At 42.3% G+C, this 144,179-nt stretch overlaps 5 protein-coding genes and 1 long non-coding RNA gene across 9 annotated transcripts; 3 read left to right on the top strand and 3 right to left on the bottom strand.

The window, feature by feature from the left end:
- Window positions 1–45,906: 45,906 nt before the first annotated feature.
- On the bottom strand, window positions 45,907–66,400 carry LOC121588650 (ubiquitin-conjugating enzyme E2-18 kDa). Of its 4 annotated transcripts, XR_006004200.1 has the most exons (6): window positions 65,833–65,915; window positions 48,332–48,466; window positions 47,820–48,243; window positions 47,713–47,755; window positions 47,448–47,648; window positions 45,907–47,355 (listed from the first exon to the last, which is right to left on the bottom strand). XR_006004200.1 is itself a non-coding variant. In XM_041906817.1 (5 exons), the coding sequence occupies exons 4-5, from the start codon at window positions 47,656–47,658 to the stop codon at window positions 46,502–46,504; spliced, it is 1,065 nt and encodes a 354-aa protein (XP_041762751.1). In that variant the 5' UTR covers window positions 47,659–47,755; window positions 47,820–48,243; window positions 48,332–48,466; window positions 65,833–65,915; the 3' UTR covers window positions 45,907–46,501. The 4 variants fall into 4 exon arrangements, 3 of the variants coding, with proteins under 3 accessions (XP_041762751.1, XP_041762750.1, XP_041762752.1); XM_041906817.1 differs by having other exon boundaries at window positions 47,448–47,755; XM_041906816.1 differs by lacking the exon at window positions 65,833–65,915 and adding an exon at window positions 50,423–50,442 and having other exon boundaries at window positions 47,448–47,755.
- An 11,672-nt stretch (window positions 66,401–78,072) lies between these two features.
- On the top strand, window positions 78,073–81,083 carry LOC121600826 (uncharacterized protein K02A2.6-like). Its single transcript, XM_041929600.1, has 4 exons — window positions 78,073–78,805; window positions 79,223–79,409; window positions 79,585–80,896; window positions 80,946–81,083. Exons 1-4 carry the CDS (start codon window positions 78,073–78,075, stop codon window positions 81,081–81,083), a joined length of 2,370 nt encoding a protein of 789 aa, XP_041785534.1.
- A 4,404-nt stretch (window positions 81,084–85,487) lies between these two features.
- On the bottom strand, window positions 85,488–88,498 carry LOC121600816 (uncharacterized protein K02A2.6-like). The gene is made up of 4 exons (XM_041929589.1): window positions 87,766–88,498; window positions 87,162–87,348; window positions 85,675–86,986; window positions 85,488–85,625 (listed from the first exon to the last, which is right to left on the bottom strand). Exons 1-4 carry the CDS (start codon window positions 88,496–88,498, stop codon window positions 85,488–85,490), a joined length of 2,370 nt encoding a protein of 789 aa, XP_041785523.1.
- A 28,456-nt stretch (window positions 88,499–116,954) lies between these two features.
- On the bottom strand, window positions 116,955–118,961 carry LOC121600807. Its single transcript, XM_041929576.1, has 3 exons — window positions 118,649–118,961; window positions 117,012–118,410; window positions 116,955–116,964 (listed from the first exon to the last, which is right to left on the bottom strand). The coding sequence occupies exons 1-3, from the start codon at window positions 118,959–118,961 to the stop codon at window positions 116,955–116,957; spliced, it is 1,722 nt and encodes a 573-aa protein (XP_041785510.1).
- A 5,311-nt stretch (window positions 118,962–124,272) lies between these two features.
- Window positions 124,273–127,176, top strand: LOC121589123. Its single transcript, XM_041907787.1, has 2 exons — window positions 124,273–125,592; window positions 125,716–127,176. Exons 1-2 carry the CDS (start codon window positions 124,339–124,341, stop codon window positions 127,138–127,140), a joined length of 2,679 nt encoding a protein of 892 aa, XP_041763721.1. The 5' UTR covers window positions 124,273–124,338; the 3' UTR covers window positions 127,141–127,176.
- Window positions 127,177–134,486: 7,310 nt separating this feature from the next.
- LOC121590713 lies at window positions 134,487–137,155 on the top strand. Its single transcript, XR_006004482.1, has 3 exons — window positions 134,487–135,099; window positions 135,467–136,282; window positions 137,080–137,155. It is a non-coding gene; the product is annotated as an uncharacterized LOC121590713 (long non-coding RNA).
- The last annotated feature ends 7,024 nt before the right edge of the window (window positions 137,156–144,179 follow it).

Raw genomic sequence — 144,179 nt, 5'->3', positions numbered from 1 at the left:
TAGTGGCAATCGTCTACTTGGCTTGGTCATAAACATGACGCGCGAGCTTCGTGATCCTATGTGCTTCAAGACACTGTACTGCGCACTTATCAGACCACTGCTGGAATATGCTAGCATTGTTTGGTGGCCAGCATCTACTCGGGCACTTGCGCGGCTAGAGTCCATTCAACGGAAGGCAACGCGCTTCGCCCTTCGTGATTGGCCGCGTCGTCTCGACTACAGAACTAGGTGTTTGCTGCTTGGGATCCCGCCTCTCGCCGAACGTATTGAGCACACCAGACTGGCATTTATCACGGGAATCTTACACGGAACCATCGACAGTTCCGAGCTACTTTCAAGGATTCACCTCTATGTTCCTGCCAGAATACTTCGTCGCCGACCAATGCTGGCAGTCGCTGAAACCCGAACAACATTTGGCTCTCGCAACCCCCTTCTTTGTATGTGCCGTCTTTTAAATTCAGCTGACGATATTTACGAGCCTGGAATGACGATAACAGAACTCACTTCGCTTTTAAGTGTTCGGAATGCGTTCAACAATAACAATATATAAATGTTCTGTTCGTTATCTTATGTGTATTGTAAACTAATTTTGACTCGAGAGGGCTTCATAGTCCATCGATTAATAAACTAAACTAAACTAAACTAAACTAAACTAAACTAAACTAAAATAGTAGTTCGGACGAAGCTCTCGTCACAAATCAAGAGGTGAGTTTGTACCGGTTAAAATGCTAGGACCTCTTTCCGTTACCGAATACTGCACTATGATTAAGGGACCACTTTACTCTCGAGGAAAAATCGATTGTACTATTCGATTTAAGAATCATTCCGTTCGATACTCTTTTATTATATTACCTGGAATTGCGTGGCCAGTCATTATCGGTCGCGATTTAGTGAACTCACTTAATATTTTTCTTACGTATTCATCTCTTACAACTGTAGGGATCAAGAGTGAGAGAGAGAAGTTTTGTGAAATCAGTGAGAGCGAAAAATATTGAAACATGCAAAAATGAGGATGAAAGAGGAGAGATTGGACGAAAGCAGAGATAGAGATGGAGAAGGCGCGCGGAAAAGGAGACGGACGTCTACCGGTAGCTAGCGGTAGCTGGGATCAAGAGAGAGTGAACTCCGAGAGTGAATCGAGAGAGAGAGAGTGTGTGAGAGAGAGAGATCGTGAGATCAGGGAGGGAAGACAAGTCTGGCGACAGGGAGAAATAAAGGAGCCCCGGGTCAGTCTTGTGGTTGATCGCAACGAGATCGGTTGAGCGTGAAACAAAAAAAAAGAAACTAAATAAAAAAAGTTTTAAAAATATTTAAAATGTGTGACGATTACGACAATGGCGCATGTCGGTAAGTTTGGTGGTTTGATTAGTTCGAGATATCCTATTTCATATATAAAAAGGCAAAATAAGGTACTCGGTGTTTGTTTCGCGTGTTTTGCGTGCGTGGTGTGCGTGAACAATGTAAGGACGGAATTGGCGCTTTAGCACTACCATTGTTCTCTTAACAAAAGACCGTGCATAAAAAAAAAGTGTGGACAAAATTGGCACTCATACACCAGCCTTTTTCCTTTGACGTGATGATGTGTATGTGAATAATGTGTGGTCGGAATAATAAAAAAAGGGGAGAGCCTCGAGCGGTTCGGTTTGTATTATGATACGAATAACCAATTTTGATACAAAAAAAAGCGAGAACCTCGAGCGGTTTGCGCATGTGTATGATGAAATGAGAGCCTCGAGCGGTTCAGTTTATATTGTAATACAAAAAAACCAATTGCATGTATATTAAAAAAAGCGAGAACCTCGAGCGGTTCGCACGTATATATATATATATATATATATATATATATATATATATATATATATATATATATATATATATATATATATATATATATATATATATTAAAAAAAGGGGAACCTTGAGCGGTACAAACTAATTTAACATAGTAACAGAACAAAAAAAACTAGCTTTCAGGTGTTCAATTGTAATTGTGATGAGATGTGCTGATATGCAAAAAAAAAACGGTGATTCGAGTGGGGGGGGGGGGGGCGACTCAACATGTATTCGAAGAAACCTTACCGCACGCGTGCGATCGTGCTAAACACACTTTGAACGCTATTAAAACAAAAAGGGGTACAGGAAACTGACATGAACTATTCTATTGTTGTCTTTTTGTTAGCGACAGCGAAATAATAAAAGCGAACGTTGACGCTTTGTTTCGGGCTTTCGAGAAAGAAAAGCAGAAGAACTCCTTTTTAGAATCACTGTTAAAGGATGGTTGCGTGAGTTCAACGAAACGACGAAATGACTGGATCGAGGAACCTTCCGACAACCAATTGTTCGAAGCTACTCCTCGTGGATGTTCTACATTTCTTGATTCTGGAACACAATCCACCAACGAGGCTTCCATGTCGGCGTCCATGTCCTTCGCCACAATGCAAATAGCCGTTTGCCAACCGAAAGACGGAAAAGAAGAAGTGGACAAGATGACATTCGATAGATGGAGAGAATTATTCGAAGCGGCAATGGAGTTTGCAGGAATTACCAGTGAAACTCTAAAAATAAATGCCTTTAAAATGAAGGCAGGCCCTTCACTGTTGGGCATTCTAGAAAGTACGTCGACAAATGATTCAGCAAAGGATGCGAAACTATTTCCATACACTAACACAATGGATCGATTAGATAACTATTTTAATTCCCATTATTACGTGTTTTGTCAGCGTCAAAAATTACGCACGATGAACCAAATCAAAGGTGAATCATAAAAACACCATTTCGAATGCCAACATTGGAGGCGGTTTTATCAGAATTAAATGGTGCCTCATGGTTTTCCACGATCGACCTGTCGAGTGCTTTTTTCCACTTGAAATTACACCAAGACTGTAGACACCTGAAGAATTTTTTCGCTGGAAATGGTACATTCAGATTCAAGAGACTGCCATTCGGTCTGTGCAACGCCCCCGACATTTTTCAAGAAATTCTACAAACAAAAATATTGACAGGATGTCCAGGTGTCGTGAATTATTTAGACGATATTTTAGTTTTTGGTAGCTCGAAGGAAGAGCACGATTGTAATTTAAAAATTACCCTCCAAAGACTGCGTGAACATAACGTCAGGTTAAACTCCACCAAATGCGTGTTCGGATCGCAATCGGTAAAATTTTTAGGGTTCAATTTATCTGGAGACGGATGGCGAGTTGAAGACGATAAAAGGAAAGCAGTGGAAAATTTTCGAAGACCGGAGTCGTTGTCCGAGGTAAAAAGTTTTTTGGGCTTGGTTAACTTCACCGAGCGCTTTATCCACAAACGTGCCGAAAAGACTGCAAACCTTAGAGCACTCGCAAAGTCAGACACCTTCTACTGGACAACACAGGAGGAACAAGAATTCGAATACTTAAAGACAAGAGCATTAAACTCTATTGTCAGGCTCGGATATTTTGACCATAAAGATCGTACGGAACTATATGTCGATGCGTCTCCGACCGGGTTAGGTGCAGTTCTCGTACAATACAACGAAGAAGGTAGTCCGCGTGTAACATCGTGTGCGTCTAAGTCCCTTACCCAATCGGAACAAAAGTATCCTCAAACACAAAAAGAAGCACTAGCGATCGTTTGGAGTGTTGAGCGATTTTCATATTACTTGATAAACAAATATTTCAAAGTAAGGACTGATTCAGAAATCAAAGGTGAATCGGACTACCAATTTGTAAAACAAGTGATCGAATCTGGGAAATTATGTAATTACAAGGAGGAACAATTAATCGAAACAATTGTCGACGTGACACAAGTGCATGCTATTAACCCCAAAGTACGTATGGCAGGATAGAAAATTCTCAAAAAACGCGGAACAATAACAGATCTACTGGAAAATGTTCGAACATGCGAAATAGAGAAATTTAACGAAAACGCTTTCGCTAGAGACCACAGACAAAATGAAACTTCATTAGAGGTTTCCGCTATGTCGCATAACACCAACGCAAAAATGTCACGTCCAAGGGAGTTTCAACGTGATTATCCCTCATACAAATAAAAACAATGGGGTATGCAGGAGAATAGAGGCTTTAGCAAAGGCGAATTTTCAAAATTCTCCACAAATTGTTCATTCGGTATTCGTCGCATCCTGTGTTGGAGATGTAGCAGCAATACACACCAGCCAGAAAACTGCTACGCAATACATAAAAGATGCCGCCGCTGCAATGTCATAGGGCATATAGAACGTGCGTGCCATCCTGATCTCTTAAACAATAGCAAGCGCTATCCGACAGATGTTGGCGAAACGGCTGTACCTAATAAAATTCGGAAAATTGCTGCTATAACGGAAAGCGGTATTCCCGGAAAGTCGGATCACGAGCAAACAGCCGTAAGTGAGGCTTTTCCAACCGAAGCTGAGTAGAAATGAACTTATTTTTGTTTACTCTTTTACTCCATTTATTATTTTTTTTATGTAATACAACAATACACACTTTCCTAAATTGGCGATGAAATTTAGAATGAATTTCAATAAACCTACTTGATTTAATGAATAGATAAACAAATTCCTTGAATTCAAATACAATATGCAAGTTGTGGCGTTAAAAATAAAATTAAAAAGGCATGTATTTATTGGGCTATGATCGAGAATACAAACATAAACTAAAACATATGCAGGAATAAATATTCTTAGATATATATAGCTTCGATTCGATCATAATTTACCATCATTTGTTTAACGAATTCTATATAATAAAATTTTTATATTTACGTTTTAGGATGTATCGCAACAAGTGCTTCAAAATAATCCCATCGAGATTAATAATTTCGTGATGGAAAAAAATCATGAGTCATGGGTTCAATCCCCAAATGGACCGTGCCGCCATACGTAGGACTGACTATCCTGCTATGGTGGGAAATCAATTAGTCACTGAAAGCCAAACCCACAAGTGGTGCAGGCAGGCCTTGACCGACAACGGTTGTTGAGCCAAAGAAGGAAGGAGAAGGAAGGATGGAAAAAAATCTTTGCATAGCATTTGCCAAGAAAAAATCGATCTCGTGTTCATTACAGGTTACGTAGCGGGCTTCGCTATTAAATTTATGATTGATTCGGGTGCGGATGTTAACACAATAGGGAAAGATAGTTTCGATTGTCTATCAAAGAAAGACCCTAAGTTGTCTCATATTTTCAATTTAAAGAAAGGGTCTGATCGCCATTTAAAAGCATACGGAATGGAAGAAGAATTCCAGTAATAGCTTCCTTCGTAGCTGAATTATTTATATCTAACGACCGCCCTCGAACGATGGAAAAATTCTACGTCGTGCCAAACGAAAAAGCATTATTAAGTAGAAACACAGCATTGCGATACAGCGTTTTACAGCTGGGCATGAACGTTCCAGTTAAATCATATTTGGGATATAACACAATCCGATTAATACCCGGAGAGATTTTCGTATTGACAGATTTGACCGAATTCCCTAAATTTAATGTTGCTCCTGTAATGTTATCATACGATAAAGAAATGCCACCATCCCGAAACGTGTTCACCAGTATTCCACCAGCGTTTAAAAACGAAACATTGAAAAGATTGGACGATCTTCTAACTACGGGCATCATAGAACGCGTTACGGACAAAATGGAAAATTCATTCTGCTCATCTTTGTTGGTAGTTCCAAAAGGTTAAAACGACATCCGTTTGGTCGTAGACCTAAGAGGTCCTAATAAAAGAATCATAAAAACACCATTTCGAATGCCAACATTGGAGGCGGTTTTATCAGAATTAAATGGTGCCTCATGGTTTTCCACGATCGACCTGTCGAGTGCTTTTTTCCACTTGGAATTACACCAAGACTGTAGACACCTGACGAATTTTTTCGCTGGAAATGGTACATTCAGATTCAAGAGACTGCCATTCGGTCTGTGCAACGCCCCCGACATTTTTCAAGAAATTCTACAAACAAAAATATTGGCAGGATGTCCAGGTGTCGTGAATTATTTAGACGATATTTTAGTTTTTGGTAGCTCGAAGGAAGAGCACGATTGTAATTTAAAAATTACCCTCCAAAGACTGCGTGAACATAACGTCAGGTTAAACTCCACCAAATGCGTGTTCGGATCGCAATCGGTAAAATTTTTAGGGTTCAATTTATCTGGAGACGGATGGCGAGTTGAAGACGATAAAAGGAAAGCAGTGGAAAATTTTCGAAGACCGGAGTCGTTGTCCGAGGTAAAAAGTTTTTTGGGCTTGGTTAACTTCACCGAGCGCTTTATCCACAAACGTGCCGAAAAGACTGCAAACCTTAGAGCACTCGCAAAGTCAGACACCTTCTACTGGACAACACAGGAGGAACAAGAATTCGAATACTTAAAGACAAGAGCATTAAACTCTATTGTCAGGCTCGGATATTTTGACCATAAAGATCGTACGGAACTATATGTCGATGCGTCTCCGACCGGGTTAGGTGCAGTTCTCGTACAATACAACGAAGAAGGTAGTCCGCGTGTAACATCGTGTGCGTCTAAGTCCCTTACCCAATCGGAACAAAAGTATCCTCAAACACAAAAAGAAGCACTAGCGATCGTTTGGAGTGTTGAGCGATTTTCATATTACTTGATAAACAAATATTTCAAAGTAAGGACTGATTCAGAAGCCAACGAATTTATTTTTGGCGGGTCTCATCGCACTGGTAGACGAGCTATGACAAGGGCAGAAGCATGGGCTTTACGTTCACTACCGTATCACTTCGGCATCGAGAGAGTTCCTGGTAATATGAATGTCGCCGATGTTTTATCCCGACTAATTTGCAAGTCACAGGTTGACGATGCTTTCGACGAGGACAACGAAAAGCACATATTGTATTCTTTGGATGCGGGAGACATGTCTATTTCGTACAGGAAATACAGACAGCCTCGGAGACAGACGAAGAACTGGAAGCAGTAAGGTTAGGAGTTCAAACCGGAAAATGGTCCAATGCTCTTAAACGTTATGAATCCGAATCAAAACATCTAAGAACGCTAGGTCATATTGTTTATAAAGACGATCTAATAATTCTACCTACATCTCTTCGTTCCAGAGCAATTAAAGCAGCTCTTAGGGGTCACGTTGGTTGCGAAGCTACCAAACGAATTTTACGGGAGTTTTTCTGGTGGCCGAATATGGCAAAACAAGCAGCTCTATTCGTATCTAATTGCGAAATATGCCTGGTTATATCTAAAAGGAATCCTCCTATACCTCTTTCCAGTAGACAACTTCCAGATGGACCATGGGAAATTTTACAAATTGACTTTTTGTCCTTACGTGGCTACGGATCCGGTGAATTTCTCTTAACCGTAGACACCTACTCCCCTTATTTACATGTTTCTGAAATGAAACAAACTGATGCCAGAAGTACTAATGCCGCCCTTTGTAGAGTATTTTCAGTTTGGGGGCTACCTCTCATCATACAGAGCGACAACGGACCTCCTTTCCAGGGATCAGAATTCATCGAATATTGGGAAAGTAAAGGAGTGAAAGTCCGGAAATCGATCCCTTTAAGCGCGCAATCCAACGGAGCCATCGAAAGGCAAAACCAAGGAGTTATTAAAGCCTTGGCAGCGGCAAAACAAGAAGGTAGGCCCTGGAGAATGGCGTTAGATGAGTACATACACGCTCACAACACACGGAAGCATCATTCACGGTTAGGAGTGACGCCGTTCGAGCTGTTAGTCGGTTGGCGATATAGAGGAACATTTCCGTGTTTATGGAACTGGAAAAACAAATTAGACAGAAATACGGTCCGAGAAAATGATGCGTTTTCAAAACTGGTTAGCAAGCAGTTTGCTGATAGTCGTCGAGGAGCGAAGGAAAGTAACATAATGGTAGGCGATATCGTATTGACTACTGTTTTACAAAGATCTAAGACAGATCCTACTTTTTCGAAGGAGAGGTTCACAGTGTTAGCAAGGGAGGGAGCAAAAGCCGTTTTAATTAATGGGAAAGGTGAGAAGTTAACTAGAAACATACAAGATGTAAAAAGGGTCCCCAATGGGGCAACAGAACAATCAATTGAGGAGGAATAAGTAGACCAAATTGAAACTACAGAAATCGATTATAGCGAGAGTGATCATTTAAAAAGACCAAAAGAATCATACAAGTCCCTAACAAATACAAAGACTCAATTATGTATCATATTTGCTACCAAGAGTAGGGGTGATGGAAGATGTAGGGATCAAGAGTGAGAGAGAGAAGTTTTGTGAAATCAGTGAGAGCGAAAAATATTGAAACATGCAAAAATGAGGATGAAAGAGGAGAGATTGGACGAAAGCAGAGATAGAGATGGAGAAGGCGCGCGGAAAAGGAGACGGACGTCTACCGGTAGCTAGCGGTAGCTAGGATCAAGAGAGAGTGAACTCCGAGAGTGAATCGAGAGAGAGAGTGTGAGAGAGAGAGAGAGAGAGAGAGAGAGAGAGAGAGAGAGAGAGAGATCGTGAGATCAGGGAGAGAAGACAAGTCAGGCGACAGGGAGAAATAAAGGAGCCTCGGGTCAGTCTTGAGGGTTGATCGCAACGAGATCGGTTGAGCGTGAAACAAAAAAAAAGAAACTAAATAAAAAAAGTTTAAAACATATTTAAAATGTGTGACGATTACGACAACAACTTCATGCATTATGTTGTGACGAGTAGAAAACGCCCTTAGGCACTCAGGAGCTGCGCGCCTCGGAACGTGAGTGTGTTCGGGTTTAGCCAGGGATCGTGAGGACACTCTTGGATAAGCGGTCAAGCGAGTAGGAACGCGATTAGGAAGTAAGTGGAATAAAAAGTATCCTGTTAGCTGTGTAAGTAAACGCGTGTTGTTTAACGTATGATATTACGAACCACCCAAAAAACGTAACAGTGGCGACGAGTGATAAAAAAGCGGTGTTAAAAGAAAATTGTATGTGTGTGTCAGGTATGTCAAACTGGCGGCCCGCGGGGCGCATGCGGCCCGCGAGAATATTTTGAGAATTGCTAAAAGCACTGCAAACCATAAATCTGTTATTACTATTGGTGTTGTGTTTCAGATGTCCGTTCACTTATTTTAGTAACACATTAAAATTTGCACAACTAAAATGTTACAACAAACAAACAAACTTTATTACTTAACACATTAAAATTTTGTTGAACATTAAAACCCCGGCGCAGCCGCGTAACGGTAACCGCACTCGTTGATCACCCGAGAACCGAATGACCCGGGTGAACGGCCTTCGTGCCCTCGCCGCGATGGCGCGGCCCTTTCGCTCCGTCACACGGTCGCCCTCGTCGGACAGCTCGGGTGACGTCCAGGGCTGTCGCACCCTGCGAACAACCCAGAGCCACAATGTTGCGCGACGCTGTCCGTCTCCACAACATCTCCCCGCTTTAGGATAGAAAGTACGGGCGGAGCCTTCGCGGAACTCGTCTTATACGAGAAGAGCGGCGAGGCAGAGGTATCTTCTGAGATTCCGACGAACGAGAAACATGCGGAACCGGTTCCGGTTCTACGGAAGCTGACGATGACGATGACGATGACGATGACGATGACGATGACGATGACGATGACGATGACGATGACGATGACGATGACGATGACGATGACGATGACGATGACGATGACGATGACGATGACGATGACGATGACGATGACGATGACGATGACGATGACGATGACGATGACGATGACGATGACGATGACGATGACGATGACGATGACGATGACGATGACGATGACGATGACGATGACGATGACGATGACGATGACGATGACGATGACGATGACGATGACGATGACGATGACGATGACGATGACGATGACGATGACGATGACGATGACGATGACGATGACGATGACGATGACGATGACGATGACGATGACGATGACGATGACGATGACGATGACGATGACGATGACGATGACGATGACGATGACGATGACGATGACGATGACGATGACGATGACGATGACGATGACGATGACGATGACGATGACGATGACGATGACGATGACGATGACGATGACGATGACGATGACGATGACGATGACGATGACGATGACGATGACGATGACGATGACGATGACGATGACGATGACGATGACGATGACGATGACGATGACGATGACGATGACGATGACGATGACGATGACGATGACGATGACGATGACGATGACGATGACGATGACGATGACGATGACGATGACGATGACGATGACGATGACGATGACGATGACGATGACGATGACGATGACGATGACGATGACGATGACGATGACGATGACGATGACGATGACGATGACGATGACGATGACGATGACGATGACGATGACGATGACGATGACGATGACGATGACGATGACGATGACGATGACGATGACGATGACGATGACGATGACGATGACGATGACGATGACGATGACGATGACGATGACGATGACGATGACGATGACGATGACGATGACGATGACGATGACGATGACGATGACGATGACGATGACGATGACGATGACGATGACGATGACGATGACGATGACGATGACGATGACGATGACGATGACGATGACGATGACGATGACGATGACGATGACGATGACGATGACGATGACGATGACGATGATGACGATGACGATGACGATGACGATGACGATGACGATGACGATGACGATGACGATGACGATGACGATGACGATGACGATGGCTTCCATGCCTCTAGCAACACTTCAAGTGGTAACGTGGATGAAGTTTCGGTATCAAGCTGCTCGATGCTGTGGCCGCGGCGCTTCAACTGGTTCACATGACTGATAATCATCCGTTGCCCTGTGTTTAGTTTGTACATGACGCTGCCGCGCTTTTGAACTACCACTGCAGGAACCCATTTCCAACCATTGCGATGATAAAGCTTCGCGTAAACCAGGTCGTCCCTCGCAAAAACTCTGCTGGTATTCATAGACGATTCATAATGTATTTTGGAAGGTGGACGAAGAAGCTCAAAACATGTTCTAATGGATCTGCCAAACATTACATCCGCTGGAGACTGATGTTGCGGGTTTTGGAAGTTAGGAGTCGTCCGGTATGTTTGTAAAAATATATCTAGAGATTCTTGCAGAGAGGTTCTATTATTTTTTATCTTGGCCAGAGCTCGCTTGAACGTATCGACAAATTTTTCCGCCTGTCCGTTCGACTGCGGATGGTACGGGGCAGAAGTAAGATGATGAACACCACTACGCAGGCAAAATTCCTTAAATTCACTGCTACAAAATTGTGTTCCGTTGTCACTTACAAGTGTGACCGGCATGCCAAAACGGGCAAATAAACTCCTGAGTATTCCGATGGTAGCAGTTGAGGTTGTGCTTTGTGTCTTGATAATCTCAGGCCACTTAGAAAATGCGTCTACCACTACTAAAAAGTATTCACCATCAAGAGGCCCTGCGTAGTCTACATGGATACGTTCCCAAGGTGTTTTAGTATTTGGCCAAGGTACAGGATTTGTGTGATTAGGTGATTTGGCCGCAAGGGCGCAAGGATTGCAAGCATTTACACATTCAGTAATATCATCATTAATTGTTGGCCAGTATACATAACTGCGAGCGATCGCCTTCATTCGCTGTATACCCGGATGTCCTCGATGAAGCTGAAGGAGGCAGCGTTCTCTTAGTCTTTTGGGTATGACCACTCTCTCTCCGAATAAAATGCATCCTTCGATTGTTGAGAGATTATCTTTCCTATGATAGTATTGCGATAATTCGCCGCTGAAGGTAGCATTTCTTGGCCATTGATTTTGCACGTATTCGTAAAGCTTCCTTAACAGGGGATCAGATTTTGTCTCACAAACGACTTCATCGAAGCTTATAGGAAAAGCTCCAAGGTTACTAGCAGCGATAGATTTCACCTCAGCTTCTAAGCTCACTGAAGCTATCAGAAAATCTTCTTCCGGCTTTTCGTGCGCTCGTATTAATCGGGAAAGAATATCAGCATTGCCAAAAGATTCACTACGGACATATTCTACATCAAAGTCGTACGATAACAGAGTAAGTGCAAATCGTTGTAGTCGGTTAGTCGTATATACTGGTATGCCCTTTTTCGAACCAAATATTCTCAACAGCGGACGATGGTCCGTCTGGAGTTTAAAACGTCTGCCATAAATCATTTTATGAAATTTGGTGACCGCAAATATGATTGCCAGACCCTCGCGATCGATTTGGCTATAGCCTTGTTCTGCTTTAGTGAGCGCTCTCGATGCGTGCTGAACTATACGAATGGAACCATCCGAATACTCGTGACTAATAGTGGCTCCCAGACCAACTGAGGATGCATCTGCAGATACTATTATATTCTGTTTTCGATCGTAATGTGTCAATAGCAAATTTGACGAGAGCAGCGTTTTGAAATTGTTAAATGATTGCCTACATTCTTTGGTCCAACTTAATGGCGTATCAGCTTTTAAAAGGCTATCTAAGGGGTAGCGCAGTTCCCTCATGTTGGGCACGAATTTGCCATAATAATTTATAGCCCCTAAAAATGAACGAACACCTGTCAAGTCTGTAGGCTCCGGTAGTCTCGTAATAGCCTCTATTTTTGCAGGATCGGGGCACATGCCGTTTGTATCAATTATATATCCTAAGTAGTGAATCTGTTTTACCTTAAAAGCGCAGTTTTCAATCCGAATCGTAAAACCGTATTCTTCAATCCGCCTCAATACTTCCGATAGATTTGCATCGTGCTCTTGTTCTGACGAGCCCCCGACTACTATGTCGTCCATGTAACAGGATACCCCGCTAATTCCAGCTAACATAGTGTCTGCAAGCTGCTGGAAGACTGCTGGAGCAACCTTAATTCCCGGTGGCAATCTATTGTAGGTGTACAGTCCACGATGTGTGTTGACGGTGAGTAGTGGACGGTGACGAGGGTCGACTTCAACTTGCAAAAATGCATCGGATAGGTCAATTTTGCTAAATACATTACTATGTGCCAATTTAGCAAATATGTCCTCCGGTAGGGGTAGTGGATATTCGTGAGGCCGAAGAGCTGAGTTCAATCCGGTAGAGTAATCGCCACAGAGTCGCACATTCCCATTCGCTTTCCTGACGACAACCACTGGAGCTGCCCATTCCGAATAATCTACGGGAGAGATTATTCCTCTTTCCGCCAATCGATCCAGCTCCTTATCAACCATATCCTGCACCGCATATGCGACCGGTCTCTTCGGACAGAACACCGGCTGAACACCTTCCTTCAGTTGAAGTTGGACACAAGTCTTGGTGCATAGCCCCGTACCATTGAAGACGGCTGGGAATTTTCGCTCGAGCACTTTGGACACCGGTTCCGTAGAGATGCTGTTACAGAAAACGTCCATCGGAATAGAGCTTAGATCAAAAAGCTCCACTAAATCTGCGCCAAGTAAAAGATGTTCCGCATCGATGACTCTGATGGTAGCTTGGCGAATCGTATTTCCAATTCTAACATCTGTCTGAAACTCGCCATGTATTTGCAGGTTTGCTCCAGAAACCGATTTTGCTTTCACTGTAGAGTTGGCCAAAGGTGGTTTCCCTAATTGCTTCCACAGACTTTGGCTAATAATTGTGATATCGGATGTAGTTCCACCGGCTGATCATTGATGACAACCGTAACGAATTTTCGCTTCTTTTGAACTTGGCAGACGTTCACTGTTACGACTCGAATGTTTGCATTGTTGTAGTGGACATATTTGCGACGTCGATTTGCGGTGCTGCAACATCCTTCACGATGGCCGATTTGATCACAGTCGCGACATTTATGATTGGTGAACGTACACTCACGCATCCAATGTAGCTCTCCGCACAGCCAACAGGGATTTTTAGGCTTGTCGTATTTTGCCTTCTCATTGTTCTCCCATCCCTGCTGTGTGCGCCTTCCATTGGTGCTCGACTGGAAATGTGAATGAGACGTGCCCTCATACTGACTCCGCGGTTGGTACGGATAACGTCGTTGATGATTGCTTTTTACCGCTAGAACACGCTCACCGCAATCAGCAATCATCGCACTGTCCTTCTTAAGGTTAGCCACTCGCTGGCATTCGGCAGACAGCTGCTCGAGAGTGATGTCACATTTTTCCTCGATGCGAGACAAAAGGCGAGTACGGCTTTCAGCGTCTTCATCTTCCCAGAGCCCACACACGAACACTAGGCTTTTGAGTTGATCCTCCATCATTTTCGACAACTCGAAATCTACACAAGCACGGTTTACGCGGCAAGCGAAGGTCAGCATATCCTCCGAGCGTGCTTTTGTTATGTTGAAACATTTATACCGTTTGCTGAGAAGCGACTTCATTTTGTCAAAAAGCTTTTTAAGTTTATCCACGATGGCGTCGAAGGTGAAATCGCGTGGCAAGCTAGGCAAAAGAAAATTTGTTAGTCTCTCGTGTTCCGTGGGACCCAACTTACGAATCAGAAGGCGAACTCTGGCAGCATCTTCGAGCCTGGAAGCATCTTTGGTCAGCAACTCTTCATAGCGGGCGAACCAGGCTTCGAATGTTATTCCCGAATCGGGTTCGAAACGGAATTCCACGATTTGGTTCGCAATGGTGTCCAAAATTTGTTCGGGGTTGCTTGGGGTTGGCTGCGGAGGCGGATTAATCTGCTGCGGCTGGGACGAAACTTGCTGCTGACTCATCAGCTGCTCCATTAATTGCTGCTGTTGTGCCATTTGTTACTTGAGAAGCTGCAACACTTGGACTACCGTGTTTGCTTCATTACTAGATGGCATTGCCCCCTGGAATAAAAATGATGGCGCAGGGGCAGCATTATGTGATGGCGGTCCACTCCCATTTTGTCCAGGAGGCGGATGATGCTGCTGCGAGGTGCTGGTGCCGAAATCGGTTGGCCAATGTTGGGATGCTCGACGCTGCTCATCCGCAGCGGAGTTTTCGGGGCTGATCATCCTTCGCCGTTTGCGCTTAGTTTTCACTAATTTCACTTCAATTCACCAAAGCGTCCGAATTTCACTGCACTGCACTGTAGTTCTATGAGTATGTATATATGTCTCTTTTTTTCACTCGTCGCCACTGTTGTGTTTCAGATGTCCGTTCACTTATTTTAGTAACACATTAAAATTTGCACAACTAAAATGTTACAACAAACAAACAAACTTTATTACTAAACACATTAAAATTTTGTTGAACATTAAAACCCCGGCGCAGCCGCGTAACGGTAACCGCACTCGTTGATCACCCGAGAACCGAATGACCCGGGTGAACGGCCTTCGTGCCCTCGCCGCGATGGCGCGGCCCTTTCGCTCCGTCACACGGTCGCCCTCGACGGACAGCTCGGGTGACGTCCAGGGCTGTCGCACCCTGCGAACAACCCAGAGCCACAATGTTGCGCGACGCTGTCCGTCTCCACAACAATTTGACAAAGTGTTTTAAATTTTGCAAAGAAGAACACTACTTTTGTTGGTATATTTTTTGGAACTAACATGAATGTACCCATAACATCTCATAAACTTTTTCTACACAATCGTACATATCAATCGAGACCCTTAAGAATCATTGAATGGAATGTATGCTCAGTCGTATTATGGTTCGATTAAATTCTGAATATTAGCATAATTTTGTGCACACTCGATTGCACATTATGTATGGAAAAATAGATTTTCGTGAACTGTCTACAAACGAAAAAGGAATGAAAATAACTTGATACATACACTAGGAAACTTCGCAACAACTTGTGTTGCAACAGTTCCGTTCGGTGCCGTCCGAAGCCTATAGAGCCGTTTAGAGCCATTCGGAACCGTTGGAGTCATCGGTTGTCCCACCGAATTTGACAATCTCCATGCCCCCGACTGCCAAGTAAAGAATTCATTTGGCTCCGATTTTTTTCCGACCTTAGAATGTTACATCATTAATTTTTGATTGGAGCCACTTCTATTTTTTGTCATAATCATGCCACCCTAAATGTTAATAAAAGTGATTGTAGCCAAGTTGGAATTATTTGAACCCCACATTCTGCAAGACGAATTAATGTACTCTCCAACCTCCCCAAAAATCGAAACCAAAATTATATGATTACGCTTAAGCCTAAAGGATTTAGATCAAGGATAAAATCAATCGAAATGCCGAAGTCTTGCAATACAAAGCTTATTAATGGATAAGCTCACACAGTCTTCAATTCCTCAATTCGCAAATCATCTCCCTTGAAGTGTAAAAAAAAAAAATTTGCCGATCTGTCTGGGATCAAACACCACGAATCTTCGTCAGATAAAATTTAGATTAGATTATCCGGCGCTACAACCGCTTTGCGGTCTTGTCCTGCCTCAGGAGTGTCCGAAACCGCTCACGGTTTCGCGCCTTCGTCTGCCAGTCCGTTATCCCGGCCTTAATGGCGGACGCCTCCACGCCATCTTGCCACCTCAATTTGGGCCTACCACGCCTCCTCTGTCCTTGTGGACGGCCTAAAAAGACTTTACGGGCTGGGTCGTCCGTTTCCATGCGTATAACATGGCCAGCCCACCGGAGCCTGGCGAGATAAAATTATCGTAATTAAAAAAGTTATTCGTGAAATACGGGTTCTTGTTAAAATAAATTAATATAGCACCAGAACACTTGGAACTTGGAAATTAGCGAAAAATAATGCTTAAACACGTGTTATTACAATTTTTCTCTTGATCGGTCAAAAAATTGCAAGCAAATATTTTTGTTATTCATCCAGCGAAGGATAGCTCGGATTGTTTGAAAAAGATTCACTACAGGCTGCTAGACTTGCCCTACTTCAGTGAAAAAGTGTGTTTGACAGATATTTTCTAGCAGAACGCGAGTAATGAAAAATGTCTTATTTTAATAATAACATTGAAAGTACATTAAACATTTTTCTCATATAAAACAGAGCACATATCAAAAAAGCATCGCGAATTTGTACATAACAAAAGATTCCAGATAAGAAGCGTGGAGTACAAAAAGTCAATTTGTTTAACAATAAAAATCTAAAAAGTATTTTACATAAATATTGGGGTATATTCTCATCATATCCATTCTCATCTTTGAGGCCCGCGAATCACTGAAAATTTGTAGTTGCGGCCCTCTGATGAAATGAGTTTGACACACCTGGTGTATGTGAACATTAACATTATTCCGTGATAAAATTGGTGTTAAAGACAAATATAGCAGCGAGTGAATTGTACGAGAAAAAAAAGAACTATCAGTGAAAGAAGTATTGTGAAGAAAAGTGGACAAAATTCCGTCTAAACGCAAGCGCAGGAGAATGAATCCAAGTGGCAGCGAATCATCGGAAGAGGAGCAACGACGGCTTTCGCAGATGTTTTGGCAGCAAAGCGCAGCAGCCGTACACCAGCCTGCAAGCGGATCGTCCAGTGCGTTCGTGTTGGGGTCATTGGACCAGCAAGCGCGCGGTCAAGTGGCGTCAGTGCAGAATCCGCCATCGCTTGTAACAGCGCCGGCACAAAATGTGGGGGTGTCGCCATCGCTGAGTGCTGCTCCCGGGCAGAATGCGACGATATCGCCATCGCATAATACGGGACAAACGCTTTCTTCCCAACCACAAAATGCTTCGTCACCCGATCTAATGCAGATGATTTTACAATTGCAGATACAAATGAACCAGTTGATCATGCAGAAACAACACCAGCCAGAGCGTCAATCTGTGTCCGTTCCAGTGTTTAATCCGGAGCAAATACTGGATTCGTTAAGTTCCCATGTAAGAGAATTTCAGTATGACGAGGAAGCTAAATTACTTTTGCGGCTTGGTATGCACGATATGAAGATTTTTTCGCAAAAGATGCATCGAGGTTAGAAGATGAAGCGAAAGTGCGTTTGTTAGTCAGAACGTTAGGTGCTGCGGAGCATAATCGTTACGCTAATTTTATATTGCCGAAGTATACGCGAGATTTCAGTTTCCAAGAAACGATAAATAAGCTAACGGCTCTGTTTGGTAATAGGGAATCTCTATTAAGCAGAAGGTATAAGTGCCTCAATACAACAAAGGCTCGTGGGGAGGATTATTTGTCGTATGCGTGTCGTGTAAACCGTGTGTGTGTAGATTTTGAAATCGGCAAGATGAGTGAGGAACAATTAAAATGCCTAGTGTTTGTATGTGGAATTAAAAATGAAGAAGATGTGGAAATAAGGACACGTTTGCTATCGCGTATCGAAGATCGTACAGATATAACGCTAGAAAGCTTGACCGCCGATTGTCAGCGTATTATCAATTTAAAAGAGGACAGTGCTATGATAGAAAAAGTTCACGAGGGTAATGTTTATGCCGTAAAAAAAGATGTTAAACAGCAACAGGGGTTCCAGCACAGGCAACGAAGCAAGCAACAGTTAAAGTTTTACCGATCATGCTGGACATGCGGAGGACAGCATTTACAACGTGATTGTACTAGATAGCGTATTGTGTGTAACGTGTGTGGTAAACAAGGGCACATAGGGAAAAATTGCTTTCACCGAAGAAAACCGTTTGGATTCCGTCGAAGGAATGATAGTGCAGATCTACGTGTGGTTCGAGTAAATGCTATGAGCGTATGTGGTCGGCGGAAGTTCGTGCCTGTAAAACTGTTTGGTATGGATGTGAGGTTACAATTAGATACAGCTTCGGATATTACGGTTATAGATCGTCAGTTATGGAAAAGAATTGGGAGTCCATGTTTAAGGCCAGTGACAATAAGAGCCAAAACAGCATCTGGTGCTAGGTTGCAGCTAAACGGAGAATTTAGAGCACAAGTTGGGATTAAAGAAAAAAGTCTAGTAGCAACAATACGAGTGGCTAATGCGAATTTACGATTGCTTGGTACAGATTTAATCGATCGTTTTAATCTGTGGTCTGTACCGATGGATAAATTTTGCTGTTATATTTCGGAAAATCAAGAGAGGCCAGCGGAAAGTGTAATGAAGATAGAGCAAATTAAAGAGCAATTTCCGACAGTTTTTCGCAACACATTGGGATTGTGTACTAAGGCAAATATAAAGCTGAAGTTAAGAGAAGATGTTGCACCTATTTTCCGTCCCAAGCGGCCTGTAGCTCATGCCATGGAGAGTGCCGTAGATGATGAGTTGAATAGATTAGAAAAACTCGGAGTTATAACACCTACAAATTTTTCTGAATGGGTGGCTCCCATAGTAGTAGTAAGGAAAGCAAATGGGCAAATTAGAATATGTGGCGATTATTCAACAGGGTTGAATTCATCTTTATGTGCTCATGAATACCCGCTTCCATTGCCTGATGACATATTCGCAAAGCTATCAGGATGCCACATATTTAGCAAGATAGATTTATCTGATGCGTTCCTTCAAGTTCAGATAGACGAAGATTACCGACATATTCTTACAATCAATACGCATCGTGGCCTATACTACTATAATCGCCTCCCACCAGGCATAAAGGTTGCTCCAGCAGCTTTTCAGCAACTGATCGACACAATGCTAGCTGGAACTAAGAGAGTGTGTGGGTATATGGATGGTTTAATCATCGGAGGCGCAACCGAAGCAGAACATGATAGGCATTTAAAGGATGTGTTAAAGCGAATCGAGGAATATTGATTTACCATCAGAAACGAAAAATGCGAATTTAAAACGAATGAAATAAGATACCTGGGGCACGTAATCGATAGTCGAGGTTTAAGACCAGATCCAAATAAGATTGCAGCTATAAGAAATTTACCGGAGCCTACAAACCTCACTGAGATTAGATCGTTTCTGGGAGCCATAAATTATTATGGAAAATTCGTGCCGAATATGCGTCAGCTCCGATTTCGCTTGGATGAATTATTAAAGCACGGAGAGCGTTTCCAGTGGGATCATAAATGTAAAGAAGCGTTTGATCATTTTAAGAAGATACTTTCATCAAATTTGCTCCTCGCGCACTATAACCCTAATGAAAAGATAGTGGTATCAGCTGATGCATCCTCAGTTGGGTTAGGAGCTACATTGAGCCATAGGTATGCGGATGGTAGTATGAAAGTGGTTCAGCACGCTTCGAGAGCGTTAACAGAGGCAGAGAAACGATATAGCCAAATTGACCGTGAAGGGTTGGCAATAGTTTATGCATTAACAAAATTCCACAGAATGTTATATGGACGGCATTTTTTACTGCAGACGGATCATCGACCGCTATTGCAAATTTTTGGCTCTAAGAAAGGCATACCGATTTATACAGCTGTAGTGATATTACAACTTCAAACTACCAAAAAAATATATGACTTGTGGTTTTTATAGTTGCTTAGTGTTTTATTGGTCGATGTTCACTCGGGCAGCGTTTCCTCTTAGATCGGACTTTTCTGAATCTGCTAAACCTCAACTTATCCTTAATTTATATTCACTCGTTCGCGCCAAAATTCCTTAATCCTATTCCTCATTGGCTAATCCTAATTATCGCCTATTTTACTATTTCCTATTTCCTATCTTATGCTATTCTATTCTATCCTACGTGTAACCTTAATTGTAATTGTATGTGTGTAAATGTATATGTGCATAATTAAAATATAACTATGTGTATGTGTGTAAGTGTATATGTGTATAATTTAAACCTAGCTAGCTATAATTATTCTCTGCGCGTTTTGCCTATCTTGCAGGCGCTACACCTCCCCCCTTTAGAAATGAAAAGCGTATGCTTTTCATCCCTTAATTAATCTATTTTTATGCACTGTACTTAGTTTATTTGTATTTGTATTCTTTATTGTACAGTTAACATTATCTAACTTTACTACTATGTACGGTCCTAAGTATATCGGATCTAATTTTTTTCTATTTTCGTTTTTTAGATAAACCGCATCTCCTATTTTTATGATAAGGGGGTTTACATTACTATTTGCTCTAATCTGTCTTCTTTGTTTTTGCTCAATTAAATTTTTACGCGCTATTTCGCTTGATTTTTGCAATTTGAATTTCATTTCATTAAAATATGCATCATAATTGTATACTGGTTCAATATTACCATGGCATAAATCTTGGGGAAGAATTGCTTTTTTTCCAAATATTAATTCGTATGGGCTATAGTTCGTATCTGTATGAGGTGTTGTGTTATAATTAAATTCGTAAAATTTTAGCCAATCATCGCAATTGTCACCATGCTCATTTGTAAATGCTCTTAAGTATTCATTGAGTGTTCTGTGGTTTCTTTCCAAGGAACCTATGGTTTCTGGGTGATAGGCAGTGGCAAAAGTCTGCTTGATCCCCAGCAACTCCGCTACCTTTTTTAATACCTCGTTATTGTATTCAAGGCCTTGATCCGATTTCATCTCAAGAAACCTCCCGTATTTTAATATGCAGTTCTCAACCATGGCCCTAGCTATCGTGTTCGCTTCTTTGTTTTCTGTTGGAATAAGAACAATGTATTTCGAGAGTTCACATTGCATTGTAACGATGTATCTATGATTTTTATTGGTTTTCGGCAAGGGACCCACTGTGTCTATACAGACTACTTCGAAAGGCTTTAAAGGTGTAGTCGTAACATCACTTTTTTCTTTTGTATGTCTTACGATTTTATTTACTTTACATACTTGGCAGCTTCTAACGTAATTTTTAATTTCTTCCTTCATATTCTTCCATTTATATTTTTCTCTAATTTTGAGGTATAATCGATACTGTCCGACATGTCCTCCCGAAGGTGACATGTGATAGTTTTCTAAAATATTTTCTTTTTCCTCCTTTCTTGAAATCCATTTTGGTGGAATAAAAGCAATGATCTCTAACCCGGAAATGGCATTATCTGCGATTTCCTTTATGGTGTGAAAAGAGTATTGCCTGAATAGAGAATCTTCTAATGAAATTGCAACTTTGTCACGATTATATTCTTTTGCTATTTGGTGTACTTTTAGAAGAGCAGACTCTAGCGCCTGACTTCCATCTTCTTCATTACAATTAATTGTTGTATTTCCTAACTCCTTGTTGTAATTATTATTGAAAACTGTTATTTTGATTTTGCCATATTCTGTTTTTGATAAGATTTTCAAAAGTTTGTTTACTTCTGTTGGGTTTTCTGTTTGCCAAAGTGTAGGTTTAGTTATGAAATCTTTTTCACCTTCGTTTAATTCTGGAGGAAGTTTGAAATTGTTCAGTCTTGTCATTGCTCTCGTTTTTACTGCTAGTAGTGATTTATCATTTGTTTCGTTTGCATTATTCTTTTGAATATGCTTCAATTTGTCTGAATTCATGACAATTCTCGATAGTGCGTCGGCTCCTGTGTTCGTTTTTCCTTGCACAAATTCCACTTCAAAATCAAATTCCTCCAGGTCTAACCTCATGCGTGTTAATTTTGAAGTAGGATTTTTCATGTTGAATAGATATACCAATGGTCTGTGGTCGGTTCGTACTTTAAACTTTTTCCCAAAAATATATGGTTTGAAATAATTTACTACCCAATGTATTGCTGTTAGCTCTTTTTCGATAGTCGGTTTAGATTTCTCTCCTTTAGTAAAACTTTTACTCGCGTATGCAATAGGTAGGTCATTACCATCTGTTTTCTGCGATAAGATAGCGCCACATGCTACATCGGACGCATCAGTAGTAATGATAAACTCTTTCTCAAAGTTTGGATACTGTAATATAGTAGGTGATACAAGACTTCTTCTAAGAGTGTCGAAAGCATGCTGACATTCATTAGACCACGTGAATGTAGCTCCTTTCTTTAGTTAATTATTTAGCGGTCTTACCAATTCAGCAAAATTTTAACGAACTTGCGATAGTAATTACAAACCTTCTAACTTCATCCACATTTATTGGTACCGGGTATTTTTTTATCGTTTCGAACTTGGACTCATCGGGATATATGCCTTTATCTGTTATTTTGTGACCTAAATAGGTAACACTGTTTTGGAAAAATTTACATTTCTCTGGATTTAGCTTCAAGTTGTAATTTCTTAGCCTGTTAAACACTTTTATTAAGTTTTGTAGATGATGTTGCATTGTGCAACCCGTTATAATAATATCATCTATGTAAACAAAAGCTCTCTCCGGAGTAAGTCCCGCCATTGCTATCGTTATCATCCGTTGAAAGCTATTAGGGCTTATATTCAGCCCAAAAGGGAGTCTTGTAAATTGGTAATGGCCTGAAGAAGTTGAGAAAGCAGTATATTTTCTAGAGTTCTTGTGTAAAGGTATCTGGTGAAACCCGGACATAAGGTCCAAGGTAGTAAAATATTTTGCTCTTCCTAATTGGTCTAATATATCATCGATTCTAGGTAGTGGGAACTTATCAGGCATTATTTTTTTATTCAACCGCCTGTAGTCTACTACCAATCTCCATTTTTTTTCGTTATCTCCAGATTTTTTTGGTACCAATAAAATTGGTGAATTATATGGAGAAACCGAATGCTCTATTATATCATTCTTAAGCATATTATCAACCTGATTTTTTATCTCGTCACTTTGAGAATATATTTGCTTGTAATTTGGAATGTAACATGGTACGTTATCTTTCAATTGTATCGATTGTTCGTAAAAATTATTAATTGGGATTTGATCATTATCGGTGCAGAAAATATCATGGTACTCGGATAATATTTTTTCTAAATGAGAGATTATATATTTAGGGACATTCTGAATATCGATTTTGCCCAATAATGTTTTTATTTTGGATTCATTTGTTTTAGAGCATTTAAATTTTAAATGTTTCTGAATATAATTTTTCAGCGGGTCAATCTGTGGTTTAAATGAATCCTTTCTAATACATACATTACTTTCAGTGGTGTTTACAAATTTTACATATTGGTTTTGTTTTGATACCACCGAGTTGCCACAAAATACTCCTGGTAATATTTCGCTCGCAAGGACAATAGAGTCTTCAACGAGGTCGGGCAAATTTATCTTTCGAATAACCTCACTGCGTAGAGGCAATATGAAACCATCATTAATATTATCTTCAATGGGGTAGCTGATTGTAACACCGTTACAATTGAAATTTAAAAGCCAGTGCTCATAATCTATAACACATCTATGTTTAGTGAAAAAATCTCTTCCCAAAATACCATCCGCTTTGATATCTATTTCTGCAGGAATGATATGAAAAGTGTGGTTAATAGAAGCATTTCCGAATGTTATATTAGTGCTAGTAGTTGCTAATGTTGATACCGATTCGGTTGTTATGCCCGTTAAGTTTATTCTATTTTGCGCGTAGACTTGCTGTGTTGGTTTTATTTTATCAACTTTGAACAATGACACGTCTGCTCCCGTGTCGATAATTAATCTGCTTATTTCACCCATTGCCATTTCTACTTTAATTTTGATAAAGTTGTTAGCATTTCAGTTTATCGCTAATGTTGACCATCGTTTGTAGGTTGAATGATTTCTTCTAACGCTTGTGGCACCCCTAAAAAATGTTCCTCTTCTGCAGCTTGTGTATTGTAGACTCTACGAGTATTTGTATTTGAAAATTGTTTTCTGAAAGAGTTATTGGGATATCTTTGGTTTTGGTATCTGTTGCTAGTTACCTGATTGTTACCAAGGGGAGCTCTATTGGAAAACCATCTATTATTTGTGTTTGGCTGGAATCTATTGTATGTGTTCGGTGGGTATTTATTACGAACGAATTTTCTATTGTCATAGTAGTTTCTGTTGAAGGCTAATATTTGTGAACCGTTGCTATTCCTTTCGTTTTCTAATACTTTCTCCGATGCATCTGAAACAGATGCGAATTGACCTGCTTTAAGAACAATTTTTGTTCCCTGATTATGAACTTTTTCAATCAGAGCATTAATCCCATGCTTTAATGACATGTCATTTGCAACTTTTTCCGGAATGTGCAGCGGCAAATAAACGTTTTTTTAATTTTGTGCTGAGTAATTCAACCTCGTCACAAAGAGCTTTAGTATCCGTCTGGCGAATAGATTTCAATTGTTTTATTATTTTATCTGGATTAAGTTTTTCTTGGCATCTGGACCGTATATCATTTATTAACGAGTCAAAATCGTCAATATTAGGCGGCAGTCCTAAGCGCGCCTTTCCTATTAATCTTGTTTTTAGGAATTTTACCAACATTTGTGGATTTTTTGGACATAACTCCTTTAGTAAATTTGAAGAGTCCACAAAATTTTCCAAACCATCTGTATTGCCATCGTATATTTGCACCAAAGCGGTGGCTGTTTTGATATCGAAAGTTTCCATTTTGTTTTGATTCCAACGATTGAACACGATAGCTAGTTTTGCTAAGGTTTTAAACTTAACTTGAATTTTGTTTGTTTGATGAAATTGTATGCGCGATTGGATATTGGCGTATGTGTCACTCGCTTCCTTCAAAATTCGTTTTAGTCACTCTGAAACGGGTTCAGTTTCCTGCATTGAATCTAGGTAATACTTGATCTTATCAAAACAAAATTTAGCGGAAACACTGTAATGATCAAGCAAACATCTGCGAAACTTTCTATCACCCGATAACTTTTTTTCAATATTTTTATGTCTTATAATATTTTGATTTATTTTTAAAAGCATTGAGTGAGATGTGATCGAGATGTTATTGTTATTTTTTTTGTTTTTTGTTTTTATTTTGTTTTATTTTTTATTATTATTTTTTTTTTGACACCTAGATAATTGCATAATTTTTTATTTTTTTTTTTTAACCAATGGTAACACCCCAATAGCAATGTGCATATTGTAATGAAAAATATAGTATTGTACGTTTGATAAAAAGAATTTAATTGAGCAATTACAAAAAAAATATTCAAATGGGTAAATTACAACTTCATTGAGTGTGTAACCTACCTTACTTTCTCCTTTTTTTCACTTGATCCTTACTCCGTTTACCGCTGCCCGATCGATCAGTATAGCGTTATCTCGCTTTATCCGCTGCAAATCGCTGCTCGTGCTCTCACAGCACACTGCTGCACCGTCGCTCCTATCCACTGCAAATCGCTGCTCGCTCTCTCACAGCTCACTGCTTCGCCGTCGCTCCTTCACCGCACGCTGTATCGCCGTTTGATATCGTCTGCTCCGTTCTTCCTTCTTACTTCTCGCAACAACGTTATGTCTCTCTCGTGCAAACGACACTTAGTCACTTGTCGCAAAAGGTCAAGCCGGTTCAAACTGTGATGCTTATCGCCGATGGTACGAAATGTGGCTTACTCGTACGTGCGATAATCTTGTCCGATCGAGGTCACTGCACTTATATTACTTAACGCACGGTACCGTTAACTATCGCCCAACGGTCAAAAGCCGAAGATTTTATATTGACCTTTCGTTTTTTCTATCTGTCTCTCGCTCTAATTTGAGTGATTTTCCCTTCGTGAGTATCCACGAGCTCCCTCGTGTGGTTGTTGTTGTTGGAAGTTGAAACCGAACCCCCTTCGTGCGCTGCCAAAATCAGCGAAGAACGAAATCGAGTGGCTCAAGCGAAAAAACGAAAAAAAATGATGAACGAGTGTGCTGTGAGAATAACACACACGCACGCACAAGGCGACACCCGAAATCTGGTGCGATACCGGCTTTCAGTGGAGCAAGTACACACATGCACACATTTGGCCACACCAGCGCTCTGTTCTAGTGCAGGTAGTTTTCTGCAGTCCACGGTGATACTACACACAGCCACGGACTTGGCGATACACGCTGTTTGGTGCGGTGCGGTGGACGTTCAGAATTCAGTGGTGCAAATACACACATGCACACACTTGGCGACATACGCTCTGCTGTGCGGTGAGATTTGTGTTCTGTGTCCAGTGGTGCAAATATACACACACACGCACTTGGCTACACACGCAGTACGGCGCGGTTGGCTTGGCAGAAGCGCATACCCACATTCACGCAGTAGGCTTTACTTTCAGTCCAGTGAGGTTGGTGCTTGTGTGGTGTTTCAGCGCTTGGTTGTCAGCAGATAAAATCCGTGAAAAATGGAGTTTTGTTTAATTTGAGGTAAGTAAAAGTGATTAAAATGATCAACCAACATCATCCCTCCTAATTAATAATATTTTTCTTCTATTTCATGTGTGTTTCACGGCGAACGGAGACAACAAAACCTGTGGCTGTGTCGTAGTGCTCGAGATGGTGGCCCGTACAGTGTAGCGAAAGGAACTAGGCGCAACAGCGAGGAAGAGCAGAAAGTGTTGTGACGATTTTGTGATTTTATTCACTGTGCGAGTGTGGAAAGTGTGTTTTGAAATAATGTGCGTTAATGTGAAATTAAGTTCAGTGTTCGTAGTGCATGTGTTTTTTATTTTTGTAAAACATGTTAGATAAATGTTATTAATTTCAATAAATAGAATTGTTGTGATATAATTCTGTGCACTGTATCATTTTGGAAAGAAATCCTGGCAAAAAAGGGGGAGGGGGCTAATTAAACGAAAGTTCGTACCGAACTCCATTCGGGTTCGCTTCGGCTTCGGGTTACTTCGGAGGCTGAGACGTTTCGCCAACTCAGCTTCAAAGTCAGCTTCAATCTCAGCGGATCTCTGAGTGCTGGTGACCGTTGGGCGCTGCGTTTTTTTTTCACCGAATGTTTGTTAGCTTTCATAAAACTTTTCCTGGCCTCTTTTTTTTTAACCAGGATACACTCTCTCTTTCACTGCACCTTGATTCGTTGACGATACACGACAGGAGTTATTGTGCAAATTTCGTGAGTTTTCAGGAAATCCGTATATTTTATCACTGCACCTCGTTTGAATAACGATAGTTCGAGTTATCGTACAATTGTAGCGTTGCGCTGCACTCTCGTCTTCACTCTCTCACTCTGTCACGCTAAACATCAACGCAGATACCAGTATACTCTTCTGACCGGAAGGAATATTACGCTGGAATATTACGAATTAGCTTTCGTATCTACGCGAGTTTTTGTTTTTTTTTGCTTCACAGTTTCACACTTGTCACGGTCGACATGTAGTGATATTACAACTTCAAACTACCAAAAATATATATGACTTGTGGTTTTTATAGTTGCTTAGTGTTTTATTGGTCGATGTTCACTCGGGCAGCGTTTCCTCTTAGATCGGACTTTTCTGAATCTGCTAAACCTCAACTTATCCTTAATTTATATTCACTCGTTCGCGCCAAAATTCCTTAATCCTATTCCTCATTGGCTAATCCTAATTATCGCCTATTTTACTATTTCCTATTTCCTATCTTATGCTATTCTATTCTATCCTACGTGTAACCTTAATTGTAATTGTATGTGTGTAAATGTATATGTGCATAATTAAAATATAACTATGTCCCAAGCGCCACAGATTAAGCTTAAACGACTGGAAAATTGAATATCCATAGAAAAAAATGAAAGCTCCACAGCTTCATTGGTTTGATCAATAGATGGCGTATTACAACTCATCATTATATTGCTATCCTTTTCTTGCAATGTGTTTCGACAAGTTGCATTTTATTATGACCTATATAGCCTTCTAACTTTCTGAGCAAAAATCTATATAAATGGTCGTGTGGTTAGATACGTGGGTATCAACACCAATGACCATTGCTCAAATCTCACTTGCTTCAGTGCTGGTGGTTTCCGTTGGAGTTTAGTATTTAAACAATCGTATCGCCGTTCTAGTTCTAGCGATGCATAACTTCAATGCGAAACCATACAACAGTACAGAGGAAATGAGAAAGCTCTCCTCCAAGCGATGAAGCTCAACTGGTTGGGGTATCCCACCAACAGATAGCGCCACCAGCTTTTTTGCTATTTTTAGAATGCATGAGTCGTTTGGCGTCTGCTAAACGAAGTCTTTCTATATTCCGTTTAGGTAGAGAACTTGAGTCGTTTAGAAGCCGTTTAGTGGTCGTTTAGTGGATTTGTGGCACTTGGGGTGTATGTGTGAAAGTGTATATGTGTATAATTTAAACCTAGCTAGCTATAATTATTCTCTGTGCGTTTTGCCTATCTTGCAGGCGCTACACAGCAAATAGATTGCAAAGATTTGCATTAACTCTGCAATTATACGATTTTGAGATCGAATACGTAAGAACTCAGCAGTTTGGAACGCGGATTTATTATCCAGATTGATAAAAAACCGTTCGCAACCAGAGGATTATTATGTTATCGCCAGTATAGAGATGGAAAGAGATGTAAAGGCTATGGCGATAGAGGCTATGAGTAATTTTCCTATAAGCTTCAGGGAAATAGAAAGGCATACATCGGCAGACGCGATGCTATGTAAAGTGCGACATTATATACAAGATAGTTGGCCAACAAGCGTGTCTTACGGTAATGAGCTAGCATGTCTTAATAGCCGAAAGGATGCTTTAACGCTTATTGATGGTTGTATTCTTTTCGGGGAGAGAGTGGTGATACCACAAAGATTGCGAAAGCGTTGTTTGAAGCAATTGCACCAGGGTCATCCAGGTATGCAAAGAATGAAGTCAGTTGCACGAAGTTATATATATTGGCCATTCTTGGATAGAGATATAATGGAGTATGTCAGAACATGTTCATCGTGTGCAACTGCCGCAAAATCACCACCACATGAATCTCCACAGGCTTGGGGTAAAACTAAGACTCCATGGGAGCGCATACACGTAGATTATGCAGGACCCATTGATGGGGAATATTTTCTGATTGTAGTTGATGCACACTCTAAGTGGCCGGAAATATTCAAGACACCAAGTAGTACATCAACAGCTATGATAACTATGTTGAGAGGATTATTCGCCCGGTTTGGCATGCCGGTGACTTTAGTAACAGATAATGGTACGCAATTTACCAGCGAAGCATTCAGTGATTTTTGTTTGAAAAATGGTGTGCATCATATGAGAACAGCGCCGTTCCACCCTCAGTCAAACGGCCAGGCCGAGCGTTTTGTGGATTCGTTTAAAAGGGCATTGCGGAAGATAAGAATTGGTGGCATGGCGTTACAAGAGGCAATCGACATATTCCTGCAAACGTATAGAACAACTCCCAATCCTCAGGTAGAGCAGAACAAATCACCCGCAGAGCTCATGTTTGGAAGACATATTAGAACGTGTTTTGAGTTACTGCGGCCGCCACCAAGACTAGAGAACCAAGCCACATACACCAGCACGAGATTATTCAAACAAAGCGATCTAGTATTTATCAAAGAGTATAGCCGAAACAATTGGAAATGGATACCTGCGGTTACAGGGTTTCGAATCATATAATGAACTACTTGATCCACTCGGTGGAATGTTTCAAATGGTTAGGGGATGTATGCAACGTTGCTATGGAGGTTTGCAAGCATATAAGGGAATATGTCAAACGCTTAGGAGAAGTGTGCAAGACAGCTATGGAGTTTTGCATCCAGCTATGGAGCGCTCGTATGGAGCGCTGTAGAAATTAATCCTACAATTTTTTTAAAAGCACCGCGTGATGATTTATATGTTTGGGGTGATTAAATACATGTTTTTGGTATTGTCAAACAACATAATAATTTATTTTTAAATTGAATTTGCTATTTAAACAATATTCTTTGTAAAATTCTCTACTCTACTAGTTTTTCTTTGCGGCAACATTTTTCCTCATATTTAAACACGCATATTCAAGTTATGTTCATCATAGTCCTCCTACCTAGTAATCAAATTACCCCCTTCTTTAATCACCCGCGTTAAATTTAGAACCAACTAAGAACCAGCCTGAAATTCCAGAAAATAGTAAATCCTATGTCAAACGATTTCTTTTAAAACTTTGATAATACACTCAAGAATCATCATGTTTAAATACGTGTGAAAGTGTTGATGTTGTGAAGAAATAGTAGAATAGGATGTTGAATCGGATAGGACTTAGTGAAAATTTAGTCCGAATAAAAATTATTACGGATTAACCACTATTTCCTTCTGATGATCCTAAAACATGTGTTTAATCACCCCAAACATTTAAATCATCACGCGGTGCTTTTAAAAAAATTGTAGGATTAATTTCTACAGCGCTACATACGAGCGCTCCATAGCTGGATGCAAAACTCCATAGCTGTCTTGCACACTTCTTCTAAGCGTTTGACATATTCCCTTATATGCTTGCAAACCTCCATAGCAACGTTGCATACATCCCCTAACCATTTGAAACATTCCACCGAGTGGATCAAGTAGTCCATTATATGATTCAAAACCTTGTATAGTTAGAAAGATTGGCCACGTATTGTATCTGGTGCAAACAAATGATCGGCGTACTAGGAGGTGTCATATGAACCAGATAAGACAACGATTTTATGAAAGCACTGAAAACAGGTCATTGGCTAGCATTCCTCTAAGTGTTTTGTTGGAATCGTGGAATTTACCGTTACCGCCGCAAACCACGATCAATCCTAGCGAGACAGAGACACCCGTTGCATTTCGTCTATACCTCAGACTCCTTCGACGTGCATGTTACAGCCAGAAAGCGCATCACAGCCAACAATAGCATCATCAAGGTCGACGCAGCATACCAATGCGCAGTCGTAGCGGTACCAATGCGCAGCTTTTTACACCGGCACCCACAGTCTGATGACAGCTCCACAGTACGCTTGCAACATTCCCCTAATCGATTGCAAAACTCCCCTAAGTGATTGCAAACATCCACAGCTTGCATGCAATATTCCCCTATCGATTTGCAACGTTCCCCTAAGTGATTGAACTATTCCCTTATATGATTCGAAACCCTGTATATGTCTTACTATAGCCGCCCTAGGCGGATTGTTAGCGATCGAGCTACTTAATTCACCTCAACCTTGTTTGAGGACTTCTTGGAATCGCATAACATTAGCCATGTCCTCAACGCCACCGGATTCTCACAAGCCAATGGATATGTAGAACGGGTGAACCGTGTGTTACGTCCTATCCTTAGCAAGCTATCTGATGCTCCAGACCAGATTGGGTGTCCAAGTAGCGATCAGCCGAGTATGCCTTAAACAATACCGTCCACACATCTATGAGCTTCTGCCCCTCTGTCTTGCTTTTTGGTGTTGAACAACGCGGTAAGATTCCGGATGAAATAGTCGAACACTTAGACGAAAAATTTGACCAAGTGCCTAGGGACCTAGGAGCTATTCGGGCTAAAGCGTTAGAAAACATAGAAGAATCTCAACGGAAGAATGAGGATTACTTTAGCAAGAAACATAAACCACCACAGTGTTACAAGGAAGGTGAATTAGTAGCCATACGTTATACCGATACGACCGATAGCGGTAATAAGAAGCTCAATCCCAAATTCAGGGGACCGTATGTCATTCATAAAGTGTTACCTCATGATAGGTACGTGGTACGTGACGTAGAAGGGTGTCAACTCACACAACTACCCTACGATGGGGTTCTAGAAGCGAATAAGTTGCGTTGGACCGAGTCCATTGATTAGGAAATTGAGGGCAATTTATTGTTCAGGATAGCCGAGCTGTAACGTCCGGACTAATATCGCCCACTGTGCACTCAACCCGAACCCCGAGCACAGAAAAAAAATCATTTATCATACCCATATACCAGCAACATTCGTCGCATTTGACAACTGCCGTCGATCCTGGTTTTGTGCTTTTTTCTAAAGCTTTGATGGCTAAATGTTCTGTATGACGACACCTTTTTTCTATCCACTTTGGTTTTGGCCGATTTTCAATAAAAAAAATAATGAAAATTTTGACAGACAAATTGGAATGGTTGGAATGGAATGGGGAATGGGAATTGTTTACAATTTGTCAGGATTGCAATTGTGCAATGGTATGGTGTTACAGGGTTTTACACTTTATCTGAAGACCGCATAACCCCTTCTCGAATCTGTCTTAGCCAATCCCAAGACTGCGGTTTGATGCTTGAAAACGATGATGATACCTGAATTCATCGGGTGCAATGCTGAATCTGCGGCACATTACTCGAACACACAGTTCCGCGCCGAGGACATGCGGTCGAATATTTTTTTACACGTATAACCTTTTTGAAAACTGAAAAAACGTACTGAAAAACCTAAATATTCTTTTCGTGTTTTTACCAAAAAAAAAGTGTATTTAAATAATTGAAACTACTTTCTTAACACTTTTAAAATATTTTAATTCAACAGCTATGCATTCATTCATTTTATTAAATTGTCTTTTTTGGTAAAAACACGAAAAGAATAATTGGGTGTTTCTAATACACTGATGTACACAAAGGTTATACGTGTAAAAAATATTCGACCGCATGTCCTCGGCGCAGAACAGTGTGTTCGAGTAATGTGCCGCAGATTCAGCATTGCATCCGATGAATTCAGGTATCATCAACGTTTTCAAGCATCATACCGCAGTCTTGGGATTGGCTAAGACAGATTCGGGAAGAGGTCCCGCAGTCTTGAGATAAAGTGTGAAACCCTGTAATTATTGTAAGTTTTCATTTATTTAATTATTTTGTTATTTTATAATTGCTTATTTTGTGATGAATTAACAGCTGTGACAAGGAAGAAATCGAGTAAGTGAGAATCCAGAAAACATATGCTTTCGTTGTGGTGAAAAGATCCAACATGTAGGAGTTTAACATTGTGTCAGGAAAAACGATTCCATTAAGCACGAGGAAGATTGCTGTGGAATCATTCGTTTCTCAACATTATCAGCATTACGGACAAGGAGATGATTAAGAGAGTGAAGTACCCAGCTAGAAATCATATGTTGGAGGAAAAATAAAGTTGCTGGAATTTGCTGATGTCGTTGTCCGAAGTAACGAATCCGGAACGAATAGTGAAATCCAGAGACGCATTGTGCAGGGGAATCGTGCATATTATGAGCTTCACCGACTGCTGAGATCCAGAAGACTTCGAGCCCGCACAAAATGTGAGATATATTGCACAATAATTCGCCTAGTGGTCCTCTATGGACACGAGTCCTGGACGAGCGAAGGATGCAAACGCTCTGGGCGTGTTTGAGCGGCGCATCCTCTGGACCATCTTTGACGGTTTGTTCGAGCATGGAGCGTGGAGGAGAAGGAAGAACCAGGAGCTTGCTGAGCTGTACGGTGTACAGAGAATCCTGACGTTGGCGAAGGCTGGCAGGATACGATGGCTGGGGCATGTAATGAGGATGCCGGACTCATGCCCCACCAAGAAGGTGTTCGACAGCAATCCCCAGTTCGGCATAAGGCGCAGGGGAGCACAGCGAACTCGATGGCTGGACCAAGTGAAGCGAGACCTGACAGAGATCGGGTGTCTGCATGGATGGGAGGCTGCAGCCAGGGACCGAGTATCCTGGAGAATTACTGTTGACCAGGCTATGTCACATCGACGTGCTCTATCGTGAGCAGGCCAACAAGAGAGAGAGAGAGAGAGAGAGAGAGAGAGAGAGAGAGAGAGAGAGAGAGAGAGAGAGAGAGAGAGAGAGAGAGAGAGAGAGAGAGAGAGAGAGAGAGAGAGGGAGAGAGAGCTGGAACTTGCGCGGTAATTTGAATCATATTTTAATGAAATGAGTACAAAAATAATTTTCATTTTTTGTTAACTATCTTCTCATAGAAGTGGGTGTGCAGTGCAGACTCAGTTTCATCTTACGGGTTTCTTTTCCGTCCAACAACAGTAAAGTATTTATGAAGAGGGAGGGGTTCCAGTTGCCCCGCCTTTCACTAGTGTGAAAGAACGTGCGTGAGTTGTCGGATCGCTGACCAAGGAGTAGGATAAAAGTGAGTTAATGTTTAACGAGCCCGTTGTAACAATAATAACTAGAAAATAAACTCCAAATATATTTGTGTTTTTCGGTAGCATATATTATTTACGATTTTCCACTTCAACGTTGACAAAGTGTTATTTTCATAACTTTCGTCACAACAATTTACGCAATCACAAAATATTATACCGTCTGTTCCCGAGTTACGCGGTTTCTACGTTCCCGACGACTTCGCGTAAGTCGAATTTCACGTTTTTGACTAAAAAACTATTGATGACCCGTAGTTTTTGATTTAATTGAGTATTTTTGTACACTTTATCATTTATTTGATATGATTCGTGAAGAAGATTCTAATATTTCTGGCTTTAAGCGATTTCAATTCGTTAGCAAAAATGCAATTTTCACCGAACTTGAAGCAAATTGTACTGATTTGACATTTTTTCTGTAAAATTTAGATAACCGCGTATCTCCGAATCCGCGTTAGTCGAGAACCGTGTAACTCGGGAACAGACTATATAAATAAACACTTTGTTCAAAACATGTAGATACAGTATCGGACATAATGATAGGGCCTTGGTTTTTTCAACGCACCATGCACCCGTTTGGACAGGTTTATGTGTGGTTTGTATGTGTTTGTGTTTGTGTGTGCATATGTGTGTGTGTGTGTTTGTTTGTGTGTGTGTGTGTGTGTGTGTGTGTGTGTGTGTGTGGTGTGTGTGTGTGTGTGTGTGTGTGTATGTTTGTGTGTATGTATGTTTGAGTGTGCATTGGTGTGTGTGTTTGTGTCACAAGTATGTCGTTTCGGATAGATTTGTTAGTATTTTTTTTGTGTTTTGGGTTAGGTTTTTGTTGTAATAAGCAGGACCATCGCCCTCGCGATCATTGTTTCTTCGATATATTAACAATTTAACGGTCTTCTTTCGCCGTGGTCTTCTGAGGACGTCCGGTTGACTTGCGCGTTTCGGTTGTCCAAGCGCGTTTCGGTTGTCCAAGCACGTTTCGGTTGTCCGAAGCGCGTTTGCCACAAAAGTGCGCGATCGTTCCATCACGAACTCGATCGTTTTGCGCTTAATGCCATCAGCCGCCATTCGCTTTATGATATGGTGCTGATAATCGGTTCAATGTTTACCTCGACCCATTGTTACTAACATTGCTTGCTTGGACCGTCAAGAACGCGCTGGTTAAAAACTTGTACACGGCTGATCCCGTGCTCTGCCTGCGTTCTGCTTCTATACGTGATGAATTACATCGTTGTTGAGCAGCGAAAAAAGCATATGGATGAAAACTATCAATGAGTAAGCGAGTGAGCGTCTACCCATTTAAATCGAGAACAGAATACTGCCGCGCTCATGAAACAAAATGCCCATTGGAAAGAACAACTGCGCGCCAGCTCAATGCACGCACAAAGTTTCCGATGCGCACACAACGTTCAACGCAGAGATGCACGCAGGCATTTCAATGGCGTGCACTGAAGAAACACCTGTGAGGAATGCCGAGTTCATTGCTATTAAGCGCGTTTCCATTTCGAACCGCTGTCGCATTCACATTCATCAAAGAGCACACCTGCGTTTTCGTCCGAGGTAAAAGCGCTGCTGTCGATGCAAACTTTAGCATTTATCCAAGTGTGAACGCTCGCTGTTTCACATGATAACACACATTATCAGAATACTTTCAACGCAATATGACATCATGGGAAGCTACGTTTTTCAGACACAAACCCGCCCACTCGCAAATACACATTAAAAAGCACATTCTCTTTCTACTACTACTACTACTACTACACACACACACACACACACACACACACACACACACACACACACAAGTAAAGTGGTAAAACAAGAGCACGGTGCGATGAAAAAAAGAGGCCCCATCTTTTTGTCCGATACTGTACTCATACTGTATGGGCCTCACACTAGCCGCACCGTGCACTCCTACCTAGAGCACCTACTTGATCCACCTTTGTACACACTATCTTGTCTGCCGTGCAATGCACTCGCCTAACATCAATGTGGGGATTTGTCACCTTTGATTATGTGGTACCCACCACAAATGCTTCAAACATCCTTTTCGCTCTGATATTATACTAAACTCAAGCATAAATGAAATTGACCCCCACCGTTGTTTAACACTATGTCAGCTGCCGGGACGACATTTATCTCTCGTCTTTTTGCTCTAGCACTTACACCTGTTTCCAGCTACTATGGAATCGCAAACCGCCTGCTTCGAATCTGGCACGCGATTCAACCATGGATGTACGCATTCGATCGTAGTGGCTTGCGATTCGATGCAAACTCCGCTGAGCAAAGCGATGGAAGAAATCATGGGATTCGGCGAATTTTCTCATGCCTTCTTTTTCCCTCCAACAGCAAATTTGTCAAGCAGCTCGTCAAGCTACCCGTCCCATGCTCCGCCTTATACCCAACGCCTGAGCTCGCTGTGACAGGTATCCAAGGTGGATTAAAAATATCAGGTGGTGGATGAGGGCCTTTGGGGGGTCGCCATAGTTGAGGGACTTTACGTCATTTTAAAACCGTTAACCATTGGTTTCCGCACACAAAGCTTAGCAAATAGAACAGACTTCTTTGTTATTATGTGCTTTTTTGTGTGTCGATTGATTTTATCGAAAAAATGAGATATATGAACAAAAGATTTGATGATTTGTTAATGCACGAAATTTAAAATCATGTGAGTAAGAGTTCTAATCTCACGTAAATTGTCCATGCGGCTTGTAGATAATGAGGAATTAATGTAAAAATTAAAAAAAAACATGATTTCATAGTTTTTATCATCAAAAATGTTGAAAACACAATGAATTATAAAATAAATTCACAGAATAACACAAAATAACACAATTTAAACCATGTTTTAATGTTAAATAAGAACTCGCAAAGTCCATAATATATTTTTAAAGAATATTTAATCGAAAAAATGGGGTAGATAAACTACAGTCATTATCCGATATACGCTATCGTACGGGACCGACCGAGTTTTGCATTAAAGTTTTTTGCTATACAATAGGTATCCCAAGTGCCACAAATCCACTAAACGACCACTAAACGGCTTCTAAACGACTCAAGTTCTCTACCTAAACGGAATATAGAAAGACTTCGTTTAGCAGACGGCAAACGACTCTTTCATTCTAAAAATAGCAAAAAAGCTGGTGGCGCTCTCTGTTGGTGGGATACCCCAACCAGTTGAGCTTCATCGCTTGGAGGAGAGCTTTCTCATTTCCTCTGTACTGTTGTATGGTTTCGCATTGAAGTTATGCATCGCTAGAACTAGAACGGCGATACAATTGTTTAATTACTAAACTCCAACGGAAACCACCAGTACTGAAGCAAGTGAGAATTGAGTTATGGTCGTTGGTGTTGATACCCACGTATCTGACCACACGACCATTCACATAGATTTTTGCTCAGAAAGTTATAAGGCTATATAGGTCATGATAAGATGAAACTTGTCGAAACACATTGCAAGAACAGGATAGCAATATAATGATGAGTTGTAATACGCCATCTATTGATCAAACCAATGAAGCTGTGGAGCTTTCATTTTTTTATATGGATATTAAAAATGCATTCCAAACGTCACTGTGACTGGTCGAAGATTCTCTGCGCTCCGACTATTTTCAATATTATTCCGAGAAAGCCTGTATCTTTGCAGAACTTGTTGCTGGTGTAGGTGACTTCATTGCCTGGTTTTGTTTAACAACTGGATTATTCACCGTCAATCACCTGGAAACGTTTTCCGGCCCACAATCATTACGTCGCTTCAACATCACAATCAATCGCTCATCCACAAAGCAATGGCTGGTATTTGTTCCGCCTGCGCTAACGACATCGTAGCTGCTGATCGCATTGTGAAATGCCAGGGTTGGTGCAACTCTGAGTTTCACTTCTCATGCAGCGGACTTTCTGAGGAACTTTCCGCTACTATAGAGTCCTGTGCACAACTTTTTTGGGCCTGTAAAGCCTGTGTAAAGTTTCACAAGGATCCGCGTACGGCCGTGTTGAGGTCATCCACCCCGTACACTCACACTTCTGTCGACCTACTGTCCAGCATAGCCGACCTTAAAGCGGGCCTCCGTAGCGAGCTGTCACAGCATACCACAGCTATTAAGTTAGAGCTTCTGGAAGTTTTAAAGGCGGAGATCCGTTCCTGCTTGCGATCGACGCATGCCGCCACCGATTTACCGTCTCAACGGCCCATTCATCACAATTCAGCGCCTAAATTGTTTAATTCAGTGGTCAAAAATATCCCCGGTACTATTACACCCACACTAGAACAGTATCCATCATTAGCCGCTTCTCTTAGTGTGAGTGCGAACGAACCGTCATCCTTCACCAATATGCCACCAGTTTACAACCCGCAAACACCACTACTCAGAGGATCGGGATCGCCGCTCGATTCTGACACACTAGACACCATCCCACACACCGATACGCGAATGTGGCTATTCTTTACGCGTTTCTCCCCATCGGTTACCACTGAGCAGATTTCTCTCATGGTACAAGTACGGCTAGCACTCGATAAGCGGGATGTGTCTGTACACCGTTTGACGAAGCTTGGTGCCGACACTAGTACACTCTCATTTATCTCATTTAAGGTGGGCATACCAGCCACTCTACGCAACAAGGCTCTCTCACCTAACACATGGCCCTCTGCTCTTACCTACCGAGAGTTCCGTGACTATCGGACCAATAATTATAACACTAATACCTGTGCAACAACTGAAACAAATTCGATGCTCGATCAAAACGTTACTCCCGCTACCGACACTTATCATAATCCTCTCTCACATTCTGGAGGGAGTGCCGCGATGCCAACTACTACAACAGATACGCTCGCACAGCCCGTTACGATTTCCTCACCTGCCATGACCACTACAGACGCAGCTTTGTTTACAAACGAACCACATCTTGACCTTAATGAGCGAATGCTTGTTACCACCACACCTACTAGGTCACCTCCCGAATGCTTAGCCGCTCCTAAAAAACGACCGAAGCGAAACGCTAAACGGACTGATGAATCTGCTGACGCTGGCCCGTCGGATGAATAGCAATCTTGCACAGCATCCGGCGATGCACCTCGTTCAGCTCATCCCAGTCTCTCTATCTACTACCAAAATGTACGTGGTCTACGAACGAAAACTACAAATCTTCGCCTGGCGCTATCAGAATCAGAATATGATTTTATCATTCTTACCGAGACTTGGCTTACTCAGTCCATACCTTCTTCGCTCCTCACTGACGATCATTATCATATCTACAGGTGCGATAGGAATCTTTCCAACAGTGCCCTCTCACGCGGTGGGGGTGTTTTAATTGCAAGTTCCTCTTCAATACCGACATGTGAAATCGCATCGCCTAATACCATACTGGAACAACTTTGGATCAAAACATTGCTGCCAGGTGTCTCTGTTTACATCGGCGTTGTTTACATTCCGCCTAGTCATGCGAATGACCCCGCAGTGATGAACGCTTTACATGATAGTGTACGTGAAATTTCAAGCCGCATTAAAGAGAGCGATTTATTATACGTCTTCGGAGATTTCAATAAACCTGATATCAGATGGGAGCTGACTAATACATCAGAAGCCACCGATTGCTCTCCATGTTATTCTGTCATGCATTATGCACCTTTATGCAATTCCGTGGCTAATACCGATTTCGTTGATGGGTTGCATAGTAGCGGTTTATTTCAGTTGAGTGGTATTGCAAATCAATCTGGGCGTCAATTGGATCTGGTCTTCGCAAACCTAGCCGCAACCAATATTTTGTGCGACTCAAACACACCTCTGTACTCTGTGAATGGTACTTCGGCTCTAGAGAACTCCCTCCCATACGTAACACAATGTAGTATTCCACTTCTCAGTGAGGACTTTCATCATCCTTCATTGGATATGATGATTTACTATCCCGCACAATTATCCCACACCACCAACAGTCACACTCGCAGTACAGTCAATAGAAATTTCTTCAAAACGAATGTTGAACGTATGAATTCTCTTATTGTGTCGTTTGACCGCAATTTTGACTGCTCCAACTTTGCCACTATCGACGAAGCCACCGATTTCTTTAGCGTTTTTATGCGCTCAGCGATTAACTCCTGCGTTCCTGTCGCTCGACGAAAGTCTGGCCCCGATTGGTCTAATGCATCTTTAAGACGGTTGAAAAAAATAAAATCAAAAGCCTACGCGGATTACAGTAGAACGAGATCATCGCTGCATAGGAGAATTTTTTTCGATGCACTGAACAATTATCGTCGACATAATCGTGTGCTCTACCGCTCCTTCATTCGCCGTACCGAAAGGCAGCTATTTTCTAAGCCGACACGGTTCTGGAGCTTCTGGAACAAACGGCGCAATATAAGAAGTATCCCTCCGTCAATGAGCTACAATGGCCAAACTAGTATCGATACATCCGATATTTGCAACACTCTCGCCAATCGTTTCGCTGATGCATTCACCCTTCCTGTTCACAATCCTAACACACTAGCAGAGGCCACCCGCAATACTCCATCGGATGCTATCGATTTTATTATACCCACAATTGACGAAGCATTAATTGCGCGCACACTCAACGATATAAAACCATCTACATCATCTGGACCTGACAATATTCCCGCATACATATTGAAGCACTGCCGTCAATCACTCGCACCCATTCTTGCCAAAATATTTAATGATTCCCTTATGCGTGGCACGTATCCTGAGTCCTGGAAACACGCGCGAATGATTCCTATCCATAAAAAAGGCAGTCGACTTCATGCTAGTAATTATCGTGGCATTGTATCCCTATGCGCTTGTGCAAAGGTGTTTGAGCTCATTCTATACAATCCGCTACTCACAGCAGTTCAAAACTATATGAGCCCTAGTCAGCATGGATTTCTCCCAAGGAGATCTTCCACCACAAATCTTGCTGAATTTGTTGGCTACTGCTTCGACAACATGGATCGTGGTACTCAAGTTGATGCAGTATATATCGACTTCAGGGCTGCGTTCGATAGTATTTCTCATGATATTCTACTTTCGAAGCTAAAAAAACTCGGTTTCCTCGACTGGCACATCACCTGGCTGCGTTCATATTTAACTGGTCGTTCGTACTACATAAGTATAGGATCTCATCGTTCTCACTCTTTCACCAGCTCCTCCGGTGTGCCTCAAGGGAGTAATTTGGGACCGCTACTCTTCCTCATCTATATTAATGATCTATCTTTCGTTTTACCGCCAGGCCAACACCTAATGTACGCCGACGATGTAAAAATATTCGCTCCAGTTAGAAACGACAGTGACTGTGTACGCCTTCAAACGATCCTTGAGAATCTGGATAGCTGGTGCAGCAGAAACGCTCTCCAAGTGTGTGCTGATAAATGCCAGTGTATATCATTCAGCAGAGCCCGTCACCCCATCACGTTTACATACACTATGCTCAACACGGCTTTGGCTCGCACGACATGTATCCGTGATCTGGGGGTGCTACTCGATCAGAAGATGTCATTTCGCCCTCACATTGATAGCGTTGTTGCGAAGGGAAATCAGCTACTTGGTTTAATTACGCGGACCTGTAGCGAGTTTACCGATCCCATGTGCGTCAAGTCGATCTTCTGTGCCATCGTAAGGTCGTGCCTGGAGTACTGCTGTCCGATCTGGTGCCCGCTTGGCGTTGGTGACATCAATCGCCTCGAAGCCATTCAACGGAGACTCACCAGGTACGCGGTTCGACTCCTTCCATGGCAATCCCACCACGCTCGGCCCACCTACCATCAGCGGTGTCTGCTTCTCGGACTTGAACCACTCTGCTCTCGACGTAAAAACGCCCAATGCCTTTTCATATTTCGGCTCCTTAACGGAGAGATCGATTCCCCGGCATTACTAGCCAGCATCAATTTGTTCGCTCCCTGTCGGATTCTTAGATCCAATTTCCATCTCCGTGTTCCGCGTACCCGCAACAACCATAGCCAGGGACACCCTATTATACGTATGTCCCTCGAGTTCAATGAAGTGTTAGATTTGTTCGATTTTAGTATGTCTACTTCCACGTTCAAGGAGAAATTGCGTCTACGTCACTTGTAATGTTTGCTTATAACTAGATGTTTATTTATATGCTCCTTAATTTAATTATAAGGTTGCCGATTAGACATGATGGTCCGTCGGTTTATATATGAAATAAATAAATAAATTAAATTTTCCAGTCGTTTAAGCTTAATCTGTGGCGCTTGGGATCTTTTGCACAAATTTAATGAAAAATGCATTAAGAACATTAAAGAAATTCAAAAAGAGCATAACATGTTTCAAAAAATTAAAATATTTGCAAAAAACACATGGAGCTGTCAAATTTAGAGGAATCGCGTACTGCGAATTCGCGTATATCGAGTATCGCGTACTGCGGATAATTGCTGTATATGAACAAATTTAATAAATGTAAATAAAGGATGAATTCTGGGGACCTTACGTCAAGTGACGAATTGTCAAAATGCACTAGAGTCCACCACCTGATATATTTAAATCCACCTTGCAAAAACCACACAGGTCCAAGTTTTCGCGGAGACACGCACACATTGAAACCAATGGCAAATAGGTGACAGCTGGCGAAAAAAATAGGTTATGTGATTGTAAACATTCTATTTATTCCAGCGCTCGCATCGGATTTAAACCGCGCCTACTTTCTCAAGTTTCCCAGTGCATTGACTCCGTACATAACTGTGAATTATAGTAGAGAATATTATATACAGGTTGGTTATTAAATTTTGTGTACTTACGCAGATTTCATCGCAGTTCCATCGTTCAGCCGGCACTACCTCAATGAAATGTACTGCTTTCCGGATTTGCGTGAGCTGCGTTAATTGAGAACAAAAGTAATTGAATTGGTTTTACCTTTATAGGAAAATGTCGGAAGCTCCGGTTAACAACAGCAACAACACCATCGTACAACATCAGCATAAAAACCATCTCATAAAAATTGGTCCAGCAGAAAGACAGCAATCGCGCGCTCCGGTTAGTGTATCTCCAGGTGACATATTAAATTCACCTCCCCTGCTTGTACGCACCACGTCCTTATCCTTTCCAAGTTCTTCAGGAGTTCACAACATTTCATTCCCTTCTCTGCCCCCCAAAATCATAACTCCCAATCCAATCCCGGTCCCTCCACGTACCTCTTCGTTGTTCCGTCCAACTTCAATTGTGCAAAACGTTTCGTTCCGGCATTCTGTTTCCCTCCCTCTCAGTCCTACCGTGCCACCACGCACGACTTCTCTGTCCCTTCCATGTTTTCCTGTAGAAACACCTGTGCCAATCCGTCCTGATCCAATAGTTTTTGATCGATCAAGCTCCTTGCTCAATTTTTCCGTTGATGTTGCTTCGCATGTTCCCGTCGTACGTCCTCGAACCAGTTCCTTACCCATTTCCAACACCAATCATCCGATCCTTAAAAAAATCACCTGGAGATATACAGTTAGACCGTTTAGAAAAGAAAATAGATTTTTTATCAAAAGTATGTTGCCACACTTCATAATAGGTCAGCCTTGTTTTAAAAAATACAAGCGGTATGAAAAATTCTGAGAGCTTACAGGGACACTTTAGAAGATTAGAAACTCTGGAAATGCTTGAGGAAATGGAGGAAAAACTGAAAACGAACAGCATTTTCATGGCAGAAACAATAAACCTGCTTGTAAATATATTGAAAGGAATCAATGATGTTAATGAAAGATTATCCAGCACGTTAGATCTACTCTTTGATAGAGAGTTCTTTTCGTTGTTTACGTGGTCAGGAAAAAGCATACCAGAACCGAAACTACCTTTGGAAAAATATATACATGTAGGGTAAATGTACCAATAGTGGTGCAATTTGTAGTGGTACCGATGTGGTTTAATGGATTTGAAGTGTCAGGAAGGACAATTTCTGAATATTTTAACACATAGCAATTGGAATATGTTTTATCTTCGCAATCACAACTATTTTTACCAGGAAACACATCAAATTTACGAAAAAATACATATTTTGTGACTGCTTCGTTGTACCTATAATGGTGGTATGGTTCCTATAGTCGTCGTATTGTGTTCCTATAGTGGTGGTAAACAAAGATACCTCCAAAACAGTGTATAATATCAATGGAACTTAGTTTTGCAGCTGTTTTCGTATGAATAGCAAGGATTACTGCCATAATATTGATTTCTTGCGTAATTTAATCGTAAAAAATGTATAAATTTGATCGAACAAAACTATTGACTTAAGTACAGCATCACACCTGTCGTCAACCCACACCCGGAAGAGTGTGCTTGATTTGAAGTCAATTTTTCATTCAGCTAAATAAGCGAATTTTGGCCATTTTTTTGGTAAATTACTTACAGAAAACTCATTTTTGTTGCTTATTTTAATGAAAACAGTACGACATGTCAAAAATATCGTCGAAAAAATCTAAAATTACCAGTTTTATTGATTTTAGAACTAGGACCACTATAGGAACATGCCTGTTTGGTGTACCTATAATGGCACTATCGTAAAAAATACTTAAAAATACGTAAATATGGTCAAAAGCCAATAAATTTGAATAAAACAATATCATTTGATAACAATTATGTTCAAAAACTAATAATTGCGTTGTTATGTGGTCATTTAGAACGTTAACAAAAATATGAGTATCGTTATGAAATCCTAAGGATTTTGGAAAAATGTTGACACATTTCACAAAATAATGGATTTTTCGGTCACTCAGTAACGGAATGGCCCCATTTAACATTAAAACCCTTTGTAAAAGGCTAAAAAACATTTCACACTAACGTAAATAACTTAATTACTTTTAATTTACCATATGAACCACATTTTAGTGCAATACCACCACTATTGGTACTAGCACCACTATAGGTACATTTACCCTAATAGCTCTTTTCAAATTTGTAGGCGGTAGTAACATGGTATCAATTTCAGATGGAACTATGAAAGATTTTATAGTTAAGAAACTTAAGAAAGGCACGAAGTGATGTGAAAGGATTACGATATACGGTTAAACGTAAAAAAGAAGCTTAGATTTAGATAGATATAATGGTCCATTAATTGTGATATTAATAGTAGATATTAATGGTCCATATTGTATTGTTTTTTATTGAATTAATGATTTAGGCATTTATACAATTAGGATATGAACTGTGATTCAAGTTGTGATATGAACTATGTTGGAGTAAACGTATATAATTTAATAAGTAAAAATTATATACAGGTGTCCCCCGAGATACGACTGTGTTTGGGACCGAAAAAATGTCCCAAAGCAAGGCGTAAGTCGAAAAAGTCGTATGTCGAATATCTCTGAATATAAAGTTTATAACCGAAGTTGAATAGTTGGAATTTATGATATCGTGTATTTTATTCAAAATAATGTTCGATAATGTAATAATTATATTTTAAAAACCGTACACAATTAAGATATTCAAGATCAGGTAGTTTTGGAATCTTTGGAAATGTGTATATAACGTTTATCAGCCCAGATATTCAAAAAAATACATCAATTGCTTGTCAATGACATCTTTTAACTGTCAAAATCAAAATCGTCGTATCTGCGAATCGTCGTAACTCGAGGGGGTCGTAACTCGGGGGACGCCTGTATGAAATACTAACTTTCTGTTCTAGTTCTTAAGGCATTTCCTCCTAACATTTTGTCTTATCCCGGGCATACTCGGCTACTTTATTCTACTCATTTTAATACAAAACTAAACTAATAAAAATATTTACCTAAACTTAAACCTTTACTTCCTATTCTAAACCTAATAGCTTACATATAATAATTATGATCTAGCTTTCAAATGTATGTAAAAGAGGACTGAAATAAAATGTATTACCCTGATTTAAACTAACTGCCACTAGCTTGCATTTAATTTCTTTTAATTCTATCCTGACTATTTCCTGTGATAAATCTTCTACCCTAGCTGTAAAGTTATAAATTATCGCCGAGCTACATGGTTGGCTAAAAATTGGTTGTTTCTCCTTTAAGAGTCGTCCTTCCATAAAATATGAACCTGATGACTTTTCTGTAGTACAATACCTTACTATCTGATCCTCTTGTGTTAAAAACCATCCATTTCTATTGCCTTTTCTTAACATAAATTTTGGTTTGACTAACAAAATTACCTCATCTTTTTTACCTTTAGTGATGGATACACTCTATTATCCTTTTTCCTTGCATCTGCATCCTCTAATTGTGTTAGTTTTATTAATCTACACACTATCTGGTTTAAAGTTCTATGTCCTGTTCTAGCTAAGTTTTTCATAAAGCCTAACTTGTCCTCAATACGAAAAGTTGATAAAAATGGAAGAGGCCCGAAATTTTCAACATCTGCTGATACATGCAGTAAATTATGAACGTTAATTGTTAAATGTGTTCGACTATAAACTGTGCTATATTCTAATACAAATTGTTCGTGCAACTGACCAGCAAATATCCAATATTGTTCAAATAATCTTGAAGAGAATAAATTTACCGCAATGAAAAAAAGCTTATGGTGCTCATAGGCTACATCTGATATTCTGTTTTTTAACAAAGGTATGCTAACGTGATGTAAAAATGCTGACAATTCGGACCCCTTCCAAAACCCTAAATATTGTAATGCCCTAGGCTTACGATGTATCTCTGGCGGGTATTCGATCCTGACTAAAATATTCGAAATTTCTAACTGCTCCTGTTTTGACCACTTCGGAAAAGGGTGTAAAGCACCAGTTGTAAAACCTTTAAGTAATTTTTTTTCTATTCCTAGTGCGAACAAGTGAAGGTCATCGGCTATCGTTGTTTGTGTTACAATGTCTACTTCATCTATGTCTAATAATGGCGTATAATATTTTTGGTGTTTCACGTAGTCTCCGTTTCTAAATTCTTTGTCAGTGCGAACTTCAGCTGTTCCTTCATAAATTGTTTTGGTTCCGTCATGGCTGCCAACTATTTTGCACTTTATACATGCTTCCAGCCCAGGAGGATACGTCACTCCTAAAAATATATAATAAATTTGCTGTTACTTTCTGCTTCCCTTTGAAAATTCTCATTTCGTACAATTAAGTTACTTATTGTATCATTCTTACCTTTGATGAACGCACGAGCTGGTGTATCTGCTACAATAGCTTTCAGGCAAAAGTCGTTAGAAATTCCGTTGAAATCAATGCCTTGCACCAGTACGCGGTTGATATCATCCACTAAAGGCCGGAGAAACCCTTCCAAATAGCTCGGTTTTGTCGCACTACAAAATACACCCAGCACCATGATTGGCAGTGCTGGTAGATTAACTATGTGCATTAATATAGACTATAGCTGCGTTGGGCCACTATTATGCATCGGAAGTCCATTTACCGCAATATTTGCTTCTATCAATCTGATGACTGGTGGTACAGATCTAGAACGAAAAAGTAAAACAAAAATTACCACGTGTTCATTCCAAACAGTTATATTATTCTTACCGATAATATTGTTGGAGAGTGCTTTGTATTCCTTGGTACCAAAGCTGCCCTTCTCCAACGGCCGTAAAATGTCTCTCCACCTGTTTCGGAGTCTTCAGTAGCGTCTTTGCACACCTAGGAAGAGAAATATTTGTAGTTTCACGAGTCAACACCAGCAAATCACTCAATGCAGAATGCGTTATTTTATGAGTTAAAGCCCATATCCTAAGCCTGCTAGCATAAGCATTGCCTTCGGGGGCTTCATCAGCATAAAAATACTCATCCTCATTGACTTCGTCCTCCAATTCGCCTTCACTCCAATCGTCTTCCAACACCGAGCAATCAGCGTCTTCATCGTGATCAGAAACGTAATCCGCGGCTTCTGATTCCATGGGTATATCGGCAACTTCCACGGCATCCGGCTGCACATTCCCGTATGATGAAGCTGTAATGTGTTATAATATTAAATAACAAATTATTGCTCTGCTTGCATTCTCCATGATTCATACAATTTCAGCACAAACATAACTTACCTTGTTGATCGACACCGCTGCTTGTTCCCGGAAGATTTTCCTCTTCCCATTCCTTTTCAAAGCGCTCCCAAATTGCTATGGCACGCTTGCTCGCCACTCCACTTTTCTTCAAGCGTTTAGAAGGATCCATTTTCACTTGGTTTTATGCAAAACAAATAAAAAAAACAACTTTAAGTTCGAAGCAAAAGAAATCACTTTCATCCGTTTCCAACACCAGTTTGTTTTGATTTGAAAATGCACCCGCAGCTCTTGACGTTTACACACACCACCATACATTTGATGCTCTTCCGCACGGATCGAGCAGATTTTTACCCTTCTCCCCCTGTTTTGTCCACATTTCGCCTGACAATTTCTACTTGGGTAGGCAAACACTCGAGCATTTGTTACCAACTTAGACAGACAAAACTATTTCCCGTAAAAAACCTTATGAAAAGCCGTCGTTCCCACCACGCGCTCTCTTCTCTTTTCGTTCTCATCCGCTCCTGGACGTGCTCCCGTAACCTGCGTTACTTGTGATCATATAAAATTGTATTTAGTGACATCTCGGAAATCAAATAAAAAAGTGGTTTACCCATTTTTCCCCTAGGTAGCCAAAACTTTGTTGCTGTAGCGCGACAAATCAACGGAATGCAATCGACCAAAACATAAACATACCGATCCGAACCCATTCCAAGGCATTGCCGGTCAATCGGCGTCATAATACCGACTCCAAACCAACAAGCCACCAGATTTTGATTGGACAATTGCAGCACCATACGCGTATCGTAATAAAAAAAATCCAGAATCCTCTTTTGTATGAATTTAATTTAAGTTTTGTTTCCACTTGCGTCTGCTAGCTGAATTGGAAAGAAATGTGCTACATATCATACGCACGTTTGCTTCGATCGTGTGTCTTTTAAATATCCCTAACAGCAGAACCGGTCTCATGGTACAGTCGTCAACTCGTACGACTTAACAACATGCCCGTCATGGGTTCAAGCCCCAAATAGACCGTGCCGCCATACGTAGGACTGACTATCCTGCTATGGGGGGAAATCAATAAGTCACTGAAAGCCAACCCCACAAGTGTGTTGGCAGGCCTTGACCGGCATCGGTTGTTGAGCCAAAGAAGAAGAAGAAGAACAGCAGAACCGGTCGCAAAGATGGTGGTGTCAATCCAATGGTAGTGTTGTCTCTCTAGTAGCGAGGTCAAAAATGCATGGACTTTGTAGCCGCAGAGGATGAAAATGTACGCATCAGAATCAAATAGTTTTGGGGTTTCCACACGCACACACGCACACATGCATGAACGCGCGCACGCAAGCACACACGCACTCACGCACGCACACACACACGCACGCTTGCACACATGCACGAACGCGCGCACGCGAGCACGCACCCTCCACTATCTTCCCCCCCCCCCCTCCCGCACGAGCGAGTACGGATACCTTATCGGTAGAACGGCTGGTTCAGCTTTCTTGTAGCTCATCCTCATTTAAAGTGCCGGGCGGGGAAAGGGTGTCACGGCATGGTAGAGTGGACGGTCACTTTCCCCGTGCAGTAAGCGTGCGTGTATCGAGACCCGAAAACTCGAGACGGATTTCGGCACAATAAAATAAAAATTGGCATGGGCATCGAATGGTCTCATCAGCAGCGGCAAGAAATAAACCATCTGTTGGAATGTAAGGGTTATGCAACGGTCATTTTGAATTATTTGCGGTTGTTTTGTCTATTGGGAATTAAAAGTTAAATGTATTTTCTGGCAGCACTGCCGATCGACAATTTTTGATCAAGTATGTGTGCGAAAAAAGCGGAACTAGCGCATGAAACTCGATACGTGCCGGTCGTGTTCTTTTACTTTGTCTCCTTTGGCGATCGACGACGACACAACAAAACACAACGTAGGGCGTAGGGGCGTCAGGGGGGAAAGGAATTAACAAACCCAAGCGAAATTTAGGTCAAGTTATAAGCCCGTTTTGACAGCTAGGTGGAAGAAGAATCGACGAAGAAAACTGACAGTTAGTTTTCCGCGTTTGGCGAACGCTTCTAGTTCTCGAAGGAAAATTTTCATTTTAAATCACGGGCTGTGTTCTAATAAACTAAAATATTCACCCAAATTGATCTCCACCAAATATTGACCATGCAAAACGTAAACAATCCATCAATACATATACAAGCGGAAAACCATCTGTCAAAATCGGAGCCCAGGGGGGGGGATCGCCAAAAGCGCTATAACTACACCTCATTATACATTCCACCTTGGTATTTGTAAACAAAACTTGAAACGTCAAAACAATGGGGCAATATGGGTCACAACAACTGCGCTTAGGTAATGGTCTATGCCAGCGGTCGGCAAAGTCCGACCATTCAATCAACCATTCAAACATTCAATCCGGCCCGCGAAAGGATTTGACTGATTTTGAAAGATGGGAAGAAACGATTCATACACAAATTACTGAAGATCTTTTAGTATATGATATTAACCCATCGTACTTTTTCAACTTTTAATTAAAGTACTATGGAATGACGGACCGTTCAGTATGTTCGAGCTCGAGGTCAAGTGGCATGCGATTCGAAGCAGGCAGTTTGCGATTCGAACGTAGCTGGAAACAGGTGTGTAGGGATCAAGAGTGAGAGAGAGAAGTTTAGTGAAATCAGAGAGAGCGAAAAATATTGAAACATGCAAAAATGAGGATGAGAGAGGAGAGATTGGACGAAAGCATAGATAGAGATGGAAAAGGCGCGCGGAAAAGGAGACAGACGTCTACCTGTAGCTAGCGGTAGCTGGGATCAAGAGAGAGTGAACGCCGAGAGTGAATCGAGAGAGATCGTGAGATCAGGGAGAGAAGACAAGTCAGGTGACAGGCAGGAATAAAGGAGCCTCGGGTCAGTCTTGTGGTTGATCGCAACGAGATCGGTTGAGCGTGAAACAAAAAAAAAAAGAAATTAAATAAAAAAAGTTTAAAAATAATTAAAATGTGTGACGATTACGACAAGGTGTATTTGTGCAAGTAATCTGAAATAATTCCCTTTCAAAGGATGTAAAAGTAAAGAAATTATATTCCCTAGTTTTTTTTTCTACAGCCAGTCGAAAATGGCATATTTATCAGGTACACGGTCAACGAATTGCCATCAGCGAAGAAGGAAGCAGTTTGCAAACGTAAACAAACAGCTTACTATGCTCTGCCTTTCAGAAATCCAATGTTAGCGGCACACGATTCAATCGTAGTGGCACACGATTCGACCGTTGTGGAACGCGATTCAACCATGGTTGTGTTGTGGGCAGCCGTGCCGACCCCTGGACTTGCCGTGGCAGTTGCGCTGCCACTGGTCAACGTCCAGGAGGACGACAGTGTACACGCACACTGTCGCACACACTAAGCAGCGCAAGGCTTAGTGTGTGCCGAGCGCCGCTCGATTAGAGTGTGTTTGCGAGCCGATCGAGTTGGAGCTTTCGGCAGAGGCGCTCGGTGCGGCTGGTGCGCGGCTACCGCACTTGTGTTATTTTAAAGTGTATTGATTGTTTCATTTATGATCTATTTATTATTGTACGTTTATTAGTGTAATGAATAAATGGAAAAGTGTCAAACATAACAAAAATTGAAACAGTTCTTACACGTTTCAATCTACAAAATCGAATATTTTGAAGCTGTACCTTTTAGCATTATTGTGGGAACAAATACAACACCATACCCCAAGGACTGTGTATGAACGAGGTCAAATATTAGCCAAAATCGGATTGGCCATTTTGGATGCCATTTGACAGCAGAAAGCCCTTGAAAATTCATCATTCCCTCTAACATTTACTGTTACTACAGGTAAACATACTCTTCCTGGGAATTATATGTACAAATTAACGTATTTCTTGCAAAAACACCGATTTATCATTGTTATCAAAAATAAAATTTGAATCGAAAAAGGCTTATGGGGCGATGGCAACGCTGATCGGATACGATTTTATCGGATGAGATTTGACATGGGATTTGACAGATAACGTGGGACGCGCGATTTCGCCTTACGACGTTATCTGTCAAATCCCATATAAAAATTTGACAGGCCGTCCGACTAAGGCCCGTGTCTGTGCTCCATCGCATGCGATTTTATCGCACGTGCTGTCAAACGCTTTTTCGTATAATATTGCGATTATTTGGATGATTTTAATAATATAACGATTATGAAAAATTAAGTTGAGATTGTTCCTACAAAACACCACACATTTAGTTTGACCGATAAAATCGGATGCGGCGTCCGACGAAATCAATTTTTTTGATTCCGTCGTACGACGAAATCGCACGTCCGACGTTATCTGTCAAATCCCATATAAAATTTTGACAGGCCTTCCGATAAAATCGCATCCGATGGAGCACAGACACGGGCCTAAATCGCATGCGAATAAGCGTTGCTACGGCCCTTAGATGTCAAACTGCCTGTAACGAACTTTTGGCTATTTGTCAAATCGTTCTACAATACGGGACCTCATTCTTACTAGTGATGAGAATAGTTCCGAAAATTGAGGAACGGAACGAACCTGCCAATCTGGAGAAAAAGAACGGAACGCGGAACGCAGGTTCATGGGAACGCAGGATGACCTGCCATGGTTACGCTTTTTTCAGTTGCTCACTTTATGTATGGTTAACATGAAAGTATTCATTGAATATTGTATATTATATTTTTTGTGCAGTAATCACACAGTTTCAATTAAAACAAAGCTAAATAATAGTTTACTGAATGTGTAAAACTATTCTTCTACTAAAATATACCCGCTTAACTTAAGTAGCCCGCTATACAGTTCCTTTTTCATTAAGAGGTTAAGGCATTTTGTTGTTTTTGTTTTTACTAAAATTAATCATTATTCCCTTTGTATACTTCTAAATAAAGAAGTATATCAAAAATTTGTTGCAACGCATATGAAATTTTGATGCAAAATCAAAAAACTTACAAGTTTAATCGGCTTTTTAAATTTCGTATGGCCTAAATTACACTACACTGATTGTATTAATATTTCTTAATAGAAGCAGATAGCATCGAATAACATTGGTTTATATAAAATACATAGACTGTTAAGTTGTTTCTATAGAGTTGACATTATACTGCACGGTGAACTACCCGTGTGAAAGTGTCCGGTAGTGCACTTTAATTGTCCATAAGTATAGCGCTGTTTCACGGGGCGATAAACGGCGTTAAAGAAATTATTGCGGAAGGATAAACATGTCATGCATTCTCAATATTTAGTTGCACAAAGAAGATCTAAGGTAAAAATTCAAACGAGTTCATTGGAGATGCATGCGCAACGAAGCAGCTTAGCACCAGACACATAGCAATTAATTGACTACCACAATGCAGTCCAAATAACGCACCTATACTGATAACATCCATATTGCAGAAGAGAAACATTTCATTCATTGCGCTTAACGCTAGTGCAGGATTGTCTCTTTAAATTTTGGCGATTAGCTTCCCACCAATCACAAACCTCTATCCTGGCTTCACGGCTCAGGTGTTGTACCGTTATCTCTTTGACTGGGAGAGTACGGCCGGCGCTGTTATCACTTACATAGACAGAATGTGTGTGTGTGTGTGTGTGTGTGGTGTGTGTGTGTGTGTGTGTGTGTGTGTGTGTGTGTGTGTGTATGTGTGTATGTGTGTGTGTGTGTGTGTGTGTGTGTGTGTGTGTGTGTGTGTGTGTGTGGTGTGTGTGTGTGTGTGTGTGTGTGTGTGTGTGTGTGTGTGTGTGTGTGTGTGTGTGTGTGTGTGTGTGTGTGTGTGTGTGTGTGTGTGTGTGTGTGTGTGTGTGTGTGTCCATACTAGATAGAAGCAAAAGAGAACGCCGTTCTTTACCGGAACGAAAAGAACACTGAAAGAAACAGATTCAGATTTTATCTGCTTCCTTTGTACGTACCAAATCGGCCCATCGTATGAAAGAGAGCAGATGATCGTGCGTTCCAGACTGGATCGAAAAGAACGCTGAGAGAAACAGGTTTAAATTGAACCGGCAAACCGGCTCACCAATCCAAAGAGAGTAGAATGTCGTGCGTTCTAGGATCGCAAAGAGCACTGAGAGCATCCGGCCCAGCACAGATCGCCGAGAACGCAGAGAGCAGCCGGTTCAAATCGGATCGATAAGATCGTTGATAACAGTCGGTTCAGGTCGGATCGCAAAGAACGGTGGGAGCAACAGGTTCAGTTTGAACCTGCTTGGGTTAAAAATAAGGATCGCGGTCCGGATGCTTGAATGCTGAAACGGATCGCACCTGGCAGGTTCGGAACGCAACGCGCATCACTAATTCTTACACAATCCTTGACCATACCCTCACCGAGCGTCATATGTCAAAAGCATCTATCCATTTTGCCCCAAGCGTAACTGGCCATTTTTCCCCACGTGAAGCATTTTTCTATATTTAAAATATTAGTAAAAATACACATTCAATGGCCTTGCTCTCTTCAGACAAATTGTATATTAATATCATATCTTCATAAACATACCATGTAAATAGCATCCCTGTTATACTGTTTTAAGCTTATTTTCGAAGTGGCAAAAATTACATAAATATGCAAAAGCTTATTTTAGATTTTCCTGTTTTTTGTTATTTAAGGAATATAACACTTACATGATGTTCATAAAACACTCCAATCAATACATTTCGAGCACTGGAATGTATCTTTGCTGTGAAATCATGCCTAAATAAAAGGTGCCCATTTTGCCCCACTCACCCATATCGCCCCGCTTTCCCTTCTGAATGAGAAAGACCAAATTTGCCATAGGCACAGGAGAATTTGAATTTTATGATTATTTGTTTTAAATATTTTTTTCAGATTGTTGGATTCGACTAAACACATGTGACGTTTATCGAAGAGAGTATCAATGATTATCTTATCGTCGCTCAGATAACGCATGTATTTGATTTAAGCGAATAGTAAGTATCATCTCCCTAACATTGTTTTACAATTTACAACTGTTTTTTCCAATGATGAACATCAGATGATCTTGATGGTGTAGCATCTTGTATCCACATCTATTATTTTATTCCGGCCGCTTTTCGCTGTGCTTTCTGGTATGTTCTTCAGCATTTTTTGTAAATTTTTTCCTATCTTTTAAAAATTCTTCCGCCAGGTCTGCACGTAAAGGATGTTCAGGTTCGGGATCATTGACCAACTCTATTAACGCCTGAATAACTAGAATGAAAAAGATAATTTATTTATTTCCCTTCTGTAATCTCTAATTTTAATAAACTTACTAACCTTGGTCTGTTTTTGTTGCCGGTTTCCAATTTTCGGCACTTATAATCGGAAGACAAACTTGACCCTTTTCATCAATATTTGGGTGATATATTTTGGTTTTAAACGAAATCTTTGGTGGTTTAAATGGGTATTCGGCTGGAAAATTTATCTCTATTCTAAAAGCTCCTTTGTTATAGGGGACGTTATCCTTAAGTAAAGATAGAAAAAAAAACATTATTGGTTTTATAAACAAGTAACGTCGCCAAAACAAGCCAGTACTGCTGGCAATGGCAATGCTAAACCGTCGTCAAGCTTAAATTAAAAATAATTTAATGTCAGATTTGTATAGCCCATGATTTGTGAGGTATGTACAGTGGCTTACTGATAAATGGAACACGTGAGTATCAGATGATTTCCCGGAAAATATCCTTTATGAACAATTCATTATGAAGCCTTACGATGATCTGCTAGAAATCTCAGAATGTATTAAACATAATTTTTTAAAAAAAATACACAAATGACTCTTCCAAGTAATGCCTTTTTAACAGTGTGCGCCGCAAACAGAAATGTGATGACACGCCAGAGAATGAATGGCGAACGAGATCATACTAAAATATTCATAAAAAATGAGGGCATATGCACAAAAAAAGTTGCGTCATTAAGGCCGACATAAAGGGCATTGTCCGTACTCGCCTGTAATAATTTTAATTATCACTAACGCATCTGTTGGCGACCAGCGCAAACTAGAGGTCGGTATAATTTATGTGTCAAAATTATTCATTTTGTTGTCTCATCAAGTTTCGAACAGGCAATCAATATGCCGTTTGAAATGTTGATCAACGTCCATAAAATATTACTAATTCGGCCGTCGAATGTTGTTGGACAAATCGTCATTCAAACAATGCGCTGGGCAACATTTATCCCTAGCTTTCAATCTCTATCCATCGTTGGATAAAACTATAGCCTCCTCGACCCAAAACGCTTTTTGACAGATAAATTATACCAGCCTCTAGCTTCCACCCGCCAAAGCTAAGTGGCGTACGCGTTCACAAAAATAACACTAGCCAGTACGGACATTGTCCCCCGCCCTTAAGATTTTAAAATAATTCAAATAATTTAAAACGTTTTTAAGAAACCTGGCCGAAATGAATAAGTCATTACGTAAGAATTAAAAAAACCCATCAAGTACAGTCATTATCCGATATACGCTATCGTACGGGACCGAGCGCAATAGCGTATCTCGAGTTTTCGCGTATAGCGGATTCCTATGGAAAAATAGTTTACACTACCGGTTCGAGGGTTGAAAAATATCGCCACAGAGTTTTGCATTAAAGTTTTTTGTTATACAATAGGTATCTTTTGCACAAATTTAATGAAAAATGCATTAAGAACATTAACGAAATTCAAAAAGAACATAACATATTTCAAAAAATCAAAATATTTGCAAAAAACACATGGAGCTGTCAAATTTAGAGGAATCGCGTACTGCGAATTCGCGTATATCGAGTATCGCGTACTGCGGATAATTGCTGTAATATTAAATGTGTAAGGTAACAGAACATTTCTCTTGCCTTATTACACGTTCGAGAGGTATTTTGTGCCAAAGTCTAAGTTTGATACGGACGTCACACGAAGCGTAAACTCAAAAAGTTTACGCTTGATTTGTATGGGAGAGTGTAAACTTCCTGTCAAAAGATTATAGGGTTGTATGGCTGAAATTAAGTTTACGCCAAAGTTTACGCTTCGTGTGACGTCCGTATGACAGATAAATGCCAAACGAGAAATGACAGTATTTTCCTCCGTCTAATAAGGCCTTTAAGGCCGGGGTACAATGTCCGTACTCGCTATAATTGCATGCGACAGAGTGTGTACCCAACCCTTACCAGTAAAGCTTACCCCAGACGTGACGGACTAGTTTGCGGCTACAAATAAAAGCTACCGCCGACTGCCAAACTAGTCGCCGTTCGTAGCCCGTATACTTCGGGTAATGTGGTTATATTATACGGATGGGCTTATCCCGAAAAATTTTACATCCCTGCTGTACGATAATGAAATAAAGGCGATTTAAGTAAAGTCCTTACCTTCTTTCAGCATCAAAATAAGTTCAAGACAGTTATAAAACACGATAGTTAGAAGTGTACAACGACACTAAGGGCGGTGGCAACGCTTATCGGATGCGATTTTATCGGACGAGATTTATATGGGATTTGACAGATAACGTCGGACGTGCGATTTTGTCGTGCAGTGTAAATGCACGCTGCTCAACAATATTCAATAACATACTCACCCACACTCGAGGGTGGAGACTAGGGGAACCATCTTCTATAAGTCAACCCAGATCCTGGCATACGCTGATGATATAGACATCATTGGTCTGCGGCTCTCCTATGTAGCAGATGCCTACCAAGGGATCGAGCAGGCGGCAGAGAACCTCGGATTGCAGATAAACGAGGCAAAGACCAAACTGATGGTGGCAACATCAGTGGGCCCGCCAACAAATAATCAGAATCTACGTAGGCGTGACGTGCAGATAGGTGAACGCACTTTTGAAGTCGTCCCACAATTCACCTATCTGGGATCAAAGGTCAGCAACGACAATAGCATGGAACCTGAGTTGCGCGCAAGGATGCTGGCTGCCAACCGGTCATTCTACAGCCTGAAAAAGCAGTTCACCTCAAAGAACCTGTCGCGACGGACGAAGCTGGGACTATATAGTACCTATATAGTACCAGTACTCACATACGCCTCTGAGACATGGACACTGTCCAAATCTGACGAAACCCTCTTAGCCGCGTTCGAGAGGAAGATGCTCAGAAGGATACTTGGCCCCGTATGTGTGGAAGGACAATGGAGGAGCCGTTATAATGACGAGCTATACGAGATGTACGGCGACCTCACTGTCGTACAGCGTATAAAGCTCGCCAGGCTCCGGTGGGCTGGCCATGTTATACGCATGGAAACGGACGACCCAGCCCGTAAAGTCTTTTTAGGCCGTCCACAAGGACAGAGGAGGCGTGGTAGGCCCAAATTGAGGTGGCAAGATGGCGTGGAGGCGTCCGCCATTAAGCCCGGGATAACGGACTGGCAGACGAAGGCGCGAGACCGTGAGCGGTTTCGGACACTCCTGAGGCAGGCCAAGACCGCAAAGCGGTTGTAGCGCCGGATAAGTAAGTAAGTAAGTACTCACCCACACTATCAAGCGACCGCCCCTTCATGTGGCTAACCATTTCTTTAGCTTTTCTACAGTGTAGTTGTCACATCGTTCGGGATAAGCTTGTATATTAGGGCCCTGGCAACGCTTTTTCAAATGCAATTTTATCGGACGGCCCAAGGACCGTAAAGATATCAGGTCAAGTTATAAGCCCGTTTTGACAGCTAGGTAGAAGAAGAATCGACGAAGAAAACTGACAGTTAGTTTTCCGCGTTTGGCGAACGCTTCTAGTTCTCGAAGGAAAATTTCCATTTTAAATCACGGGCTGTGTTCTAATAAACTAAAATATTCACCCAAATTGATCTCCACCAAATATTGACCATGCAAAACGTAAACAATCCATCAATACATATACAAGCGGAAAACCATCTGTCAAAATCGGGGGGGATCGCCAAAAGCGCTATAACTACACCTCATTATACATTCCACCTTGGGACGGCCTGTTAAATTTTTATATGAGATTTGACAGATAACGTCGGAAGACGAAATCGCACGTCCGACGTTATCTGTCAAATCCCATGTCAAATTTCGTCCGATAAATAGCAACCGATCAATGTTGCCACTGCCTTTATACCCACTTTGCGAATCACAATCGAATCCACTCCTGTCATACGTCCGTCCAATATGGCCATGTGACAATTCGCGCGTTCTATAATCCGAAATAGGCACGAACTCTCGACATACTCGCGAACTTGACAATTTAAATGACATGTGGCCTAACAAACAATGTTAATATGTTTTAAATACAATTGTTTACTAGTGTTGCAAACAATTACATTAGGTAAAACAATTGAAACATACCTTTTTTACCATGTTATTTATTTTTGGTTTCAACGCGTAACCGAATAAGTTCGTGTTGCGTTCACAACATGCAGCGTGCACGAGCAGTACGAACTGCCTGATTTCATAAATTTGAAAATGAGCAAAGTTCGTCAAACGCGGGAATTGTCATATTCGTCCAGTGTGAAAGAGTTCTAAAAGTAAGGCTCAGCCCTCTGCGTTGCCGTATTACAGGGTTTTCCAGGGGTTCTCATAGTTGTGGGACACTTCCTTGACTCTTTCTTATGCGAAATGAACTTCATATGATGGAAATTGGACTCTATGGCACCTTTTTTGGACAGCTCTTATTGGAAATTCCTATTGGATTTGTCCAACAAGGGTGCTATAGAGTCCAATTCACCTTACATTAAGTTCATTTCACGTAAGAAGCAGTCAATAAAGTGTCCCACAGCTATGAGAACTCCTGGAAAACCCTGTAATACACGATGCGCAATCTCAGATTGCGCATACAGGCGGTCCCCGAGATACACGGTTAATGGGGACCGAAAACGGCCGCAAAATACCGCGTATCTCGAATTTCCGCGTAAGTCGAATCTCGTGATTTCCAGCCAAAATATCACTAATTTTCGTGAAATTTTGCAAGTAGGGGGTGGTTTTAGCCACCAAATTAATTATTTGGTATGATTCTACTGAATTGAACAGGTTTAAACGATTTGAAATGGTATTTCACATTCGATCAATACGGAAATTATTTGGTATTTCACAATGGATTTGTCAAATTAGTACAATTTGCTCAAAGAACTGTCAAATTTGGAAAACCGCGTATCTCCGAATCTGCGTATAAGAGGTACCGTGTATCTAGGGGACCGCCTGTATATTCGTTTTATCATATGTCAATGACATATGTCATTTCGCATAGCCAACCCTGAGCTATAAACGTCATTTCTATACAATTTCAGATTGCGCCAAGATTGCGCATAAATTTTCAAAATTATATGTCCGAGATATATATTTTTTTGACAGATAAATATATCAAACCGATCCGTTTGACAGATAAATATATGCGCAATCTGAGATTGCGCATCGTTTATTGATACGGTTACATTGAAGAAGCGGTACAGGTAAAAATAAGGCTCAGGCCTCTACGTTACATTGGAAAACATTCCTTATATTAGCCAGCATCGCGAATAAATAAACTCATTTTAACAGTCTTTCAAAGATAATTTTGGTTTTTCCAATTTCAATGGAACGAACATTCCTGTTAAAATAAACGATCCAAATCCAAAATCTGTAAAATAGAGAGGTCGAATCATCCACAACAGTTGATCAAAAACCGTGAAAAAGTTTTGACAGTCACATGAAAAAGCTTCAATCGTTTCATCGCAGCATACATTGAGGATTTAGTTGTGGTGCATGCCATGGATTGTCATTTTTGTTAATTTTTACCACATTTTTCATTTGTTCTATTTAAAAAAGTGGACGAATATCAAGAAAAGAGAGAAATAAAGTGCAGTTATCGATTAAAACAAGAGCAGTGTCCAAAATTATTACGAAATCATGTGCATCTCAAGAGGTCGATAGCATAGAGTCTAAGTGTACTGATCGTAATATGAATGTACAGTATACGCTTGGTAATCCGCACGCTCGATAATCCGCACTTTTGATAACTTAAGTCATGAGGTGAACAGTGTTTGATCAAAAGTAGTGAACTATGTAGTATTCTCGACTTACGCGGATTCGGAATTACGCGGTTTTCAGTTTGCTTCATGCATTGGTCAATGCAGTATAAACCGCATTTTTGATAAAAAATTAAATCCACTTGCAAGCGAATAATATAGGAAAATTCTGCACGAATCGTATCAAATAAATGATAATGTGTATTAAAGTACCAAATTTATTAATAAAAACCAAGTACCGTCTTTCCCCGAGTCACGCGAAAAATGCGTTCCGGAGACATTCGCGTAACTCGGATTTTCGCGTAAGTCGAATATCAGGTTTTACAGCCAAATATACTTGATTAATAATGATTTTTGATTGAATAAATTGAAATGTATTACTTATTTAATGCAATTGGTGTAGACAATTCGGTTATTTATCACTTTATAGTGATTTGAAACTTTTAGAAAACTTGAAAATTATTTTTCATTTGGCAATTGAACGAGAAAATTGTACTGATGTCAAATCAGTACAGTCAAATATGAACTGTCAAAAATAAAAATTCGCAATACTGGAGTGTCGCGTAACTCGGAGAACGACTGTAATCAATTATATTTTCGATGAAAACCCCGAAATTCGACTTAAACGGATATATTCATATATCCGGATTCCTCGGGAAAACACAAACCGCGTAACGCGGCAACATACAGTACGACGATTTTAATTTTGAAAGATAAAAGTTGCGAAGTATTTCGAAGATGAAAGTTGCGAAAAGAATTCGAAGTATTTTTTGCAATTTCGATGCTGGTAAACGTTACAGGGGCGGTCCCGTGGTAAAGTCGTCAACTCGAACGACTCAATAACATGCCCGTCATGGGTTAGAGCCTAGAATGAACCGTGTCCCCGTAGCAAGGTTTGACTATCCGGCTGCGTGGTAATGAATTAAGTCTCGAAAGCCTGTATAGGTCGGCATGTCCGCGTAGGACGGTACGCCAACTAGAAGAAGAACAACCGTTACATACACATTTCCAAAGATTCCACAACTACTCGATCTGGAATATCTATATCGTGTAAACGGCTTTTGGTGTGAAAATTAATACATTATCGAACATTATTTGAAATAAAATACACAATTTCGTAGATTCCGACTCTTCGATTGCGGTTATAAACATCATATTCACAGATATTTGACATACGACTATTTCGACATACACCGAGACTGCAGGTGAGAGATGACTGTGAGAGAATTGACAATCAGTTTCTCACGCCGGTGTGTGTACAGCAATTACACGCAATACGCGATACTCGATATACGCGAATTCGCAGTACGCGATTCCTCTAAATTTGACAGCTCCATGTGTTTTTTGCAAATATGTTATGCTCTTTTTGAATTTCTTTTATGTTCTTAATGCATTTTGCATTGAATTTGTGCAGAAGATACCTGTTTTATAACAAAAAACTTTAATGCAAAACTTTGTGGCGATATTTCAACCCTCGAACCGGTAGTGTAAACTATTTTTCCATAGGTATCCGCTATACGCGAAAACTCGAGATACGCTACGCCCGTACGATAGCGTATATCGGATAATGACTGTTTAAGCTCCGAAAAGCGCATGCTGTCAGTTATTTTCTCAGCTGATTTCTCGTTGTAGGTAGAAACGCTCTGAGACATTTTTTCGGTCCCAAATGCAGTCGTTTTTTGGGGCACACCTGTACAGGCGTACTTCGAGTTACGACCCCCTCGAGATGCGACGATACCAAAGTGGGTATAGGGACTAGGTGGGCTTATAGGTTTGGCGGGAAGGCCATATTGGACGAACGAATGACAGGAGGGGATTCGATTATGATACGTAGTTTTTCACCCACACTACGAGACATCGAAACAGCCATTGAAATTCACACGCATACATCAACAAATGATCGAATCCCCTCCTGTCATTTCGTTTTCATTTTTCTACAGCACGGCTGTCAAATTGTTCGGGATAAGCCCACCTGTATAATTAACCCACTTTGGACGATACGATGATTTAGATTTTGACAGTTAAAATTTGTGATTGACAAGAAATTAATGTATTTTTTTTTAATTTCTGAACTGATAACCGTTACACACATTTCCAAAGATTCCACAACTACCCGATCTTGGGTATTTATATCGTGGAAACGGCTTTTGTAATAAAATTAATATATTATCCAACATTATTTTGAATAAAATACACAATATCAACTCTGCAATTTCGGTTATAAACTTTATATTCACAGATATTCGACATACGACTATTTCGACTTACACCTTGCTTTGGGACATTTTTTCGGTCCCAAATACAGTCGTATCTCGGGGGACACCTGTGTATATATATACAGGTATTTCCAGATATACGCTATTCATCCGGACCGGAGGTAATAGCGTATCTCGAATATTAGCGTAAATCGAATTTCGGGATTTTCAGTCAAATTATTGCTAATGATAGTAAATTTTTGTTTGAAATGGTAGGTTTTAGCCACTAGATAAGTAATTCAATCTGATTTAAACAGAAGATTACAATTGTGTACCTTTTAAATTAGATTTAATGTTCGAAAACAGGAGAATTTTACTTGCATTTGACATTTGATGTGTCAAATCAGTAAGGGCCCGCTACGTGAATCGAAAAGTCAAAAAGTTTTCGTCAAACTCAAAAGGGCGACAAGGAGGGGGGGCAGGCGAAAACTTTACGTCAAAAAGATTTCAGCTCTGAGAGCTGACACCTCATCCGAAATCTTTTGGACAGGAGCCCGTAAACTCAAAATGACCGCATTGTAGATGTGAAAAGGAAAAATATGATCATTATCACAACTAAACAATCGTGAAGTCACGCGTATAACCCGGCAGTCAACCCCTCTCTACATAATAAAAGAGTATCTATATTCATTAGGTGAAAATTGTTCACAAGTTTTCGCTTGGTTCATATGAGAGTGGTTATGTGTGCACGGTGGTACACAAAACGCGGCTACACGACCCGGAAACTTTTTGACGTAAAGATTTTAGATTTTGTGTTTTTGGGTCGTGTAGCGAGGCCTGTACAATTTGCTCGAAGAACTGTCAAATTTATAAAGTAGCGAAAAGGTATTCCCCGATAAACGCTGATAGGCCCGCGTCTGTGCTCCATCGGATGTGATTTTATCGGAAGGCCTGTCAAAATTTTATATGAGATTTGAAAGATAACCTCGGACGTGTGATTTCGTCGTACGACGGAATCAAAATTTTATGATTTCGTCGGACGCCGCATCCGATTTGATCTATCAAACTAACAGGCCTATTATTTTACTCGAATGACATTCGATTCCGTCGGAAGCACTCGAGTCGAGCGGGAGATAAATTTGTACAGTTTTCGCCATTCGAATCGATGATTTCGTCGACATTTTTGTTCTAGCATCCGTGTGTTAGACAGTTGGTCGAAGCAACCGGCGGTGGGAGTGAGTGTAAACAAACGGATCCAGCACTTCTTAAAATCATTTTTCCCGTAATTTTGTTGGAAATGAAGTAAATATGAGTGATGAGAGTGTTGATAAACTTATGGTAAACTTAATTACACACGTAGACAGTGGCTTAAATTCTTTGTAAGATTAAATTTGCGCGTTTCCGACAGCTTGAGCTGTCGGCAGAAAATCTCTCGAATGCACCTTCTTGTTCGAGCAATACAGTACCGATTTTTACTTCGTCGACTCGAATCTGCCGATGAGTTACTCGAAGCGGAACGTCACTAGCAAAACGATACGAAAATGAACATAATGAACGTGTGAGTGAATCTTCTCGAATGTCGAACGCAATATAATAGGCCTGTAAATGTGTAGTGTTTTGTAGGAACAATCCCAACTTAAGTTTTCATAATCGTTATATTAATAAAATCATCACAAATAATCACAATATCATACGAAAGACTGTTTGACAGCACGTGCGATAAAATCGCATGCGATGAAGCACAGACACAGGCCCTTAATGCAGACCGGGAGCAATAGCGTATCTCAAATATTAACTTAAGTCAAATTTCGAGGTTTTCAGTCAAATTGTAGCTAATTTGCTTGAAGTGATAGATTTTAGTCACTAAATTAGTTATTTGATCTTATTACAACTGAAGATAAAAAATTTATACCTTTTGAAATGATTTATGAAATTCGACCAAAAAGGAATTTATTTTGCATATGACATTCGATGTGTCAAACTAGTACAATCTGCTTAAAGAACTATTAAATTTAGAACATAGCGTACAGCGAAATCGCGTATATCGAGTGTGGTGTTTATTGGAGAATCCCTGTAGAAATAGTCTCCCGTGGTTCCTCTTCTAGGTGCTTCTATGGTTAAAACCACATTACATTGCCATTACATACCCAATTACATACAAATTTGGTATATTTTGACTGAAAATAGCGCTATTCGACTAAAGCGGTTTCCTCTCGGTCCCCATTAATAGCGTATCTCGGGGACAGCCTGTATAGTGAAGTTGCATGTATCGGGGAATGTGCGTGTGTTTTTTTTTTTACAACGAAGGGGAATCCTCGAAATACCCTTTGAGCCACTTCCTTTGGGTGTATGTGTGTGTAATTGGAAATATAATTGTACATATAATAAAACTAGAATAATACAAAAAGCAAACTCCCAGGTTTGCTTCACAAGCACAATCCTTACCGGTACAATCAATCCCGTCCAAAGGAGTAAATTTGTTTCATCTACAAGAATGTCACGAAACGATTTCATGCCTGACGATCGGATGTCTGCCAGTTCCTACAAGAGTTGCCGAACAGGAAATCAGATGAAAAAAGAGCCACAGAACCATTACATAGAACATTTCGGTGGATGTACAACTACATGTTACTAGTAGAAAAAAATCATGTTGTTAACATAGCTAAAATTATAACACAACAACAAAATTTGTACTATTCGTAATGTATTGAACTATTTAATTGAGTGTAAGTTTATTAATCACATAACTGATAACTTTAATAGGCCGCACTAAGCCCTCATTCCTATCAATATCATTAATAACTATTGTTTTATTATGTTTTCTACTATACACTTCTACGCCCACGAAATATCAGAAAGTAATTCTACAAAAACCAACTTACTTTTTGCAATCTTCGTGTGGCTGCCATTTTGCTAAGATATATTAAATAAGAGTTGTTATTTCCTGTTAGGCAGCTATATTATCATCAAATTGAAAGATTCAACCTAATGGTGATTTATATCAACTAAGACATTCCCAATGAGCAGGCCCAAAGTCCATTTACCAATCGAAGTGACATTTTGTAAAATAATAACCCAAGACAAATTCGAGCAGTCTGCGAGCTCACAGAAATCCTCGCAATCAGAATGGGTATAAAGGGCTTATTAGATGCAGGAAAATACTGTCAAATCTCGATTGGCATTTATCGGTCAAACTAAGACTTCGGCACCAAAATATCTCTCGTACCTGTAATAAGGCAAAATAATTGTTCTGTTACTTTTACATTTATTATTTAATTTATTAATTTTCTTGGCTTTATCCGAAAGAATCATGCGTTGTTTTCCATTTCTGAGGCCCTTTTCAGTTTTTAGTTTGTAGGCGGAAATTGAAGCCTGTCAGCTGTTTGCATTGTATAGCAGTTTTCGAGCAACAAACTAAGTCGATATAATATACAATCTGATTTATCCTAAGCTGTATATATTAAGAAGCCTGATTTTTATCGCTTCTGCTTCTGAATGGAGATTTTAAGAGTGTTTTGTATATTCGTCAGGCAACAAGAAAGCTTGTTTGAGCAAAAGCTTTCATCCTCCTTTCAAAAAGTGATGTTCAAATTTGGTTATAAAAACATGCTATGAGACCAACTGGACCACCTACAATTTAATTCTAGATTCCATCACCTGATCTCTTAAATGCACCTTGGAATAAATGAAAACCTTTTCAAGTAGGTACTTGAATCTAATTTAAGCTTCGAAGCTAGAATAATCTAGACTGCAAATTGCAGGCCAGTTTTATGTGTGGTTTTGTATGAAGTGTTTACATGATTTAAGCCTCCAACTGTCAAACTCCGTACAAAAAGCTGACTAGAATCGTGAAGGGCCCCAAAAATGGAAAAAACATGAAAAATGTGAGGTTCATGCTTCAGATATGCAGCATGTAAATAAAACAAGAAAATATTACAAACTAAGTCAAATAGAATATGAATATGAATGAATCGAAACTGTGAAATACAAATAAAACATAAATAAAAAAGTCTATATGTTTCATCATTCGCATTGAATCCAAATTTGCAACCTTATGTTAAAAAAATATTGCTTAAAATACATTTTGATAAGAAAATGTGTATCTTGATTTAAAAAAAACAATACTTAGGGGACAGAAACATCAAATAATAAAAATAACAAAAACAATTATAAGTGATAGAAATTGTAGAAAAACGTGCTTTGCTTCGAGATGTGAAATGCAGTGATTACCATTTTATTGAATTTAAATGCTAAGATAAATATTTTCAGAAGAAGGAAGACCTAAGGCAGAATATTACCACAATTGGGGCCCTTTCCGTTGTGAGTTCGTAGGCTGAAATTTCAGCCTGTCAGCTGTTTGCATTGTATAGCAGTTTTCGGGCAGCTATCTAAGTGTGTATAATATACAGGTGGGCTTATCCCAAGGTGTATAAATTTAGAAGGCTGTTTTTATCGCTTCTGTTTATGAATAAAGATTTTGAGAGTGTTTTGTGTGGTCATCAAGCCTTCAGAAAGCTTGTTTGAACAAAAGTTTTTACCCATCCTGTTAAAAAGTGATATTCAAATTTGGTTTTATAGACATTTTACGAGACCACCTGGACTACATACACTTTGGTTCCAGATTCCACCACGTCATCTCTTTGATGCACCTTGGGGTAAATATAAACAACACTGTGTTTTCGAGCAGGCACTCGAATCTAATTCTAGCTTTGAGGCTAGATAATCTAGACTGAAAATTGCAGGCTAGTTTTTGTGTGGTGTTGTATGGAGTGTTTACATGATTTCAGCCTCCAATTGTCAAACTCCATACCAAAAACTTACTAGAATCGTGAAGGGCCCCATTATTAGAATTCACATGAGCTTCCAGTCAGACAGCCTTCTGTTAATTTACCCATTCGAAAAGTTCTGTGTCTGTCATGACAGTAATTTAAGAGCAATGTAGCGGTACGAAGTGTTGTCGTTTGTTGCAGTAAAACGATATAAATAAGAACAAAAAAAAAGATTGTCTTAATGATCTTTTAGTGGAAGAAGACGTCAAGGTGTTCAAAACATATAAATGTAAAAAAAGCCGAGAAATTGCGTTCATTAGTGCTATTTGTGCATCACCTCCGAGTGAAGCGGACGTTCAAGTCGAGTTTGCTAAAAAAATACATTGTAATCGTGTGTAAAAGATAAAGAAGAAGATTGAATTTAACCATTAATCTGTTATATAATAAATTTCGTGTTATTTATAAACAATTTGGCCGAAAAAATTTAAAACAAAATAGAGGACGGAATAGGATCTGTAAAAACTGCTCGAATGGGGAAATTAACGACTGTTAATTTACCATTAAATTACTCTTAAATTACCGGTAATTTAGCGGTAAGATAGGGGTAAATTAAGTCCGATTTGTCCAAGGTTGTTTAAAATATCAGATGGTGGATAAGTGTATTTGGGGGGTCGCCATATTTGAGGGACTTTACGTCATTTTAAAACCGTTATCTAATGGTTTTCGCACAAAAAACTTAGCAAATAGAACAGACTTCTTTGTTATTATGTGAATTTTTGTGTGTATTGATTTTATCGAAAAAATGTGAAATATGAAAAAAGATTTGATATTTTTTTATGCACGAAATGTAAAATCATGTGTGTAAGAGTTCTAATCTCACGTAAATTGTCCTTGCGGCTCGTAGATAATGAGGAATTAATGTGAAATTTGAAAAATAATGATTTCTCAGTTTTTATCATCAAAAATGTTGAAAACACAATGAATAATAGAATAAATTTACGGAATAACACAAAATAACACATTTTAATCCATTTTTAAATGCTAACTAAGAACTCGCCAAGTTCAAAATATATTTTTAAAGAATATTTAATCGAAAAAATGGGGTGGATAAACTATATGAACAAATTTAACAAATGTAAACAAAGTTTGAATCTTGGGGACCTTAAGTCAAGTGACGAATTGTCAAAATGCACTACCCAGTCAGACAAATCAGACTTAATTTACCCCTATCTTACCGCTAAATTACCGGTAATTTAAGAGTAATTTAATGGTAAATTAGCAGTCGTTAATTTACCCATTCGAGCAATTTTGACAGATCCTATTCCTTCCTCTATTTTGTTTTTTATTTTTTTCGGCTAAATTGTTAATAAATAACACGAAATGTATTATATTACAGTTTAATGGTTATATTCAATCATTTTCCTTAACTTTTACAAACGATTACAATGAATTTTTTATAGCAAACTCGACTTGAACAGCCGCTTCACCCGGAGAAGGTGGTGCACAAATAGCACTAATAAACACTATTTCTCGGCTGTTTTTTCACATTTTACAGTTTTAAACACACCGCCGACGTCTTCTTCCACTAAAATATCATTAAAACAATACTCTTTTTGTTCTAATTTATATCTTTTTACTGACAACAAACGACAACACTTCGTACCGCTAAATTGCTCTTAAATTACTGTTATGACAGACACAAAACTACTCGAATGGGTAAATTAACAGAAGGCTGTCTGACTGGGTACCCAGTCAGACAGCCTTGTGTTATTTACCCATTCGAGCAGTTTTGTATCTGTCATAACCAAGGTGGATTAAAAATATCAGGTGGTGGATTAGGGCCTTTGGGGGGTCGCCATAGTTGAGGGACTTCACGTCATTTTAAAACCGTTAACCATTGGTTTCTGCACACAAAGCTTAGCAAATACAGGCAGTCCCCGAGATACACGATTAAAAGAGACCGAAAACGACCGCAAAATACCGCGTATCTTGAATTTCCGCGTAAATCGAATCTTGTGATTGCTAGCCAAAATATCACTAATTTTCGTGCAATTTTGCAAATAGGGAATGGTTTTCGCCACCAAATTAATTATTTGATATGTTTCTACTGAATTGAACAATTTTAAACTTTTTTAAATATTATTTTACATTCGTTGAATACCGAAATTATTTGGTATTTTACAATGGATGAATCAAATAAGTACAATTTGCTCAAACTGTCAAATTTGGAAAATCGCGTATCTCCGAATCCGCGTATAAGAGGTACCGTGTATCTCGGGGACCGCCTGTAGAACAGACTTCTTTGTTATTATGCGCATTTTTGTGTGTCGATTGATTTTATCGAAAAAATGAGATATATGAACAAAAGATTTGATGATTTTTTATTTACGAAATTTAAAACGATGTGAGTAAGAGTTCTACTCTCACTTAAATTGTCCATGCGGCCATAATGAGGAATAAATGTGAAAATTAAAAAAAACATGATTTCTTAGTTTTTGTCATCAAAAATGTTGAAAACACAATGAATTATAAAATAAATTCACGGAATAACACCACCGACAAACCGACATGACACTGGCGTTACAAAAGTGTCCCACACGAAAGTACTGTCATTTACCAGTGAGGCGAACACTTCTGTCAAAGTAAGCTCTGTTCCCTGCTGCTTCGATGTAAACAACTTTTCTAAATACAAATGGCGAAGGAAGTGTGAGGCAAGATTTTGTGAGAATTATTGGACAAAACACCCAGGAAAATCATTTTATAAGTTTCCAAATCAATGCAAAAGATGTGAGAAGTACATAAAACAATACGCATTGGAATTTGCGAAGAAAAACAAAAAGGGGGTTTAGCAGTTTCTTCTCTGTGTCAGTGTAGTAAGCGAATCATTATAGAGATGGCGCTAGTGTTTAACGTATTTTCATTTGAAATAAGGAGACAACTTTTGAAGCTCATTTTGTTCGAAGTGTCACGTCGGTTTGTCGGTGATAACACACAATAACACACTTTAAACCATGTTTAATGTTAATTAAGAACTCGCAAAGTCCATAATATATTTTTAAAGAATATTTAATCGAAAAAATGGGGTAGATAAACTATATGAACAAATTTAATAAATGTAAACAAAGTTTGAAATCTGGGGACCTTACGTCAAGTGACGAATTGTCAAAATGCACTAGAGTCCACCACCTGATATTTTTAAATCCACCTTGGTCATAACAGAAATTTAAGAGCAATTTAGCGGTACGAAGTGTTGTCGTTTGTTGCAGTAAAAGATATAAATAAGAACAAAAAAAGTATTGTATTAATGATCACTTAGTGGAAGAAGACGTCGGCGATGTGTTCAAAACTGTTAAATGTAAAAATAGCCGAGAAATTGCGTTTATTAGGGCTATTTGTGCATCACCTTCTCCGGGTGAAGCGGCTGTTCAAGTCGAAATTGCTAAAAAAACTACATTGTAATCGTTAACTTATACTTAAGGAAAATGATTGAATATAACCATTAAACTGCAATATTATAAATTTCGTGTTATTTATCAACGAATTGGCCGAAAAAATAAAAGAAAATAGAGGAATATGATCTGTCAAAACTGCTCGAGTGGGTAAATAAACGACTGCTAATTTACCATTAAATTACTCTTAAATTACCGGTAATTTAGCGGTAACATAGGGGTAAATTAAGTCCGATTTGTCTGACTGGGTAGAGTCCACAATGCAAAATCTTCACAATGCACTAGAGTCCACAACCTGATATTTTTAAATCCACCTTAGATTTGTTTGACTGGGTTATATGGACGTCACACGAAGCGTAACCGTAGCAATAGACAATGCGCAATGTCAGATTGCGCATATATTTATCTGTCAAACGGGTCGGTTTGATATATTTATCTGTCAAAAAAAATTAATATATCTCGGACATATAATCTTGAAAATTAATGCGCAATCTTGGCGCAATCTGAAATTGTATGGAAATGACGTTTATAGCTCAGGGTTGGCTAAGCGAAATGACATATGTTTTGATAAAACGAATATATGCGCAATCTGAGATTGCGCATCGTCTATTGCTACGGTACACTACGGCGTAAACTAAATTTCAGCCATACAACCCTACACGATAGATTTAAAAATATCAGATGATGGAATCTAGTGCTTTTTGACAATTCGTCACGTGACGTAAAGTCCCCAGGATTCAAACACTGTTTACAGTTTTTAAAATGGTTCATTTAATTTATCTACCACATTTTTTTAATTAAATATTCTTTAAATATATATTTTGGGCTTTGCGAGTTCGTATTTAACATTAAAACATAGATTTAAGTGTGTTCTTCCGTGTTATTCCGTAAATTAATTCTATAATTTGTAACGACCAAGCGTTTTACGGGTGGCGGAAGGTTAATTGGCCGTTTTAATAATATTTAGCACAATTCGGAAGAGCACAGAATTAATTATACACAGAAGTCAGTGGCTTACGTCTGTTCAGTTCAATGTCGCGCCAAGAAGAGAGCTTTATTCTATGACAGTTCATCTAGCACACCGGGTGCTCCAGCGGTCAAGGTATAATGCATATATACCGCTGCGTTTGGGGTTCGGGTTGAGTGCACAGTGGGCGATATTAGTCCGGACGTTAAAAATTCAGTGTTTTTTTTCTACGTTTTTGAGGATAAAAACCAGGAAATTATTTTTTTTTGCAATTTTCACGTTAATTACTCATTATATACGAGCTGCATGGACAATTTACGTGAGATTCGAGCTCTTGTAGCATATCTGCAATACAGAACATATTGTAATACACACTATCAGCCATAGACACATAGTAACACACTTTGGAAAGCCAAGTCACACCGTTGTAACACATTCATTATAACACATTCAGTAAATCAGATCATACCATAAACACCCGGAAGAGCTCAAGCCACACCGTTAATATAAAAACAATTGTGACACACTTAACAGAACCAACCGAAACGTACAACATAAGCAGGAACAGTTTATGCATTATAACCCAAAGCAGGAAAAGTAGAAGCATTAAACCCAAAACAGGAACTTAGTGACAAGAACCATCGTTCTTGTCAACAAAAGACAAACGTAACTAGCTGAGTGAAAACAATAACTTTCCAACATAAAACCCGGAACCAACTGTGAGAAACCCTTAACTTCTTTTGAGTATAAATAAAACCAACTCCGATCATGGCAAGTCAGATTCGTTCGGACTGTCAGGATAGGACTATGCCCATCCTACATCTATCGAGTTCTCATTTAAAGAGTTTAGATATGTCCCCCTGCCCAAGGTAAGGCCTCTAAACTCCAACGTTTCCAGTAAGAGAAACCTCTTAAAGGTTTCTATGATCGCCTGGACGATCAAGGGCCGAAATCCCGCTTACAAACAGTATTCACCTCGATTCGATTCGATTCGATTATCCGGCACTACAACCGCTTTGCGGTCTTGGCCTGCCTCAGGAGTGTCCGAAACCGCTCACGGTCTCGCGCCTTCGTCTGCCAGTCCGTTATCCCGGCCTTAATGGCGGACGCCTCCACGCCATCTTGCTACCTCAATTTGGGCCTACCACGCCTCCTCTGTCCTTGTGGACGGCCTAAAAAGACTTTACGGGCTGGGTCGTTCGTTTCCATGCGTATAACATGGCCAGCCCACCGGAGCCTGGCGAGCTTTATACGCTGTACGACAGTGAGGTCGCCGTACATCTCGTATAGCTCGTCATTATAGCGGCTCCTCCATTGTCCTTCCACACATACGGGGCCAAGTATCCTTCTGAGCATCTTCCTCTCGAACGCGGCTAAGAGGGTTTCGTCAGGTTTGGACAGTGTCCATGTCTCAGAGGCGTATGTGAGTACTGGTACTATATAGGTACTATATAGTCCCAGCTTCGTCCGTCGCGACAGGTTCTTTGAGGTAAACTGTTTTTTCAGGCTATAGAATGACCGGTTGGCAGCCAGCATCCTTGCGCGCAACTCAGCTTCCATGCTGTTGTTGTTGCTGACCTTTGACCCAAGATAGGTGAATTGTGGGACGACTTCAAAAGTGCGTTCACCTATCTGTACGTCACGCCTACGTAGATTCGGATTATTTGTTGGCGGGCCCACTGATGTTGCCACCATCAGTTTGGTCTTTGCATCGTTTATCTGCAATCCGAGGTTCTCTGCCGCCTGCTCGATCCCTTGGTAGGCTTCTGCTACATAGGAGAGCCGCAGACCAATGATGTCTATATCATCAGCGTATGCCAGGATCTGGGTTGACTTATAGAAGATGGTTCCCGTAGTCTCCACCCTCGAGTCGCGGATGGCCCTCTCTAGCGCCAAGTTGAATAGGAGACAGGCAAGCCCGTCCCCCTGGCGCAGACCTTTGGTGGTAGCAAAAGGTCCTGAGAGTTTTCCATCCACCCTCACCTGGCATGTGACGTTGGTCATCCACCTCAGTTTTGCTTAAATTGGAAAACGATGACCTTTCTTAAACGATGTTTGAAGGTCACCCCTGGCCAACGCGAGTTCAAAGATACTACATGGCAACCGTCCCAAAATCGAACATATCGTAACAGTCATCAAACATATTACACTCTTACTCACATGATTTTACATTTCGTGCTTAAACAAATTGTCAAATCTTTTGTTAATATATCTCATCTTTTCTCTAAACTCAATCCCAAGCGCCACAGATTAAGCTTAAACGACTGGAAAATTGAATATCCATAGAAAAAAAATGAAAGCTCCACAGCTTCATTGGTTTGATCAATAGATGGCGTATTACAACTCATCATTATATTGCTATCCTTTTCTTGCAATGTGTTTCGACAAGTTGCATTTTATTATGACCTATATAGCCTTCTAACTTTCTGAGCAAAAATCTATATAAATGGTCGTGTGGTTAGATACGTCCCAAGTGCCACTAATCCACTAAACGACCACTAAACGCCTTCTAAACGCCTCAAATTCTCTACCTAAACGGAATATAGAAAGACTTCGTTTAGCAGACGGCAAACGACTCATGCATTCTAAAAATAGCAAAAAAGCTGGTGGCGCCATCTGTTTGTGGGATACCCAACCTGTGGAGCTTCCTCGCTTGGAGGAGAGCTTTCTCATTTCCTCTGTACTGTTGTATGGTTTCGCATTGAAGTTATGCATCGCTAGAACTAGAACGGCGATACGATTGTTTAAATACTAAACTCCAACGGAAACCACCAGTACTGAAGCAAGTGAGATTTGAGTAATGGTCGTTGGTGTTGATACCCACGTATCTGACCACACGACCATTCACATAGATTTTTGCTCAGAAAGTTAGAAGGCTATATAGGTCATTATAAGATGAAACTTGTCGAAACACATTGCAAGAAAAGGATAGCAATATAATGATGAGTTGTAATACGCCATCTATTGATCAAACCAATGAAGCTGTGAAGCTTTCATTTTTTTCCTATGGATATTCAATTTTCCAGTCGTTTAAGCTTAATCTGTGGCGCTTGGGGTGGGTATCAACACCAATGACCATTGCTCAAATCTCACTTGCTTCAGTGCTGGTGGTTTCCGTTGGAGTTTAGTATTTAAACAATCGTATCGCCGTTCTAGTTCTAGCGATGCATAACTTCAATGCGAAACCATACAACAGTACAGAGGAAATGAGAAAGCTCTCCTCCAAGCGATGAAGCTCAACTGGTTGGGGTATCCCACCAACAGATAGCGCCACCAGCTTTTTTGCTATTTTTAGAATGCATGAGTCGTTTGGCGTCTGCTAAACGAAGTCTTTCTATATTCCGTTTAGGTAGAGAACTTGAGTCGTTTAGAAGCCGTTTAGTGGTCGTTTAGTGGATTTGTGGCACTTGGGATAGAAACAAAAAATTGCACGTAGTTACAAAGAAATATTTTGTATTTGCTATCCCGCTACGCAAATTCGAGCAGTTTCCTGCGTAGTTTTTTGCGTCGTTTTGTGTCAAAAAATACGCAAAAAAATACGCTAGACTTCAGCCAAAACTACGATAGCCAGCGTATTTATAGCACTTTTTAGGTGCGGAACGAGCGCCATCTGTTGAAGAAATGGATGAACTATTTCAGACATCGGAGCAAAAAAACGGTAAAAAAATTCAAAAATTTTGGCGCCCATTCTTCCTCCTCTTCCTCTCACTCCCTTTCCCCACCTTGCCTTGCCTTACTTGCGCTTCAGCCCGTGCCTTCCGCCGCCAGCTGATTGGGTGTTGTGGTGTATGCGTTGATTCATATATGTGTATTGCGGTTGTGTATTGTAATTGGTGGGTGTTAGCATTTATTTATTGTGTGTGATCTTGACGATGCGGGAGAAGCTGGTTCATTTTGGGATTTAAAGTATTATCGGTGTATGGATGGTTTATTGTTTTCGTGCCGCTGCTGATGAGGCCATTTAATGCCCGTGCCAATCGAGGGTGAAGAAGCCAATTTCAAACAAGCGTACGAGAACGTCTAACACTAATCTAATATTTTTTTTATTTGAACATGTTTGATGCTTCAACGACCTTCTAAGCATCATGTAGCACGATGTAAAGTGGCAATAAAATATTTTTTAATGTGCCAAAATCTGTCTCGAATTTTCGGGTCGCGACACACACACAACGCGGGGAAAGTGACCGTTCACTCTATCATGCCGCGATCCCCCTCCCCTCCCAGTGCTTTGCATGAGGATGCGCTACAAGATAAGCCAGCAATTCTTCCGATAAGGTAGCGGAAATCGATCGTGCGTGTACGCGCGTTCGGGGGAGCGTTCTCGCGTACGCGCGTGCATGCGTGCGTGCGCGTGTGTGTGTGTGCGTGCGGGAACCCCAAAACTGTTTGATTCTGATGCGTGCATTGTCACCGGCTGCGTCTACACACTCCATGCATTCTCAGAAAACGCACTGTACGCTGCCCGATCGATTACCGCTACGATCGAAGCAAACGTGCGTGTGATATGTAGCACATTTCTTTCCAATTCAGCTAGCGGCCGCAGTGGAAACAACATTTTGAATTGAGTCCATATAAAAGAGAATTCTGGTTTGGTTTATTACTGTGCGCGTAAGCTGCTCCACCTGTCCGTCCAGAATCTGGCGGCTTGTTGGCTTGGAGTCGGTATCATGACGCCGAGCGACCGGCACTGCCTTCGGCTCGGTAGGTTCATGTTTTGGTCGATTGCATTCCGTGCATTTGTCGCGCCACAGCGGTAGACCCGACAGCACCAAAGTCAAAACAAAAACCTTTCCCGAATGTGGACTGCTATGCTAAGTTCTTCTTCTTCTTATTATTATAATAATTATTATTGTTGGCGTAATGGCCTACGCGATCATGCCGGCCTTTTCAGCCGGATAGTCACCCCTTGCTACGGCGGACAGTTCATACGCGGTTAGAACCCACGACGGGCATGCAGATGTGAGGAATGACGGCGGTGCCGCGGGACCGCTCCTATCCAGCGGGTAACTTGCATACTACCACATTGTCTCCTTCCCGATGCATACGCTGCAGGCAGGGGGAAGGATGCACTTTCACAATAAAAAACACCGTCAACACCGTACAAGTGGACAGAGTATTAGTGACAAGGACCCCGGAAAAATGGTCGTTGTGGCCAAGTGGCTGGAGAGTCATTTGCCCCCCCCCCTCCCCCCTCATGCCGGAAATAATTGTAGGGCCTGTGACCGATGAGCGTAGGGGTCCCATGGTCGAAGCCCGCGCCCACCGTCAATTTAAGTGTAGGATCCCAGTTACCACAGGGATAATGGAACACATAGCAACACTTAGCAAGCATAGCAACCATGCGGTATAAAAGGAGCCGATAGCTCATCACCGCTTTACTCTTAAGTTGACTTTCAAATACAAAACTTTAACTAGAAGCTGTGTGCAATAGTCCGAGTAGTTCGGACACATCAATTTGGCGACGAGGATTTTGAAATTTTGAAGCACAACGAAAGAAGCGATGGCAGAACTACAGCAAGCAATCCTTTTGATGACGGAACTCCTGCAGAAGCTAGCACAGCCGAACAATACGGAGCAAACTCTCGAATCCTTGGCAACCAACATCAGTGAATTTTCGTTCGACCCGGAAAATGGAATCACTTTCGAAAAGTGGTACAGCCGGTATACGGATCTTTTCGAATCGGATGCCAAGAATTTAGACGATTCCGCCAAGGTACGCCTGCTGTTAAGGAAGTTGGACACACCATCCCACGTCAGGTACGTCAACTTCATCTTGCCGAAGCTTCCCAAAGACGTCGATTTTGCTGGCAACGTCAAGATACTATCGCAAATGTTCGGCACACACACCTCCATTTTTAACAAGCGGTACCAGTGCCTCCAGCTAGTAAAATCTGAAGCAGAGGACATCATTAGCTACGCAGGGAAGGTGAATCGTTCATGCGAAGATTTCGACTTCAAAAATATGAACATCGATCAGTTCAAGTGCTTGGTGTTTGTGAGTGGCCTTAAGGGTCATGCCTACGCCGACACGCGTCCAAGGCTTCTTTCCCGGATTGAATGTGAAACAGCAGAAACTCCCGTGAATCTTCAGACCTTGATTAACGAATATCAACGACTCGTTAATCTCAAGGAGGACACATCGATGATTGAGCGCCAGTCAAGCTCGAAACAAGCGGTTCACGCTGTCCAGGAGAAGGGAAGGTTTCATCATCCACACACTTCAAAAACGGAAGGTAAGCTGCCTCGCACCCCTTGTTGGCAATGCGGATAAATGCATTTTGTCCGGAACTGTCCGTTTTCGGAGCACCAGTGCAAACAGTGCAACCGAATTGGCCACAAGGAAGGCTATTGCGGCTGTTATTCCAAACGGCAGACAGTTCCAGGCGGAGGGGAAAAGAAAACATCGAATCAGTCACCATCGAATCAGCCATCAAATCAGCAAACGAATCAGCCAGCAAATAGACAAAACAACCCTCGGAAAGTCAACGCTAGAGGAGTATACATCGTGAACCACATTGTGAACCACATCGCTAACCGTTCCAGTAACCGAAAGTACGTGCCTACTTTGATCAACGGCGTGGCTACCAGGCTCCAACTGGACACAGCAAGCGATATCACGGTGATATCAAAGCAAACCTGGAACAACTTAGGTAACCTTTCAATCATCAAACCGACGATCCAAGCAATCAACGCGTCGGGCAAACCATTTCATCTGATGGGTGAGTTCCAGTGCGACGTCAGCATCAACGGAAAAACTGCTCGAGGCAGATGTTTCGTCACGACGACTGCCAACCTCAACCTTCTCGGCATCGACTGGATTGACCTGTTCAAGCTGTGGTCAGTTCCTCTCGACTCCGTTTGCAATCAAGTAACGACGAAGTCGATCGATCAGCAGATTAGTGAATTTCGAGCAAAGCATGCAAATGTTTTCAATGATTCACTGGGACACCGCAGGAAATTGAAGGTAAAGCTTTTTCTCAAACCAAATGCTAAACCTATTTTCTGTCCAAAGCGCCCAGTTCCTTTCAACACCATTCCATTGGTCGATGCTGAACTCACACGATTACAATCTATGGTTCGAGGATCCTGTCGATTTCTCCGAATGGGCTGCTCCCATCGTGGCAGTGCGCAAACCTAACGGTCGAGTGCGCATATGTGCAGACTACTCGACAGGGCTAAACGAGGCGTTGGAACCAAATCACTATCCGCTTCCGACGCCGGAGGAAATTTTCGCCCAACTCAACGGCAGCACCGTTTTCAGCATCGTCGATCTTTCCGATGCGTATCTGCAGCTTGAGGTGGATGACGACTCCAAGAAGCTGCTCACAATCAACACGCATCGAGGATTGTTCCGGTTCAATCGTCTGGCTCCCGGAGTGAAATCTGCGCCGGGCGTATTTCAACGTGTGGTGGATGGAATGATAGCAGACATACCTGGTGTCCGCTCTTTCATCGATGATGTCATCGTGTTTGGAAAGGACATCAGCTCACACGCAACGTCACTCAACCTACTCTTCCAGCGGCTCAAAGAGTATGGTTTCCACGTGAAGGCTGAGAAGTGTCATTTCTTTCAATCACAACTCGGCTATTTGGGGCACATTGTGGACAAACAAGGCATTCGTCCAGACCCCGAGAAAGTGAAGGCTATTGCTGCACTTCCACCGCCAACCAACGTTCCCGAGCTTCGATCGTACCTGGGTGCGGTCAACTTCTACGGTAGGTTCGTGCGCAACATTCACGAATTGCGGCATCCAATGGACCAGCTGTTGAAGAAGGACGTGAAATGGCAGTGGACCCCGGCATGCCAACAGGCTTTCGACCAGTTCAAAAGGACGCTTCAATCAAACCTGCTGCTAATGCATTACGACCCTAAGCTTCCAATCATCGTGGCTGCGGATGCATCAAGCACAGGCATCGGGGCAGTCATCTTTCCCCAGTTCCCTGATGGCAGCATGAAGGTAGTACAACACGCTTCGAGGACGCTCGCACCCGCGGAGCTTAATTATGGACAACCAGAGAAGGAAGCGCTTGCGTTGGTCTATGCAGTGACCAAATTCCACAAGTATCTGTTGGGACGCCATTTCACACTGCTGACTGACCACAAGCCACTACTTTCCATCTTCGGTTCTATGAAGGGGATTCCCCTACACACTGCGAACCGACTACAACGGTGGGCTCTCACGATGCTGAATTACGACTTCGAGATTCAGCATGTATCCACCAACGAATTCGGATGTGCAGATCTGTTGTCCCGACTGATCGACCAGACCATCCAACCCGAAGAAGAATACGTTATCGCTGCGCTGAGCATTGAGGAAGATTTGGTAAGCATTCTTGCTGACACAACAGAAAAGGTTCCTGTTTCATTTGCAGCATTGCAAAAGGCTACAACAACCGACGCCACACTCCAATCTGTTGCTCAACACATACGCGACGGATGGCCCAGCTGCTCCAAGAACCTTTCCGCTGCAGTTCAACCGTATTTTCTACGACGGGAATCGCTCAGCATGATTGACGGATGTGTCATGTTCGGCAACAGAGTCATCGTTCCGGCCCAGTTTCGACGAAGGATCCTGCAACAGTTTCATCGAGGCCATCCGGGAATTGTTCGGATGAAGGCAATTGCACGAAGCTTTGTGTACTGGCCTGGCATCGATAACGAAATTGAGGATTTCGTAAAACGCTGCAATCCGTGTTCGACTGCTGGCAAGACTCCCACCAAGACCACGTTGGAATCTTGGACAGTACCTACCAAACCATGGTCGAGGATCCATATCGACTACGCAGGTCCGGTAGATGGAGTTTACTTCCTGATCATAGCGGATCCCTACTCCAAGTGGCCTGAGGTATACATGACCAAAACAACAACAGCGAAAGCCACGATCAAATTGCTGAAGCAATCATTCGCAACATTCGGAGTTCCGGAAGTAATCGTTTCGGACAACGGCACCCAGTTTTCAAGCCACGAATTCTTGACGTTCTGCACTAGTGAAGGTATTCGACACATTCGAATTGCTCCATACCATCCACAATCTAACGGTCTTGCTGAAAGATTTGTGGACACGTTGAAAAGAAGCCTTCGAAAAATTCGTTCGGGGGGAGAGACGCTCGAAGAAGCTCTAGTCACTTTCTTACAAGTGTACCGCTCCACTCCTTCCAGTGATCTGGGTGGAAAATCCCCGGCTGAATTGATGTTCAACAGACCTCTTCGTACTGTTTCCGCATTGCTACGGCCAACCACAAGTGAAGATGGTCACACAGTGCGAAGAGATAGAACATTGCAGAACGATGCGTTTAACCGCAAGAACGGGGCTGTCAAGAGAAGTTTTCAGCACGGAGAATCGGTTTACGTAAAGGTTCATCAAGCAAATTCTTGGCAATGGAAACCTGGCACCATAATTGAAAAGATCGGTTCTGTCAACTACAACATTTTCCTTGAGGATCAACAACGACTGATAAGATCGCATGCCAACCAGCTCAAGTCGCGCTTCACCGAAACCAGCCAACATACCGATCAGTCTACTCCACTATCTATCTTTTTCGACAATTTCGGCATACAATTTCCTGTTGAAGTACCATCAACCGAAATTTATGCAGATGTTTATTCACAGGATGAAGAAGCAGTAGCCGTCAGCCAGAGCAACTCCTTCTTAACAGAAGATATTTCAGAAGATGAACACGAAAACAGCGACGGTTCAATGGTCGTACCAGTAGACAACGAACAAACTCCTGTACCAGTAGAACTAAGCGAACAGGCAACAACCACAATGGACAGACCGCGACGAACAATCCAACTTCCTGCTCGCTTCAAGCCCTATTGGATGTTCAAACCTTAAGGGGGGAAATGTTGGATCCCAGTTACCACAGGGATAATGGAACACATAGCAACACTTAGCAAGCATAGCAACCATGCGGTATAAAAGGAGCCGATAGCTCATCACCGCTTTACTCTTAAGTTGACTTTCAAATACAAAACTATAACTAGAAGCTGTGTGCAATAGTCCGAGTAGTTCGGACATATCATTAAGTATGCTGTTCAATCTCCCAACAGCTGTGTGCCAGTACCCCCTCCTCCCGGTCATCAGTTACCATGTACAGGAGCCTCATCTCATCTTTCCCCCGATTCCCCTAATCCGCCACTGTCATGAACACCTTCCTTTCTTTGACCAATGAATCATAACATTCCGGAAGACAACACAGACTTTCCAGTATGCCGGTTTCACAATCAGCTTGCGTTCTAGATGCCGGCGGAACGGTGTGTTGAGGAAAACGAGCGCCGGGCTGAACGTGATAATGCGAATAAAGGTTCTGTGCGTTGCACAGCAAACCCTCCAGCGTGAGCTAGCGATTCCGTAGTCATTTTTACATTGCAGCGTTTGAACTCATTGCGCTTTTTTGGTTTGATTTGAGAAAATGCAACTTCATCGCCGCAATGTTTGTTAACGGTTTTTTTAAGCGCCACAGCAGCTCATCAGCATTGACCACACGCGAGAAAGAGATAGCGCTATGGAGCGAAAAAGCACGGACGACGGCTGACAGCGATTGGCCGTCTGACGCACCAACACAACTAAACCTTCGACAGCCCCCTCTGGCGAGGGGTATGAGGCAGAGTCAGGGACGGGCAGCTCGAAATGCTGCTCGACAAATTTGCCGTAGGAGGGAAAAAGAAGGCCTGAGAAAATGCGCGAAAGGGCATGATTTCTTCCGTCGCTTTGCACAGGGGAAGAAATCATGCCCTTTCGCGCATTTTCTCAGGCCTTCTTTTTCCCTCCTACGGCAAATTTGTCGAGCAGCATTTCGAGCTGCCCGTCCCTGACTCTGCCTCATACCCCTCGCCAGAGGGGGCTGTCGAAGGTTTAGTTGTGTTGGTGCGTCAGACGGCCAATCGCTGTCAGCCGTCGTCCGTGCTTTTTCGCTCCATAGCGCTATCTCTTTCTCGCGTGTGGTCAATGCTGATGAGCTGCTGTGGCGCTTAAAAAACCGTTAACAAACATTGCGGCGATGAAGTTGCATTTTCTCAAATCAAACCAAAAAAGCGCAATGAGTTCAAACGCTGCAATGTAAAAATGACTACGGAATCGCTAGCTCACGCTGGAGGGTTTGCTGTGCAACGCACAGAACCTTTATTCGCATTATCACGTTCAGCCCGGCGCTCGTTTTCCTCAACATACCGTTCCGCCGGCATCTAGAACGCAAGCTGATTGTGAAACCGGCATACTGGAAAGTCTGTGTTGTCTTCCGGAATGTTATGATTCATTGGTCAAAGAAAGGAAGGTGTTCATGACAGTGGCGGATTAGGGGAATCGGGGGAAAGATGAGATGAGGCTCCTGTACATGGTAACTGATGACCGGGAGGAGGGGGTACTGGCACACAGCTGTTGGGAGATTGAACAGCATACTTAATGATATGTCCGAACTACTCGGACTATTGCACACAGCTTCTAGTTATAGTTTTGTATTTGAAAGTCAACTTAAGAGTAAAGCGGTGATGAGCTATCGGCTCCTTTTATACCGCATGGTTGCTATGCTTGCTAAGTGTTGCTATGTGTTCCATTATCCCTGTGGTAACTGGGATCCAACATTTCCCCCCTTAAGGTTTGAACATCCAATAGGGCTTGAAGCGAGCAGGAAGTTGGATTGTTCGTCGCGGTCTGTCCATTGTGGTTGTTGCCTGTTCGCTTAGTTCTACTGGTACAGGAGTTTGTTCGTTGTCTACTGGTACGACCATTGAACCGTCGCTGTTTTCGTGTTCATCTTCTGAAATATCTTCTGTTAAGAAGGAGTTGCTCTGGCTGACGGCTACTGCTTCTTCATCCTGTGAATAAACATCTGCATAAATTTCGGTTGATGGTACTTCAACAGGAAATTGTATGCCGAAATTGTCGAAAAAGATAGATAGTGGAGTAGACTGATCGGTATGTTGGCTGGTTTCGGTGAAGCGCGACTTGAGCTGGTTGGCATGCGATCTTATCAGTCGTTGTTGATCCTCAAGGAAAATGTTGTAGTTGACAGAACCGATCTTTTCAATTATGGTGCCAGGTTTCCATTGCCAAGAATTTGCTTGATGAACCTTTACGTAAACCGATTCTCCGTGCTGAAAACTTCTCTTGACAGCCCCGTTCTTGCGGTTAAACGCATCGTTCTGCAATGTTCTATCTCTTCGCACTGTGTGACCATCTTCACTTGTGGTTGGCCGTAGCAATGCGGAAACAGTACGAAGAGGTCTGTTGAACATCAATTCAGCCGGGGATTTTCCACCCAGATCACTGGAAGGAGTGGAGCGGTACACTTGTAAGAAAGTGACTAGAGCTTCTTCGAGCGTCTCTCCCCCCGAACGAATTTTTCGAAGGCTTCTTTTCAACGTGTCCACAAATCTTTCAGCAAGACCGTTAGATTGTGGATGGTATGGAGCAATTCGAATGTGTCGAATACCTTCACTAGTGCAGAACGTCAAGAATTCGTGGCTTGAAAACTGGGTGCCGTTGTCCGAAACGATTACTTCCGGAACTCCGAATGTTGCGAATGATTGCTTCAGCAATTTGATCGTGGCTTTCGCTGTTGTTGTTTTGGTCATGTATACCTCAGGCCACTTGGAGTAGGGATCCGCTATGATCAGGAAGTAAACTCCATCTACCGGACCTGCGTAGTCGATATGGATCCTCGGCCATGGTTTGGTAGGTACTGTCCAAGATTCCAACGTGGTCTTGGTGGGAGTCTTGCCAGCAGTCGAACACGGATTGCAGCGTTTTACGAAATCCTCAATTTCGTTATCGATGCCAGGCCAGTACACAAAGCTTCGTGCAATTGCCTTCATCCGAACAATTCCCGGATGGCCTCGATGAAACTGTTGCAGGATCCTTCGTCGAAACTGGGCCGGAACGATGACTCTGTTGCCGAACATGACACATCCGTCAATCATGCTGAGCGATTCCCGTCGTAGAAAATACGGTTGAACTGCAGCGGAAAGGTTCTTGGAGCAGCTGGGCCATCCGTCGCGTATGTGTTGAGCAACAGATTGGAGTGTGGCGTCGGTTGTTGTAGCCTTTTGCAATGCTGCAAATGAAACAGGAACCTTTTCTGTTGTGTCAGCAAGAATGCTTACCAAATCTTCCTCAATGCTCAGCGCAGCGATAACGTATTCTTCTTCGGGTTGGATGGTCTGGTCGATCAGTCGGGACAACAGATCTGCACATCCGAATTCGTTGGTGGATACATGCTGAATCTCGAAGTCGTAATTCAGCATCGTGAGAGCCCACCGTTGTAGTCGGTTCGCAGTGTGTAGGGGAATCCCCTTCATAGAACCGAAGATGGAAAGTAGTGGCTTGTGGTCAGTCAGCAGTGTGAAATGGCGTCCCAACAGATACTTGTGGAATTTGGTCACTGCATAGACCAACGCAAGCGCTTCCTTCTCTGGTTGTCCATAATTAAGCTCCGCGGGTGCGAGCGTCCTCGAAGCGTGTTGTACTGCCTTCATGCTGCCATCAGGGAACTGGTGAAAGATGACTGCCCCGATGCCTGTGCTTGATGCATCCGCAGCCACGATGATTGGAAGCTTAGGGTCGTAATGCATTAGCAGCAGGTTTGATTGAAGCGTCCTTTTGAACTGGTCGAAAGCCTGTTGGCATGCCGGGGTCCACTGCCATTTCACGTCCTTCTTCAACAGCTGGTCCATTGGATGCCGCAATTCGTGAATGTTGCGCACGAACCTACCGTAGAAGTTGACCGCACCCAGGTACGATCGAAGCTCGGGAACGTTGGTTGGCGGTGGAAGTGCAGCAATAGCCTTCACTTTCTCGGGGTCTGGACGAATGCCTTGTTTGTCCACAATGTGCCCCAAATAGCCGAGTTGTGATTGAAAGAAATGACACTTCTCAGCCTTCACGTGGAAACCATACTCTTTGAGCCGCTGGAAGAGTAGGTTGAGTGACGTTGCGTGTGAGCTGATGTCCTTTCCAAACACGATGACATCATCGATGAAAGAGCGGACACCAGGTATGTCTGCTATCATTCCATCCACCACACGTTGAAATACGCCCGGCGCAGATTTCACTCCGGGAGCCAGACGATTGAACCGGAACAATCCTCGATGCGTGTTGATTGTGAGCAGCTTCTTGGAGTCGTCATCCACCTCAAGCTGCAGATACGCATCGGAAAGATCGACGATGCTGAAAACGGTGCTGCCGTTGAGTTGGGCGAAAATTTCCTCCGGCGTCGGAAGCGGATAGTGATTTGGTTCCAACGCCTCGTTTAGCCCCGTCGAGTAGTCTGCACATATACGCACTCGACCGTTAGGTTTGCGCACTGCCACGATGGGAGCAGCCCATTCGGAGAAATCGACAGGATCCTCGAACCATAGATTGTAATCGTGTGAGTTCAGCATCGACCAATGGAATGGTGTTGAAAGGAACTGGGCGCTTTGGACAGAAAATAGGTTTAGCATTTGGTTTGAGAAAAAGCTTTACCTTCAATTTCCTGCGGAGTCCCAGTGAATCAATGAAAACATTTGCATGCTTTGCTCGAAATTCACTAATCTGCTGATCGATCGACTTCGTCGTTACTTGATTGCAAACGGAGTCGAGAGGAACTGACCACAGCTTGAACAGGTCAATCCAGTCGATGCCGAGAAGGTTGAGGTTGGCAGTCGTCGTGACGAAACATCTGCCTCGAGCAGTTTTTCCGTTGATGCTGACGTCGCACTGGAACTCACCCATCAGATGAAGTGGTTTGCCCGACGCGTTGATTGCTTGGATCGTCGGTTTGATGATTGAAAGGTTACCTAAGTTGTTCCAGGTTTGCTTTGATATCACCGTGATATCGCTTGCTGTGTCCAGTTGGAGCCTGGTAGCCACGCCGTTGATCAAAGTAGGCACGTACTTTCGGTTACTGGAACGGTTAGCGATGTGGTTCACAATGTGGTTCACGATGTATACTCCTCTAGCGTTGACTTTCCGAGGGTTGTTTTGTCTATTTGCTGGCTGATTCGTTTGCTGATTTGATGGCTGATTCGATGGTGACTGATTCGATGTTTTCTTTTCCCCTCCGCCTGGAACTGTCTGCCGTTTGGAATAACAGCCGCAATAGCCTTCCTTGTGGCCAATTCGGTTGCACTGTTTGCACTGGTGCTCCGAAAACGGACAGTTCCGGACAAAATGCATTTATCCGCATTGCCAACAAGGGGTGCGAGGCAGCTTACCTTCCGTTTTTGAAGTGTGTGGATGATGAAACCTTCCCTTCTCCTGGACAGCGTGAACCGCTTGTTTCGAGCTTGACTGGCGCTCAATCATCGATGTGTCCTCCTTGAGATTAACGAGTCGTTGATATTCGTTAATCAAGGTCTGAAGATTCACGGGAGTTTCTGCTGTTTCACATTCAATCCGGGAAAGAAGCCTTGGACGCGTGTCGGCGTAGGCATGACCCTTAAGGCCACTCACAAACACCAAGCACTTGAACTGATCGATGTTCATATTTTTGAAGTCGAAATCTTCGCATGAACGATTCACCTTCCCTGCGTAGCTAATGATGTCCTCTGCTTCAGATTTTACTAGCTGGAGGCACTGGTACCGCTTGTTAAAAATGGAGGTGTGTGTGCCGAACATTTGCGATAGTATCTTGACGTTGCCAGCAAAATCGACGTCTTTGGGAAGCTTCGGCAAGATGAAGTTGACGTACCTGACGTGGGATGGTGTGTCCAACTTCCTTAACAGCAGGCGTACCTTGGCGGAATCGTCTAAATTCTTGGCATCCGATTCGAAAAGATCCGTATACCGGCTGTACCACTTTTCGAAAGTGATTCCATTTTCCGGGTCGAACGAAAATTCACTGATGTTGGTTGCCAAGGATTCGAGAGTTTGCTCCGTATTGTTCGGCTGTGCTAGCTTCTGCAGGAGTTCCGTCATCAAAAGGATTGCTTGCTGTAGTTCTGCCATCGCTTCTTTCGTTGTGCTTCAAAATTTCAAAATCCTCGTCGCCAAATTGATGTGTCCGAACCACTCGGACTATTGCACACAGCTTCTAGTTAAAGTTTTGTATTTGAAAGTCAACTTAAGAGTAAAGCGGTGATGAGCTATCGGCTCCTTTTATACCGCATGGTTGCTATGCTTGCTAAGTGTTGCTATGTGTTCCATTATCCCTGTGGTAACTGGGATCCTACACTTAAATTGACGGTGGGCGCGGGCTTCGACCATGGGACCCCTACGCTCATCGGTCACAGGCCCTACAATTATTTCCGGCATGAGGGGGGAGGGGGGGGGCAAATGACTCTCCAGCCACTTGGCCACAACGACCATTTTTCCGGGGTCCTTGTCACTAATACTCTGTCCACTTGTACGGTGTTGACGGTGTTTTTTATTGTGAAAGTGCATCCTTCCCCCTGCCTGCAGCGTATGCATCGGGAAGGAGACAATGTGGTAGTATGCAAGTTACCCGCTGGATAGGAGCGGTCCCGCGGCACCGCCGTCATTCCTCACATCTGCATGCCCGTCGTGGGTTCTAACCGCGTATGAACTGTCCGCCGTAGCAAGGGGTGACTATCCGGCTGAAAAGGCCGGCATGATCGCGTAGGCCATTACGCCAACAATAATAATTATTATAATAATAAGAAGAAGAAGAACTTAGCATAGCAGTCCACATTCGGGAAAGGTTTTTGTTTTGACTTTGGTGCTGTCGGGTCTACCGCTGTGGCGCGACAAATGCACGGAATGCAATCGACCAAAACATGAACCTACCGAGCCGAAGGCAGTGCCGGTCGCTCGGCGTCATGATACCGACTCCAAGCCAACAAGCCGCCAGATTCTGGACGGACAGGTGGAGCAGCTTACGCGCACAGTAATAAACCAAACCAGAATTCTCTTTTATATGGACTCAATTCAAAATGTTGTTTCCACTGCGGCCGCTAGCTGAATTGGAAAGAAATGTGCTACATATCACACGCACGTTTGCTTCGATCGTAGCGGTAATCGATCGGGCAGCGTACAGTGCGTTTTCTGAGAATGCATGGAGTGTGTAGACGCAGCCGGTGACAATGCACGCATCAGAATCAAACAGTTTTGGGGTTCCCGCACGCACACACACACACGCGCACGCACGCATGCACGCGCGTACGCGAGAACGCTCCCCCGAACGCGCGTACACGCACGATCGATTTCCGCTACCTTATCGGAAGAATTGCTGGCTTATCTTGTAGCGCATCCTCATGCAAAGCACTGGGAGGGGAGGGGGATCGCGGCATGATAGAGTGAACGGTCACTTTCCCCGCGTTGTGTGTGTGTCGCGACCCGAAAATTCGAGACAGATTTTGGCACATTAAAAAATATTTTATTGCCACTTTACATCGTGCTACATGATGCTTAGAAGGTCGTTGAAGCATCAAACATGTTCAAATAAAAAAAATATTAGATTAGTGTTAGACGTTCTCGTACGCTTGTTTGAAATTGGCTTCTTCACCCTCGATTGGCACGGGCATTAAATGGCCTCATCAGCAGCGGCACGAAAACAATAAACCATCCATACACCGATAATACTTTAAATCCCAAAATGAACCAGCTTCTCCCGCATCGTCAAGGTCACACACAATAAATAAATGCTAACACCCACCAATTACAATACACAACCGCAATACACATATATGAATCAACGCATACACCACAACACCCAATCAGCTGGCGGCGGAAGGCACGGGCTGAAGCGCAAGTAAGGCAAGGCAAGGTGGGGAAAGGGAGTGAGAGGAAGAGGAGGAAGAATGGGCGCCAAAATTTTTGAATTTTTTTACCGTTTTTTTGCTCCGATGTCTGAAATAGTTCATCCATTTCTTCAACAGATGGCGCTCGTTCCGCACCTAAAAAGTGCTATAAATACCCCCTGTGCAAAGCGACGGAAGAAATCATGCCCTTTCGCGCATTTTCTCAGGCCTTCTTTTTCCCTCCTACGGCAAATTTGTCGAGCAGCATTTCGAGCTGCCCGTCCCTGACTCTGCCTCATACCCCTCGCCAGAGGGGGCTGTCGAAGGTTTAGTTGTGTTGGTGCGTCAGACGGCCAATCGCTGTCAGCCGTCGTCCGTGCTTTTTCGCTCCATAGCGCTATCTCTTTCTCGCGTGTGGTCAATGCTGATGAGCTGCTGTGGCGCTTAAAAAAACCGTTAACAAACATTGCGGCGATGAAGTTGCATTTTCTCAAATCAAACCAAAAAAGCGCAATGAGTTCAAACGCTGCAATGTAAAAATGACTACGGAATCGCTAGCTCACGCTGGAGGGTTTGCTGTGCAACGCACAGAACCTTTATTCGCATTATCACGTTCAGCCCGGCGCTCGTTTTCCTCAACACACCGTTCCGCCGGCATCTAGAACGCAAGCTGATTGTGAAACCGGCATACTGGAAAGTCTGTGTTGTCTTCCGGAATGTTATGATTCATTGGTCAAAGAAAGGAAGGTGTTCATGACAGTGGCGGATTAGGGGAATCGGGGGAAAGATGAGATGAGGCTCCTGTACATGGTAACTGATGACCGGGAGGAGGGGGTACTGGCACACAGCTGTTGGGAGATTGAACAGCATACTTAATGATATGTCCGAACTACTCGGACTATTGCACACAGCTTCTAGTTATAGTTTTGTATTTGAAAGTCAACTTAAGAGTAAAGCGGTGATGAGCTATCGGCTCCTTTTATACCGCATGGTTGCTATGCTTGCTAAGTGTTGCTATGTGTTCCATTATCCCTGTGGTAACTGGGATCCTACACTTAAATTGACGGTGGGCGCGGGCTTCGACCATGGGACCCCTACGCTCATCGGTCACAGGCCCTACAATTATTTCCGGCATGAGGGGGGAGGGGGGGGGGCAAATGACTCTCCAGCCACTTGGCCACAACGACCATTTTTCCGGGGTCCTTGTCACTAATACTCTGTCCACTTGTACGGTGTTGACGGTGTTTTTTATTGTGAAAGTGCATCCTTCCCCCTGCCTGCAGCGTATGCATCGGGAAGGAGACAATGTGGTAGTATGCAAGTTACCCGCTGGATAGGAGCGGTCCCGCGGCACCGCCGTCATTCCTCACATCTGCATGCCCGTCGTGGGTTCTAACCGCGTATGAACTGTCCGCCGTAGCAAGGGGTGACTATCCGGCTGAAAAGGCCGGCATGATCGCGTAGGCCATTACGCCAACAATAATAATTATTATAATAATAAGAAGAAGAAGAACTTAGCATAGCAGTCCACATTCGGGAAAGGTTTTTGTTTTGACTTTGGTGCTGTCGGGTCTACCGCTGTGGCGCGACAAATGCACGGAATGCAATCGACCAAAACATGAACCTACCGAGCCGAAGGCAGTGCCGGTCGCTCGGCGTCATGATACCGACTCCAAGCCAACAAGCCGCCAGATTCTGGACGGACAGGTGGAGCAGCTTACGCGCACAGTAATAAACCAAACCAGAATTCTCTTTTATATGGACTCAATTCAAAATGTTGTTTCCACTGCGGCCGCTAGCTGAATTGGAAAGAAATGTGCTACATATCACACGCACGTTTGCTTCGATCGTAGCGGTAATCGATCGGGCAGCGTACAGTGCGTTTTCTGAGAATGCATGGAGTGTGTAGACGCAGCCGGTGACAATGCACGCATCAGAATCAAACAGTTTTGGGGTTCCCGCACGCACACACACACACGCGCACGCACGCATGCACGCGCGTACGCGAGAACGCTCCCCCGAACGCGCGTACACGCACGATCGATTTCCGCTACCTTATCGGAAGAATTGCTGGCTTATCTTGTAGCGCATCCTCATGCAAAGCACTGGGAGGGGAGGGGGATCGCGGCATGATAGAGTGAACGGTCACTTTCCCCGCGTTGTGTGTGTGTCGCGACCCGAAAATTCGAGACAGATTTTGGCACATTAAAAAATATTTTATTGCCACTTTACATCGTGCTACATGATGCTTAGAAGGTCGTTGAAGCATCAAACATGTTCAAATAAAAAAAATATTAGATTAGTGTTAGACGTTCTCGTACGCTTGTTTGAAATTGGCTTCTTCACCCTCGATTGGCACGGGCATTAAATGGCCTCATCAGCAGCGGCACGAAAACAATAAACCATCCATACACCGATAATACTTTAAATCCCAAAATGAACCAGCTTCTCCCGCATCGTCAAGGTCACACACAATAAATAAATGCTAACACCCACCAATTACAATACACAACCGCAATACACATATATGAATCAACGCATACACCACAACACCCAATCAGCTGGCGGCGGAAGGCACGGGCTGAAGCGCAAGTAAGGCAAGGCAAGGTGGGGAAAGGGAGTGAGAGGAAGAGGAGGAAGAATGGGCGCCAAAATTTTTGAATTTTTTTACCGTTTTTTTGCTCCGATGTCTGAAATAGTTCATCCATTTCTTCAACAGATGGCGCTCGTTCCGCACCTAAAAAGTGCTATAAATACCCCTGTGCAAAGCGACGGAAGAAATCATGCCCTTTCGCGCATTTTCTCAGGCCTTCTTTTTCCCTCCTACGGCAAATTTGTCGAGCAGCATTTCGAGCTGCCCGTCCCTGACTCTGCCTCATACCCCTCGCCAGAGGGGGCTGTCGAAGGTTTAGTTGTGTTGGTGCGTCAGACGGCCAATCGCTGTCAGCCGTCGTCCGTGCTTTTTCGCTCCATAGCGCTATCTCTTTCTCGCGTGTGGTCAATGCTGATGAGCTGCTGTGGCGCTTAAAAAACCGTTAACAAACATTGCGGCGATGAAGTTGCATTTTCTCAAATCAAACCAAAAAAGCGCAATGAGTTCAAACGCTGCAATGTAAAAATGACTACGGAATCGCTAGCTCACGCTGGAGGGTTTGCTGTGCAACGCACAGAACCTTTATTCGCATTATCACGTTCAGCCCGGCGCTCGTTTTCCTCAACACACCGTTCCGCCGGCATCTAGAACGCAAGCTGATTGTGAAACCGGCATACTGGAAAGTCTGTGTTGTCTTCCGGAATGTTATGATTCATTGGTCAAAGAAAGGAAGGTGTTCATGACAGTGGCGGATTAGGGGAATCGGGGGAAAGATGAGATGAGGCTCCTGTACATGGTAACTGATGACCGGGAGGAGGGGGTACTGGCACACAGCTGTTGGGAGATTGAACAGCATACTTAATGATATGTCCGAACTACTCGGACTATTGCACACAGCTTCTAGTTATAGTTTTGTATTTGAAAGTCAACTTAAGAGTAAAGCGGTGATGAGCTATCGGCTCCTTTTATACCGCATGGTTGCTATGCTTGCTAAGTGTTGCTATGTGTTCCATTATCCCTGTGGTAACTGGGATCCAACATTTCCCCCCTTAAGGTTTGAACATCCAATAGGGCTTGAAGCGAGCAGGAAGTTGGATTGTTCGTCGCGGTCTGTCCATTGTGGTTGTTGCCTGTTCGCTTAGTTCTACTGGTACAGGAGTTTGTTCGTTGTCTACTGGTACGACCATTGAACCGTCGCTGTTTTCGTGTTCATCTTCTGAAATATCTTCTGTTAAGAAGGAGTTGCTCTGGCTGACGGCTACTGCTTCTTCATCCTGTGAATAAACATCTGCATAAATTTCGGTTGATGGTACTTCAACAGGAAATTGTATGCCGAAATTGTCGAAAAAGATAGATAGTGGAGTAGACTGATCGGTATGTTGGCTGGTTTCGGTGAAGCGCGACTTGAGCTGGTTGGCATGCGATCTTATCAGTCGTTGTTGATCCTCAAGGAAAATGTTGTAGTTGACAGAACCGATCTTTTCAATTATGGTGCCAGGTTTCCATTGCCAAGAATTTGCTTGATGAACCTTTACGTAAACCGATTCTCCGTGCTGAAAACTTCTCTTGACAGCCCCGTTCTTGCGGTTGAACGCATCGTTCTGCAATGTTCTATCTCTTCGCACTGTGTGACCATCTTCACTTGTGGTTGGCCGTAGCAATGCGGAAACAGTACGAAGAGGTCTGTTGAACATCAATTCAGCCGGGGATTTTCCACCCAGATCACTGGAAGGAGTGGAGCGGTACACTTGTAAGAAAGTGACTAGAGCTTCTTCGAGCGTCTCTCCCCCCGAACGAATTTTTCGAAGGCTTCTTTTCAACGTGTCCACAAATCTTTCAGCAAGACCGTTAGATTGTGGATGGTATGGAGCAATTCGAATGTGTCGAATACCTTCACTAGTGCAGAACGTCAAGAATTCGTGGCTTGAAAACTGGGTGCCGTTGTCCGAAACGATTACTTCCGGAACTCCGAATGTTGCGAATGATTGCTTCAGCAATTTGATCGTGGCTTTCGCTGTTGTTGTTTTGGTCATGTATACCTCAGGCCACTTGGAGTAGGGATCCGCTATGATCAGGAAGTAAACTCCATCTACCGGACCTGCGTAGTCGATATGGATCCTCGACCATGGTTTGGTAGGTACTGTCCAAGATTCCAACGTGGTCTTGGTGGGAGTCTTGCCAGCAGTCGAACACGGATTGCAGCGTTTTACGAAATCCTCAATTCGTTATCGATGCCAGGCCAGTACACAAAGCTTCGTGCAATTGCCTTCATCCGAACAATTCCCGGATGGCCTCGATGAAACTGTTGCAGGATCCTTCGTCGAAACTGGGCCGGAACGATGACTCTGTTGCCGAACATGACACATCCGTCAATCATGCTGAGCGATTCCCGTCGTAGAAAATACGGTTGAACTGCAGCGGAAAGGTTCTTGGAGCAGCTGGGCCATCCGTCGCGTATGTGTTGAGCAACAGATTGGAGTGTGGCGTCGGTTGTTGTAGCCTTTTGCAATGCTGCAAATGAAACAGGAACCTTTTCTGTTGTGTCAGCAAGAATGCTTACCAAATCTTCCTCAATGCTCAGCGCAGCGATAACGTATTCTTCTTCGGGTTGGATGGTCTGGTCGATCAGTCGGGACAACAGATCTGCACATCCGAATTCGTTGGTGGATACATGCTGAATCTCGAAGTCGTAATTCAGCATCGTGAGAGCCCACCGTTGTAGTCGGTTCGCAGTGTGTAGGGGAATCCCCTTCATAGAACCGAAGATGGAAAGTAGTGGCTTGTGGTCAGTCAGCAGTGTGAAATGGCGTCCCAACAGATACTTGTGGAATTTGGTCACTGCATAGACCAACGCAAGCGCTTCCTTCTCTGGTTGTCCATAATTAAGCTCCGCGGGTGCGAGCGTCCTCGAAGCGTGTTGTACTGCCTTCATGCTGCCATCAGGGAACTGGTGAAAGATGACTGCCCCGATGCCTGTGCTTGATGCATCCGCAGCCACGATGATTGGAAGCTTAGGGTCGTAATGCATTAGCAGCAGGTTTGATTGAAGCGTCCTTTTGAACTGGTCGAAAGCCTGTTGGCATGCCGGGGTCCACTGCCATTTCACGTCCTTCTTCAACAGCTGGTCCATTGGATGCCGCAATTCGTGAATGTTGCGCACGAACCTACCGTAGAAGTTGACCGCACCCAGGTACGATCGAAGCTCGGGAACGTTGGTTGGCGGTGGAAGTGCAGCAATAGCCTTCACTTTCTCGGGGTCTGGACGAATGCCTTGTTTGTCCACAATGTGCCCCAAATAGCCGAGTTGTGATTGAAAGAAATGACACTTCTCAGCCTTCACGTGGAAACCATACTCTTTGAGCCGCTGGAAGAGTAGGTTGAGTGACGTTGCGTGTGAGCTGATGTCCTTCGTCGTTACATGATTGCAAACGGAGTCGAGAGGAACTGACCACAGCTTGAACAGGTCAATCCAGTCGATGCCGAGAAGGTTGAGGTTGGCAGTCGTCGTGACGAAACATCTGCCTCGAGCAGTTTTTCCGTTGATGCTGACGTCGCACTGGAACTCACCCATCAGATGAAGTGGTTTGCCCGACGCGTTGATTGCTTGGATCGTCGGTTTGATGATTGAAAGGTTACCTAAGTTGTTCCAGGTTTGCTTTGATATCACCGTGATATCGCTTGCTGTGTCCAGTTGGAGCCTGGTAGCCACGCCGTTGATCAAAGTAGGCACGTACTTTCGGTTACTGGAACGGTTAGCGATGTGGTTCACAATGTGGTTCACGATGTATACTCCTCTAGCGTTGACTTTCCGAGGGTTGTTTTGTCTATTTGCTGGCTGATTCGTTTGCTGATTTGATGGCTGATTCGATGGTGACTGATTCGATGTTTTCTTTTCCCCTCCGCCTGGAACTGTCTGCCGTTTGGAATAACAGCCGCAATAGCCTTCCTTGTGGCCAATTCGGTTGCACTGTTTGCACTGGTGCTCCGAAAACGGACAGTTCCGGACAAAATGCATTTATCCGCATTGCCAACAAGGGGTGCGAGGCAGCTTACCTTCCGTTTTTGAAGTGTGTGGATGATGAAACCTTCCCTTCTCCTGGACAGCGTGAACCGCTTGTTTCGAGCTTGACTGGCGCTCAATCATCGATGTGTCCTCCTTGAGATTAACGAGTCGTTGATATTCGTTAATCAAGGTCTGAAGATTCACGGGAGTTTCTGCTGTTTCACATTCAATCCGGGAAAGAAGCCTTGGACGCGTGTCGGCGTAGGCATGACCCTTAAGGCCACTCACAAACACCAAGCACTTGAACTGATCGATGTTCATATTTTTGAAGTCGAAATCTTCGCATGAACGATTCACCTTCCCTGCGTAGCTAATGATGTCCTCTGCTTCAGATTTTACTAGCTGGAGGCACTGGTACCGCTTGTTAAAAATGGAGGTGTGTGTGCCGAACATTTGCGATAGTATCTTGACGTTGCCAGCAAAATCGACGTCTTTGGGAAGCTTCGGCAAGATGAAGTTGACGTACCTGACGTGGGATGGTGTGTCCAACTTCCTTAACAGCAGGCGTACCTTGGCGGAATCGTCTAAATTCTTGGCATCCGATTCGAAAAGATCCGTATACCGGCTGTACCACTTTTCGAAAGTGATTCCATTTTCCGGGTCGAACGAAAATTCACTGATGTTGGTTGCCAAGGATTCGAGAGTTTGCTCCGTATTGTTCGGCTGTGCTAGCTTCTGCAGGAGTTCCGTCATCAAAAGGATTGCTTGCTGTAGTTCTGCCATCGCTTCTTTCGTTGTGCTTCAAAATTTCAAAATCCTCGTCGCCAAATTGATGTGTCCGAACTACTCGGACTATTGCACACAGCTTCTAGTTAAAGTTTTGTATTTGAAAGTCAACTTAAGAGTAAAGCGGTGATGAGCTATCGGCTCCTTTTATACCGCATGGTTGCTATGCTTGCTAAGTGTTGCTATGTGTTCCATTATCCCTGTGGTAACTGGGATCCTACACTTAAATTGACGGTGGGCGCGGGCTTCGACCATGGGACCCCTACGCTCATCGGTCACAGGCCCTACAATTATTTCCGGCATGAGGGGGGAGGGGGGGGGGCAAATGACTCTCCAGCCACTTGGCCACAACGACCATTTTTCCGGGGTCCTTGTCACTAATACTCTGTCCACTTGTACGGTGTTGACGGTGTTTTTATTGTGAAAGTGCATCCTTCCCCCTGCCTGCAGCGTATGCATCGGGAAGGAGACAATGTGGTAGTATGCAAGTTACCCGCTGGATAGCAGCGGTCCCGCGGCACCGCCGTCATTCCTCACATCTGCATGCCCGTCGTGGGTTCTAACCGCGTATGAACTGTCCGCCGTAGCAAGGGGTGACTATCCGGCTGAAAAGGCCGGCATGATCGCGTAGGCCATTACGCCAACAATAATAATTATTATAATAATAAGAAGAAGAAGAACTTAGCATAGCAGTCCACATTCGGGAAAGGTTTTTGTTTTGACTTTGGTGCTGTCGGGTCTACCGCTGTGGCGCGACAAATGCACGGAATGCAATCGACCAAAACATGAACCTACCGAGCCGAAGGCAGTGCCGGTCGCTCGGCGTCATGATACCGACTCCAAGCCAACAAGCCGCCAGATTCTGGACGGACAGGTGGAGCAGCTTACGCGCACAGTAATAAACCAAACCAGAATTCTCTTTTATATGGACTCAATTCAAAATGTTGTTTCCACTGCGGCCGCTAGCTGAATTGGAAAGAAATGTGCTACATATCACACGCACGTTTGCTTCGATCGTAGCGGTAATCGATCGGGCAGCGTACAGTGCGTTTTCTGAGAATGCATGGAGTGTGTAGACGCAGCCGGTGACAATGCACGCATCAGAATCAAACAGTGTTGGGGTTCCCGCACGCACACACACACACGCGCACGCACGCATGCACGCGCGTACGCGAGAACGCTCCCCCGAACGCGCGTACACGCACGATCGATTTCCGCTACCTTATCGGAAGAATTGCTGGCTTATCTTGTAGCGCATCCTCATGCAAAGCACTGGGAGGGGAGGGGGATCGCGGCATGATAGAGTGAACGGTCACTTTCCCCGCGTTGTGTGTGTGTCGCGACCCGAAAATTCGAGACAGATTTTGGCACATTAAAAAATATTTTATTGCCACTTTACATCGTGCTACATGATGCTTAGAAGGTCGTTGAAGCATCAAACATGTTCAAATAAAAAAAATATTAGATTAGTGTTAGACGTTCTCGTACGCTTGTTTGAAATTGGCTTCTTCACCCTCGATTGGCACGGGCATTAAATGGCCTCATCAGCAGCGGCACGAAAACAATAAACCATCCATACACCGATAATACTTTAAATCCCAAAATGAACCAGCTTCTCCCGCATCGTCAAGATCACACACAATAAATAAATGCTAACACCCACCAATTACAATACACAACCGCAATACACATATATGAATCAACGCATACACCACAACACCCAATCAGCTGGCGGCGGAAGGCACGGGCTGAAGCGCAAGTAAGGCAAGGCAAGGTGGGGAAAGGGAGTGAGAGGAAGAGGAGGAAGAATGGGCGCCAAAATTTTTGAATTTTTTTACCGTTTTTTTGCTCCGATGTCTGAAATAGTTCATCCATTTCTTCAACAGATGGCGCTCGTTCCGCACCTAAAAAGTGCTATAAATACGCTGGCTATCGTAGTTTTGGCTGAAGTCTAGCGTATTTTTTTGCGTATTTTTTGACACAAAACGACGCAAAAAACTACGCAGGAAACTGCTCGAATTTGCGTAGCGGGGAGGAGGTGTCTTCTTAGCGTTTGGCATGTTGCCATTTTGAGATTCAGTTTGACAACAGCCGTCGATATTTGTTTACAGGCAGCAGCTAAATTATAACGTGTAAAGTGTCGATTTATGGAGTGTGGATGCAAAATACGAATTTTTAATGCTAAAAAAATGTGTATTAAACGAAAACAATTCATATATCATATATCATATATCATATCTAAATACCAGCAACATTCGTCGCATTTGAAAACTGCCGTCGATCCTGGTTTTGTGCTTTTTTCTTAAGCCGCGATGCCCAATTGTTCTACATGACGACACCTCCTTTCTACCCACTTTGGGCCAGCGCAGATTTTGGCTGGTCTCCCGCGCGGGACTTCAGCGATTCCTGCGCAAGCCTGCGCAGGGTTAGCGCCATCTGTTGGCGAAATGGATGAACTATTTATGGCAGCAGAGCAAAAAAACGGTCAAAAACTTTAAAAATATTGGCGCCCATTTTCTCAATCGCTTCTTCTCCCTCCCTCACCCTGCCTTGCCTTACTTGCGCTTCTGCCCGTGCCTTCCGCCGCCAGCTGATTGGGTGTTGTGGTGTATGCGTTGATACTTTTATGTGCATTGCGGTTGTGTATTGTTATTGGTGGGTGTTAGCATTTATTAATTTGTGTTTGACCTTGAGACGCTGTGGGAGAAGCTGGATTGGGATTCAAAGTGTTATCGGTGTATTGATGGTTTATTTTATTTCGTGCCGCTGCTGATGAAACCATTCGATGCCCGTGCCAACCGAGGGTGACGAAGCCTATTTAAAACAAGCGTAGGAGAACGTCTAACACTAATCTATTTTTTTATTGGAACATGTTTGATGCTTCAGCGACCTTCTAACCACCATGTAGCACAATGTAAAGTGGCAACAAAGTATATTTTTTCAATGTGCCGAAATCTGTCTCGAATTTTCGAGTCACGACACACACACACATACACACAGCGCGGGGAAAGTGACCGTTCACTCTATCATGTCGCGATCCCCCACCCCGCCCGGCGCTTTGGATGAGGATGCGATACAAGAAAGCTGAACCAGCCGTTCTACCGATACGGTAGCCGTAATCGATCATGCGGGAAGGGGGGGGGGGGGGGGGGAGTGCGTGCTTGCGTTCGCGCTTTCGTGGGTGCGTGTGGAAACCCCAAAACTGTTTGATTCTGATGCGTACATTTTCATCCACGGCGGCTACAAAGTCCATGCATTTTCGATCTCGCTACCTCCTACATTACAACCATTGGATTGGCACTACCATCTTTGCGACCAGTTCTGCTGTTGGGGGTATTAAAAAGACACACGATGGAAGCAAACGTGAGTGGGATATGTTGCAAATTTTATTTCTAATTCAGCTAGCGGACGCAAGTGGAAACAACATTTTGAATTGAATCCATACAAAAGAGGATTCTGAATTTGTTTATTACGGTAAGCGTATGGTACTGCACCTGTCCGTCCAGAATCTGGTGGCTTGTTGAGTTGGAGTAGTTATCATGACGCCGATTGACCGGCAATGCCTTGGAATGGGTTCGAATCGGTAGGTTCATGTTTTGGTTGAGTGCATTCCGTGCATTTGTCGTGCCACGGCGGTAAACCCGACAGCACCAAAGTCAAAACAAAAACCTTCCCCGAGTGTGGACTACTATGCTAAGTTCTTCTTCTTCTTCTTATTATTATTATTATTATTATTGGCGTAATGGCCTTCGTGATCATGCCGGCCTTTTCAGGACTTGAGTACCACGTAGCCGGATAGTCAGCCCTTGCTACGGCGGACGGTTCATACGCGGTTAGAACCCACGACGGGCATGCAGATGTGAGGAATGACGGCGGTGCCGCGGGACCGCTCCTATCCAGCGGGTAACTTGCATACTGCCACACTGTCTCCTGCTCGATGCATACGCTGCAGGCAGGAGGAAGAATGCACCTCCACAACAAAAAAACACCGTCATGAACCAGCGGCGGATCTAACGGTAGACGGACTAGGCGGTCGCCTGAGGCCCCGCCGATTTAGGAGCCCCGAACATCTCTTGTTTGTAATATGCCGTATGTCTAAAAGTGGGCAGAGTATTAGCGACAAGGGCCCCCGGAAAGATGGTCGTTGGGGCTCCGTGACTGGAGAACCATTTGTACATCCCCTCCCCCCGATGGCGACAACAATTTTAGGGCCATCCGCCGGCAATTTAAGTATACTGTTCAATCTTCCAACAGCTGTGTGCCAGTACCCCCTCCTCCCGGTCATCAGTTATCATTTACAGGGGCCACAACTCGTCTTTCCGCCTTTCATGAACACCTTCCCTTCCTTGACTGATGGATCATAACATTCCGGAAGAGCATACATTCGGCACACTCACACCCTTGCGCAAGTTAACCATCCTATGTGTATGTGACACACCACTATATTTACCAATAGCTATAGCCGAGCACCATATTCATATAAGATAAGCCGTACACTCATACATACAAGATAAGGCTAGGATTAGAGTTGATAGGAATCAAACTAGGAGAAATAAAGACAGTTAGAATCTGGAACTCAAAGCGTTCGCATCATTTGATCCGAAAATATATTAACTGGCGCCCGAATAGGTTGTATGTGTGTGAGGGAAGAGTATCAGTGCATATAAAGTATAAAAAATCCTACACGTGAAGCCAAACACTTCCATCGAGTGGTTGAAGGAGCCACTAATTATTTGCACCAAGCGAGAACTGGGACACTGTGGATTTCGCCCGATTGATTGCTGAGGCCCCTAGTACCCGAACGGAAAAAGGACCATCCTCTGCAAGCTGCCCAGCTTTCCCCCGAAGACATCATACTGTGACAATTTTTTTTTGGTAAGTAGGAAGTAAAAATGACAGAGACAAATGTGCCGAACATTTATGAGCTTGGAAAAGTTCCCGATTTTGTAAAAGATCTTCGAGAATTCGATGGTCGACATACAGAGCTAATGAACTGGATAGCAGATGTGGAAGAAATTTTAAATCTGTGTGTGAGTTGCAAAATATCGCAGCTGCTAGGTACTTTAGTTCAAAGAACAATAAGAAGAAAGATTGTCGGTGAGGCAGCTGAAGTATTAAATACGAATAATATTTCCACAGATTGGAAAGAAATAAAAGAAGTACTTCTCTTACATTACGGTGATAAAAGAGATTTGTTCACGTTAGATTTCGAATTATCTACCATGCGGAAAAGTAACGGTGAAAGTTTAACCGCATACTATGGGAGAGTAAAAGAGACGTTAGCACTTATAATTGCACATGTACAAACTAATGAAAAGTATCGAGAACATGCACCAATACATACGCAATTTTTCAACGAAAAAGCACTGCATTCGTTTATACGGGGACTAGATAAGCCATTGTCTTTCATCCTAAAAACATCTGCTCCAGCAAATTTAAGCAAAGCTTATCAGTTGTGTCAGGAATATTACAGCACAGACTTACGTTTCGCTAGAATGTTTGAACCACGCGGCCAAGCCGATTTCAACCAAAAACCGGTTCCGAAGCCTCGTTGTAGTTTCAATCCAATGCCCTATCCAAGAGCTAGCACAAGCTTCGTGCCATCCACAGCATCCCACAGCGTACCGAATACAACACACACGATAAAAAGTAATCGTTATCAGACACCAACACCGATGGAAGTGGATGGTAGTATCAGATACGATAACGGTTCACACTCTAGACGCTTCACACAACAAACATATCCCAGAGTACCATCTACACAAGTGAAGGATTTTAAGCGACAGGCGAATACTGTACATGACGACACGGACAGAAAAATAAATAATACAGGCTTAGAAAGTGATTACCAACACCAACAAAGTGAATACGAAGCGGGTCATGATCACTCTTTATCAGCTCTTTATATCAGAACCATTTTTTAGAGTGGGATCCCAAATGGTAAAACCTATTTTACCATTTGTTAAATTAAAAACTAATATTGGAGAATTTCCTTTCCTAATTGATACAGGAGCCAATCTAAGCCTTATAGATCCAAATTTGGCGAATTCTTGTAAAATAGGAAAACCGTATGATTTATGTGACAGAAATATTGCAAGTGCTAGTGGGAAATTTATTACATCATCAGCGATAGATATTATTTTTTTTAGTCCGAAAATAGATCAAATGTGCACATTTCTTTTGCATTCTTTTCATTCTTTCTTTTTTGGAATAATTGGTACAGATATTCTTAAATGTTTACATGCTGTAATAGATTTAGAAACAGACAATTTAATACTAAAAAAATTCTCAGGTCTTACATATTCCACTTTTTTCTTACTCAGCTTCTAAAACTACATTAAATCCAATATTTAGATTGGAACATTTAAATTGTAACGAACAAGCGAAGCTTAAAAAGATACTGGATACAAACAATTCAGTATTCCACGAGCCGAAACTACAACTAACATGCTCAACAAGAGTAGAATGTGCTATCAATACTAACGAGGATGTACCAATACATCAAAAAGTATATCCATACCCAGCGGCCTATACACAAGAGGTCAATAATCAAATCAAAACCCTTTTAGATAACGGTATTATAAGACCGTCTCACTCCGCGTGGACAGCTCCTGTGTGGATAGTCCCGAAAAAAATAGATGCATCGGGAGAAAAAAAGTTTCGTATGGTTGTTGACTACCGAAAGCTCAACCAGAAAACAATTGTCGATTGATATCCGATGCCAGAAATAAATTACGTAATTGATCAGCTTAAGGGGCATCAATACTTCACCACATTGGACCTGGCATCAGGATTTTACCAAATTCGCATGAGACCATGTGATATTGAAAAAACTGCATTTTCAATTAATAATGGTAAGTACGAGTTCTTATGAATGCCTTTTGGGCTGAAAAATGGCCCAGCAATTTTTCAGAGAGTAATCGATGATGTACTTCGTAGTGAAATTGGCAAAACATGCTATGTGTATATGGACGATGTAATTGTATTTGGTAAAAGTTTTGAAGAACATTTAAACAATTTAAACAATATTTTACAATTATTAAGCAACGCTAATTTAAAAGTACAGATCGATAAATCAGAATTTCTACACGATAAAATCGAATTTTTAGGTTATATTTTAATATTATAATATAATAATATTATATTATAATAAGGCATTAAACCGAATTATACAAAAAATAGAAGCAATAAGCAGATACCCAGAACCTTCCAACATAAAAGAATTGCGTGGGTTTTTAGGAATGATGGGATATTATAGGAGATTTATCAAAGATTTTGCTCGAATAGCTAAACCGCTAACAAATTTATTAAGAGGTGACGAAAATAAGGCTTCAAAAAAGAAAATAGATTTATCTATTGCTGAAAAAGCATGTTTTCAAAAACTCAAAAGCATTATATCGTCAGAAGATATTATTATCTATCCGGATTACAGTAAACCTTTCTTACTTACAACTGACGCTTCTGACATAACAATAGGTGCCGTATTATCACAAGGTCAGATTGGCAAAGATAGACCAATTCATTTTGCCTCCAGATCATTGTCAAAGACAGAGGAAAAATATTCTGTTCCCGAAAAGGAAATGTTGGCAATATTTTGGGCTCTCAAAATATTCCGTAACTATCTGTATGGTACTAAGTTTACAGTTTTGACAGATCACCAACCATTAACATTTGCCTTATCCGCAAAAAATACTAATGCCAAATTGAAACGTTGGAAATCGTACCTAGAGGAGCATGATTTTGAAATCGCTTACAAGCCAGGAAACACTAATGTTGTGGCGGATGCTTTGAGCAGAAATGTATGTTCTTTGACTGGTACTCAACACTCGGCTGAAACATCGGATGATTTTTTTATAATCAGTACAGAAACACTGCTAAATGCTTTCAAACATCAGGTGATAATTAAAAACGGTTGTGATAATGTGCAACGAAGACAGATATTTTCATCGCATAACCGAATAACAATATCATTGAACGACACTAATGAAACTTCTTTATTACAGGTTCTTAAGAAGTATTTCGACCCATCAAAAATAAATGGGTTATTTACATCCGAAGCGGTAATGGGAAAAATTCAAGAAGTATATAGGAAGTATTTTGGTAATACAAATTTATTGAAAATTAGATACACTCAAAAATTAGTTCGAGACATAGAGGACGAAGAAGAACAATGACAAATTGCTAAAACAGAGCATGTTCGAGCTCATAGATGTGCAGAAGAAAATACACAGCAAATTCTTCGAAAGTTTTATTTTCCCAAAATAAGAGCAAAATCGAAACAAATAGCAAAAGATTGCCAAACTTGCCATGAAAATAAGTACAATCGAAAACCAATTGACTATCCTATTCAAAAAACTCCAATACCATCAAACCCGTTTGAAATATCTCATATTGATATACTGTTTCTTGAAAATAATTACTTTCTAACTTACATAGATAAATTCTCCAAATTTGCCCAAATTAAATTAATTGAATCTAGAGCAACTATCGACATTTTACCAGCAGTTAAGGAATTAACAACAAAATTCTTTCCGCCCAAAACCTTGGTGATGGACGGAGAAAGGTATTTTTGCTCTAGAGAATTGGAATTATTTTATAAAGCATACAACATAGAAACATATGTAACGGCTACGGGAAGAAGTGAAATGAATGGTATCATCGAAAGATTTCATTCAACGTTATTAGAAATCTATAGAATAACAAAAAAAGAAAATCCAACATTTTGTACACCAGATCTTGTCGAACTTTCCGTACAAAAATATAACAGTTCAATCCATTCAGTAACCAAACATACTCCTATTGAAGTTATCTTGCCTTCAGTAAGATCGTCTGAGATAATTAATAATATGCAAAAAAATCTGATCCAGAAACAATCTCAAGACCTAGTTTTTCACAACAAAAATAAAAAATCAGTCCCAATAGACATAAATAATGACACTTACGAAAAAACTAGAGCAAGACTTAAACATAAACCAAGGCACAAAAAGAAAAATATTATGAACATAAACAATAGTACAGTTCTATTAGAAGGTAATAGCAAAGTTCACAAAAATGACCTTAAAATTAGATAAAAAATTAAAAAAACTCAAAAAAAGAAGATTTATCAACGTTCTTTATTGTAGAATCCTGCCCGTTAGTTCGGTGCTGTTAATAGTTCTCTGTCCAACTGTTTATTCCAAAAAGCCCCCTTCTTTGCTTTGAGCACTTGCTTATATACGCTCTCATCAATTCCTCTCCCTCACAATTCTCTCTTTGAGCCAGTGCGCTCAGCGCTCATCCACTCATGCGATCATCTCTCTTTTGCTGAACTTGTACGCAACTCTACATCCCTTTTCTACTCGGAAGTGAAATATGTACATTACAAATATATTTTAATTATTATTACTTAAAGCAAGAAAAGAAAAAAAAACTAATCATTATACCTATTTGGGATTTTTCGAATGCGCGTGGGACGTTTAAATTCCTTCTTATCCTTTTGTTGCTGTTTATGTTGTGTACTTATTGTATTGTTTTGTTGCGTTTCTTCGTCACAAACCTTACTTAAATGAGCCACGGGCCGGCGATATTTTACACCTGCACTACTTACAACTACCGTATCATTTCCTACTTTTCTTAACACCTTAAATATCTCAATTCCATAATTTGGCTCCGATTTTCCTTGCTGGTAATGCCATACCCGCACTCTATCTCCTACTTTAATTCCAGACTGTTTGGATTTCCTTGATCTATCTGCGTAAAGTTTTCCTTTCATTTTCTTTATAGCATCTCTTTCCTTAACTTCACTATCACGATTCCAAACCTCTGTAGTTCTTAACGATGGCAATAGGCCTTTGATTGGTCTTCCAGTGAGTAGTTCAAGCGGAGCTTTTCCCGTTATGGAGTGTGGAGTGGTGTTGTACATATTTTCATATTTTATAATTGCTTCGCGCCAATCTGTTTTTTCTGCTTTCGCAATTCGCAAAGCACGAAGTATACCTCTATTATTCCTTTCCACAAGTCCATTCATCTGTGGCCAATACGGTATTGTGTGAATTATTTTTATATCTTTACGTTTAAAATAGTTTTTAAATTCTTCACTACTAAAAGGTGGCCCATTGTCACATCTAATTGATTCTGGATATGATTGATCCTTGCATATTGTCTCTAAAGCCTCGATAGTCTTACTTGCTGATGTAATTTTCATCTCAATGATTTTTATGAATCTGCTGTAGTAATCGACAACTACCAGAAACGTTCCATATTCCTTAACCGAAAAAAAATCTATTGCAATATCCTGCCAAGGACGATCTGGCATTTCTTTTCTAATCATTGGTTCTGCGTGACCCAAAGGTCTCACTGCTGCACAACCAGCACAAGCTTTTACAAAACATGTGATTTCTCGGTCCATATATGGCCACCACATTCTTTCCCTAAGTTTTCTTTTCATAGTTTCTTCGCCAGGGTGACCTATGTGAGCTATCTTTAGGGCCTTTTGACGCAATTTTTCAGGTAGAACTAATCTATCGTCCCTAACTACAATACCCTGCACTATTCCTAGTTCTTTACTAAATGCCTGATAGTGTGCTAGTTTTGGTTTCCAAGATTGATTTTCAATTGCTTTAATGACCTCTCTCATTGTTTCATCTTTATCTGTTTCCGCTTTAATTTCGTTTAACGTAATTGCTTCAGACTCGCTCTCAATGGTATATACATAATGTTCAGAAGCTTCATCAAACGATTTATCTTTATCTGAATTAGGGCATAATCTTGATAAACTATCTGAAATATTAGATGAGCCTGGAATGTATTTTACTACAAAATTATATGGCTGTAGTCTTAAAGCCCAGCCTTCCGCTCTAGAACAAGCTCGTTTGCCGCTTTGATGCTTTCCTTCAAATATATACTCTAATGTTTTATGGTCTGTAAAGATGGTAAATGTAGTACCAAACAAGTATGGATAAAATTTTTCAACAGCCCATACTACTGCTAACGCTTCTCTTTGCGTTTGTGGATAGACCTTTTCAGGTTTCGTCAAGCCTTTTGATGCAAAGCTTATAATCCTAGACATGCCTTTCTTATTCCTCTGGGTCAACACGGCACCTAATCCTGTTGGAGAAGCATCAACATACAGTTCCGTGTCCTCTTGCGGTTTGAAAAAGCCCAGTTTACGTACATTATTCGACAATTCCAGTCTTAAATCATCAAACGCTGCTTCTTGCTCTTTTCCAAATACTTCTATTTCTCCTCTGATGAATTTTCGTAATGGTTCTGATCTACTTGAAAGGTGATGAATAAACTGCCCAACAAAATTAACTAAACCTAAGAAGCTTCTAGTCTCTTCTTTTGTTATTGGTTTCCTAAAGTTCTTTATAGCCTCTATTTTAGCTTCTGTGGGACCAATACCTGACGCACTTATATTGTAGCCGAGGATTTCCAATTCTTTTACTTCTATAGAACATTTATCCTTATTCAATGTAGCATTATTCTTTCCTAGTATTTCTAACACCTGCTTTAATCGACTATCATGTTCCACTTTATCTTTTCCTGCAATGACTATATCGTCTATGTAGATTACTACACCAGCTATTCCTAGAAGCATTTGCGTCATAATCCGCTGAAAGATCTCTGGCGCACAATTTATTCCAAACATCAATCGTTTAAAACGCATTTATCCTTTGTTTGTCATAAAAGTGGTGATTCCTCTCGAGTCTGGATGGAGTTCTACGTGGTGATAAGCCGAAGTTATATCAAGTTTTGAGAAAATCTTACATCCTTGTAATTTGTTCAATAAAGTTTCGATAACTGGAAGTGGAAAATGCTCTCGTTGTATGGCTTGATTTGGATACTTCATATTTATGCAAATTCTAATATCGTCTTTGCCCTTTGGTACCACCACCATTGGTGATATCCATTCGGGGGGACCATCAACTGGTTCTATTATATCAGTTTCTAACATCTGTTGAATTTTACTTTCTACCTTTTTCTCCAGTGCAATGGGAATGCGAACATAGGATATTTTCTTCGGCGGAACTTCTTTGTTAATAGATAATCGAATCTGAATACCGGGGAATTTCGGAAATGGTTGACATCTTTCCTCAATATTTTGTACTTCCAAGCCTACTTTCAAAACTTTTAATTCCTCAGCCGTCACTTTACCCAACAACGACTTATTACTGCCTTGCACTACAATGAATTCAGCGAAAGTTGTAGGTTTACTCTGATTAATTGATATTACTGCTTTAAACTTTAAAATTAATTTCAGAGGCTGATTACTAGCGTACGTTGTGATTTGCTTATCGCAATTGTAAGATATATCTTGAATGTTTGCCTTTGATTTTTGTAATTCTAACCATACTTGTTCTGTCACTGTGTTTACTGATGCACCGGAATCTATTAGGAAAACTACATGAACCGTATCTAACATGCATTTAACCATACCGTTGTCCAATAGTCGCGTCGTGGTAAAAATCTAATAAGAAAATAAGATATCATTACAAACACCCATACAGGATTCTACTAGCCCTCTCAATTGTGATATAATACCTCATTAAGGCTGTCCTTTTCATTCGCTTCATTTCGTTGATTTTGTTCTCGTCGATCCGTTGGTTCATTCTTTGCTCTCTTCCATTGATAATTGTTTTTGACCGAGTTCCGTCCGTCTTTCTTACAAACTCTACCAAAATGACCTACTCGTCCGCAAGAGTTACATCGTGCTTTACGCGCATAACACTCACTTGAATCCCCACTGTGTCGCCACGAACCGCATCGATAGCAGCTAGACTCACGCCATTTCCTTTTTTCTGTTACTGGCATTGATTTTACATACGCTATTGATGATTCCTGTTCCTTATCCTTGATCTTCATCTTTTGGCCTATCAGAATTTCTCTATTGATTGCGTAATTAATGAGTTCATCCAATTCCATCGTATTTTCTAACCCTTTATCTCTTACTCGCTCATCCTTTGCTCCTACAGTTATTTGGTGTGCTATTTCTTTTACTATTCGTTCGTGGAAATCGCATCGTGCAGCTTGTGTCCTTAGTCGCAACACAAACTGGTTGAACGATTCTTCATTTTCTTGTTTTAGAGAACGAAAAAGCTCCAACTCGATGCGTTCGTTTCTCTTTCCCAAAAAGAAATGATTTAAACGTTTAATAGCATTGTCGTACTCCGGAACTTGTGGTTGCTGAAAGGGTATTACTGCTGGACTTGGCTGTTCTTCTCCTGATACCGGAGCCAAATTGAAGTAAATTCTCTGCAATCCTCGACCTCCACGTGCCAGCATGTACGCCAACTTCTCATCTTGCGTATTGATCTTTTTAAGCATTATTATTAGCTCAAATGCTCGGTGCCACTCCTCCCACTCACGGCGTAAATCCGAAGCATCCACCGACTCATTGAACGGTTGCAATGGCCAATTTTCTTCCATCTACAATGCAACGAGAAAAAAAATAAAAAAATAAAAGGATACCTTAAATAAAAATAACTTTAACAAAAACCAAAAGAAAGAAAAAAATAAATAAATAAAAGGAAAATCCATTTTTACTGTCTTTATGCCACAATAACTAATCCCATGAAAAAAAAAATATTATTATTATTTTTTTTAACCGCTATAAGCATGGGGAGCAGAAAAAAAAAACACACACACACACACACACACACACACACAAGATAAAATAAATTATTCACGAAATCCATACACTCACACATCCGCACATGCACACGCATACACACATATCCTCAAAACACACATAATGTGTCCAAGAACACACATCGTAAAACTGTTCCCAGATTTATCTGATTATTCCCAAATGACAAGCCAGTACAAAAGACTGTGTCCAAAATTGATACATTATTAATGTTCTTTTGTTATCTGTCTCCAACGTTCTTATCCAACACACTTCACAGTTCCTTTGTACCGCACGTGCCGCTTTTCTTCTTTTCTTCCTATTCCCTGTCATCCAGATTTTGGCACCAAGGTGTTTACCTTTGTTTGTTTTGCACTAGTTATTTTGTCACCGGCTTCTCCTCCTCTTTTTTTATTCTTTGTCTTCTTTACCACCATATTCGACCACACACGACTCGGCAGCAGCAGCTGGTTTTGACCCATTGTCTTATCTTTCTTCGAATTTCAACTCAGTTCTACCACTTCTTTGTTTCCGTTGAAATGTATTCTCCTCTTTTGTATTGTAGGTTATTCCACTGGTATAATGTGGATGCATACGTGAATATATATATATATATATATTTTTTTTTAACTCTTTTTCAACTCACTTACACACGCACGATTGCCACCAATTCCAACTTATTTGTTTTTCATATTATTTCAATCACGGTTAATTCCACCTTTTTGTCGTCTCATTAGAACGCAATACTAATTTTCATTCGCTTCATCACTTTCTAACATAACTTCACGGCCCTTTTCCTCCCTTTTTTCTGGTGCTGCGGATAAGACCGGCCTCACGAATTTTGCTACGGAAACCCCGGACTCTTTTAGTTACTTCGGTATTTCACCGGCCTTAACTTCAATTTAGCTACGGTTTTCCCGGACTCGTTTTATGCTACGGATTCAACCGGTCCCATATTTTGCTACAGAAATTATTTCTGGATTCATTTGGGCGCTACGTTTAACGGACTCAACCCATTATAGTACTAGTTTTCCGGTCTCAATTTGTGCTACGGATTTTCAACTTTTTGTACATGCTGCGGCTTTGCCGGTCTCATGATCCAATCTCTCTCACTATTACGTTTTAACGGACTCAATTTAACATCGTATTGACTTTCCGGTCTCAATTTATGCTACGGATTTCCAACTTCTTTTTTTTTTTTTTTTTTTTTGCGTGCTGCGGCTTTTGCCGGTCTCATAACTCACTTTCACTTCGTGTATCGCTATTATGGTATTACACTATGTTAATTGAAGCTCACTTTTAACCAACTATTACGCTTTTGAAAACTTCACAGTACTTCGGATAAATCCGATCTTCCATTGTATATACCTTTCCTTTATTTTAACAAAATTTTCACTACCGGCTGCGGCAATTGTAGAATCCTGCCCGTTAGTTCGGTGCTGTTAATAGTTCTCTGTCCAACTGTTTATTCCAAAAAGCCCCCTTCTTTGCTTTGAGCACTTGCTTATATACGCTCTCATCAATTCCTCTCCCTCACAATTCTCTCTTTGAGCCAGTGCGCTCAGCGCTCATCCACTCATGCGATCCTCTCTCTTTTGCTGAACTTGTACGCAACTCTACATTAATAAATTTAATTTGAATTCTTAACTTAATTGAATAATCAACTTAATTTAAATTGATACTCATACTTAATTGCTACTACTTTTTTCTCTCTTTACATTATTCTATTTCTTAAATGTTAAATTTATGTATGTGTTGTCAATGTGTGTTGTCCAAAAAATCAGATGTGTTTGGCACTGTTTAATAATGTTAGTATATATATATATATATATATATATATATATATATATATATATATATATATATATATATATATATATATATATATATATATATATATATATATATATATATATATATATATATATATATATATATATATATATATATATATATATATATATGTGAAATATATTCACTAAAGTACTGGATTGTGATATTAACTTGTGTAAATTTGATGAGAATGAAAAGAATGTTCCTTAATCGCCGGTCTGTTTGCAACTGTGTATTCGTTTGTCCTATAGTTCATTACATAATTCATTACGAAGTTCATTCGTGTAGTTCGAGCAGTTCATTTCGTGCAGTCCTAATTAGTCAAGTAGTTCTATCTATATCCTATGGTTTAGTTCCTTCTAATTCCTGCGTGTTTTCCTATTTGAATTCATATTAATAATAACCCAAAATCCAACATTACCGGCCACCAAAGAAGGAACTTCTTTAAAATTCAAGACTAATTGAAAAATGAAAATAATAAGCAAACTGCTAACCAAGCGTAGAGCGAACGCGTTGTTTCTAGCTTCCGTTTCGTATGTACGTGTGTGTATGTGTGTATGTACGTATCCTGTCCTGCTATCACTGACAAGTGTCAAACGTAAACAAGTGCGGAATAAAGTGTGGTGTGTACAAAAACAATGTAGTGTAGTTCACGGCAGTTTACGTTACTCAGTGCCAGTGTCTCCTTTCTTCTCCAAATTGTTGAGTACGTCGGGGTTTGGTAGAATTGCCAAACGATTAGCTGCGCGTACGATTTGTTTTCCGGCAGCTGTGCGCAGTGTAACCACGCGAACAACTCCGTCCTTGCCTGGGTGAACTGCAACGATGCGACCCATCGGCCACGAGGTAGGATGCATGTTGTCTTCCTTGATGATCACAAGCTGGTTTTCTTGCAGTGACACCGATTGCCCGTTGCAATGTTTGGCTCGCGCTTGCAGTTGTTGCAGATACTCCGGATACCATCTAGCCCAAATGTTTTGCATGTGTTTCTGCACCAACTGGTACTCTTTCAATCGATTGTCTGGCGTTCCGGTGTGATCGACGTCTGGTACCGCTTGCATGTTAGAGCCGATGAGAAAGTGTCCCGGCGTCAACGGTTCTAAATCAGAAGGCTCATCAGATAAAGGCGTTACTGGTCGAGAATTTAAACATTGTTCCACTTGTGCCAGCAGGGTAAGCATATTCTCCTGTGTTATGCTTTTCGTTCCAATGGTTCTTATTATGTGTTTTTTAGCTGCCTTCACCGCTGCCTCCCATAAACCTCCGAAGTGTGGTGCCCGTGGAGGGATAAATTTCCATTGGATTTCGTTCGTCGCGCACCAATTGAAAATAGTAATACGATCGTTCTCATCGCATTTGAGCATTTTGTAAATGCGGTTCAGCTCGTGCGATGCTCCCTTAAATGTAGTGGCATTATCTGAGTGTAGCTCACTAATTTGTCCGCGACGTGCAACTAAACGGCGTAGTGCATTTAAAAATGATGTGGTGGTGAGATCGGCTACGAGTTCAATATGAACGGCTCTTGTAGAAAAGCATACAAATATCGCAATATATGCTTGATTGGACTCTTGTTGCGTATAGTTGCCTTTAGGTATATTGGTCCACAATAGTCTACCCCGCATACCGAAAAAGGCCTCGTTGGAGTGACTCTTGACGTTGGTAGATCAGCAATGCTTTGTTTGACGAGGGTAGGTTTAGCTTTAAAACAAGAGTGACAACTGTGGTAGACCGATTTGCACAAATTGCGACCTCCTATGAGCCAAAATCGTTGGCGTAGCGTTGTAAGAAGCATTTGAGGCCCGGTGTGTAACTTCTTTAGATGCAGTGAAACTGCCAGTAGTGCTGATAATGGATGCTTTGCAGATAATATAATGGGATGCTTAGTTGAATCTGCCAGCTGTGCGTTGCTGAGCCGGCCACCAATGCGTAGGATACCCTGACTATCGATGAACGGTGATAGCCATTTCAGTTTAGACTGTTTAGGGATCTCTTTGCTTTTTTGTAGATAATGTCTTTCTTCGGAAAACGAGTCTAATTGTGACAAATAGCACAATTTCAATTCTGCCTGTGTGAGCTCTTCGACCGTGAGTAGTGGAACAGATTTAGCATTTGGTTTAGTTTGCTGGCGGTGTTTTATGTTATGAATGAAGCGCAGGCAATATGCAACAACCCGTTGAAGCTTGTGGTAAACCGAATACCGTGAAAACAATCCGTTGCGAAACTCGCAGATTGTTGATGTTGTTGCAATCCGTGATGCCAACCTCTCCTCTTCCGCGTTCGCTGACTCATTTAGTGATGGTGGATCTTGTGGCCATTCTTCCATGCCTCGCGATAACCAATGTGGCCCGTGCCACCAGCGCTCACACACTAATAGTTTTTCCGGCGTCAGACCGCGCGAAATATCATCAGCTGGATTATCGATGCCAGGAACATGTTTCCAGCACTGTATGTTAGCTGTCTGTTGTATTTTAGCGACCCTATTCGCTATGAATGGCTTCCATCGATTGGGGGCAGAGTTTAGCCAGTGTAGTACCGTCATAGAGTCCGTCCAGCAGATAGTAGTAGCAGAAATTTTAAGTGATTGTTGCACCTTCTGATGAAGGACTGTTGCCAATCGTGCTGCACACAATTCCAATCGAGCGAACGAATGTGAATTAGATAAAGCTACCACCTTTGATTTGGCCGTTAGCAATCGAACACTGACTCCCTTTATGCTTTCAGCACGAATATAGCAACAAACACCATATGCTAATTGTGAAGCGTCTGCGAATATATGTATTTGCACGTTTGTAGCTGTGCATTGGGAAATATAACGTGGAATGCGTATATCACGGAGTGATCCCAAGGTTGAATGAAATTTTAACCATTCACGTTGTAGGTGCGATGGTAGCTCGCTATCCCAGTCAAATGACTTTCCATCCTTCTTTAGCGCCCATAACTGTTGCATAAACACTTTCGCAATGATGATAATAGGACCAAGCAAGCCGAGAAGGTCGAAAATTTTAGCAATGTAGGATAAAACTAGCCTTTTGGTAATTATGGTTGTGATAGGAGGCATATCAATACGGAACCGAAACGTGTCTGCTGTTGGTTCCCAAACGATGCCAAGTGTGGATACATGGTTTGATTCTTGCCACTCATGCGTTGGTTGGATTGCTATGTCTTCGGCAGGAATGTTTACTAGTGCTTCTGACCGATTCGATGCCCATTTTTTTAGTGAGAATCCTGCTGATTCCAACATTTGTGAAATTTGTGTGCGCATTTCAATGGCTTCGTTAATGTCGTTTGATCCCGTTAACAAATCATCCACATAAAAATCATTTAAAGCAGCGTTTACAGCTTGTGGGTATGTGTCGCTGTTATCGATAGCAATCTGCCGTAGAGTTCTAGTTGCCAAAAATGGAGCAGATGCTGTACCGTACGTGACTGTTTGTAGCTCGAAGGTGGATATCTCGTCTGAAGGACTCTCTCTATATCGGATACGTAGCAGGTTTCTATCGTCAGGATGATGTAGAATTTGACGGTACATTTTCTCCACGTCGGCAGTCAGGGCGATGGAATGTGAACGAAACCGAAGAATGACGGAGAAAAGATCGTCCTGAACGACTGGACCGACCAACAGCTTGTCATTCAACGAATAGCCGCTGGACGTCTTGCACGACGCGTCAAAAACGACCCGAACCTTCGTTGTAGTACTCGACTCCTTTACCACGGCATGATGAGGAAGGTAATAATGCTGAGTCGAATCGTCTACCGGACCGGTAAGTCTCTTCATGTGACCCAACTGTTCATATTTCCGCATGAACTTAACACATTCGTCTCTCATTGTAGGATTATTCACCAAACGACGTTCCATACAACGGAGTCTACGATCGGCTGTTGCTTTAGATTCCCCTAAAACGACATTTGGATTAGGATTAAAAGGGAAACTAACAACATACCTTCCCGCTGAATTGCGAACGGTTGTCGATGAGTAGTGTTTCTCGCAGGCATCCTCTTCGACCGATAGCACAGGATCCTCGGCTATGGTTTCGCTTTCCCAAAAGCGCTGCAAAATTTCCTCCAAGGGGATGTCGTGTGTTGCGAGATGGCACACCCGCGGACCACTTGATGAGTGCTGCGTGTTGCCGGATACCACCCAGCCGAAGTGCGTCTCCACTAGCCACGGTTTGCCTCTGCCAATAGAGCGCTTGCGACCGGTGTGAAGCTCCCAGAAAGTATCGCCTCCGATGACGATGTCGATATGCCCAGGCAAATTAAAGTTGGTGTCAGCTAATGCCACGTCCGGCATTTTCCACGATGAGATGTCCGTAGGTGAAGTGGGGATGTGAGCTGATGGCGTTTCCAATACCAGAAAAGCCATCTCCGTAGCAAAGGATTGAGTTTTCGACTGCACCGTTGCGACGATCGAACCCTTCATTTGCTGTACTGCATTTCCAATGCCCGATACAGCGACGTTAACCTTGTTGCAACTGGTCAACAATTTCCGAGCGAACTCATCGGATATGAAATTCGACATGGAACCGGAGTCGAGTAAGGCCCTTGCCTCGAAAATATTGCCGTAATCGTCCTTGACCTGGACGTTTGCTGTTTCCAAGAAAACTTTGTCGTCGTCCGAATGTGCTGCCATTGTGACCGTTCTAGGTGGCGTGTGATGAAGGAGAGTGTGATGGCGTTCACGACACGTACGACACGAATAGTCAGATTTGCACGCTCTGACTTGATGTGTGCTGCTTAGGCAGTTCCAGCACAACCGCTTCGATGAGACGACGTCCCGTCGATGCTGAACCTCCTTGCCGATGAAAACTGGACAGCTGCGTAATGGATGATCTTCTGCGCACTCTAACGGACACTTGGGCTGCTGAATCGAACCAGATGAAACAGCAGAAGTAGGGCACGATGCAGCTACATTTGCGACGAACCTCCGTTGCACTGCGTGACGATGAATGCCGGCCACCTTAATGCCACTAGCGCTTTGATCACTCACAAAGTTGTTGGTCGATTTAAGTATCTGGATTCTATCTTGTACGAACGCAATCACATCCTTGTACTTATCCTTGGTGAAGTGCACGGAGTGTTTTTCCCAAGCTAATAACGTTTCACGATCCAGTTTCATGAGGAGCATGTTGGATAGTGGTGTGTCCCATGAATCGACCGGTTCCTTGAGCTTCACCAGTCCGTTGACGAAACGGGTGAACTCATCCACCAAGTGGGTTAGCTTGTCCACGCACACCGATTGCACTCCGGGAAGATAGTGCAATTTACGATAATACTCACGTATTAGCAGACGAGAATTATCGTACCGTTTTAAAAGTGCTGCCCACGTCACTGAATAATTGTCTGCCGTTAGAGGTGTGTGTTCGAAGGGTAATGCTGCATCCCCCCCTGAGCGAAGAAAGCAGGTATTGCAGTTTGGCGATAGACGGTAACTCGGCAGAAGCGTCGATCATGGCTATAAACCGATCACGGAACGAGAGCCATTTTGTGTGGTCTCCATCGAACGTTGGCAGCTCAATTTTTGGCAGGCGTAGGTTTGGCGCGTGAGGTCGACCAAACGCAAGCGTAGATGATGCCAAACCTGTCGTCTCGTTAAGGGAACCTTCTTCCTTCGGTTGATGCTCTCGAAGAAAAGATTTCAGCTTGCGGCAGCGTTCCTCGATGTCGATCCTTTCCATGATGCAAGCTTCGATCATTGTGTCACTGTCGTCGAGCTCTTCCAGTTTGGAAACCGCGGCGAAGAACCCTTCCTTATGTTTCTCTAAATCCTCTAACGCCTCTGGAATCTGCTTGGCATCTTCGGTAGAGTATTCTGCCTGGAACCGTTCCAGCGACTTTATATTTTCCACGGCGATCCTCTTCTTCAGCTGCACTGCCTTGATTTTCTTTTCCATTTTCCGGAACTCAGATATCACACACAAACACGATGGCGCGAAATTAGAATGATGGCGCGAAAACGACCGTTGCCCTTGATGCGGGGCGAAATGCGATGGCGGGAAAATGTCACGTAATGACTTGCACTCTTAAAGCCGTAAAAACCGTTGTTCACTCTTGATGCGGAATGAACTGAATTTACACTCACTAAATCACGGATCCGGCTCGAAGGACCAAAAATGTGAAATATATTCACTAAAGTACTGGATTGTAATATTAACTTGTGTAAATTTGATGAGAATGAAAAGAATGTTCCTTAATCGCCGGTCTGTTTGCAACTGTGTATTCGTTTGTCCTATAGTTCATTACATAATTCATTACGAAGTTCATTCGTGTAGTTCGAGCAGTTCATTTCGTGCAGTCCTAATTAGTCAAGTAGTTCTATCTATATCCTATGGTTTAGTTCCTTCTAATTCCTGCGTGTTTTCCTATTTGAATTCATATTAATAATAACCCAAAACCCAACAATATATACATATATTTTTTTTTATCTTCATATATATTGTGGTTAGTTAAAGATTAGTTTTGATTCTTTTGATAGGAAGCAAAGGATTCATAACGAGAACCACAAGAACACCTGAACTGTTTCTCTTTTCATTCTTTTCAAAGATAAAATAGATAATAGAATAGAGTAGGTAAAATTTAAAATAATTTAAATGTGCCAAGTTTTACTTAAGACAAAATAAATGCATTTCTTAAACAAAGAATAGCTATAAACATGCTAGATTATTTCCACTTATGCTAAAAAAAAAGGAATTATAATAATAACGTAGATAATCAACGGCGAAATATGGCTTGTGCAATTCTTTTACATCTTAAACAAATGGATCTGTAGACAGTCTACATGTGTACATGCGTGTGTGTATTTATATATTAATGCTTAAGTATATTTATATATCTATACACATCGGAATATGTGGACATGTGGGTTCTACACATGTATATTTGTGTAAATAGTGGTTTTGGATACTGAGAATGGTTATACTAGAAAGTGAGAAAAAAATGGGCTGTACAATTTTAAGTGATGAGGAGCTACAATCTGTTCAGATTTCGAGATTCGTTGTGTTCTCCAATTTGTCGCAAAGGAATTCAAAGGTCCGTTACGATCTTTTGATGCGAAAGAGGCCAACGACAAAGATCTGTCAGGAAAAAGGAACTAAGTCTTATAATCACTTGCGATCGGTAAAGGTCCTTGTGAAAAGTCCATTATGGATTATACGAACATGAACAACATGAACAACATACCATCCAGTGACAGAAATGTCAGGTGTTTCGAATGAAACAAAGGATACAAAAATATCCAAGCATGAATGTTGTTCTAATACTATGAAATGTTCCGCAAGCAGTATCACTAAAAGACGAGGACGTCTTTTCTTGTTGGCCCGAGAGTAGTTAACCATCCTATGTGTATGTGACACACCACTATATTTACCAATAGCTATAGCCAAGCACCATATTCATATAAGATAAGCCGTACACTCATATAAACAAGATAAGGTTAGGATTAGAGTTGATAGGAATCAAACTAGGAGAAATAAAGACAGTTAGAATTTGGAACTCAAAGCGTTCGCATCATTTGATCCGAAAATATATTAATTCGCAGACGGCTTAGCATATCTGTGTAATCTACACCATACGAAAGCAAATGCTTAGTGTTGGAAACTGTTATAAGGTTCCAACAAACTGTCAGCTAAGGCGATGTTTTGTGTATGGACATAGGCATAAAAAGGGAGAAAACCGCGCAAAATGGGATAATTGCGATAAAAACACCCAAGAGCGAAGATAACGGAGAATAAAGAAAAAAACTAATTTTTTGGTGCACCTGTAGTGCCAACCTAAGAAATTCATTTTGTTCTCTTATTTTTTGGTTAGAGCGCCAGTTTCTAACATTCCAAAAAATTAGTGCTAAGCTAATTTTCATCGCGTGTGGTGTTAAAGTATATCGGTGAAGTGATACTGCGCTGCGATACCCAATTCTCGCGATCGCGATTGTTCCCGTGTGGTGGTATAGGAGAGCTGTAGTGCGGTGAAAGGTGAAATGGAGCAGGCGAAAGATTCGTGCAAAGTCGGGCAGGATTGCAACTCTACCCCCGTAATGAGCCTGACAATGGGACGTGATGGCGCTCGGTCCATTGCAGCGTCAACGAGCCCCATCCTAGAGCAGGAATCGGCGGTATCCCCGGTGGTAGCGGGCACGAGCCAGTCTGTATCAGAAGGGCAGGTGCGAGGCAAGACAACGTCGGATACTAGCTCCAGAGCGCCAGGATTAACCGCTGGTAGCTTTGATGGCGAATCCTACCGAAGCCACGTAGGCGGAACAAGGGACGACAAACGAGTGGAAGGTGAAATCGTTCGTATGCCAGCGCACGAACGACGACAGCGAGTAGCGGAGATTGAACGTGAGCTCATCGCACTTCGCGAAATGTGTCAACTCGAAAAGATGGAAGAATGGTGCCGGGAAACGGATCGTTTGGGAGCACCGTCGTTGTTGACGCTTCGCTTGGATGTCAAATGATAACTTGACGAAAGTGAGTTTCGTCAAGTGAGAATGAGCACGGTAGGAAATGATGAGTAGCGGGTGAGTTGCCACTCGCGTGAGTGGCAATCATAGAAAAATTATAAATAGGGCAACATAATGAATACACTTTCTCTTGCACTTTGGAAATTCAACACACAGCGGTAAATATTCAGCCCACGCAAAATCATCCGAAACATACGCGATTGTTCATGGTGCCGTGACCAGGATTGTGCGAATATCTGGTTTTTAAATCGCAAGTTTCGATAATTGCATCGGGGTTTCGTTTTACCGCTTGTGCCACACACTTTTTGGATTGCCGCAAACTTACAGCTGATTTTGCCGCATCACGCAAGTCACTGTAATCGCAAACACCCACATCCACTAACATAATGGCCACACCGCCCGTTGTTTTGGCGTCCCGGCGGACTGTTTTATTGGGAATTCTCTCGCGATACGAGAAATTCATTAAGGATTTCGTCCCTGAACGGGATCAAGTAGAGGTGGAAATACGCGTTAAAAGGTTCGATAAGCTGTGTGCGGATTTGGAAGCTGTGCAGCAACAATTGGAAGATTCTGCCGACACTCCGGAAGAAGTGTCGCAAAATGCTACACTCAGAGAAAGTTTTGAGGATAGATTAATTCTTGTGCAATCCCAGCTGCAAGCAAGGTTACCAAAAGAGCAGTTTCAAAATGCCCAATCGAGTACCGGAGCGAATCCGTTAAAGGGCATCAAACTTCCTACCATTGCGCTGCCTGAATTCACGGGGGACTATATGCAATGGTTGACATTCCGCGATACGTTTGAGTGCTTAATTCATAATAATATGGATTTACCGGCCATTCAAAAATTTCACTATTTGCGCGCCGCGGTTAAAGGAGAAGCTGCTCAAGTGATAGAATCAATCACCATAAGCGCAGCTAATTATGATTTAGCATGGAACACTCTAACGGAGCGATACTCGAATGAATACCTCCTGAAAAAACGCCATTTGCAAGCAATGTTTGCCATCCCAGCTGTACAGAAGGAAAGCGTTGCAACATTGCACCACCTTGTAGATGAATTTGAGAGACACACAAAGATTTTGCAACACTTAGGAGAAGAAACAAATACATGGGGTAGCATTCTCGAGCATTTGCTATGCACTAAACTTCCGATAATTACTTTACGCGATTGGGAGGAGCAAGCCTCAAGCAATAACGATCCCAGTTACGACAGTTTGATTTCGTTCTTGCACCGTCGTATGCGTGTATTGGAGACGTTGCTTGTCAACAACTGTCATACGTCTCAGGGTAACGACCTAGCTCCCGTACGGAGAATGACCGTTCTTCACCAAGCCAGTTTTGCTTCCACATCGCATGAAATGCCGAATTGCATGCTATGCAACTCCGCGCACAACCTTCTGAAATGTCCGCGTTTCGAGCGGATGGACCCGAAGGAACGCCATCGGTTTGCTATGACCTCGCGTTTGTGCTTAAATTGTTTACGCGATAATCATATGGCTCGAGATTGTCCATCACAGTACAAATGCCGTTACTGTAATGCCGCACACCACACAAAATTGCACTACGCACATAACAGCCAAGCTTCCACTACACCACAGCATCACGCTCACCATAACCCAAATTTCACTGCACCTCAGCAACACACACACAACACCACTAGCGATCACACAGCCACAAACAATACACAACGCACATTTGCAGCAGCATTGCAGCATGCACCCGAACAAGTCATACTGCAAACTGCTATGATAAATATCATAGACGATTTCGGAATAGCACATCCTGCGCGGGCGCTGTTGGACAGCGCATCGCAACCGAATCTAATAAGCGATCGACTCGCTCATCGCTTACGGCTGAAGAAAAGTAATGTGAACATTACCGTCATTGGAGCAGGACAAGCTACAAAGACAGTACGGGAGTCCGTACAGGCACAGATTGTCTCTCGATCCAGTTCGTTCACTGTGAACACTGAGTTGTTGATTGTTGACAATTTGATTGCAAATCTACCAACGCGCGACATAGACATCAGCGATTGGAAGATACCACCTGGTTTCGCTTTAGCAGACCCTCTGTTCAACAAAGCTGCTCCTGTAGACCTCATTCTTGGTGCTCGTCATTACCACACTTTCTTTGAGAATGCAACTCAGTTCCGTCCTGCACCTCATCAGCCCGTGATGATAGACAGCGTTTTCGGCTGGGTAATGACTGGTCCAACTGGCAGTGACAATTCTTCACCTAAAACCGATCCCACCGCATCATATACAATCGTCTGTATGGCATCCTTGGAGGATTCGTTACAAAGATTTTGGCAATTAGAAAATTTAACCATGAATGATGGATACTCACCAGACGAACGACATTGTGAATCGTTCTATAAGCATACCACCAAACGTGACGATAGTGGTAGATATATTGTTCGCCTACCGAAACAGCCCGACTTTGATGCAAAGCTCGGCCTTTCTAGACCTCAGGCCATTCGTCGTTTTGAGCTTCTCGAGCGGAGATTGGAACGAGATCCAGCACTTCGAGAAGCGTACCAAGACTTTATGAAGGAGTACTTAGCACTGGGTCACATGTCTCCTATAAGCACTGATTGTGATGATACAGCTGCTTATTATTTACCACACCATCCAGTTTTTAAAGCGTCAAGTACCACCACAAAGGTCAGAGTAGTTTTTGATGGCTCGGCTAAAACGTCAACTGGCTTTTCGCTGAATGAAACTCTGCAGGTTGGACCCATAGTTCAGGATGAACTCATCGATATTATTTTGCGTTTCCGCACCTATAAGATTGCTGTCGTAGCTGATATCGCCAAAATGTATCGACAAATTGTGCTGCATCCGGATGATCGACGATTGGTTCGCATTTTCTTCCGTTTCTCACCGCAATCGCCGATTGAATTGTACGAGCTGAATACTGTGACATATGGTTTGTCTCCATCATCGTTCTTGGCCACTCGTACATTGCTGCAGCTTGCGGAAGATGAAGGTGCTGACTTTCCACTAGCTTCACCCGCACTGAGACACAATTTTTATGTAGACGACTTCATTGGCGGAGCTAACAGCGTGAGTGAAGCTCGCGAGCTTCGTCAGCAACTTTCCGAGTTACTCTCCAAGGGCGGGTTTGAACTCCGGAAGTGGACATCCAACTGTTTAGGCGTACTAAGTGGTTTACCAGCAGAGCATATCGGTACACAGTCATCACTGCAGTTTGTGCCGAACGAGACTGTGAAGGCACTTGGTATCGCATGGAAGCCCGAACTAGATGTTTTGTGCTTTGAGTCGACTGCAATAATGGAAACCGCCAACCTCACCATGCGATCCATATTGTCAAACATTGCTCGAATGTTTGATCCACTTGGATTGATCGCTCCAGTCATCATACGCGCGAAATTGCTAATGCAGGAGTTGTGGCTGCAGAAAATCGGATGGGACGATCCGGTCCCTGTACACATCTGTAACAAATGGAAATCGGTTACTGACGACTGGAAGGATTTGGAAAGCTTCAAAAGCGAACGGTATGTGCTCTTACCTAACTCTAAAATACAGTTCCATACATTTGCAGACGCATCAGAAGTTGCTTATGGTGCCTGCATTTATGCGCGCTGTGAGGACCAGCAGGGACGAGTACGAGTCAGCCTGCTCGCGTCGAAATCGCGTGTAGCTCCACTAAAACGAGTTACATTACCAAGATTGGAGCTCTGCGCGGCCGTGTTAGGAGCACATCTTCATCATCGTGTTAGACGCGCTATGGGAATCGACACAACCGAATCGTTTTTCTGGTCGGATTCGACGGTAACGCTAAACTGGATAGCGTCTCCACCCAACACCTGGAAAACATTCGTGGCGAATCGTGTTGCTGAGATCCAGAACTATTCGCACCCTCGTCAATGGAAACACATTCCCGGTTCATCGAATCCCGCCGATCTGGTGTCTCGAGGGATGTCAGCAGCTGAAATGCTAAAAGGATCGATTTGGAGCTGTGGTCCTGAATGGTTGGCGCTATCCCCCTCCAAATGGCCAATGTCAAATCCATCACTGACTGCTGAAACGGATATGGAAATTCGTCAGGTGAGTGCTGTAGTTGCAAGTATACAAACCACTCACCATTGGTTCAATTTGTCGTCGTCCTACACCAAATTGGTACATATAATTGCATACTGCACACGTTTCATACACAACACAAAACACAAGACACGTACACTACAGTCATCACAAGTTACCTCAGCAGCATTACCGATCACCCCTGAGGCTATAGAAGCAGCTAAAATCGTGCTTTGTAAACTGGCACAAGAGCACGAGTTTTCATCAGAGATCCAACTGCTGAAAAAGGGAGAAATGGTACGAAAACAATCACCTCTACGGCGATTGAATCCGTTTCTCGACAACGATGGAATATTACGAGTAGGAGGCCGCTTGAAACTTGCACAGCTACCGTACCAGTTCAAGCATCCCATCCTGCTTCCCAAAAACCATCAGCTGGCTCATCTCATCGCGGTGCACATACATGAGAAGCTGATGCATGGCGGGGGAAGACTACTACTTTCCCGGATACGTGAGGAATATTGGCCACTCGATGGACGTCGGCTAGTAAAAAACGTAGTGAGGAATTGCTTTCGTTGCATTCGTCAGGATCCGCAGCTGACACAACAACAAACTGGTCAACTCCCGTATGAACGCATCACCCCGAGCCGGCCGTTTTCCATAACTGGAGTGGATTATGCCGGCCCGCTGTATCTGAAACCCGCACACAAGAGAGCCGCTGCCGCTAAATGCTACTTGTGTGTGTTTGTGTGTTTTTCAACGAAGGCAGTGCATTTGGAGCTGGTGGGCGATCTCTCCACGGCAGGCTTCTTGGCCGCATTACATCGCTTCACATCCCGGCGAGGATTACCATCGGACATATACTCCGATAACGGAAAAAACTTTGAAGGTGCGGCACACGAACTTAATGAATTGTTTGATATGTTACAGAACGAACAGCACCAAAACGTCATCGCATCCAACTGTTCGGACAGGGGCATAACTTGGCACTTTACCCCACCTAAGGCCCCACATTTTGGTGGATTGTGGGAAGCAGCGGTTAAGACGGCCAAACGACATCTCTACAGGCAGCTAGGCAGTTCGAGGCTGTCTTACGAGGGATACAGCACCATTCTGCAGCAAATAGAAGCGGCAATGAACTCGCGTCCTTTGTTGCCAATGACGGATGACCCCAATGATTTGGCAGCGCTTACGCCGGCGCACTTCCTGATCGGTTCTTCTATGCATGCTGTCCCGGTTCCCGACTACACACGACTGAAACCATACACGTTAGACGAATTGCAGAGCTGGCAATTGCTTGTGCAACGCTTTTGGAAGCATTGGACAACCGAATATCTGCAGGAAATGCAGAAGGATAATAAGGTAGTGAATCGTAGCGAAATAGTACCTGGCAGACTGGTCATCCTTGCGGACGATTCGCTCCCTATCACCCGATGGCCACTTGCTCGCATCATCGATGTACACCCAGGAGAAGATCAGCTTACGCGTGTAGTGAAGTTGAAAACGGCAAAAGGAATAGTTACGCGTCCAGTAGCTAAAATTTGCTTGTTGCCTGTTGCGAAGCCTTCCGATTAGCAGCACGTGTAGTTTGTTTTTGTTCATGACATTCTGTCATGGAGGGGAGTATGTTGACGCTTCGCTTGGATGTCAAATGATAACTTGACGAAAGTGAGTTTCGTCAAGTGAGAATGAGCACGGTAGGAAATGATGAGTAGCGGGTGAGTTGCCACTCGCGTGAGTGGCAATCATAGAAAAATTATAAATAGGGCAACATAATGAATACACTTTCTCTTGCACTTTGGAAATTCAACACACAGCGGTAAATATTCAGCCCACGCAAAATCATCCGAAACATACGCGATTGTTCAGTCGTTAAATCCGCTTGAGTACGAGGATCGAGCCGCGTTCGAAGAATGGATCCGCGGGATGGAAAGTTCTATGAGGCAGACCGAACGTAGAGTAAATGGCGTCACCAGAGGTCAAGATCCTCGGGAACATCAAAGTAATCATGGCGCGCGAGTTACTTATACGGATGGCGAAGGGACGAGGCGTCTTGCGCGAGCGCCTTGTGACAAATCTGCGCCACTCAATAAAGGGTACGATGAACATGTGGCTTATAATGAACGCGTAGCCCTAAATGAACATGCGTTGCAAAATGAACGAGTGAACTACAATGAGCGCCTGGCGTATGGTGAGAGCGCAGCGTACGGTGAGCGCACAGCTTACAGTGAACGCACGACACACGGTGAACACGCGGCACACGGTGAACAAGCGACGTACGAAGAACGCGGCACTTACGGCGAACGCGCGAATTATGATGAACGTGCAACGTACCGTGAACGTGTGCCCTACGGAGAACGCACTACTTGCCCTGGGTATAATGTATTCGACGCGAGAGGATCGGGTATACCACGTACATCAGGACACTTTATGCGCACAAATTACACTGACCCGCACATGACCGCTCACACTAACACACTCGCACAACAAACGCCAGCACTGAACACACTCTTAAACCACAGTCAAATAGCAGCCCGCCAAGGGTTTCCACGAGACTTACCGACGTTTTCGGGGTCTGTCGAAGAGTGGCCGCGTTTTATCGCGACGTATACACGCACTACTATTGCATCCAACTATACCGACGACGACAATTTAGTGCGACTCCAGCACTGCCTCAAAGGTGCTGCATTAGATACCGTCGGACATTTGCTATTGTTTCCAGATGGGTTGAAGGAAGTTATGAGCACTTTGCGAGCTCGCTACGGCCGACCGGACTTGATAATAGATCGAGCGGTTGAGAGCGTCAAGAAGCTGCCTGCACCCTCAGTGCTTATCTATCAAATTCACTTTGTTCTCTTATTTTTTGGTTAGAGCGCCAGTTTCTAACATTCCAAAAAATTAGTTTGGAACACATCGACGCTTAAAACTAAATCGCGAAACGAAAAATATCGGTAGCAACCGAAGTACCGTTAGTGTTGAATCGCGCGCGTGATAAAAAGGAAAACGTTCACTAGGTCGAGTAGTGCAAACACCATGGATTTCATGCAGTATTTACATGGAGTGGAACGGGAGAAAGCAAACATTCCCGTAGCGAGTCGGACGGCAGGACGCAATAGTTCCTTCACAACGTCCTTTAGCTCGCTCGTAATGTGTGAAGCTGTAGCAGAATCTTCGCGTGAGGCGGGCACGAGCAGGTGCGTCACGGGCCGTGACGCGACACCAAGAATGCAGGTGCGGGACCACATCGCGACAGACTCGATCCATGACTCCAGGGCTGCAGTAATGACTACCGGCAACGTAGGTGAGACCTTTTCCAACCATCGGGACGTAGCGTATCGTGTCTATCGGGAATTGGTGCTTCAATTTACGCAAGCGGAAGCGTTGCATCTGCAAAACGCTGAGACCCAGCGTAAGATCCGCGAATCACATAAGACAGCAACGAATAAAGCAACTAGAGCGTGAGTTAAATCATATCCGTGGGCTTGAAAAGGATGAGGAACGGTGCCGGGCAACAGATCGTTCGGGCGCACCGTATCCTGATCAATTTGGCTACGGACATCACGAGCCGCACGGGGACATGTTCCGGGGTCAAACCCCTTCCCCGCCGTGTATTGACCTCGACCGCAATGGTGATGCGAATCGGACGCACGTCAGTGGCGACACAACTACACACACATGCCCTGATAAACGTCATAACCGCGCAGTGATCCACAACACACACAATCTAAAATCGTTCACTAATACTACCAACGCGACATTGCACACAAACACTGTCTTAGAAGACACGTACATCGAGGCTCATCACCGTTTCTGGCTGCGTCCTGCGGGGTTGAAAGATGCTACAAGTGGCGGTGGGGCCACCTTTGAAAGACAGGAATTGATCGAGGAAAGCGAAGCTTTAGAACCATCGGAGTCTGGTGCTTACTTCGAACCCTGCGTTGCAATCAAGCTCGAGGAAGTCATGCCACGACTGAGCTTGAAACCATGGCCTGAGGAGCTGCAGCTAGGAGAACGAAGCACTGGAGGGGAGACATACTCGCGCAACGGCTCGAACCATGTCCCACGTTCGTCAAGGAACGGAATTTCTATCCCGGAATCCAGAGAGATTGGGAGGATGGAGTCTTCTGTGTCGTCGAGAAGGGATCCGGTCTGGTCGATCGTGAGGGATCTTGCCACTAAATGTTGCCTGCTGCAGTGCAACATTGGACTACCTCATGGAAAAATGAACGGCTTGTGGCGGTATGTACGGCTGAAACAAAAACTTAATTTAATTTCAGCAGCAGATAAAAGGACGTCAGGATACTCATGCCAAATCATCCGTGCGTATCGTGGTACCATCCGGTGCTGGGAAACGTTTATAGACAGCTCTGCGAGTATGTGTGTGCGGTCCGGTTGCAGAAGCTGTGAGCGATTGAATCGTTGCGTACAGAGGAGGTGTGAGGTACAGAAGCGGGGAGCGCACGGTTCTCCGTACTGCGCTGATAGCTAATTCGCTAGGTAAAGTGAGAGGCGCCGTTACAAAAAGATTGTCCGCAGCGAACAAATTCATGTGTGTAGTATGCGATCCACTTATGTGTAGAAACAGTTTTGATCGGTTTAGGCACACAACAATATCGAGATGAATTGTAATCCGTCTTTTTTGTTCAGCTACACGAATAACCACGTTTATTTAGCGGAAGGTAAACAAACATTAGCTGACAGTCAGAATAGGAGTGTGACAACAGTTAACGTGGTCTAGTTCGGTGATTAGAAAGAGAGCTAACTTTGTCGCACTGGAGGGGAGACTGTTGGAAACTGTTATAAGATTCCAACAAACTGTCAGCTAAGGCGATGTTTTGTGTATGGACATAGGCATAAAAAGGGAGAAAACCGCTCAAAATGGGATAATTGCGATAAAAACACCCAAGAGCGAAGATAACGGAGAATAAAGAAAAAAAACTAATTTTTTGGTGCACCTGTAGTGCCAACCTAAGAAATTCATTTTGTTCTCTTATTTTTTGGTTAGAGCGCCAGTTTCTAACACTTAGTGTAACAAAGTTATGCTTAATGCTTAACACGTTCAGATCGATGGCAGGCCCCAGGGACTGCCAGTGAACTTTTCAGTATACCGGTTTCACAATCAGCTTGCGTTCTAGATGCCGGTGGAAAGGAAAGTTGATGAAAATCAGCGCTGGGCTGAATGTGTTAATGCGAATTAGGGTTCTGCGCGTTGCACAGCAAACCCTCCAGCGTAAGCTAGCGATGCCTTAGTCATTTTTACGTGGCAGCGTTTGAAACTAATTGCGCTTTTTAGGTTTGATTTGTGAAAATGCAACTTCATCACCGCAATGATTGTTAACGGCTTTTTTAAGTGCCACAACAGCTCGCGAGCATTTACCACACGCGAGAAAGAGATAGCGCCATGGAGAGAAAAAGTACGGACGATGGCTGAAGCGATTGACCGTCTGATGCACCAACACATCCAAACCTTCGACAGCGCGCTCAGGCGAGGGGTATGAGGCGGAGCCAGGGACGGGTAGCTCGACGAGCTGCTCGACAAATTTGCCGTTGGAGAGAAAAAGAAGGCATGATGAAATTCTCCGAACGCCATGATTTCTTCCGTCGCTTTGCGCAGCGGGTGCTCAAATGGGTAAATTAACGACTACTAATTTACCATTAAATTACTCTTAAATTACCGGTAATTTAGCGGTACGATAGGGGTAAATTAAGTCCGATTTGTTTGACTGGGTAGAGCAAAATCGACGCGCGCGACAAAAAGTAGCTAAATTTTGCAAACAGAGCTACTGTCTCGCGTGAGATTTCTGCTTCATCAGAAAAAATCGAATTATAAAGATTGTTTACGAGCCAGATTATACCAAACGCAAAAAAAAGATTGGAACAAATTTTAACTCATTTTTTTTTGTTTTAAAACAAAATGCATGAAGGTTGACTGGGCCAAATGAGCTAATTTGATCTAAGTGAAGAGAAATTTTTAGCCATTTTTATTGTACTTTTGTTTGACCAACTGTTTTAGACTTTTTGAACAAAAAAATATAATGATAATTTAAGCTAATTGTTACATTATAAGTACCAAAAAGTTTTATTTTTGTACATCATTACTGTTGTGGGCAGCCGTGCCGACCCCTGGACTTGCCGTGGCAGTTGCGCTGCCACCGGTCAACGTCCAGGAGGACGACAGTGTGTCACGCACACTGTCGCACACACTAAGCGCGCAAGGCTTAGTGTGTGCCGAGCGCCGAGCAGTGTGTTTGCGAGCCGATCGAGCAGGAGCTCTCGGCAGGGGCGCTCGGTGCGGCTGGTGCGCGGCCACCGCACTTGTTATTTTAAAGTGTGTTGTATCAGTTATGTTAATTGTGTTTTATTATTTATTTTGTATGAGTGTAAATAAAATATTTAAATACAAAAGTTCCAAACACAACAGTGGTGACGAGGATGGGATCCTCCTGCGTAAGGGGGATCCCAACAAGAACCCGCGGACGCCATCGCGATCGGGCCCATCTCGTTTTTGCGGCATCATCGCAGCGGCCATCGCGTTGGCACCGGTTCCCGTGCTTGCGGGACACCGCGAACGGTTTGGGTCGCCACCGCCGCCAACACCGAGGCCCCCGGCTGCCGTCCCATCATTGGCAACCACATGGGCAGCCGAGCACACACTCTCGGCGACAAGGAAGGTCGTCGGGCTGCAGCCCCAGCAACGCCAGCAGCACCAAAGGTGAGGCACCTTTCCGCCTTGCTGCTGGAACATCGGATGGGCGTCACATCTGCCCATGCTGCAGCCCCAGCTTCATCGGGCGAGGACGCATTCCGCCCAGCTGCAGCAGCAGCAGTGCAAGGATCCATCGGCGACGAGCAATACCGCCCCGGCTCGAGCTCAGCACATCATCGGCGAGGCAGCAATTCCGCCGCGGCTCGAGCCCTGCCTCTCACCACGGCGACGTACCATTCCGCCTCGGCAGCACAACAGGATCGGCAACGCACAAGTTGCATCGGCTGCAACACAGCAGCACACATCGGTGCGAACGCTTTCGCCCTGGCTGTGGTTGAACAGGCGTCGACCATTGCGCCTCGGCTACAACCACAGTGTCCAGAGGGGACGAAGTCGCATGCCGTCCCGGCTGCAGTCGAACGGGCGTCGCCCATTGCGTCCCGACTGCAGCCACAGCATAAAAGAAGGGCGATGAGCCATGCCGCCCTGGCTGCAGCCCCGTTCCAACGGGACACACATTTTTCCCCGGCTGCAGCCAAAGCATCGTAGGAGGGCGAGGAACCATGCCGCCCGAGTATTTTCATCTCTGCCGTTCGTCATCGGAAAAAAATACATCGCTGCTGCCCTGGGGCAAGGATCATCATCATCATCGTCATCATCATCGCGGCATCATCATCATCGCGGCACCTTCATCATCGCGGCATCATCATCATCATCGTTATCATCATCGTCATCATCATCGCCGTCACACCATCGCCGCCGTCCCAGGGAGCGGCACAGCATCAGCATTACCGCCGCGTTATCGCCATCGCGTTGAGCAAGCGCTGCTCAGCGCGACAACATCGGGGTCCCCACATCCTGGCAGCATCGGCCGGAAGGGTTCACCACGCCGGTATTCCCTTGGTGGAATACCCCCGCGACGGTTCGAGCCCTTCGGTATTAAAAGGGGGAGATGTTGTGGGCAGCCGTGCCGACGCCTGGACTTGCCGTGGCAGTTGCGCTGCCACCGGTCAACGTCCAGGAGGACGACAGTGTGTCACGCACACTGTCACACACACTAAGCGCGCAAGGCTTAGTGTGTGCCGAGCGCCGAGCAGAGTGTGTTTGCGAGCCGATCGAGCAGGAGCTCTCGGCAGGGGCGCTCGGTGCGGCTGGTGCGCGGCCACCGCACTTGTTATTTTAAAGTGTGTTGTATCAGTTCTGTTAATTGTATTTTATTATTTATTTTGTATGAGTGTAAATAAAATATTTAAATACAAAAGTTCCAAACACAACACTATTTCGTGCTTCTTAAACAAAATATCGATGATATTCAGATGTTGGAGCTTTTTGTCATTCTTGTGTATGTTTTTGGTGCGGCCACGAGAAAAGCTCTTTTTTGCAGTTGATAAGCAATTTTGACAAAATTGAAAAAAATTTCAACATTTTTTCACCTCCGTGGCCACGCGCTATTAGATTTGACATACTGTTAGCAGTAAATCTGCTACAGATGGTTACTATTCTAACATCCCCCCTTATCGAGAATTGGCTTAATTCCAAGGGCCTCTCGACCAGTTTCAAACTTGCTTACAGGAAGTACCTTAGATAGCAAGTCTGCTTCTTGATTTTTAGAACAAACATGTTTCAGCTGTATTAAATTTCTTGCAATGCTCTGCTTGACGAAATGATGTCATATATCGATAAGTTTACTTCTAGATGAGTAACCAGTTTGCTTCTCTGCCAGATGGAGAGCACTCCGATTATCACAATAAATCGTCACTGGCTCTACACATCCCAACAGTTCTTGTCGAAACCCTTTTCACCAAACAGCTTCCTGAGTAACTGCTGAAACTGCCATGTATTCGGCTTCCGTCGTTGAAAGTTGCGTCGCTACTGTTGACCAGACCAGAACTAGACCAGATATAAGTTTTGCTGTGAATGATGAGGGTCACTACTGCAATGATCCTGGAAAAGCACACTGGATTGCAGCGAAACGAATTCTTCGTTATTTAAAAGGGACGAAAACCATGAAGCTTATGTACAACAAGTCAAGCGATGGAAATTTCTAAGGTTTTTGTGATGCAGATTGGGGCAATGACACAGATAACCGTCATTCTATCAAATTTCCATCGCTTGTACCAGATCTCATTGGAGGAACGCTGTCACTGCGTTCATCTGCAGTATCTTCAGGTCCAAGGTTATTAGACTCTATACAGGTTACGACAGAGCTCTTGAACAGCTCACCATTTTGAATATCTTGTTTACAATTTGTCTGTCAAAATCGCCGCCAATCAGCTGATGCTTAGCATCAACAACAGAGATAAGTTAACGGAAGACAAAACTTTGGCGTACTTCTTCAATAAACTAAAACATATCCCACAGTGAATATAATTTTATATTTTAGCTCAGCATAGCCGATCATAGAGACCCGGTATATGGTCGATCCTTACAGCTTTGCCGTAATTCTTCTTTTATAACAATCAGCTGCTTCAGGACTGTGAGAAATAATGCAGCGGGCAAAGTTTTCAAACGTGTATGCTGGTTCTACAAAGTGAATGTAGGATTTCAATGAATGGCCCACGATCGAACGATTAACGTCGATTCTATAACATAACATGGTTATCTGAGGAGCAACGACTGAGTGCAGGAGCAAGTGCGGAAAGTCACTATGGTTGCCGGACCGGGCGGGCAGTGAACCGGCTGATCGGACAATGGACTAATCATACAATGACATCAGCAGGTCGGTCGACCGATGTCCAGACCAGAGAGTGGATCCTACGGTGCGCGCAGCATTAGGTGACTGATAATATAACTGACTCTGGCCAGTTCAGCGCTTGATGGGGAATCAGGTGGGTATCAGGTGTGCATTAAACCCAATGTTTACAAGTCAATCCGTCATCTAGACGTATTGATGTAACCGTGCTGACCGCTCAATCGGACGCTTGTTGGTTTCAGTCATTTGGCTAAAAATCGCGCTTTGCTCACGAGGCACGTAATAAACATGATATACGAAGCGACCAAGAAGTGTAATATGCTACTTCACACAGTAAAGGATTTAGGGTGCCGGGAGCCTTAAGCGTTAACTAGTCCGATTATCGTTGAAGCCGCCACTACCTTCACATTGTTGATTGATATTATATTTTGATATGTGAGCTCTGCGCGTGTGTGCAGATTCAATTGTGATTATGGAATTAATATTTTTATTCTTCTTTGTAGGACTACAAGAGGATTGGTTGGTCTGGTTACACATCTCCCATCACACATGCTAAGAGAAACCCGGTACATGATGTCTTGTTACACTTGGTCCAGTCTACTTGAACATAGCTAATTTTACTATTTGCATGAAGCTAAATTATAAAAATGTTGCGAGTAACCATTCAAAATAAACGCATCGGTAATAGTGATGGGCGAGTCGACCTGAACCTATCGGGTCGGAGCCATCCGTAAGCGACCCGGTGTTGTTCGGGTCGACCCGAAAAGTACAAGTAGGTTCAGTAGGTACAACGACTCCGGTAGATGCAAAAAAGCATAAGCGACTCTGACCCATTAGTGCAACGAGTTCGGGTCGGGTGGGGCCAAGGTGGGCTCATCCCGACCCGCTGGTGCAGCGAGTTCGGGTCGGGTCGTGTCAAGATAGGTTCAATCTGACCCGACCCGACCCGAACTTGCTGCACCAACGGGTCGGAATCTCTTATGCTCTCTCGCACCTAATCATCATTCGGGTCGACCCGAACTCGTTGCACCCACGGGTCGGATTTGATTCCGATTCCGATTCCGACTGGCTCGCACCCGACTCCGGGTCGGGTCGTGAAATGAATCGTATGACCCACCACTAATCGGTATATCACTTGTGGTTGTTACTGCTGTTAGAAGTGCAGTGTAAATATTTTAAAAATGCCGCATGTATGTCCCGAAGGATAATAGAGGATCACCCACGGGGTGGGAAGCACCGTATTCAAGAGAAATGTGCGGCAGAATAACGTTGTTTGATCTACAGTTTAACCGTAGCTTATGGCTCACATTATAGTCAGGGTATGACTTCCATTATATACCAAATAATCACACACAATCATTGATCTACACACTAAAATTTTACTCACAAAAGAAGATGAATAAGAATAATGCCACTTCGAGCTCATATAAAAAGTTAGTTTTAAACCTTTTTGGTTCGAAAAAGTTCCTATATAGTCCTTCCTATATAATCCTATATAGTGGCCGTTATTGAAAGGGCCCTAAAGTGCATGCTAACATGTTTCTTACCGCTGGGGGACCCCGGTATCACCAAGACATCACTGGTTCCATATTAAATAAAAAAAATTATCTAGGTGGACTGATTTAAATAAATTCCGTTTAAGTATCCCTTATCATTGAATAATTGTTTATGAAGAACTAATATGTTTGTCATATTTTTCTCCTATACGTTGCTGACGTGTGATACACTTATTCGGTGGCATGGAAATTTATGGAATCGCTCAGCACATTGACTTAAATCATGATTAGGTTTTATTGAAATTTACAAAAATCTGATCCGATTTATAAAAAAATGGTATCTGTTTACATTAATAAAAAACAAGGTTTTTTGGGTAAGTGGTTGTCTATTCATCGATCCACCCTTGTAATTGTATTGGAATACAGGAATCTGAGGTACATCAAGTAGGGAATAATACATAAAACAAAAGTATATAAGTACATAAAATTCTTTTAACTTATACTAAAATACTATAACATTGTTACTGAAGATTAACATATTGTCTAACTTGTGATTTTTTTCATTTTTTTTGCTTCTTTGGTGTTATGCTGTGTAAACTTTCTTTTTTTTTTCGTTCCAGCTGTTCAGCTGCTGCTTTTAAATTTAAGTATCGCATACGCACAATCACTCGTTGCTTTGCAAAACAGCGAATTATATCCAGAGGAAGTTCATTTACGTGTTTTTAATCTTTGAAGCTATTCTTTCTGTTATACGTTCACCACCCATAATACTTCCTTCTGGATTCATTTTCAAAAATATTTTTTCCATTGTTTTCCCCAGTCTCAAAAATGCATCAGATGGTTCAATTAATCCACCACACGACAAATGATGAACAAAAGATGGAGGCTGACTGTAGCTGTGCTCATCTTTTTTCTTAAATGTGTGTTCACCGAGATTTAAGTGTGAAAACTGAGCATTATATTTTTTTGCTAACCATCCAAGAATATATGATAATCCGTCGGCTTCTTGAGCAGGCAATTCTACACTAGTATCACTGACGGAACTAAGTGAACTAGCATCTTGAAGCAAAAAATTATTTGCTTCTTCCATAGCTCTCTCATCTGGTAAATGGGAATCGATTTCGGCTTGATCAAACATGGTAGCTGATACGAAAAATTCGTCAGGCTTAGGATCAGCTACAGCGCTTTCTGTTGTTATATACTGATCGTGCTCACTATTCATAGCCTCAACTGTTGTGGTTTGGTTATGCAAAATACTAGGTGTTTTCCCCAAAATAATAGTACGTATTCGATACACACAGCTTAATGGAGAAGGATGGTCATAGGCTCCTCCCATTTGCCTTATTTGCGAAAATAAATTCTCTAATACGTTCTAAAAACTTTACTAAATTCAAAACTCTAAATACTTAAATATTGCTTACTTTATGTGTGCAGATGAATTGTATATCATGTTTTTTTTTTCATATCTGCAAAAACCATTTGCAAAGACGTGATTTGCATCATAATGGATCTTTGGAATACTTGCAAACTTGACTTTCCTGGTATGGTCATAGTTGATACAGTTTCAAACATATCTCTCAACCCGCCAATTTGATCGTCACTCGCTTTGAAAGCTTTTTTATAGTCTAACTTTGCAAACGACGTGTAAGAATTGGACACACTAAACCATAAATCAACCTTTTCAATAAAATCAGCCAAAACTTTTGCATTTTCATTGTAAGGGTAATAAGTTCGAAGAGCTACAGTGGTAGTGCGAGACAGCAATTCTGCAGCTCGACGAACATTTTGACGCTGTTGGGGGGTCATATCTATGTGTGCCATTGTAAGCTTGAACAAAGGAGTCATTTCGGACTCCATTCTTTGAGCTATCATACGTAAAAGGTTGCTGGTTTCTATGTGTTTGCCGTTATGTTCAAACCCATGATCCAATAACCAGTTCCTCAACAATTTTAGAAGATGCGGAGTATCTGGGATTACATATACATTATTTTGTGTTTTAGGATGTAAAAAATATGGTTTTTCGATGTCATCCCTAGCACCTAACTCCTTCCAACATTTTATGTTTGCTTGGCAATTATCGCTAACTATCGCTACAACATTTATCATCTTATCACTGAGCCTTGTTATTATGTCAATCAAAATACCTTTGGTCATTTTTTGATCAAAAGCAATAAAAATAGGTTGTTTCCATTGTTTAAAAAGCCCGCGCATCATTACTACTTGTAAAAAGTCAAAAGGACCTACCACTTCATCCGCCGATGGATCGTATTCCAATATACGAGACACCTTCATCTCATCGAACGACAATACACATTCTCTATCCATTAGACTCAATGTTTGAGCAAAGGACCCAATGAATGATAAAATATCATCTAGAATGCCTTGTTTAAGGTCAATCCTGCTTGCATAACGTTGTAGTGTTCTAATGGATGGCAGAGGAATTTTTAAATAAAAAATTATATATTTGTAAGCCCTTTGACTGAAATATTTTAATGTAAATGCTGCAGAAAGTTCTTGCATTGACCATCTTACAGGGTTTTCCATTCCAATTAACAACTGTCCACAGTCAACTCGCAATCCTCGATTTGAAAAACACGATTGTCTACCACTTACAAACAAGTCAAGCCGTTTTTGGTACACTGTCCATTTCAATTTCACAATTGTCGTCTTGTAAAACACACGTCAGATGCAGCACGGGTTGTTTTGGTTTTGGCTGGAACGTGTATCACTTGTGTATAAGAATTGAACAACGCTGTAAACAGGTCTTGATTGAAAATATGGTTTTTCGATGTCATCCCTAGCACCTAACTCCTTCCAACATTTTATGTTTGCTTGGCAATTATCGCTAACTATCGCTACAACATTTATCATCTTATCACTGAGCCTTGTTATTATGTCACTGAATTAGATCCCCGCTTAATTTCCTGCACGTTTCTCAATTGGTAATCAGATGGTACAAAATGTTCCGAGCACACAACATTATTCGGAGAAGGCATCCAAGGATTATCCTTTCCACAAAATGCAATCCATTTTTGCTTCGTTGCTAAACACTCTGGGAATTTATGGAAGTAAATTTTGGCTCCCATCTTCTTCACATTGTACCTATTGTTTTTACTACAGGCTACAGAGCACTTATAGTTTGAAGACATGTTAAATAATTTATTTGTTGAAAACGATAAAGGTTGTTGAAATACACTTTGGAAATAACGATGGCTTTGCGACTGACCGATTACAAACCGATTGTAAACAAACCGTTCAAATTGTAAACAAACCTTTCCAATTTGTCTGTCAAATTTTTTTCATTCATTTTTTTATTGGAGATCGGCCAAAAAGGGCTTTTGTCATAACCTGTATAGAGTCTTATAACCTTGTTCAGGTCCATTTTGACAGCCAAGGACATTAAATATCGCACGGTAGCCAATCGAGGCTTTACGACCAGCAGGCAAACTCGTCAGGTCCCATGTTCGATTTTTATTGTAATGTACAAAATGAAACAATTGAAGACACGACTGTTCAGTTTGAAGGTTATTCAACAATTAATATATTTCTCTCATCTCAATGTGTACTGTGATCACATGATGTAATCATATGGTAACAATATCTCCCTTTTTTAATTCCATTTTACGAAAAATGGAGCGAACCTTTCTGGCCGTTTAATAATATGGTCGTCCTGCTTCGATCTCTAGTTGTTGTCTTGATTCTTCATTCTGTTGTCCAACCGGACGATCAACAGAATTTGATGGTTGTTCTTGTTCTTCTGATGGAAATGCTGGAATAGGTGCGATTGTTATTTTTTGTTCATTTTCCAAATCTACTGTTTCCTATTGTGGAATTGGTGATGAATCCGGCGCAACTATTATCTCTTGTTCGTTGGTGGTCTCCAAATTTTTTATTTCCTGTTGAAGTGGTGTAACTATTGGTTCTTGTCCATTTGTGGTCTCCACATTTACTATTTCCCGTTTAAGTCCAAACATATCAACCAAAATATTTAAAGGACTTTTCGATTTTTCGTCTGGTTGATCACACGTATTTGAAATTAGTTGATTGATATGGCTTCGAATGAGTTTTCGACTTCCATGTATATCGGTTAATAAAATAGTGTAATTTACCTTTCGAATCCGCTCGATGACAACACCAGCTGCCCAACTCCATTTGTTTCTTGAATACACTTTCGCGTAGACATTGTCTTCCTTCCGAAAGCTTCGTCTTACTTGTTTGATTGAGACTTGATGTTCAGTTAATCTTTATCTAGGCCGGTTGGCCATAAAAAAAGATTTTTATTTTACACAAACAGGATTACTCCTGACTAAAGCTAAACTATGATCTATATCTGGCTGACTCTAGACTTCGACTTCGACTGACTAAACCTAACGAGCTAATGTTCTAACGAAGCCGCTGGTTGCTGGCTGCATTGGTCCGTTCTCACGATCGGTCTGCGTGTCGCATTACTTGCGCATGTCGCCGTTGTCCGCTCGTGGCCGGTGTAGCATTACATCTTCGTCTGCTCGTAGCCGGTGTGGAATGCCAGCTTGCAGTCTGGTTTCTAGCGGGTCGGTCTAACTCCTCCCTTCTTAGATGACTTTGCCCTCAAAGTCTGCCGAGAGCATGGAATGTTGTGGGTTTTTTCACGAAGGTTTCTATGTGGTGGACATCCTGTCGGTTGGTGTTGTTCGTTGGAATGTTGAGGCTTATTTTCGTTCTTCTTATACTGGTAATGAAATATAAAATTGCTATTGTTATCAGAACAATTGTCGTTAGCCCAATTGACCCAAAGATATGAAGTTTCCATGTGAGGGAATTATTAACCAGGCTGATGGTATGTAGTTTCTCTCTGTGCTGCAATGTTATGTTTCGAAGATGTTCAATTGAAGGTTCGTCTCTGATGCCGTCTTCTTTAGCGATGAGGCCAAGGGTTGATATATATGGTTTACCGGTTATCGAAACTTCTGTGCTGGGAAAGAGTTCTCCGTTAATAAAGATATTGCAGTTGTGAAATCGTATGAGATATGATCCATTAAGAATGTGGTTTATATTGCTGCAGTTGGATGAAATTTCGGCAGTGGCATCATTCAATAGAATATTCGCATTGTTAATGTGTTTAACTAATCCCGTTGAATACACCTTTTCGTACATACATTCTGTATGCTCCCCTTGTACGAGTTGTCGTATGCAGCGTGAAGGCTCTTCCAGATCTTTACTTTCGCAAAGCTGGTGGCTGCTCTGATCGATACAGGGCTGCGGTAATTCGAACATATGGGTTAGATTCCGGATTATGTAGTTATGCTTGATTAAGATTCTCTTATCATTTTGTATGATAGAGTCGATATAGTTGTACTCATAAGTTTCATAGGATAGACGTGGAAACTTTAGCATAAATATCACGTGTGTTGAATTCATGGTAACTTGTGCTGTGGCTTGTGTTAACATTTCTTCAACTGATGTATAGTAAATGCCATTTTGTGCCAGAAATTCTGCAACGGTGTTTAAGTCTTCTATTGATAGTAGCTCGCTATTCGGTATCCCATGCTTAGCGGCTAGTATGGCTTCTTGGAGTGTTTTTATATGGGCTTGTAATGCGTCTAGGTTTGCTATCTTAATGATCTGTTGTATCTCAGTTTGATGTTCCCTTTGGATCCTATTCTGAAGGTCGATAACATGATTAGCAATATTGGTTGTTTCTTGGAATCTTCTGCTGAGACCATTATTGATTAATAGCTGCTCGTTGTTTTGTAGGATGAGCGAATTCAGGGTGGTGTTGATTATCGTTAGATCTTCTGCGTCGGGACTGCCAGCTATCCACTTCCAGGCGGTACCTATACTGTTCCATCTTTTCGTTCGAAGTCTACGTGGCCTAATCTTAGAAATTGTGGCGTTAAGTTTTTCGAGCTTCAAATTAATTAAACTTTGCAATGGGGATTTTCCTGTACTGTTTGTGCTATTTTCAAAAACTCGAGAAATTATCTCTTCTAGCTCGGTAAGATCAATTGGATGAATCGTCCTCAAGTATCCGATCCTAATTTTTGCTTGTCCTAACGGAACAATAGCCAATGGGTTGTTTGTTAAGTCGAAAATGTTTATGCTAGCTTGTAGAACAGCATATAGTGTGAAAAACGCGATTAGTAAATTGGTTCCGTATCATTCGTGGCTATGGTTGCTTCTACCTTTGTTGTAAAGGGCAACTTTTCGTCGGGTGGCTGGAATAAATCTTGAAACTTGTTAAGAAATAAATGTAATTTTTCTTTTTCTTGGTGGTTAAGATGTGTGTCTCTTATTTCAATTCTGTTAACTTCATTAATAAATTCATGCTTCACCCTTCTTACGGGGCTGGTTGCTTCGCCTCCTCTGACGGGGTTGGTTTTCTGTTGCTCGGGCCTCCGGTGAATTTTTCCTTCTCGGTGTGTCGGCGTTGTCCCTTTCCTCCGGCAACGAGTTATTGGCTGCTACCGGCTACTTAGGTGCTCATACACACGGCTGCAATCTGCGATCGGGAGATGTTCTAAGCACGGTGTGATTACGCTCTTTCGCGATCACTACTCGTCACTTGATTTTCACTTCACTAGAGGTCCCTATTCGGGCGCCAGTTAATCTTTATCTAGGCCGGTTGGCCATAAAAAAAGATTTTTATTTTACACAAACAGGATTACTCCTGACTAAAGCTAAACTATGATCTATATCTGGCTGACTCTAGACTTCGACTTCGACTGACTAAACCTAACGAGCTAATGTTCTAACGAAGCCGCTGGTTGCTGGCTGCATTGGTCCGTTCTCACGATCGGTCTGCGTGTCGCATTACTTGCGCATGTCGCCGTTGTCCGCTCGTGGCCGGTGTAGCGTTACATCTTCGTCTGCTCGTAGCCGGTGTGGAATGCCAGCTTGCAGTCTGGTTTCTAGCGGGTCGGTCTAACTGTTCCTTTTCGGGTTCCAACAAAGTTAACACCGTTTTAATTTTCCTTCCGAACATGAGTTCAGCTGGCGTTTTTCCGTTTAATGTTCTGCATGGTGTTGAACGGAAAACCTGAAGGAAAGCCTGTAGAGATCTCGCTATTTTTTCTCCTTTGTTTATTTTCATTAGTCCTCGTTTTAAAGTATCCACAAATCTCTCTGCCTGACCATTAGACTGTGGATGGTATGGAGCTGATTTTAAATGATTGATTGTTGCTGATGGCATAATCTTCACCTCTGGCCATTTCGAGTAAGCATCCACAACGATAAATAAAAATTTATCGAAAAATGGACCCCCAAAATCAATGTGAATTCTCTCCCACGACCTGGTTGTTTGTGGCCATGGCTGTGGTTGAAGTCGGCATGGTGATTTGGCTTGGCTCATGCAACTAACACAGTTCTTAACGAAATTTTCAATGTGCTTGTCTAATTTCGGCCAAAACACGTGACTTCTCGCTATTGACTTCATGCGTTCTATCCCGGGATGTCCACGATGCAGCTGTTTTAAAATACGATTTCGGAATTCTTCTGGAATTATTATTCGATCTGCCATCATTAGACATCCTTTTACTGTTGAGATGGCTTCTCGATGAGCAAAATATCCACGAACTTCTTCATTTTCGATAGTTTCAGCTCGTCTAGGCCATCCTTCTTCACATAATTTCTTACCATCCTGCAACACAGGATACCTTGATGTAGCATTTCGAATTATGTTGAATGTTATAGGTAACGTTTCAATTGCTTCACCCAATACTGCTGTGATGTTCTCTTCCGATTG

This window comes from Anopheles merus, chromosome 2R (genome assembly GCF_017562075.2).
Source record: "Anopheles merus strain MAF chromosome 2R, AmerM5.1, whole genome shotgun sequence".
In the NCBI taxonomy this organism is placed as follows: Eukaryota; Metazoa; Arthropoda; class Insecta; order Diptera; family Culicidae; genus Anopheles; species Anopheles merus.
Note: the sequence above shows the minus strand (reverse complement) of the source record. Positions and strands in the feature narration are given on the sequence as shown.

Bases quoted from the DNA above. Each gene is read 5' to 3' on its own strand.
- LOC121600807 (XM_041929576.1), bottom strand. From the start codon at position 118,961: ATGGAAAAGAAAATCAAGGCAGTGCAGCTGAAGAAGAGGATCGCCGTG. The intron at 118,411-118,648 runs GTTTGGCATCAT...CTCTAACGGCAG, and splicing joins TTCCCTTAACGAGACGACAG to ACAATTATTCAGTGACGTGG.
- LOC121600816 (XM_041929589.1), bottom strand. From the start codon at position 88,498: ATGGCAGAACTACAGCAAGCAATCCTTTTGATGACGGAACTCCTGCAG. The intron at 87,349-87,765 runs GTAAGCTGCCTC...GGAACAACTTAG, and splicing joins ACACACTTCAAAAACGGAAG to GTAACCTTTCAATCATCAAA. The intron at 85,626-85,674 runs GTAAGCATTCTT...TTTCATTTGCAG, and splicing joins TGAGCATTGAGGAAGATTTG to CATTGCAAAAGGCTACAACA.
- LOC121588650 (XM_041906817.1), bottom strand. From the start codon at position 47,658: ATGCACATAGTTAATCTACCAGCACTGCCAATCATGGTGCTGGGTGTA. The intron at 47,356-47,447 runs GTAAGAATGATA...ATATATTTTTAG, and splicing joins AGCTCGTGCGTTCATCAAAG to GAGTGACGTATCCTCCTGGG.
- LOC121589123 (XM_041907787.1), top strand. From the start codon at position 124,339: ATGTATCGACAAATTGTGCTGCATCCGGATGATCGACGATTGGTTCGC. The intron at 125,593-125,715 runs GTGAGTGCTGTA...ACAAAACACAAG, and splicing joins CGGATATGGAAATTCGTCAG to ACACGTACACTACAGTCATC.
- LOC121600826 (XM_041929600.1), top strand. From the start codon at position 78,073: ATGGCAGAACTACAGCAAGCAATCCTTTTGATGACGGAACTCCTGCAG. The intron at 78,806-79,222 runs GTAAGCTGCCTC...GGAACAACTTAG, and splicing joins ACACACTTCAAAAACGGAAG to GTAACCTTTCAATCATCAAA. The intron at 80,897-80,945 runs GTAAGCATTCTT...TTTCATTTGCAG, and splicing joins TGAGCATTGAGGAAGATTTG to CATTGCAAAAGGCTACAACA.